The sequence below is a fragment of the Physella acuta genome, unplaced genomic scaffold (genome assembly GCF_028476545.2).
Source record: "Physella acuta isolate Inbredline_101_S28 unplaced genomic scaffold, ASM2847654v3 ptg000210l, whole genome shotgun sequence".
NCBI classification, from domain to species: domain Eukaryota; kingdom Metazoa; phylum Mollusca; class Gastropoda; family Physidae; genus Physella; species Physella acuta.
In genome coordinates, this window is record NW_026731729.1 from 343,901 (window position 1) to 467,829 (window position 123,929).

General features: G+C 36.4%; 2 protein-coding genes across 2 annotated transcripts; both read right to left on the reverse strand.

Annotated features, from left to right (window-relative positions):
• Positions 1-4,860: 4,860 nt before the first annotated feature.
• On the reverse strand, positions 4,861-28,974 carry LOC131937462 (uncharacterized). Its single transcript, XM_059294918.1, has 4 exons — positions 28,610-28,974; positions 9,273-9,378; positions 6,293-6,402; positions 4,861-5,119 (listed from the first exon to the last, which is right to left on the reverse strand). Exons 1-4 carry the CDS (start codon positions 28,650-28,652, stop codon positions 4,998-5,000), a joined length of 381 nt encoding a protein of 126 aa, XP_059150901.1. The 5' UTR covers positions 28,653-28,974; the 3' UTR covers positions 4,861-4,997.
• Positions 28,975-38,076: 9,102 nt separating this feature from the next.
• Positions 38,077-117,834, reverse strand: LOC131937437 (MAM and LDL-receptor class A domain-containing protein 2). The gene is made up of 179 exons (XM_059294868.1): positions 117,688-117,834; positions 116,535-116,681; positions 116,250-116,403; positions 115,673-115,775; positions 114,076-114,169; positions 113,432-113,572; positions 112,867-113,120; positions 112,482-112,572; positions 111,425-111,565; positions 110,888-111,150; positions 110,639-110,723; positions 110,217-110,309; positions 109,820-109,954; positions 108,923-109,017; positions 108,485-108,655; positions 107,960-108,044; positions 107,651-107,857; positions 107,376-107,533; positions 107,115-107,231; positions 106,087-106,177; positions 105,818-105,949; positions 105,514-105,681; positions 105,208-105,405; positions 104,880-105,092; positions 104,685-104,784; positions 104,366-104,522; positions 104,171-104,252; positions 103,818-103,988; positions 103,208-103,412; positions 102,861-103,018; positions 102,326-102,466; positions 101,798-102,060; positions 101,430-101,517; positions 101,108-101,206; positions 100,888-101,025; positions 100,427-100,686; positions 100,171-100,255; positions 99,799-99,954; positions 99,274-99,533; positions 98,976-99,066; positions 98,585-98,728; positions 98,241-98,346; positions 97,985-98,144; positions 97,623-97,794; positions 96,935-97,090; positions 96,549-96,657; positions 96,259-96,412; positions 96,063-96,150; positions 95,739-95,921; positions 95,188-95,348; positions 94,763-94,888; positions 94,564-94,654; positions 94,252-94,338; positions 93,759-93,879; positions 93,293-93,488; positions 92,969-93,053; positions 92,642-92,707; positions 92,375-92,512; positions 91,850-92,097; positions 91,624-91,711; positions 91,240-91,398; positions 90,842-91,033; positions 90,562-90,720; positions 90,327-90,464; positions 89,812-90,095; positions 89,356-89,518; positions 89,002-89,136; positions 88,779-88,884; positions 88,481-88,640; positions 88,205-88,295; positions 87,898-88,056; positions 87,325-87,599; positions 86,915-87,002; positions 86,639-86,797; positions 86,239-86,405; positions 85,815-85,989; positions 85,232-85,303; positions 84,938-85,090; positions 84,740-84,824; positions 84,459-84,612; positions 84,202-84,301; positions 83,608-83,751; positions 83,125-83,381; positions 82,549-82,774; positions 82,297-82,425; positions 81,988-82,118; positions 81,736-81,826; positions 81,560-81,634; positions 81,184-81,333; positions 80,801-80,973; positions 80,451-80,643; positions 80,174-80,317; positions 79,608-79,876; positions 79,333-79,423; positions 79,065-79,211; positions 78,591-78,847; positions 78,244-78,328; positions 77,795-77,869; positions 77,476-77,625; positions 77,055-77,323; positions 76,850-76,943; positions 76,572-76,721; positions 75,990-76,340; positions 75,642-75,785; positions 75,472-75,557; positions 75,081-75,257; positions 74,795-74,879; positions 74,567-74,650; positions 74,140-74,283; positions 73,690-73,946; positions 73,434-73,533; positions 72,928-73,153; positions 72,516-72,723; positions 72,303-72,393; positions 71,865-72,073; positions 71,557-71,775; positions 71,273-71,390; positions 70,834-70,977; positions 70,506-70,614; positions 70,128-70,275; positions 69,796-69,886; positions 69,213-69,350; positions 68,633-68,892; positions 68,218-68,449; positions 67,835-67,960; positions 67,308-67,568; positions 66,917-67,099; positions 66,451-66,707; positions 66,035-66,125; positions 65,728-65,868; positions 65,218-65,474; positions 65,048-65,110; positions 64,777-64,942; positions 64,187-64,350; positions 63,900-64,007; positions 63,636-63,723; positions 63,256-63,378; positions 62,832-62,966; positions 62,575-62,703; positions 62,360-62,490; positions 62,130-62,214; positions 61,744-61,863; positions 61,401-61,550; positions 61,129-61,244; positions 60,872-61,036; positions 60,496-60,589; positions 60,106-60,255; positions 59,571-59,708; positions 59,363-59,494; positions 59,075-59,214; positions 58,771-58,879; positions 58,065-58,286; positions 57,658-57,833; positions 57,474-57,564; positions 57,085-57,225; positions 56,403-56,665; positions 56,087-56,318; positions 55,866-55,988; positions 55,634-55,764; positions 55,196-55,334; positions 54,942-55,088; positions 54,238-54,399; positions 54,050-54,150; positions 53,873-53,966; positions 53,300-53,443; positions 52,932-53,188; positions 52,564-52,765; positions 52,055-52,290; positions 51,690-51,857; positions 50,437-50,775; positions 40,938-50,255; positions 40,562-40,803; positions 40,255-40,412; positions 40,013-40,079; positions 39,725-39,927; positions 39,441-39,537; positions 39,201-39,297; positions 38,642-38,710; positions 38,077-38,451 (listed from the first exon to the last, which is right to left on the reverse strand). The coding sequence occupies exons 1-179, from the start codon at positions 117,734-117,736 to the stop codon at positions 38,383-38,385; spliced, it is 36,123 nt and encodes a 12,040-aa protein (XP_059150851.1). The 5' UTR covers positions 117,737-117,834; the 3' UTR covers positions 38,077-38,382.
• Positions 117,835-123,929: the final 6,095 nt, after the last annotated feature.

A 123,929-nucleotide genomic window follows, 5' to 3' on the forward strand; every position in this document is an offset into this window, starting at 1 on the left:
ACCCATCTTTTTCAGCCATATAACGAACCGGATTATACACAAATGATGTAGATCATAAGGTTTGTTATTTTTTTTACCATGTAGTAGAGTTCAACACTGGTTTGATAAAATTGCCAATCCGAGTTTGATTTCAGGAGATAGGGAGATAACCTAAGTAAATTTAAAAGTAAGAAAGTTTAAATAATTGTCTTCCCTGAACTCGAAGTGTTAATAACGGGTGCCCTTGTCCGGTGAAGCATTCGCATTTTAAATTTTTACATTTATCATGTCACTTATGTTATTAAAATGAGAAAAAAAAATAGCGACTTTGCAGAAATCTTTAAAAATATTGTTAGATATTTTAACCCAGGCTAATACCAGCCGTGAGTATGCTGTGAGCTCAGTACACATTTAGAACTAGGTTAAGGTAAACAAAAGGCTTCTGCACACTGAGAAAGGTAAGTGGTCACACAGGTTAAATAGGCATAATGTCTTAAGGTTTGCATAAAATACACTAGTAAGATGCTCAAGTCCGTGATTAGATAAAAGATTTAACTCAGGTCAACATATTTGAAGTTTAACTTTGTCTTTATTATTTCCATGTAGGCTGTTTAAGTATGTATAGAAGGGGATAAATCACAACTTTTTAATGGTTAGCTTAGCTTAGCCATAGATGTTCCCCGGTATTTAAACACCTACTTCATTATTATGTACTGGTGTCTTGTGTTTTGTAAGAGCAGTTTGCTTTTTTTACCTTGCAAATTATTTTATCTCTTAATTATAACTACAAGTCATATAAAGAATTGTGAACTTAGGTTCTTCCAGGCATCTCTTCGAAATTTTTTTACCGCCCCCCCCCCCCGAATGAAATTTATATAATTTATATAGAAAATATATACTTTTAACAGTGTCCGCCCCCCCCCCGAAGAAAGTTTACCGCCCCCCCCCCCCCCCGAAAATTTCAAGTCCCCCCCCCCCCCCGGAGAAAAAAGTCTTGAAGAAACACTGAACTTAGGGTTGTCCAGATTTTCTTTCAGGCATCCTTTCATCCCATCTGAACCTTCCTCCCGATTCATCCACTCGATTCATCCTATTAGCCAATCAGATTCACACCGTTCATACCACCCATCCCCTGCCAGATCCTACTATCCCATCCATACACACGTACACTCATCTATCCATTATAACAGACTTGGAGAGGGATAAAGTTTTAAAAAGCTGACACAATATAATATACAAAAGGTTTTATTCGTGAAACTCAAACAATAGATCAAATGATGTCTTAGTATGTTGTGTTTTGGCACCCAAGAATGTAATAATTTGGCAACATGGTGTACAATTAATGTGACACTCTGATTTTAAGGAGACTGTACATGAATACATTGCTAAATAACATTATCTAATTAACCAAAGTTCCAATTTAACTGTACATGATGATTGCATCAGGGTAGCTATGATAGATTATGTACGTGAAACAAGTGGTATCTAGTTGGCATCGAGTTTGCAAAAAAACAGTTATTTAGCTTAACCATAACATGTCTGTACGGGAGCATATTTCGTCCAGTCTGAGAGAGCCCACTTCCCCCTCTGTGACTGACGGTATACATAGGAAAACATTTTTAAAACGTGCACACTCGTATAAAATAAAACATAACAAAACACATTTTAATTTTCTTAGCAAGTATGTAGCATCAGTATCAGAAGTTTCTTTTAACAATTAACAACACTGAAACATATGTGCGGAAGGGATGCGCGGATCTTTGACCACAGGTGCTTTGGCCACAGAGGGTTTGACCATAGGTGGTTTGACCACAGAGGGGCTTTGACCACAATGGTCAAAACCCCTATGGTCAAAGCCCTTCTGTGGTCAAAGTCCCTATGATCAAACCCCCTATGGTCGAACCTCCGCTGTGGTCAAACCCCCTATGGTCAAAGCACCTAGGACCGTGCGGAAGTGGACTATATTATTGTTTCGTGATTTACACAATCGAAATTTAAGGTTGAGTAAATTTTTAAATGATCCCATTTACGCGCAGTGTTAATAAACAAAATCTAGCAACTGCCTCTCGTAGAAAAGCTTCTGATATTGTGCATGGGAATCGTGTACTTTTATCGGGCGATGTGGAAATCTGTCTATCTATCTATCTGTCTGTCTGTATGTCTGTCTCTCCGCCCGCCCGCCTGTCTGTCTGTCTGTCTATATAACTATATATATAACTATATATATATATATATATATATATATATATATATATATATATATATATATATATATATATATATATATATATATATATATATTGGAGGAGATGTTGAATAATTTAAAAAAAAATAGGGTTGGTGTTGTAAGAAAGTGTTCTTAGACGTAACAGAAATAGATTAAATGTCCCATTAAAAAATATTATGTACACGATCTTGAAATGCGTTCAGTTTTAACCACTAATTTGAAGGAAAAGAAACCAAATGCACTGACAACTAGAACAGTTGAATAGTTCTATTGAGGCACACCGGTAGAACTTTCACGGCACAAACAAAAGTGTAGGCTCACTGCACATATTTCTAACGTGTAGGCTCACTGCACATATTTCTAACGTGTAGGCTCACTGCACATATTTCTAACGTGTAGGCTCACTGCACATATTTCTAACGTGTAGGCTCACTGCACATATTTCTAACGTGTAGGCTCACTGCACATATTTCTAACGTGTAGGCTCACTGCACATATTTCTAACGTGTAGGCTCACTGCACATATTTCTAACGTGTAGACTCACTGCACATATTTCTAACGTGTAGGCTCACTGCACATATTTCTAACGTGTAGGCTCACTGCACATATTTCTAACGTGTAGGCTCACTGCACATATTTCTAACGTGTAGGCTCACTGCACATATTTCTAACGTGTAGGCTCACTGCACATATTTCTAACGTGTAGACTCACTGCACATATTTCTAACGTGTAGGCTCACTGCACATATTTCTAACGTGTAGGCTCACTGCACATATTTCTAACGTGTAGGCTCACTGCACATATTTCTAACGTGTAGGCTCACTGCACATATTTCTAACGTGTAGGCTCACTGCACATATTTCTAACGTGTAGGCTCACTGCACATATTTCTAAAGTGTAGGCTCACTGCACATATTTCTAACGTGTAGACTCACTGCACATATTTCTAACGTGTAGGCTCACTGCACATATTTCTAACGTGTAGGCTCACTGCACATATTTCTAACGTGTAGGCTCACTGCACATATTTCTAACGTGTAGACTCACTGCACATATTTCTAACGTGTAGGCTCACTGCACATATTTCTAACGTGTAGGCTCACTGCACATATTTCTAAAGTGTAGGCTCACTGCACATATTTCTAACGTGTAGGCTCACTGCACATATTTCTAACGTGTAGGCTCACTGCACATATTTCTAACGTGTAGGCTCACTGCACATATTTCTAACGTGTAGGCTCACTGCACATATTTCTAACGTGTAGGCTCACTGCACATATTTCTAAAGCAATGCCTCAAGCTACACATCAATAAGCCTTTTAGCTATTCATTACATGTAAATGGTTTCTATCTAAAGAAATTCAAAATACAAACTTATATCAGCAATATTTGCAAGATTTCGTCCTAACTAAAACAATCATATGAACGATATAATAATAAGCTTTTAAATGCATTAAAAATAAGAAAATAAACATAAATTATATCTAATGTAATAGTAAAAAAGCGTTCATTGCCCCAGAAATACTTTTGATACATTTTGCGAACAATTTATGTGCTACTGTTATTATAGCTAAAGACAATTTAGGTTTATTTGTTTGCTTTTAGTCCATTGACAAGCCTAAAAGTTTTTTAAAGAAATGTCTCGTTTTCTAATTTTTAGTATCTAGTAGAAGAATGAAGTCGACACCTGACCTTCAAACTGTTAAAATAGTTTTAACTTAAAACCCGATCATAATTCTAAACAACAGGTATCTGCCCTTTATTAGACTTCGTGGTCGGCTCTAATAAAACATCCGTTAACCAAGTTCACCTTTCTGATCGATATCGTTAACATCTCAGTCTCTACATCTTATCTTTTAATTGCTCATTTAATATCTTTAACATCTAATTACATTGTAAATTGATTACTCTTGAGTACACTGGAAAATTATCTGGAAATCGCTGCATGGGTAAAAAATTAGAATATTTGTACCAATCACGTTTGTGGCCTAAGCAAAAGCTTTAAAAATATGGATAAAGCGCATCTATATCTTCATATGCCTAGGTCACAGAAACAAGTGAACTCTACTTCACTTGCCCCATAGACCGTTAGGTTTGAAAGGGAAACTTTACTTTTATATCATAATGGTTAGCCTTGGTTAAATCGTGTAAGTGAAACTGGTGTTTAAAGGGACTGAATACGCTTTGATGGACGTACATTGTAACTAATCTCATCAAACATTAACCTCAAATGTATAACTTAGGAGCAGAGAATAGCGGTGTGTTGAAGATGGGGAAGTAATTTCTTTTTGGCACGTTCAGAAGAAAGAAAGAAATATGATGAGCACAAGTTTAGTTACTAGATGGCTGAATAATACCAGTGGGTACTTTGTTGCATCTTTTATAGGTACTTTACTACACTTTACTACATCTATCATAAGAACTATATATATATATATATATATATATATATATATATATATATATATATATATATATATATATATATATATATATATATATATATATATATGCATGTATATTTACTAGTACATCAAAATAGTCTTTTTTCTGATCTAGTTACCTTTATGAAAATCTACATCTTCTCAAAAATGGTCAAAGTAATGAAATTGACCCTCTAGTGACATTGAAATATGTTTTCATATTTCCACATGTCATGAAAAAACAAGTTTGAAGTATAATGTTAAATATGCATTCGTTGTTTTTTCTGACTATGCGCTGGCAACAGTTTTGTGTGTGTATAAACTTCTCTTGAATAGATTGAGCCAAGTAGTTGAGTAGTTTACTTGCTAGAGCAAGCAGTAAAAAACCGTAGATATCGTCAGTACAACAAGAGAGTCATGTATTAATGTGTGAGGCACTACAGCAGTGTTGTGAAGCTCAGATCCTTGCCTGTTGTCAACTTCACCACCTGTAAAAGGAATATTTATTGTCTGAATAAAGTATAGCAACAGTTCTCAATTACTGTAAACATCAGTAGGCTAAATGAATCTACTAAATACATTTTTCATTCACACACCTCTGTGTTGGAGCTGCATGCACGACACGTACTACACACACCTTTGTGTGCGAGCTACATGCACGACACGTACTACACACACCTTTGTGTGCGAGCTGCATGCACGACACGTACTACACACACCTTTGTGTTGGAGCTGCATGCACGACACGTACTACACACCTTTGTGTTGGAGCTGCATGCACGTACTACACACACCTTTGTGTTGGAGCTGCATGCACGACACGTACTACACACCTTTGTGTGCGAGCTGCATGCTCGACACGTACTACACACCTGTGTTTGAGCTGCATGCACGACACGTACTACACACACCTCTGTGTTGGATCTGCATGCACGACACGTACTACACACCTTTGTGTGCGAGCTGCATGCTCGACACGTACTACACACCTGTGTTTGAGCTGCATGCACGACACGTACTACACACACCTCTGTGTTGGAGCTGCATGCACGACACGTACTACACACCTTTGTGTGCGAGCTGCATGCACGACACGTACCACACACACCTTTGTGTGCGAGCTACATGCACGTACTACACACCTATGTTTTGGAGCTGCATGCACGACACGTACTAAACACACACACGATTAATTATCATGACTATGCATTTTTTAAAATGGCATTTAAAAAGATAATTGGCATACTTAAATTTCGTCTGTTTTCATTTTAAACCCAAACCTGTTTGACTTTTACAAACATTTCTTCTTTGAATCTGATTTTAAAACAAAAAAACTTTAATTTACACCCAGAGAAATGTTACATCGTCTGATGAGCGACGTCCAGACCTCACGCGGTGAGACACGGTGATGGCCTGTACTTGTACTGTTTGAGCGACGGTACGAGAAGAAACAAACACGCGCAGTGTTGGCGGCTTAATGTCTAGCTGTAATATCGGGGCGTTCTTTTAAATCTAGCCATCATTTTATATATCTCAATACCTTCACATATGCATGTAAAACGATGTTCTAACGGTTCGATATAATTACAGATCTGGATTTAGTGAAAGTACTAAGGTCTCTATTGTGTGATAAAACAAAAGAGGAATAAAGTGTTAATTACAGAAGTTGTTTAATTTTTGAATGTACTCCTCCATGCTGGTCTCTGGAGACATAAGTTCCCAGCAATTGCCCGACATTCTCCCGATGCACTTCAGTTGTTTTGGCAACAATCTGTTGTGAAAAAAAAATTGCTATACATATCACTTATACAGTGGGGTATAAATACTTAACTGACTTCAAACGGTAAATATGGGTTATATTTTACCGTTTCTAAAAATGCTGTACGTGATTGTGTCTTTGCAATTATAACACATTGCTTTCCCGACCATCAGTTGTTTTTGTTTGGTGTAAAACAAAAGGTAAAAAAAAATGTGGGTACGACTGCGATGTTCAATATAGCATGCAAACGTACACCATGTTATTGAAAAAAACCCACTAGGGGCCTATATTAAATTATTTTAGTTTTCATTGATCTTTGCTGCTTTTGGTTTAAGTCAGTAGTGTTGAGGCAATTTAAACCAATACCTTTCTTTTAGCTGCCAAAGTGGTTGTCTACTCGTTGGTTGTTAACTGGGCAAAAGTATTTGTTTCCCCTGGCCCGTGGTGGTATTTTATTTCTTTTACGTTAACTTCACGGCGGCCCAAAGATTAGCAGACATAGAAACACTAACGGCATTCCTGTGACAAAACAGCTCGGTCAAAATAGTAGGGCATAATTTCCCTTCCCCCGACAATAAGCGTCCGTTCCCATCCCCTACGGAATGACCTTGACTTTGGTAGTCCTAAGCAAAGGATCACTGATCTAATCACCATAGCATGCGGCTAGGCCGACAAACCGAAAACACATCGCCTGAAACAATCTGGCTGTACACCTGTTGTATTGTGCACACTAAAAAGTACCCAAGTATTACTATACAACCCCCTTTCCATCTGCACTAAGCCACCTAAACACCCCTAACAGCAACCTATTTCCTTTCAATCTTAATATAAACACTATAACCATAACGCTCCTTAACAAGTTTTTCACATGCAAATTTCACGCTTCTCCACTGCATGTCTCTACTCTGACAATATTCCTTTGACATTAAAATAATTAACTATTAAGTTTTGAACAAGTTTTCCGATTTATGTAAAACGCATTTATTGTTAGCATTGATGAGCTAAAATGTCTCGAGGTCGTTGGTTGGACTTGTCTTGTAAGGTCATACAAAGCTGACCACCAAGTCACTAGTTAAGGAAAATAAAGGGAGTCTAGGGAAAATAAAGGAAATAAAGGGCCTAGAACTATTAGAACTGACGTCAGTTTATTCACATGTTTAACTGTCGGTTAAGTATCATAACAACTCCTTACTACTATTACAAGTCATCGCAAACAGGTTTAGTTGGAATGTGCCGTTAGGTGTGAAACCGCTGAAGATACTTGTGAACTTTAATGTGGCCGTATATTGATCAATGGAGATGCTGTCGTGTTTATGGTCTCGAATAGAAAGAAACCCGAATAGTTAGTATGGTTAAATCTATGGGGGTCTAGTTGCTTGAGAACTTTTAGCTGGTAGCTTTAAGGATGATGTACACCGTTAGCTTAAATCCCTTTACTGGAGCCCTAATTAAATGGGGCTCACTAGTTATGGGGGAGGGTGACATCAGGATCTTTTGTGTGTATATGCGTTTGGGGCCGTACTGTCACTGGCAGTTTTTATGCAATCTGTGATTTTGGAATTTCTAGCACAATTCCTTAAAGCAGAAATAAAACATAGCGAAAAGCTGATAGGCTATTTTTAGAAAATTTAAGCAAAAAATAAATTTAATTCATCATGGTTTTTTTTTACGCTGTATGTTTTAATTTAATTTTTTGTATGTCGATCTCATTCTGAAACTAATTAATTCTGTCTTCTGTATTGTCTTCTTTTTTAAGCTGTTAATACATGAAACATTTTTTTTTAAACTGAGACTGTCAAGGTTTTTTTATTGGTATAATTGAGCTTGGATAGTAAAGCAGTGCGTCTGTTTGTAATCTTTCGCTTACACATGTTCGAAAAAAAAAAACAGTCAGTTATAGGCTTCTGTCGCAGGGGAGACAAAACGTTTTAATATAACAATACTGTAAATACACATTTAAATAGTCGTAATTTGATTTCTACCTTGATACTAACAGAGGCGTACGCAGGTTTCCCGGTTCGAGGGAGCGGCGTTTGAAAAAAAAGGCATTATATATATATATATATATATATATATATATATATATATATATATATATATATATATATATATATATATATATATATATATATATATATATATATATATATATATATATATCCCCTTCCTGCTATTCTTGAAATATTAGAGATAAGTAAAATGATCGCCTACAGTGCACTTCACGTAAACAATTACCCTGTGCATCTAGACTGATGTTATAACTTAAATAGACCTCCCGTATAAAAGATTGATAGGTGAATTGAGTTGCGAATTGATATGTGAATGGTTGACGGTCCATGTCAAGCATGCATGAAGATAACAGCAGATGCACAGATGTTAAAGTGACTTTGTGACAGTAAGCTCCTCGCTCATGCCTCGCGCTCAGCAAGGCGCCAAGATGTAGGCCAAGTTGCATCCTCGCAACGAGTCATATACAAGATATTTAGGCTTCATAACATGACAGTTTTAAATAAATAGTTTCAGTCTGTTTGCTGTTGTTGTTTTGTTTAAAATTGGTATTGTAACGTGTTTTAAATGTTATTCAATTAATATCCTAAAAAGGTGCCACCATCATTAAAATGTCCGTAGGGGGAGAAACTGCTCGCCTGCTCCTACCCCACCCCCTACCTTCGCACGTTACTGCTAAGTAATATGAATACTGGTGTAGCTGTACGTATATTTTGCTTATGATTTTTTTTTCTCCGTAACATATTTTTACACCTTCGAGTAGAGACCCATTAAGCTTTTCATTAAAGCATTTTTAAGTCCTGCATTGGTTGCCGAAAACAGTTTTAAAGTAATATTTAAACATGTACTATGTGTCACTGATTGATTTCACTCACCTGCAGACTTTCATTTTATCTTTTTGTTGGTCAGTTATAATCTTTTGTTGGAGTATCCTATCACAGCCTTTTGGCACTTTGCAGCACAAAATCATTTGTTGAATACCTGATAAAACAATATAGTATTGTAATGACCGGTTCAGATGTAAAGAATAAATATATATGTAATGACCGGTTCACAAGTAAAGAATAAATATATATGCCGTCACGGCATAGTTGTCTCACTTTGTTGATTGCCGCGAACCTCCAAAGTTGTTTTTAAAAGTTTGAAATTTTCCCAAATAACGTTGTTGTTTTTTTAAATCTTTTCATATAAGACTTTTTATATTTTGTTAACTAGAATTTATACTCAATGACTGCTCAATAGCTAGTCGAACCTATAACCACTTGGCTTCAAGTGTTTGGCTAATTATTGGTCAAATACCAATATCCTTTTGTTCGAGGCCTATATATCGTTATAGTTATGTCAAGACGTTTTGTAAGAAATGTGAGCACACAAACCTAAGATCTCTCACCAAAGACAAGCCGCTAACGAAATGCGTAGAAATAGATTAAAACAAACGACAAGGTTAGCTAAAGATGATAGATCTAGCTAAAAATGGCAAGTAGATAAGAGCGTGTGTCAGAAGATGGAAACCCAGATAACTGAAAGCTTGTGGCAAGTGGGCTTTGTATTTGTGTGAAGTGTCGAGTTCTGGCAGTGAAGATAATTAACACATAGAGTTGGGGAAAATGTATAGGAGGGTGAGACTTAACACACACACAGACACACACACACACACGCACGCACATAAGTCGAGATTTGTGAACACCTCGATTTCGATTTTTGCACAAACTTTTATGTAATAATGCACTAAAAGGAGAAAATAAATGCTTTTCTTTATAATAGTACACCACTATTTAAAATAACTATTAAAAAGCGTTGGGGCTCTTTATTATCTATTGGATAACCTTTACTAATGTTTAGGAAGAGACCCACGCTTTTCTTTATAGTTTTTTAAAATGTTGTGTATTATTACACAACGAGGAAGACAGACACCATACTACTAATAATTTCAGAAAATCGTAATTAATTCATAAAAAATTAATTAGTCATCCAATTAAGCCAAATTTGATGTCAGATTGCATCTTCATGCTGACATTGGTCTGTTAAAAGTGCCCGAAATTTCGCTCGCCCGTTTCGATCTACGACGACAGACATGACGAGGAAGCAAGCTAAAGCTTGTAACAATGGAAGAGCTATTATTGTAAAACTAATAATTTTAAAAGGGATTTTTAAATGCACATTTTACGTCATTATTTTTATAACCTATTGTTATGTTATTATTATTATTTTGCAAGAATATTAAAAGCAATGTTTTTAATAACCTTCCCTTTCTAAACTTAAAAATATATTTTACAACCTGTCATCAATACATTTTTATATGTATTTATTTAACTAGTGCGTCACTATGATCCTATTTCGATACACCTCTACTCTCATTACAGGTATGATTCATTAAAATTTGAGAATATGTTTCATGTTTGCGTCGTATTACCACCTGCGCATGCATGTTAAATGAAAACAAAAACATTATTATTTAAATTAGATTATTGTTTTTGACTATCCAATCGTTACATTCTAATATTGCTTGCAAATAGCGTATTTACCTTCCCTGGATTTTTGTTATTCAATGTAAATGTTTGCAGAAAACTACATTTGATCACAAGAAACCATTTTATTTTGAGAAAGGTATATCATTCAATAAACTATAAAATTTGTTAATATTCAGATATATTTATCCTTTATAAACATATTTATATCTTTTCTCATTGAACTATCTGTTTTCTGAAAATTGTGTACTAGGTGTTCCTAAAATAAAGTCGTTTTCTAGATTTTATCTCCACTGCTTGTAAGAACGTTATTGCCTCGTTAATATTATGATACGAGCTGACCCGCGGCGTATCATACGCCACTATTTGTTTTATTTTCTACTGTTCAGTACTTCATAGTTAGTGAATTCGACACTACCCTCCTTTCCACCCCCCAACTCGCCACCGTGAGAGCAGCAGTCCGTGGCGACAATTTACGGACGACAATCAAAAGATCAAGCAGAACTGCTTACCTTTCATTAGTTTCAAATCGTTTAAAAGCTAAATTATCTGCCCCTAATAACCGTTACTAATCCGACCCGGCTCCACGATTGTAAACATTCGGGGTGAACCTTAGATCACCAGAATTATGGGGGGGGGGGGGGGGTGTTAGCTATATGGTAAAAGAGCGGAGGAGTAATGGTGTGCGTTTACTTGGTGGTGTCTCGCATGGTCCCCATGAAGAGAATTATATTTATAGATACTGAATAGAGGACTTTGTTCCCATTTCAGCAAGTACTGTTATGTTTCATTTTTATATTTATTTTTATGGGCTTCCTTACTTGATTTACAAGGGTGGTGTTTTTAGACTTGAATTAAACAAATTGTTACACTAAAATAATAAATGCGACAAGAATTCGTAACTAGTTAAGACAAAACCGTATTAAATGCGTTATCTGGCTATACGTTTTTTTTAAGACAGTTATCAAGGCAACATTTTTAACGCAAACATCCTCAACGAAATGTTTCATTGTTCATAAAATGATTGTCAACAACCGCCAATGACAGTTAACAATACCGTTGAACTTTTAAAAAAAAGTAGAGGCCAGATTAATAAGATGTACAGGTTAGTTTAATGATTTAATCTTTCCTTTATTCACATCTTTTGGTAAACGTTCACTAGATACATACGTGTGTCTGCCAAGAACTCCCCATCACCTTGGACGCTGTAAACATTTGCCCCGTCAAGAAATGTGGTACTTAATCCGAAAGTTGTGTTCCTAAGCAGAAAAACTACCGAGATGTTTGACATCTCTAAACACATTGTGGTCTTCCTGTGTCTCTAAGCAGCTGAAGTTCCAATCGATACGCTCAATTTTTTTTTCCGATTTCCTGGTTAGTTTTTATTTACTAGGAAGGGCACCCTGCGTTGCTTAGGATTTGCAATGGTATCAACTAAAGCTGGTCTTTATATTAACTTTAAATTTCTGTCTGTATGGCGAAATATCAATTTTGAATATTGTGTAATACATGGGGTACCAGCTAGGGGAGATGATTTATGCTTTATTTGGTTGCGGCCCCTGTGGGACCGCAACTGTTGAAGTTATTTTTTATGGTCCACGGTGAGCAATGTTTCCCCGTATTTCTCATGTCATGTGACCTCTGGGTAGTTGTGACTGTGTCGATGGCATTCATACCCCAGGCTGCGGGTGACCAGGACAGTTGCTGACATGGGCGTAGATTAACTTAGTTGTATATAGACCTAACGAAGGTATTACATTTTACATTACTTGTTTTTTATTATCCTACTGGTGCCGCAAGATGCGGACTAGATAGGAGAAGTAAATTATATTTATAATTCTTGTTAGCAGTATTGTTATACTGGCCTTTACCTTCTACTGCATTATTTTATGACGAGGCTGCTAGTTTGGTGCGACTCGGCACCCGTGTATTTATCTTATAGGCTACACGTGGTTGTGTATTAAAATATGTAATCTATTGTTTGTTCACATTTGTTTTAGGGCTATATGAACTTGTCATTGGATTTGTCATAGGACTTGTTTTAGTACTTGTACTTATACTTGCACTTGCAATTATACTATTCTGTGCAATGCGGTGTGTGAAATAAATAAGGATCCGTAAGCAAGAAGCGTCGTTGATTGTGTTATCTCCAGTAGCGTACGCAGGGGGGGAGCAGGGGGAGCGGCCGCTCCCCCTTTGGCAATTTTTAGCAAAGTGGCGCCTTTTTGGAAGCTTTTTAAACTCAAAGTTTTAAACATTGATATTTGTTAAAAAATTATCTTTGGTCGGCACATTTGAAAGGTAAATCTCTGTGATTATTGCTTTTTTTTTTCAATTACCAGTAAAAGGTATGTGAGCAATACAGTGATCTTGCCCATACCTTCTCATTATGTTGAAAAATTCTTTAAAGAACACATAAAGTCAGTAGCTAATTAAAAAGTGCATAATCTGATATGTAAGACCGATATATTAGTTATATGTAGGATATAATTCCGAACGTTTTATTTCTCTATTGAAAAGCTAGCTTTTATACCTTCTCTGATTTAAAAAACTTTCATTATACTGTAATACTTTAGCATTTATAATGACAATATATTTAATTCTGATTGTAGACAAAATATTTTTGTAAAAACGAATAGTGTTAAGCTACTTTATTAGATTCTAAAGTAATTATTGATTTGTTTTGATATTTATAATAACATGTGTAGATATATACATATTTATATTAAGATATTGATTATTTCCCATTTTCGCTAGTCTTAATAGATGTCCCAAGAATTATGTAATTTTTTTACAAGAATTACGAAACAGATTATGCCGCGTTCATTGTTTTTGGTTGTAGTGTGTTTATATATATATATATATATATATATATATATATATATATATATATATATATATATATATATATTAGAGTGATACCGTATTTTTTGTTTTATCGGCCTACATTTTGTTAATTTTTTTTTTATTTCTCAGAGTGCTAATTTAAATTTATTTTACATCACATCGAAGCAATAACATACAGCTTATATATATATATATATATATATATATATATATATATATATATATATATATATATATATATATATATATATAAAGAAAATATTACAAATTCGGCGCCTTTTTTGCTATTTCCGCTCCCCTTACAACGAAAACCTGGATACGCCTCTGGTTATCTCTTAGGGCCAGCCCTTAAAAAAACTACACCTCAGTGGGTGATCATTACACCACATCCGCACTGATGCAGTGTTACAATTGCTTGTGTTTTTAAAATCCAAATTAGCATGGTTTACTTTCTTAAATAAAAGCATTGGTCGTTAAAATATGTAATCAGTGACAATTGCTTTTATTAAAGAAAGAAAGATTCTTTTATTTTCTTATTTTCGGTGCATTTTAAAGCTTGTTATTATAAAGGTTTTTTTTACTTATTTTATTTTCTATTTTTTATTCATTCATTCGAAACGAAGTTGACATTACAGCTAAGACTAAATATATTTGCGGTAAAACCCGATCAGTAGCTTGTGATCTCTAAACGATAGTTAACTGCCCCTACTTCGTTCAAACCCAACAATGAATTGACGACGGCCCTCCGATAAAGCGACCGCTAGTTAGTATTTTCAAAATTTTATATTGTTATCTCCCCTTTTAAATTTGAATATGGTAATTTTTAAATTTAATTGTCTCTCTAACTAAATAAAAAAAACTGATATTCATGCAATGTCATCGAAAAAGAAAATATCTGGAAAGGTGAAACAGATTCACTGCAGTAGAAGTGGGTCAAAATTAAGTGACACTATTTGCCACAAATCCACAAACAAATGGACGTTGTGAACTAAGTAAAAGCTTGAAATAGTATGCTTTCCTATGCCGAGGTCACAGAAACAAGTGAACTCTACTTCACTTGCCATATAGACCGTCAGGCTTGAAATGGAACTTTACTACTTACTAAGTTACTTTCCTACTTGTGGAATTTATTGGGCGCCGAGTTTCTTTCAGGCATCTTATTTTTTTAAAGTAGATTCAGCTACACTGTAGATAAATCATTGAATGAAAATAAAAGAAAGCGACTGCTATCAACCACCATAATAACATAATTATTGAAACAGTCTTTAACCTCCATTTTCATCTAGTTCAGGCCTCTATTTATCAAAATAAAAATAGCGCTAAAAATGTGTTACATAGAATTCCTACATGTCTGAGCACATTGAAACGTATTTTAACTTAATTGGGTCTTACATTGGCATTGAAAACACCATTGAAGCCGTACCACGGGATTGCTTTTTTCTTCTTTAACAAGGATGTTTTTCTTGTGTTGAGTAAAAAAGTTTTCGGAACAGAAAAAAACTATGCTACTTTACAAGGAAGATCATTGTTAAGATGTTTATAATGATCAAAATCTTTTACAAGCTACAAACATTGTTGTATGAGAAAGAAGCAGATTTTTAATAACATTCTAAGGAAAGTAAGATTAAGCATGCACGCTGGAATCCGTGAAATCAAGTATAAGTTCGGATAACTATTTATACAAGATGAAAACAAACACTTGACTCTGTTCTGAGTCCTTACATGTTCCCCAGGCGAATGGTAAGCGACACGTACCCGGTGGGCTTCTTGTTGAAACAAGCAATAAATCAGCCACTAGAGTACGTCATTCCGCAACTTTGGTCTATTTAATTATCGGTTTAAGTTTTACAAGTACAAAACTATAAACGCCAGAAATAGAAGCTTCATAGGATTTCAAACAACCAAACAGGAACATACCTTAAATGATGGGATATTGGAATCTTTCAAACACTGTCTGCTTCCACTTTTAACTTCGCTCCATTAAAAAAAAATGTGTCTAGAGTTTGCAGCAGCTTTCCTCATCCACACGTTCTCATTAAAAAGTTATCCAAGATTATATAATATTTGAACCAGGTTATGTACAGTGCCGCTCAAGTCGACCAGAGTTTGTTTAAGGCATTTCTTAGGGGGGGGGAGCATTGATTGAAACTTGTGCATAATATCTAACACTACTACTTTTTTTAAAATAAAAAAAACATCTTTTCTCTTTAAACTTTAAAAAAAAATCGACTTTACAGTGCACGGTTACAAATAAGTCACGCAAACTTTGATAAAAAACTCGAATGATAAATAAATTGAATGAAAACAAAATGTCGCGTGAGGAATTTGATACATGGTCCTCCCACTGCTCCTACTTCTGTCACACTAGACAATTACGTATTGGTACAGTATCTAACTAGAGTCGACATAAGTCTCCCTCACATACCTAGCAGAACTCAGTAAGTAAGTCGACCTTGTTTGTTCTTCTACTCTAGACGTAGCCCGTTGGTGGGAGCAGCTCTTGTCTTTGGTCAATTAAATCCTTTAAAAATGTAGTTCTAATGACGTATTAAAACAAAATATAAGACCACATGAGACAACCTTTCGGGTCTTACCCTTGATTAAAATGAAGGTAATAATGTACCATAGTTTCGCCTAAATAAAAAAAACCATTTAAAAACGTGTGTAAATAATTCGTGACTGACATGTTTTTTCTAATAATACAACAATAAAGCTGTGTGTTGTATTAGTGGTTGATTTATTGTGTCAAGATACTTTTTAAAATCTAATTTAATAACTCAGTGGACACCACCAAATTTGATGAAAGGACTGGTCATTGTTTTTGACACGGATTAAAAAAACAACTTGTTTTGTCAATGTTGCCTTCATACCGACCGTAAAAATTTTCTTTAAAAAAGAAAGCCTAAAAAATTAGCAATTTAATATCTTAATAATTTCAATGTTTGAAAAAATTCCGAAGCAGTAAAACTGGACATTTTTATTTTATTTTATTTTTTTTTATTTTTTATTTTTTTATTTTTTTTTTTTGCGTTCAATGTTTATTTACATTTTTAATTTTAAAAAAAATGGGATTTTAAAAAAGAAATTGTTTAATTACCGAAAATACTAAAAGCATCAAATTGGTCCAATCTTGAGTAAACTCCTACAACAAACACATCTTTATAACCTCACTTATTTCAATAACACCGCACGCAATTTTAATAATAATTGAACCTTACTGATCTTCCTACAACGTGTATAATATTAATATTTTGTTCTACTTCCAGTGTTTATATATCTTCCATACGTTGGCCTAAGTACCTCACTTTTTTTTTAATCTCAGGATTAAATGCTGTTTAAAATTGATTACGAAACTGCAACCTAATCTGATGTTTTGCAATATTAATTAACTATAAATAAACCAGATTGTAACAAACGTTATGTAAAAAGATAAAAATAGGTCGATGTTGCAACAAGTTTATAGACTGCTGCTCGCCTTACCTCAAGGACGACTCACCAAGCAATCGATGTTATTTGATCCAATACACCCCCTCAACCCCCTCCCCACTCATGCACACACAATAAGAATTCTATTCACAACCAGCATCGATTGGAAAAATAATTCACCACGTTAACTTACTAGACGGACAGGAAAATTGTTTTTTTTTATACCAGAAATGAAGATCAAATGATTTTTCCCCCCTCAAGTCAACGTGATAAACTCATTTTTAAACTTGACTGTAAACAAAAGTAACATAGAGCTAAAGCAAATCATTTATCCAGTCATCATCTATGAAGTGTGCTTACAGTTTACAGTATTATCTACTTAAATTATCATACATTAATCATATATAAACTGCGGTTCCATTATGGTCAAGTCATCATTTACAAACTTTGTTCACATCGCCATGAAGTCATTGTTTATTAATTTTGTTTACATCACCCAGTCATCATTTACAAACTATGTTTACATCGTCATCTATTTGTCATTTTGAAACTTTTTATAGCTCCTTAATCTAACTGTCGTACATGAATCCCTAAAAGTAGACTATTGTAGTCTAAATAGAATGTAATGACGATGTCACGAGGTGAGTTAATGGGTTCAGCGCGAGCCAATTAGCGTGATTAGACCCCGCTAGTAGGCCCAGCAGCGCTACATCTGTTGTTGGGTGTATGTTGATTAGCTAACAATTACGTCAACAAAATTTGTCTGTTGTGTAATAAAGTATAAATACTGAACTTTCGACCGTTATATACAATCATATTAGCTGAAGATAATCTCCCAGCTTGTCTTGTCTTGGGCTGGATGGGGAACAGAAGCTAAAAATAGCCGAGCAGACATTTTGCAAACACAATTTAGTATGTGGCAGTGGACTGAACGTAAATGTTACCTCCCTTTTCACTGGCTGTATTTAATGGAAGAGTTTTCCCTGGAGTAGCGAATCTTCTAACACTACACTGTAAGCCTAGCCTGTAATATCATGTTCACGTTAGCCTTAGATTACCAGTTAATTAATCTTCGAATCATCTTATAACACGATATTTTATTATTGGTGTAATCCTAGTACACCGATTAAATTCGCCCCTCTATTTATTATTAAAAGAGAATTTGACGACACTGTGTATTAATAATTAGTGGATCTTTTTTAAAGGCTTTAATTAAATAATTATTTTCGTCTCCGCCAACCTGTCAGCAACATTGAATCGAACTTGTTAGTTTTCATTTTTTTTACACTTTTCCGTTTACCCTCTAGGCAAACCCGTTTTAAAGGAAATAATTCAAGTGGAATAGCATGTTGTATGTCATTAGCTCCCAATCTCGCCGTCTATTTCTGTAGCTTGTTAATGATAAAACGTCGGGCGTGAGATCACAACAGCCAAAGAAACTAATACGTCTATATGCACGTGTGGAATAACGTTCATTTACATCAATGTAAAGTTGGTGGCTGCAAAAAGATATGCTTGTATAATAAATAAAATACGTAAAATCTTTTAATTTTTTTGGTCCTTAATGAACTTGTTCTCAATACTTGTGAGGGTAGCATTCAATGTCTATTCGCTATTTTGTGTTTGGTGAAAAGTAAACGAAACAATTTAAAAACCAAAAGTTAAAGTGTAGTAGATTTGTTACAGCGTAAAAGACTAAATAATTTCCCATTTGTCAAGAATCAAAAACACCACGCTAAATTCGTATGCTGTGCAGGGACGAATTATCAGTCTACCTATATGTAGAATTAAATTAAAAATTGATGCAAGTCTTTTATTTCAACATAACACTGTCTAAAATTCAAACGGAAATGCACTCTTATGTTATTTTAAAAAATGTTTTGTTTGAGATTTTAAAATTACCCCCCCCCCCCCACCTCCAGTTTCTGCCTGATCTATTATTTTCCATTTCTAATTCAATTATCCTGGTTTCATTCAAATGACATGCCTGTAACTTTGCTCTAATGGTGGCAGCGTGGACATGTCTCCCCTTACTGCTCTTCTGTGTGGTGTTGTATCCCCGCCAGTGCTGAATTTAAAGATATCTAATAGAAGCTAGAACTTTTTTTGTTTTTAAATTAAACTCACATGTCTATCCCATCCTTTACTTTTGAGCGCTTGTGTGTCAAGGGCGATGACTAAAGTAAATGATTGTAAATACCATATCTAAAAAGTGTGGCCTACCTGTTTTAGACTAGCTGTCGGCAAGCTGCGCGCCGTTGTTGAAGGCTCCCTTTGATAAAATAGTTTTGGTTACATTCACCAGGTACAAACATGTTACCGGGAAACACTGGGAGATGGAGGGGCTCAGACTCGGTGCTACAGTTCTTTTGATACATTATTTTGATGTTAAAAAGTTTTAGAAATATAATTTCCTTGCAACTCACTTAAGTATTTGAAAAAGGCTCATAACGTTTATATCTGTAGGCTATAGGTACTTCGGCTACTATCATTTTTATTTTAGTGTTATTATTATTAGAGATAGCAATAAACGACTGTTACAAATTTATCCTCTAATCAGCCTAATCAATACGATGAATAAATAAGTGGACCTTGGGATTTTCAAGATTCATATCTTAATTAAATGCCCTTATACTTAAAGAAAGAAATGTATAGCCTTAAATAGGAAATGAAATATTGTTTACTCAGAATCTACATTAGTGTAAACAATATATACTCACGCCGATTACCACTCTATCACACCTTGCGTAAATCAACTAGCAACATTACCAGACATACACTAGATGGGAATCTCCAAGAAAATAGGAAAGTTAGCAGGTCAAAACAAACTTGAAAAAGGTCAGTTGTTATTGAAGCGGAAGCAGCCGGAATGTCGTGGATCCAACTTGGTGGAGAAATAGCCCAAAACTGAGTACGATGGAGAGGTGTCATTGCTTCTCTATGAACCACGGGGGGGGGGGGGGGGCACAAAAATGATGATGATTAAAACAGGGTTAAAATAACAAATAGTGACAAAAATCTATATATATAATTCTCTTCTGGGAGACGCTAGAAAACAAGCTGTAAACGCGCTCCCTACCACCCCCACCCTTACATGGTCTGGTGAGCTGTGGTTCACTCTAAATGTTTACAAACAGAGCCGGGTTTAGTGACGACTATTAGGGGCAGATAATTTACTTTGAAACTAATTTAAACGTAGGGGGGGGGGGGTAACTAAGTGGAGTTTACTTTAACGGAGGTGGGGGGAAGGGGGGGGGGGGCTTATCGTCCTTAACGAGCTACTTATAGTGTTTTAAAGAAATATTTTCAGTGGCAGCGTTGGTAGTGTCGAATTCACAAATTAGAAAAATAGAAAAAACAACTAAATAGCGGCGTATGATCGGCTCGTACTGTATATTTGTATTGGCACCGCCCCCCTCCCCCCACCCCCCACCCCCAAGTTTTAAATATTTGTTTTTTCTTCATTATCATCGACATCAATATTGTAGGCCTACAGAGCTTCACAAATAACGCAGAATAGGATTTTTGTTTTCGTACGACTTCTACAACCCCACAAACATAACCTTAAAATATTCAGAAGAGCGCCTTTTTAAAAGCAGAAAACTTTTTTCTATGTTTCGGCTTTCAATCGGCACAAACAGACCTTTTTAAATTGATACTGGTGCAGGAAAGGATCTGGTCAAGGTAATGTATAAAGGTCGGGGTAGGCAGGTCAGCGAATCAAAAGTAAAAACCTGAGAAGACGTCGAAAGACTTCGCTTAGATGGCCTTTGGCTTAATGCTTAGGTGCGAGATGGATAGTTCACTGTGGGCGCCAGAGAGGCTCGCTATTTGATAAATTGCCACAACTTGGATGGGGTTTCAAGCTTTGTTTACAATCCGTTCATATTTGGTATACCGTTAGAGTCATTAGCTTCTAGTTACTGGAGGACGAAGACAATGCAGACTGCAAATAGCCAATCGTATTGTGATAAGAACATCCTGATGTTGACAAAAATATAACAGAATTATTTTTAGATGACAGCATCATACCAGGATAATCCTTTTTTACTGAAATGTTTCCAATGTCTTAACTTCATTCTACAGTGTTCGTTAATTTAGTTACTTTGTTTTATGCAAAGGGGACGGTACAATGAAAAACGTTTCTAGTCTCTGGTCTAAATAGAGGGGTCTTTGTTTGAAGAAAGAGCACTAACGAACAGCGCATATTAGCAGCTGTTGCTGAATAAAAGCCACGGATGTCTAATTGTTGTTGTAGCGGTTAACCTGAGTGTTGTGCTTTTAATTGCTTTGTTCCGTGGAGTGTAGGGGAAAACTAATTACGTTGTTGCCACGACCGACTCAACTGCGCTAGATTTTATTGTGGTTGCAAGAATTTATATAGGCATATATACAATATAGACTTTTAGAACAATTCTCTTGAAGATACATTTCGGGTAATGGGAAGCCTGTTGTAGCTACAAGTGTGTACTCTTAACAGTTTTCTTAATGGAGACGGTTTTAATTAAAAATAGAAATAAAACTGCTACTAAATTGGTGCCTGGGGGGGGGGGGTGTTCTCTAGTTTGTGAAAATAGGGTGGTTATTCATAATCAACAAAACAGTAGTCACTGTATAAGAGATTGTAAACAGTGTGGTGATGTTTTATTTACCTCATCTAGCAGTATACAAACAGTTGATACGCTGTCTAAATGTATAACTTAGAGGACTATCTGCTCAACAAGATCCTTGTACACTCAGAATACTAAATTTATAACATTTTAAAACTGAGTTTTCAGAATGACTCTAAGACTAAGGCGTACTTATTTTATGAACCCGTCGTCAAAATACAAAAAGGTCACTTATTTACAACAATCCGTTTTTAGAGTTCTATTTCGACACACCGTTTAGTTCAACTGAGCCTGTATTTCATATTAGTGACCTTGACAAGCTATTAGACGTGATACTAACCTCTTAGAAAACCAATACTAGCCAGAGAAAAAACTCAGCAAAGATCTTTGAGATTGTGTAGGTAAACCAAACACAACGCGGTGTTAAAGAAGAAATGGCATCATTTACTAGGAACATATCCGGGCACAATGTGAAGTAACCGATTGTCTCTTCGGCACCCGGACTTAAATATTCCCCTCCTGGACTAAACAGTTAGGAACGTTTCTATCTAAAAAAAAATGTTTGTGCTAAATATTGCTTTATGGAGGGTAATGCAATGTAATTTGTTTCTTGATTTCTGTTGTATACTTCAAGCCTAGAAGCATGTATCAATAATAATCTACTTTAAAATGTTATCTTTTTGTATTCATGTTGTTAGTTTCATATACGAGTTCTCAAGTATTACATAAATGCACATTATTCGAATGACCCGACATTTAACAGAATTTTTTTTTTAAATAAAAAAAAAAAGATTAGTTAAAAATATTTTCTTTAAATCAGATGTAATAAAAAAAAATTATTGAAAATCTTGCGGCAAAGACAAAAAAAAGATTAGGCCAGTCAGGTCTTTTTCTAATTTTTATTTCCAAAATATCCGAGCGACAAAAAGACAACAAAAATATAAGACAGAATATGCTCGTGCCCTTTACTAACCACAGACCTGACCAGACCGTATAACAAATGCTCTTTCTGCCCTATGACTATGACGTCTGAAAATGTGACTTTAATAAATTGTTGATCAATCTATACTTTGCCAGACAAAAATACTCAACGGAAAACAAATTACAGAACATTGCATACACAAGGGGGAAAATGCTTTTCGTTTTATAATGTTCTGTTTGCGCATATACCAAACCCAGATGACAGACAAATAACTGGTAAAATTGATGAACATTTGGTTACAAAAGACTGTTGGGTTTTTTTTCTCATAACTCTGGAGCCGCACCTTTTATGAGAGACATTTCATATATTTTCTCTAAAAATAAAATTTGTGGAACTGACTTTACATATAAACTGTAGTGACACAGTTGTTTTTCATTCTTCTTTTAATGAAAACTGCTGCAGATATTCATTAAAAAAATGCATGTGGCTCACGAGCCACGGGTTTGTCGACCCGTCGTAAACAACTAAAGTGCTAAGTAATACTAATATATACTATCATTACATCAGACATGCTCTGTCCATTTAGGGAACTCGGGGCATAATCTGTCTAGGACAATCGTGTAGGGAAGTTAGGGACAATATCTGTCTAGGACAATCGGTGTAGGGAAGTTAGGGACAATATCTGTCTAGGACAATCGGTGTAGGGAAGTTAGGGACAATATCTGTCTAGGACAATCGGTGTAGGGAAGTTAGGGACAATATCTGTCTAGGACAATCGGTGTAGGCACGTTAGGGACAATATCTGTCTAGGACAATCGGTGAAGGGAAGTTAGGGACAATATCTGTCTAGGACAATCGGTGTAGGGAAGTTAGGGACAATATCTGTCTAGGACAATCGGTGTAGGCACGTTAGGGACAATATCTGTCTAGGACAATCGGTGAAGGGAAGTTAGGGACAATATCTGTCTAGAACAATCGGTGTAGGGAAGTTAGGGACAATATCTGTCTAGGACAATCGGTGTAGGGAAGATAGGGAAAAAATTAGTCGAGGACAATCGGTGTAGGGAAAATAGGGACAAAAACTGTCTCTATCCAGAACAACTTTACCTTGGCAAAGGATTGTATGGATAAATATATATATATATATATATATATATATATATATATATATATATATATATATATATATATATATATATATATATATATATACATATAGGGTGTAAAATATGTTATATTCAATTATTTCGAGTTATGGTAAGCCCCTTTATACTTTATATTTATTATAACTCGTTATATGTGTGTGATCATGATGCCAAAATTCAGATATATTCTATTGTCTCACTAGAGTAATGTGATATAGTTATAAAATTTGGTCAAAGGTTATGTTATTGTTTTTAACACTCCTCGGACGACTAAAGCATTGGTCGAATTGAGTCAACAGCTCGTACTAAAGATGTTAGGCAGACCTAAAAATAAAGTATTTTGCCATAAAGAAAAGAAAAATATGACGAGCGTGGGCGTTATGTTACAAGATGTAATTCTGTGGGGACACCCAAGTAGATAAGCTAGTTACTGAAATGCTTCCTACGCAAGGTCAACAAATAATAAGATACAAGATTTTAAGAGATCTTTAACTACTTTAAGGAAAACGACAGTTATTTAGATAAACCAAGAACTGTTTTTTTTTTTTCAAATCTCTACTTTTGTTGATCTCGCTAAATGTCAGCAAATAAATAAAAATCTGCAAACTCTTGGGTAACAAAGAGAAACTGAGGAGACGGTTACTATATTAAATTGGCAACTAGACCCTGTCTTGTTAGCTGAAGTTGTTGCAGTAGTTTGAATGTTATTTAATAGACAAGACAACTGTTTCCCAGTCAACAAGCATTCACCTTAGCAACATACAGGTAAACTTGACCGTGGTTGTATGTACAGGTAGAACAAGCAACAAGTAAAAACAAGCGTTGTTATCTGTACAGGTAGAATTAGCAATGTACTGGGTACCTTTTTTCATAACACAGTTTGTCTCGTGTAAATAAATATCCTTACCTAATAGCTTTATAGGGACAAAAATTTTTATCTGAACGTTCTATTGAAACTCCTAGGGTGGTTAACAGTGCCAAGAAAGGAAATCAGATAAACTGTTCATCTCTCATAGACCAGAAACGTGTGTCTGCTTTTCTGAGATCAAACAAGATATGCAGCAGAAATAAAGAGGAATTAATAAAGCTCTACCCTAATCAAACTTTATGAAGCTCTACAAACTCATCTCACATGTTATTACTTGTAAGCCAGTGACGCCCCTTGCATCAGCCAATAATTCCATCAGTGTCTTTGACATGCAATATTTTTATGCAGCTGCCAATCTTCGGTTGTTCTTTGATTTTTATTTAGATAATTTACACGATCTTAAGCCGAATATACAGAAATAACCCCAAAATTTATATTTGAAATTTTGACTGTAATACAGGCGCTTAACAGCCGGGTTCATTAGAGTCAAATTTACGTTTGGTGCAGTTGAAAAATTCGGTCATTAAAAGATCAGAATATAAATTGTTCCTCGTCTGTAACCTCATTCTGTTGCTTCCATTTAAGTGTTGTTAACAATCTTCTCCAGATCTCTGCGTCCCTGTCCGTTTCACCACAAGTCACATTTTAGCTACCAAAGCAGGGCCTACTCTTTATACGGTACCAGTGTTATACACTGTAAAATATTTAAGAGTTTTGTATGCTGTCCTTTAAATTAGAGATAAAGCTAAAAATATAACTTATCCCAAACTCGTAAACATCAGTACATTTTGTACATGGAGCTTGTCAAGACTTTTTAGTTAGACCGTAGTATTTTTTGTTTTATTTATTTCCCTGAATCTTGAGGTGAAATGAAACATAATTGCTCTATTCGACACAGGTTGCGTGCCAGTGAATTTTTCCCCCGTGACTAGCACTGATGGCTGCTATTTTTGGTCCTAATGCTCCAGTAACAACAGCTCAAGTTATAGGAGATGTTTTTTAAACTTCTACCATACTGGCAGTGAAAACCTGACCTTCATCACGTGATATTAGTGTCACGTGCACTAACACTAGCAGGCTATGGCGTCTGTATGTATTTTATTTCCATAGCTTTTTTTGTCTGTCTAGTCGTGGTCGTTAGACTTTATTTAGATACCAAGATGTCATTAAAAATAGGCGGCACATAATTATGATTAATTATTGTCTTAGTTTAGACCTAGGTTAAGCTTGCTTTTAATTATTTTAGACAGTTGTTCTCTATACGAGTCTACACCACCATTTACAGACAGCACGGGGGTGTTACCGTTTTGTGAGGTGACACAAAGTCTAAACGCAAAATATCATCCAGCTAAATCAGTTACTGGTTAGAGCTGAGTTCATCACCATGAAGAGTGGCACCAAGTCGAAAAGTCAAATTTAACCGATGACAACTTTAAACAGGTAGGCTAGACACCGGCAGAAATAGGGGTGCTTGGGATGACAGCTTTGTGTAGTTGGTTTAACATCCGAGTGAAATTGATTACTAAGTTGCTAAGTGGAGCCCCTGCGATACATCTGATGCATTGGGTTTATCGGCTGTATGGGGAGAGGGGACCTAATACATGGGCAACATCTTCTTCTTCTCATTTTGTTGTCCAGGCTTTGTGTTTGGATTTCCTATAGTCTGTTAGCCTATGGAGCCATGTTCATGGCTACAGATGCTACAAAGTCAATATTCATAAATATCGGTGAAAGAGGGTTTAAATTGGACTGTATTCTCGGGGAGGTTCTGTACCGTGCCACCTATTCGTTTGTTTTCAATGAGACGGTTTTTTAAGTGAGAAGTTATGTCTGTCTCTGATCTTTATGTGTTGTTGTTTGAAGGTGCCGCCTTTTGTTACGTCACCAGGTGACACCAGACCTACTGTGTTCTTTTTGTTTGTTTGTTTCTTTGTTTCTTTGTTTGTTTGTTTGTTTGTTTGTTTGTACTGTCATGTCTAATCCACCCCGTAGCCCCCAGCTCTCCGACCCTACAGTAAGTGTATGCTGCAGACCCGGTGCTATACTTATATTGTAACCTCAAATCTTCTGTTCATACTAATATGTTCCGGTCTATATGGGAATACTGACATTTTTGCTTTACAATTAATGACGGTCTTATTTGTAAATTGAATTGTAATTACCATTAAATAAAAATCAGAGTTCAGTATTGCGCCAGAATATGGTTAAAAATAAAACGATTCGACGCAGCTTACAAACGTGGGGACGAGGCTGAACATCTTAGGCTGTAATTTAAATGTGTGGCAAGGGTATCTAGTTACTCTGTTCATTTAAGTGGCCGGATATCATTTCGTGCTAAAGACGAACGTGACATTTAAATGTGAATATTGTAAATGTTTTCCTCTGTAGAATAATTTAAAGTTATCGATAAATTATTTTATGTTGGCTATAATTTTCTTTACGCAAATAAGCAACCAGCACAGATGTGAAATGTGTGAATCTATGTTATCTTCACTATGCATGCGACAGTCATGACATTTTAAACTTTACGTGAAGGATTAGCGTATAGGTCAGCTCCTGACCAGATAAATACAGCGAATTCTGACAACTTACATACGGAAAAAATTACATTTTGTGAAATGTGCCAGAAATGTGTGATTTAATACCTACATGGTCCATGAAGTACATAGTTTTCAACAAGTGTAATCAACCCAGTGCATATCAACTTAGATCAAGCGGATGTACCGAGAATATAAGATAAAGTTATCTTGTTGCGTTTTTAGAAAATCAGTAAAAGTACAATACAGCTTTGTAACCGTTAATGATGCAGATGAAGTAAAATTCATGTTTGTATACTTATTATTCATGGTTCTGAACTTTACCTTAACGTTTATGCTAGTTATAAAGCCTTACATTCTGAAGCCAAGAATGGCTTGATCACCAGTGCTACTGAACTTACTGATCATTTAGTTATGTCAATCAAAAGAAACTCTCTCGGAACCATCCGGTGTGATTTTTGTTATAATTAATCCTTGCCTGGTAACGTTGCTTTACTTTCTTGTATACGCAGTATAGATGAAGTATTCGAATTCGAATGACGAAAGTCAACATTTAACAACTTCCTGAGTCTGAAAAACTTAGTTTTGCAATCTTATGTGTGTGTCGGTCTGTGTGTAAAATACCAATTACTTGCGTACCTTTTCAGTTAGGTGAACGAAAGTATTTGTTCCCGTACATAGATTTCTACCAACTTTTGAGCGATGTGTGATGAAAGGAGGGGGGGGGGGGGGGGGGGGTTATTTTACTCTTTTTTTAAAATTGTCTCAAAAGCCTCCATAATTTGATAAATGTTATATTATGTTCTCATAAAGCATATAAGAACTTTTCTCCTGCATGTGTTTTCTCGAAAAACGAGCGGTTTTGTCACAAACTTCTATACGTGTATAGCCCGATTAGAATATACAAGAAAGTTTAGGGGAGCTCACTCCCGCTGTATTTATACAAGTAAATAAGTAAATCGCACATAAAAACCAGCATTAGACCAGTCTCCCTCATAGTTTCTTCCAGGCATCTCTTCATGAGGCTCAGCCCCCCCCCCTCCCCGAAAAATGTCTACCTCCCCCCGAACGAAATAAACTTCATATAGAAAATACGCACATTTACACTCACTATGTGATCACAAAAAGTCAGACGTAAAACATAATTTTCGTGGTTTTGTACCGATCAAAGCGCTCAGTAAACGTAGCACGTTTAAAAAAAAACAAGAGACGACGTGAAAGTGGGGCTGCTGGCGTTATTTAAAACAAGAAGTAGCAAATTTACAAATATTTTTTTTAAATGTTGTGTTTTAAAGAAATTATCGATGAAATACGTTAACTAACTCATAGCATTAAGTTTTTAACTTGAATATGCTGTTATCATTGTAATTACATATGAAATAGACTTACCTATTATTACAACGAACATAATCTGTACAACAGATTTGTCCATTTTAGCCAGACTGGCGTCAAGACCATCCAGTCAGTCTTCAATAGGTTCAGGTTTAGAAAACGCAATCAGTTGAATAATGACGCATGTTGTATGCCACTCGTTGTCATTAAATCTAATCACAGTCATCAATCAATAGGTTAAAATCGTTTTCTTCAAACACAATATGATTGGAATTAATTAAATTAATGTTAAATCCCAACTGTTGAGTTCATCAGATGTTTTAGCCAGTTTTATACTGTGTTATAAAAACACATGCAGTTTGCTTGTTCTTTTTGTCAGCCGACTCACGTGCAATGAAAAACTTAGAAACACGTCATTGACAGAGCAGCACCGAATGTACGCTGACATTGGCTCACGCCGCCGTCCACTTTTATAGCAGGTCAGCCCGCCAACGCTGCTTCCGTCAAGAATCGAGACGGCACGCGGGGGTCGTTCACCGAGTGATTAACAGCATACGGGCACATACATCTTAGCATCAGTGGCGGAACACCACGGTGTGGGGATGGAGTGGGCTTTCACGGGAAACAATCCAACCACAAATAAAATATGGAGTTTTATTTTATTTGTACTTAGTCGTATACAAAGTATATAGGAAGCAGGGGCGTAGCGAGGGGGGGTGCGGACCGCACCGGGTGACACCATTTAGGGGGGTGACACCAAGGCAAAAAATAGCAAAATATATAGAGAAAAACTTGAGGGGGGGGTGCAAATCGAAAGTTGAGGGGGGGGGTGCAAATCGAAAGTTTGAGGGGGAGGTGCAATCGAAAATTTGTCCCCGGGAAGGGTCGCTACGCCTCTGGGGGTGACACCATTAAGTGCCGCACCGGGTGACACCCGACCTCGCTACGCCACTGATAGGAAGTACTGTAATCGTGCAAAAATATCGAAATCGAGAGTTTCACATATCTCGACGTTTTTCACTTCACTGAGTCGAAAAAACTTATGTTTGCAATTTTTTCTGTTTGTGTATGTGTTTGTCTATGAACACGATAATTTAAGTACTGTTTCAGTTATGTTGAGGAAATTTCATGTATATGTGTGAGGGTACGGGTGTTTTGCGATGAATGGATGATGAAGCGAATCCACCCAGTTGTGAGGGTGGATGAATTGAGATGACAGAAATATCCAACACTCGTTCAAGTTCAAAATACAATGTTCTTAATTAAAATTTATACAATCAATTTCCTACTTAACTAATCTACACTGTACTACTATCACTTCTATCTAACTGTTCATACTATAAGCTGTCTACTACTTCTACTAACTACGCACCCCCATGACCTATCCTAACACTAACTAACTGTTCCCTAGCTCTACATAATTACGTCCGCTCCCTAATACGACCTAACACCTTCTGCTCTCCTCGCTAGCTACCTATCAACTGCCGCTAATCTTACTACTGGCCCACGCCTCAGTGGTCAGCTGACCGTCCCACATGACCGGTCAGCTCCAGTACGTCCATTGGTCTCCACCCAACTATCTATAGTCTGTTTCTCTATATACTTGACCTAAACTAGCGTCATCACAATATGTATTATATGTGTAGTTTTGTTTCAACCTATGAACAATTTCCGGTAACCAGAAGTAGTACTTTACTCTTTCCGTATGAAGACTATAACTTGAGCACTGTTCCCGGTAGTTTAACGAAATTTCGTGTATAGTATAAGATCTTATACTTGGATTATTTACATTTTTTACTGACCTTTGATAACCGGAAGTGGTCGTTTACTCTACTTCTGGATTCTATAATACTAACAGATTGAGTACCGTTTCAGTTAGGTAGACGAAGTTTTCAATATATGTATAAGATTTTCCTCTCTTTATTCAATCGAACTTTGAGTGACTTTCGATGAACGCAAGTAAAACTTTACGCTATTTCATATTTCTGGGGAAAAAATATGACTCCTACTTCTACCAGACCGATTTCTTCAAAACTTTTCACGTAGATTTAGACTCGATGACAATGCAATGTGACATTGAATTTGGCTGAATTAAATGCGCAGTTTACTTTTTAATAATTAATCAATGTTTCTTTTAAAAAACGCACATTTTCCGCTCTATTATACTCACTTTGTTTAGGCTTATTAGGTGCGTACGTTTTTATGTACGCGATCCTATTCTATTTTATTTACCACGTTTTCTTTAACTTGCTTTCTCTGTGTGTTTATTTATTTATTTGTTTGTCTTTCCAATCCAATCTTGCGATCGAAATTTCTGGCACTTCCCAGTTAGCTAGCGCGCTGAAATTTTCAGGGAAGCTTTCTTTTGGATGACCATTGAATATTCAATTGTTATTATTACTAAATTGATCAATGGAAACATTTTATTGAGCATTTTAGACCGCTATATAATCTATATATATAATTCTCCTCTGCTAGCCATTACAAAAAAAAACCAGCGACGCGTACCTCGCGCGCAGTGAAGCGAACGATCACATGTCGCCACAGGCTTAGGGGCAGAGAATTTAGCTTGAACCGAGTTTAAACTTACAGGAGGTAGGCCAGTTTGGGGAGACGATATGGTCGAGTGGTTGGGCACACGATTGCTATCCCACTCGACACGGGTTCAAATCTATGTGTTCTAGTCAGTAACGTATTCAAACAACGTGTTTTTTACGAGTTGTCTTTTTACGAGTTGTCTTTTTACGAGTTGTCTTTTTACGAGTTGTCTTCGTTTACCCAAAAAAAGTGAAAAGATAAAATCGATAGCAAGATTTTAATGCAAACAAACAGACAAAGACTAAAAAGTAGAAAATAATAATCATTAACAAAGTTTTTAAAAACCCACGTTTTCTGATTGAACTAAAAAGTAGAAAATAAATGCTATAGGCCCTACATCACAATAATGCAAGCGATCACTCTACTATAAGCGAGCAAAAACGTGGGGCGCCGTGATTTTCTTACAGTTTCTAATACTGTTGACTCTCTACAAGCTCCCTAATAAAAGTCAATAGTATTATCTAATCAATAGTAATATAACTTTTACTTCGGCGCCCCACGTTTTTGATCGCTTATAGTAGAGTGATCGCTTGCATTATTGTGATGTAGGGCCTATAGCATTTATTTTCTACTTTTTAGTTCAATCAGAAAACGTGGGTTTTTAAAAACTTTTTTAATGATTATTATTGAAAATTTGTAGTCAACGAGAAAGTTTAGGGATTTCACTACCACATTATTTAAAGTGCATCTTATTCTGATTTAAATAAAGCAATGTGTTATTTTTATTTTGCATGGGACGGCGTGGTCTAATGGTAGAGCGTTTGGCTGCTATCCTGGAGGTCTGAGTTCGGGTCTGCAGGACGTCTGTAAGTCCACTCAGCTCTGACGGGCTCCTGATTTACATTGAGGAAAGTAAAGGCAGCCGTGCATCGTGCTGACCACACCACCCCTTCTTAAAACGAGATCAAGAAACATATGAACTCTACTTTATCTGCCCTACGAATCTTTAGGTCTGAAATGGGAGTTTTACTTTTTATATTTATTTTGTAGAAAACTGAGCCAACGCTGTTGAGCACATAGATTAAATAAACAAAAACGCTAGTGTGAAAGATAGGCAACCATTTAAACAATTACCATGACTTATTGCGCCCTAAAACACTTCGTATACTGGCGTTCGGACCGCGAAAGTGGAGGTTAAGAGGGTACCTAACCAATTAGGAAACCCAAAGTTCTCTCATAAGTTTAGTTAATAACCTAAAAACTTACATTTTTACTTTCTCGTATACAGAGTACATGATAAGTATTGTAATCGTGCAAAATATCGAAACCGAGATTTCAACGAATCTCGTTTTTCCCACGTTTTCTTTAACTTGCTTTCTCTGTTTGTCTTTCCAATCAAATCTTGCGATCGAAATTTCTGGCACTTCCCAGTTAGCTAGCGCGCTGAAATTTTCAGGGAAGCTTTCTTTTGGATGACCATAGAATATTCAATTGTTATTATTACTAAATTGATCAATGGAAACATTTTATTGAGCATTTTAGACCGCTATATAATCTATATATATAATTCTCCTCTGCGAGCCATTAGAAAAAAAACGAGCGACGCGTAGCTCGCCTCTCTCTTGCCGCGCGCAGTGAAGCGAACGATCCCACGTCGCGACAGGCTTAGGGGCAGATAATTTAGTTTGAACCGACTTTAAACTTACAGGAGGTAACTATTACCACTGGTGGCCAGTTTGGGGGAGACGATATGGTCGAGTGGTTGGGCACACGATTGCTGTCCCACTCGACACGGGTTCAAATCTATGTGTTCTAGTCAGTAACAGCCCTCGTCCTAACCGCTATCAACTAACCTCTGACAATCATTCACTTGCGATTGAGACCGAAGAAGAAAGGGTCTCTCGTTTTTTACGAGTTGTCTTTTTACGAGTTGTCTTCTTTTACCCAAAAAAAAGTGAAAAGATAAAATCGATAGCAAGATTTCAATGCAAACAAACAGACAAAGACTAAAAAGTAGAAAATAATAATCATTAAAAAAGTTAAAAAAAACACACGTTTTCTGATTGAACTAAAAAGTAGAAAATAAATGCTATACATCACAATAATGCAAGCGATCACTCTACTATAAGCGATCAAAAACGTGGGGCGCCGTGATTTTCTTACAGTTTCTAATATTGTTGACTCTCTACAAGCTCCCTAATAAAAGTCAATAGTATTATCTAATCAATAGTAATATAACTTTTACTTTTTACTTGTTTTAAATAATTTAACAGTACGCCGTGGCTTCTTGATTCTTGCATAGCGTGCATTTACTAGTGATATGACACCTATTGACTCCCTAGTCAAATATTTTGTCACTGTAGGCTAACAGCTTCCCCTACACATCATGTTAGTGAATTAATTGATGGATGATTCATTTGAAATTATTTTGTTCTGCTCAGTGGCGTAGGCAGGGGGGGGGGGTTAGGGGTGGGTCATAACCCCCCATAGACCCTTCGGTATATATATAAAGTATGAGGGGGGTGCAAATCGAAAGTTTGGGGGGTGCAAATCAAAAGTCTGAGGGGGGTGCAAATCGTAAGTTTGAGGGTGGGGTGCAAATCAAAAGTCTGAGGGGGGTGCAAATCGAAAGTTTGTCCCCGGGTAAAAATTGGAACCCCCCCCCCCCCCCCTAGAGACGATCCTGGCTACGCCACTGGTTCTGTTTGTTTTTTAATGACAAATTTAATGGGGCGAAAGGTATTTAGCTTTTAGCCGCTGGCATTTTTGAAACTTAATAAGTCGCTTGACATTTGAACACTTTACGTGGGTTTCATAGCTGAGACGTACTTTTCTTGAAGAAGGGACGGGAAGTGGTGTAAGCTTGCGTGCTGGGAGGATTGAACATCTGGCGTAAATTGGTTCGAAATATGAGATCTAACGCTTGATTCGAAAGGTGAGCATTCGAATGGTCGAATTGTTTTAAAGATGAAAGGCTCTCGTTGAAGAAAAAGGACTTTATCATAAGGGAATGGTAGACGCTCAGTGAGCCAACCCATGATCACTTCTATGTAAACAAAATAAATACATATTAAAACTATTAGATTAGATACCAGTATAGGCCTAATCCTAAATTTTAAAATATCTAAATAAATCTCCTTACAAAGCATTGCTTAATATCCGCTCCCATAAAGCTTTAATTAAATGTAGCTTAAATAGGGACGGGTGTCTCCAAAATATTGTAGGCTTATAGATTTGTTGAAGAAATGGCAGTATTTGTTGTCTGTTTTTTGTTTCAGACTTCAAAGACGAATGTTTATTTATTAAATACGTACGTAAAGGAAAATGCTATATGTAGGCAACTTCAGCTAACTGTGTTTGGGATGTGTTTGGGTGGAAAGCTTGAATTGAAAGTTTGTATTTGGAATTATTATAATGGAAACTATAATGGAAATTATAATGGAAACTAATAACTAATAATTCTAATAGTAAAATAGTCTTTAGTTTTAAATATTGTATATAACGTTTAAAGAAGAAGAAAGAAACTGTATTCTTTTGAAAAAAAATCTTAGCAAAATATGAAAAGATCTAACTTTGTAAACTGAGCTCAGCAGTATAGCATTAGAAGAAAAATAATGCACACTACACCCGACAGTCAGATAAAGAAGATAAATACAGTAAGGTCGTCGCTTTGTAGTAAAAATGTCTATAAAGCAGTACTAATCTTTTAAATCAGGGGTCTCCAAACTACGGCCCGCGGGCCGGTTGCGGCCCTCGAAGTCCTCTCGAGATCTTTTTGTCCAAGGAAAAATCGTTTGTTGGTGATGGCTGAGGAACTTTGCCCAGAAAAATCAAAGACGTGCCTGGAAGAAACTGGCCCCCGAACTGAAATTTGATAGTTAATGCGGCCCTCGGACTGAAAAGTTTGGAGACCCCTGTTTTAAATAGGATCAAAAGTGGTCTTTATGGCCGCACATTTGAAGACAGGATCACATGTGTATGTGTGTGGCTCCTCGAATCATGAAATATTAATTTAACCCACTTCCAATTGTCTTATTCAGCTGAAATTTGACACACTGGTAGATCTTAAATGACAATGCAAGAATATCGTAATTTTAATTTAATTAGTTAGACCATTAGTCTTTAAAATTTAATTTAAAAATGTAAATAAAATACTATATTTTAAATAGTATATTCCACAAATTATATTGGAATCTTATTTTAACCTACTTCTCACTGTCCTATTGAGCTGAAATCAGGCACAGATCTAGATGTTAGATGGCAATGCATGAATTTCGAATTTTTATTCTAATTAGATAGACTTATGGAAAATATATCCGCTTTCATAGGGAGTTCATTGATAGGTGTAGGTACTATAACATAAGTTATGTTAAATAACATAAGTTATGTTAAATGTTCATCATTGGGCGCCCTGGATTTTATTTTTAGTCATAACAGCATAAATCTTTAATAAGGTTGCACCAAATAAATATATTTTTTACTTTTTAGTGCATTTTTCCTTACGATTCTTTTGTGATTTGTGAATATAATAAAAGCCTTTAATGAGGAATATATTTTAATGCATTCGTTTTGTTGTAGATAGGCCAGATTTTTTTGGGTTTTTTAAAACGAGCAAGAAGACATATTGTAATGGGAACATATTGAATCGGGGCGTTTTATATGCAACAGTAAAGGAAAGTATTGTATCTGAGCAATTTATAACAACGGTAATGGCAACTATTTGAAACGGATGTGGTTATAAAGTAGAAGGGGTTTTAATGCGGTTGCTGTAAAAAAAATTTAAAAAGCCGCTTTTCAGAAATGTTAATTCTATGGTGGTTTGAATCTGTCGTAATCTTTATATAAAAAAAGGAAAAGGCCCATGTCACTGACGTGCTCACTTAAGTGCCCAGAGGCAGGCTTCAAGATTGCATTTTTACACTAATTACCACAAAAATAGCCAGGTTAATTTTATCTAATTATCACAGGACACGTGTAATCTTTTTTTAAAGTAAAAACTAACCACGTTTACTTGTATTATAATTCTCACTAATTCGTCTAATTAATTTCTCTTTATTAGTGTAATTTTTTTAAAGACAATTAATTATTTTAATTTGGAAAGCAATCATTTTAGAAGCGGAATATTTAAAATAATTTGATTCAAAAATATTTTGAAGCTACACTGTTAGAAAAAAGTATGAAAAGAAAAATGCCTACTGAAAAGAGACTGATTGTGTGATGACTATTATTTTACACAACTATACCAAAAGTAACAAAAATAAATATAAAAGAATAAAATCGGAGGGGGGGGGGGAACAAATTGAACGAATTAGCAATACAACAAAGGGGATATAAAAAATGACTCGGCAAACGAGCCATTGGGCCTAATGTTGGCTAATATGCAAATACTCTCAGCAATGAGGGAAAATGGCAAGATAATTCGTTACAACTCATAATGACGACTCCCTTTCCAATTTCCGAACACAATTTTAATCATGCCCTGTTCCCTTGACATTAGAAAAATAAATGCAAGAACGAAACAAAAATCTCATTCAAGTTGTACAGATAACAAAGCTGCATGGCTTGTTGGAATGCTTTCAATAACTAATCTCACAAAAAGTTGCAACAATTTGAAATAATATAGGCGGATCCATTGAGACCTGATCTTATGTTCAAAATATTACCCTCAATGACATTAAACATAGCCTAAACACAAAACTCTTGTCTCCTATGAAGCTTCTTAAAAAGATGGTAACAGTGCTATCACTGTTACTAAGCTTGAATTACTTTTGTAAATGTTGTTACAACACTTGAAATGTAGGCTCTTACATACACGTGTTTCTAGTGAATGCCTGACAATCGCCCCAAGATAAGTTTTTCAAGAAAATAGCGCACTTTGAAAATTTACTAAAAAATACTCATACCAGCTAAGACGGTCAGTCCTGTTTAAATGAAGGCACCAATTTTTGTACCTCCCCAGCTGGTTAATGAAGGCATCTAGCACAGCGTCGCCCTTTATTAACGTCTGTGGTCGGGGAAGGAGAGAAATTCGAATTTTCCTTGGCAAGGGGGGGGGGATGAGTCAATTAGGCAATAAATATAACTAAAGTATATTTTATATTTATTTATATATATATTTATATTTGAATTGTTCTTCTGTTTTTTTCAGGGGGGGGGGGGGGAAGAAACACTCCCCACTCCAATGCCCTAAGAAATACCTGAAAGAAATTGTATACGTACTTGCAAGTCCATCGATTATTAAAGACGCCATATCTGGCCTAAAACACAGGGGTTCAGAGGCGTAGCTAGGGGAGGGCGGTTGGGGCGACCGACCCTAAGGGGGCACTAAACGTTGTAAAGAATTATTAAAAAGTTCATTCTAATCAGCATTTATGAATGATGCACAGTCGAAATTTTAAAAAAATAGACTACTGCTTTGTTTTCCTGTTTTCAATTTTGTGACATCATAATAACAACTGTCAAGGAAAGTGACTACTAAAATTGGGGGGGGGGGGGGGCTTTTTCACCCATGTAGCGCAAATTTGATATCTCGCTAGGCCTCTGAGTGGGTTAAGCTATTTTATTTTTATATGAACTAGACTATATGGCAATAGAGTTCATTCTTTAGAAGATAGAAACTATTGCGTGTTCTGGAAAACAAGGAAATTAATGATTTAATGCTACGTGTCTAGTGAGAATAATTTTTAAACCCATGAAACTGAAGTTTTTAAAAAAAATTGTAAATTATACCACTAATAAAGATATCTTGAATGGAGAAATAATTAAAGGTAAAAATTTAATCTGGCAATGCTTAGCTGACATTAAAAAATCAATATTACGACGAGACGATTTCTTTTACTGCCTGCTAAGCTATAGGCAAGAATTAATCCCTATAGGCCCATATCACCAGAAGGGAAGTCACTTGCGTAGTTTAGCCTACCATGTACTTTTTATTTTAATTGAACTCTTCTTTTTTAAATCTTTTTTATTTTTAATTTAAAGTCTTAACTCATAATTTATTGAAAAAACTTTTTAAAAATATTTTTTTTAATAGGAAACAGCAATAACAATTTTTTAAACAAATTTCAAGTAAAACAAGAATTTAAAAATTTAAATTCAATATACAAATAAATATTTTACATACACAATTATTATCACAAAATAGGGTATTAATATGTTGGGCGTTGTCTTAACATTTACAGAAGTTTTCATAACATATGGTAGGCCTATCAACATACAGAGTCTAATAAATATCTATTTTCTGCTACCATGTTTTTTTTAAAAATAAAGAGTATTGTAAAGGGTTTGAGTATTTAGGCATCAGTAACATCCTGGTAAAGTGGATTATCTAAAGACAAGGCAGCATCTTGAAGTTTCATGGCCTGCACAGGGAGAAAACAAAAAGATATTGTAGGCTAAATTATATGATAATGTTATTGCTAAGGACAAATCAACACATTAGAAGACTCAATACTGAAACTTCCTTAATTATATATTGGCCCTATATTGATTTCTCAATGTTTATCTTTGGTAGAACTTTCTAAAATAGGTTCTTTCAATAAATTAACTTACATGGCCACTATATCTTTTTGGTTCATGCTTCTCAAAGGATGGTGGTTCTATTTCTTGTAATGCAGTAAACTGGTAACATTAAAAAAAAATGAAACATAAGTAAACATAATAAAATGTAGATGAAGATCATAATTTAAATCCTTAGAACAAAATATTGCTTCCCACACTTCCCCCCCCCCCCCCCCCCCCCCCCCAAAAGGTATCATGTTGAAATAATTAGAAATAGCTTATATCATCATCATTTTTAATAATATACTACAATAATAAAAATTGTTAAAATGTCTTTATTTTTAAAGCCTTAGGTACATAGGCTTTTTTTTTTTCACATAGTTCAATGAATGCATTAGTAGACCTCTACATACATTTTGTTTGAACTTTAAACTACAGTCATCAAATGAGTTTTAAAATTACAGAACTGAAAAACACATAATCTGGATGTAAAATCACCTATTAAAATAAATTACTAAGTAAACCTAACTAATGCTTGGTTTAGTTTCAGGTCAGTAGCCTGATGTTACTGAAACTAGAATAAGATGATGTGAAAATCAAAGCTACTTACTCCTCCACCTGTTCCATAGTCGTAGACTGGATTACTTAGACCCCCATCTTCAAATGTTTCTGTCGACCTACCAAACCTCTGGAACCTGATATTCCCACTGTGGAGGAAAAGTCTTAGGGTGAATTTATTGGCTTCTGATTTGATCCTTACTTTTAACTACACAAGCTCCTATAATAATATGTTTGTTCATTTAAAAAAAAAACTTTTTCAGTTACCAAGAGTACTAAAAAGTTAACTTACAGCCTGTTTGTTCTCTTCAAGTAGACCAAGACCACTGTCACAATTACAACTAGAGCAAGCAGACCTAGAACAATTCCAACTGGCAGTTTCCAAGAATCTGAAAGGTTTTAAAATTTTAATTTTCTTTAGGATGGAACTATTTTGTATGAAAAGCCACATTTTTTACTATAGACCTACAAAAGAATTTAATTTGTAAGTAAAATTATAAATGCACCACAACATTAAATGTTCCTTTAAAAAATTCAAATGTACAAAAACTGGCTTTTAAAAGTTATTCAACAAACCATCACTATCACTTCCAGTTCCTGCAGACTTCTGTGGTGTGACACTGGCAACAGCAGCTGTAGAACTTGACGTAACTCCACCCTGGCTAGTTGGTCCAGTCACCACTGTAGGTCTTGTAGAAGCACGAGTGGTTGATTTGGTTGTTGGTTCTGTCACATCTGGAGCATAGCTACACCGAGTTCCATGGTAGTTATTCACACACCTAGAAGGAAAAAAATCAGGTATTGCCAATTAAAATAAGTTGTTTTGCTACAACATGCTTGTTGAGGAATGAATTGTATACGTACTTGCAAGTTCTAAACCCAGAAGTGTCAATAGAGCAAACTCCTTGGTTCAGGCAGTACAAGTTACAGCCTGGGGGAGATTTAAAAAAATGACCATGTCAAGTGGACAACATAAAGAAAACTCAGTGGGGCATTTAAATTGTCTGTCAACATGCTCAGTTGCAACATTTTGCTTACAACCATTTTTAAGTGGTGACAATGGTGTAAAGGAAATAAAACTAAAATGACAGCATTAGAACACCTACTGCATTGTTTTTCATCTGAGGAGTCAGCACAGTCCATCACACCATCACACTGTCGAGACCTATCAATGCATTTCTTGTCAGATAAACATTGGTACTGCAGAGAGGCATTACAAGCTGGTGGTGGCTGGGGCCAGTTGGGCAAAGTTATATCAGTAAACCTGAAGAAACATTCAACATCTAGCATTAGGGTGGCACATTTCATTTACTTATTTGGTTACAAGCTTTGATATGGTTGATCACACAGTAAAATTTAATTTCTATGTTTAATTTCTACTGCTTTCAATGTTTTGCAGATATCTGTACTTACACACATCCTTTGTCAAAGACAACATCATCAATAGCAACAGCGCCAGTGGAAGATCCTGGCATGGCTTGGAACATGAGTGTGAATGGTTTATCTGAGCTGATGCTTGCTACTTTGTGTTGCCAGTAGGTGCCAGGATAGTTGTCAGGAATGTCAAGGCTACCATCAGGTAAGCCATCAGCATGTGTTTTATAACTTATCTTGATAGACTGTAAGCTGGTTGGTAGAACAGTATAAAAGCGTATCTGTAAAGAAAGATAAAACAATGTCACCCTACTGCCAGAGAAATCAACCACAGATCATAAACCAGTACAGTAATTGAATTACTTTACTAATGTCAGGGTTCAATTAATCCTTTATCTAGTAAGGTACAACTAACCTGACAGAAGCTGTTGTTGGTTGGTGCTAAAACTTTAGAGAGAAGAACCCCAGCATCTGTTCCTTTGGAGTTAGAGCTTCCAGTTACATACAAGTAGTGACCACTGGATAAGCCAGTACTGTGGTCAATTCCAGGTAGTGTGTCTGGTGGCAAGACAGAACTGTCCCATCTCTGCCAGTCAAGCTGATCTTCTTCCATTTGATAAAAGTCTCCAAAAGTGTTTTCAAAATCAAATGATAAAAATGTACTACAGGAAGGATCTTTTTCATCAGAGCCATCACCACAATCATCTTCTTTGTCACAAACAAATGAATAGTCAATACAGGCTTGATTGGCACATCTAAACTGGTCTTTTGTACAGCTGGCCTGTGGAAATGGCTCAGCACAGTGGATCAATTGTATGTTGTCCAGAGCCATTTGCCCTGAGAAGAGGTGATCAGGGGAAGTAATGAATCTGAGGTTGAATGGTGAAGTACGTCGACCTATTCCCACAACAATTTTCCTCCATTCTCCTGGACTCTCACTAGTTTGCCATAACACAACAGGGGCACTTTCAGTCATGTTTATCATTAGCATCAGAGGGCCCTGTGCAATGTTGGCCATGTAATAGCTGAACTGTACGGTGCAGCCTGCACCAGAGGAGCTGAATGTCTGTGATAACAACACACCTGAAGCTCCTGTTTTATCTACTGTGTTTTTCTCATTAAGGTAAGCATAGCCACCAGAGTTCAAAGTTCCATCAAACGAAGGTCCTTGGTTAGGTGAAACAGTGGTGGACAAAACTTGCTGCCAGTCCAAGCCATCTTGTGTCATCTCAGACCAGGTGCACAGGTTGTTGTCAAATGTACACATACTTAGAGAATTACATTGGGTCTCATCACTGAGATCCTTACAGTCTGCATTGAAGTCACACACTTGCGACTGAGCAATACAAGCCCCGTCACTCAGGCATTGGAACTGATTAGCAGCACAAGGTTTGAATGTACTGTGTGAGGGTGGTGTTGCTGTGGTCATTGTTGTTACCGCTGGTGCAGGTGTGGCTGGGATAGGGGCTTTACAGCCAGGCCCAAAGACAACATCATCCAGAGCAAAGTACCCTCCATAGCTAACACCATGCAGTGCTCGTATGATGAACTGGAATGGTTCTGACACCTTCACCTGGTAAGTTGCCTTCTGCCATGAATCAGTTTCCAAGGGAGCTATGGTACCCAGTAAAGCTCTTCCACTGGAAGCTGTACTGCTGGAGACCTCCAGATTTCCTGCATCAGGATCAGATATGTAGTACCAGAATGTCACGTCACATTCTCCATTGGGAGCAGGAAGGGAGTAGGACATTCCTGCAGATGTGTTCTGGGATGAGTAAGTAAAGGTTGCATAAAGGTAGTGTCCATACTGAGACTGAGTTGTGTGGTCAAACATTGGGCGAGTATTTGATAAATAATAACTGGAAGTTCCATAGCCTTGTTGGATATCCCAGTTCTGGCTGTCTGAAGTTAATCGTTTCCAGTCACTTAAGCCATTTTCAAAAGTATTCTTGCTATAGAAATAACACTGTTGAGGGTCTTCATCAGAGCCATCACAGCAATTTAATTCTAAGTCACAGATCTGATCTTGGCTGACACATTGTCCATTGGAACATTTAAACTGACCAGGGTTACACATACTTGGTGTTGGTGTCCCACATCCAGTAAAGACAAAATTATCTAGGAACAGCTGGGCAGCAGAGTAATAGCTGGGTGTGCCAGTAACGACCATCTGGAAATCTGAACTGCACTTTGGAAGTTGCACAGTGACATTTTGCCAGCTGTTTAGGTTGTAGTTGGAGAAAGTGCTTCCATAAGTAGAGTAGCCCCAGAGCTGGTTGTCAAAACCATTGGATCTTATACTTAGTTTCAGACTTTGTGGGTAGTAGTTGGATCTAAAAGAAAATGAGAAGGAACACTCTTGAGCTGCTGAAGAATAAAATGGTGAGATGAGGCCGCTTGAAGTAGAACCTGATGTGGCCAGGATATGACCTTGGTTTGTGCCAGGAGCAACATCCACTAGCGAGTACGTGGAAGCTGGTTGGATGCTCCAGGTCTGGAAGGTGCTTAGTACATTCCAGCCACACATATTCTTCTCAAAGTCACATACAGCAGGACAGTTCACCTCGTCAGTACCGTCAGCACAGTCTTGATTGAAGTCACACAGCAGGTTGATAGGTTTACACTTGCCATCACATTGAAATTCTGATCCAGCTTTGCAGCTGCCTGGGTTAACTGTGGGTCTGATTGGTGGCAGCGTGACTTGGTCCAGTTTGTGGCAGTCTGGAGTAAAGGTAATGTCGTCTATGGCTATATCTCCATTGAAGCCGATTCCTCTGACCCCTTCAATAAGAACTCTGAATAATTTAGTGTCATCCAGTTTTATTGAAGCTTTATTCCACTGGTTGCCTTGTGCGTTGTGCATGCTCCACTTGAGAGTTCGAGTTCCCTCCTCTTGGATTTCTGTGTAGACATTGAGGGCATTAATGTGTTCTCCTCGCATGTGATAGAACATGCGCATGTAGCAGTTGCCTGATGGGTTGGGCAGGAAAACTGGGCTCTTGAGTCGAGCTGTATCATTGGCTACTTGTGGTGATGAAGTTTCAATGTACATGTAATGGCCTAGTGCATTTCCTAAGGTGTGGTCAAAGTCTGGACCTGTCTCTAATGTGGATGTTCTGCCCTGGTTCATGGTCCAGTCAAACTTGTCAGAATAGTCTTGGACAAAGCCACAGGTGCCACTTTCAAAATTACAGAGATAATAGTTTTTACACAGAGTTGTGTCCTCATCGTCTCCATTCAAACAGTCATGGGCCAGATCACATACTGCAGTGCTGGGTTTACACTCTGGGCTAGATGGACACTTGAATTCTCCAGCTGAACAATTATTGCTAGCAGCAGCTCGCTGGCACCCAGCGGTGAATGTAATGTCATCTATCGCCATACCATTTGTTTGGAGTGGCATGGAGTAATCATAACGGAATATGAGCCTAAATCCTGGAGCCCTAGAGCCAATGCCAACAGAAACTTTCTGCCATGAATATGAGAGGTAGCCATTCCAGACTCGTATGCCTAAATCTGATGAATCATATTTTGTCACCCCATCAGGGTATAAGTAGAGGGCGATGCGACCTGTACCATCACTCATGTAATAAAACTCTACAGAACACCCCTCCTCCGTGGCTCCATACACAGGGGACTCAAGAATTGAAGCTCTAGCATAGCCTGTATCTGTTGGACGAATGACCATGTACCAACCGATGCCTTGGGTGCCCAGGGTATGATCATTAGCTGGCTTAGCTATTGCAATTTTAGATGTAGTGTTGACACGGTCCCAGATGTAGCTACTTTGACTCAGGTCATTCCAGCCACAGGATGAGCGCTCAAAGTCACAAACTCCACAGTCCTGCTCATCTGAGTGGTCATTGCACTGATAAGAAAAGTCACACAGTTCTGTCTTGTATATGCATTGTTTCATGTCTTTACACTGCCACTTGGAAGGATCTCCGCAAGGATTTGGAGTGGTTGTTGTTGAGACTGAGGTGGCAGCTGGTAAAACATCTGTTGTCGCCACACAGCCAGGGGAGAGCACCAAGTCATCAATGGCTATGTCTCCTAGGTTACCGTAGCCTCTGACACCTTCAATGACTATTTGGAAATTTGTACTGCTAGATAGAGCTAGGTTGATTTGTTGCCAGAAAGAACCTGATTCTCCTTTCATGCTCTTGATACTAGTAAGAGTTCCACCCAGAGCTGTTCTAGTGTAAACAGTTAGTGTGTCAATGTCTGGACCAAACATGAAAACAAAGAGGGTAAGTTGGCATGAAGTTGTGGGTTTTAACACAGGACTCAGTAGCCATGCTCTGTCACCAGGTAGCCTTGGGGTGGAGGACTCGATGTACAGGAAATGGCCTGTGTTCACTGCAGTTGTGTGGTCTTTTCTTGGGCCTGACAGGGTGGAGAGGGTACCCATATTTTTTCTGATCCAGTTGAATTCATCTTCAAGCGGTTCTTGTGTCCAGTCACAGAAATCTGTTTCAAAATTACAACGATCATAGGATGCACAAGTTGCTTGACTTTCATCAGAGTTGTCTCCACAGTCATCATCGTAGTTACACTTAAGGACTGGGTCTATACACGCTGTGTTGTTGCATTTAAATGTGTTTAGCCCATTACAGCTGGTGCTAGGTGAAGGGAAGTCACAGTTCCTGAAAGAAATGTCATCTATAGCTATGTCCCCATTTGTAAGGTAGCTGCGCTGGGCTCTTATAGCTATTGAAAACGGTGACTCAGATTTACCAAGGGGTACAACAGCCTGCTGCCAGCCGTTTCCATAATCTTTGGCTGCAGTGAATAGAGTTGCCATCTGTAACCCTTCTACTCTTGTGACAGATAAAGACCCAATGTTGTTGCCCGTCATGTGGAAGTAGAATACAAGCTCACATTTAGGAGAGGATCTTTGCAGGATGGGGCTATCAAAACTAGCAGCATAATAGGAGTAGCCAGTGCTGGAATCAACACTCATGTAATGGCCAGTGGCATTGCCCAGGGTATGATCCACAGCTGGACCTATGTTGGCCCCTGGAGTTGTACCTTGATTTATTGTCCATTTGTATGTGGTGTCTGCTGTGTTTCTCCATTTGCATGTGTTATTACTTTCAAAATCACATTCATAACCGCAAGACTTTTCTTCCTCTCCATCACTGCAATCAAATTTGAAATCACACACCTGATTTAGAGTTAGCCATTTGTTGTCTGCAGTGCAGTGGAAAGCATTGGCTGTTTGGGGTGGTTTAGGTAAAGATTCACAGGAGCCAAGCTGAAGAGCAATGTCATCTATAGCTATGTCACTAACAGTTGCTTGACCAATTATACCTTCAATTACAATCACAAAGTTGGTTGTTGAGTTAGCTACAGTTACTCTAATGGATTTCCATTCAGTGCCTTGGTTTCCTTCTATGTGATTGATGTTCCTCGTTAAGCCTTGAGGGTAGGGGCGAACATTTACATTGAGCGTTCCCATTCCATATCCATTCATCAAGTACCATAGATTCAGGCAATAAGCTGTTCCACTATCAAGAATTGGTGAGACATATTTAGCTGTGTCACCTGCCTTTCTAGGTGAACTACTGTCCATCACCAAGTACCCACCATATTCTGTTTTCAGGGTATGATCAACGCTGGGTCCAGCAGTGCTGTAGTACCTGGCTCCTCTAGCTCTCATCCAGTCAAAGACATCTCCACTTTGTGTGTTGCCCCAGCTGCAGATATCCCCTTCAAAATCACAGCTGCCAAGACCTGGACAGATTCCTGGTGGGATGCTGATGTCATCTATAGCTAGATCTCCATACATGCCATTGCCAACAATACCTTCAAAGATGATAGTAAAACGTCTGTTGTTGGATACTGTGACCTGACCTATCTGCCAGTCTGGGCCTTGAGATCCTGTTCTACCCCAAACTAAATTAGCTGAACTGTCGGGTGCGCCTTCATCTAGGGTGTACACATTCAGGGAGCCAATGGTCTGTCCATTCATGGAGTACCAGAATGTTAAACAAGAGCTATCAGTGGGGTCAAAGACCGGAGTTTGTAGCCTGGCTACATCTCCAAGTTTTCTGGGTGCTGATGTCTCAATGTAAGCGTAGTGTCCTTCAGGGGTGGTCAGTGTGTGGTCAGCTGATGGTCCAGTGAAACTTGTATTTGTTGTTGCTTTGTTCAAAGTCCAATCAAAATCATCATTTTTGAGTTGTTGATAAGAGCATATTCCATCCTCAAAGTCACATTCAGGGTGGGGTGGACAGTCTCCTAGATTCATCATGACGTCATCCACAGCTATCTCTCCAGTGTAGCCAGATCCAGTGAGACCCTCTACTGTAATAAATGCTGGCCCACTGATGTCCTGGATGTGAATCTGGACCCACTTCCATTCTGGTCCTTGTGTGCCAATTCTTGTCCACATCAGTTCCTGTTTGCTGGGACTTAGAGAGGATGCATAAATATTTAGGCGGTTGATAGATGCCCCATACATGTAGTAGACCATCTTGAAGCAGATGCCATTGGCAGGTACATCAATAACCGGACTGATGAGTCTTGCTGTAGCGTTCAAAGAAGTGAAGCCAGAGACTTTAGTGTAAATGTAATGTCCATCCTTTGTTCCCAGTGTGTGGTCAGAAGGCGGCCCAGTGGCTCTGGATGTTGTTGGCCCTGCCATTATGGTCCAGTCAATGTCATCTGTTGTATCCTGTGTCCACATGCACAGCTGTGTCTCAAAATCACAGTCCAGTTCACTCTTAGGGTAAGTAACAAAAGAAGGTCCTGTGGGTGTTACCGTGGTTACCACAGCTGCTGAGCAAGCGTAAAAGCTATAGCTGATGTCATCAATAGCTATATCACCTGTGAAATTACCACCATATGTTCCTTCAAAGATGATTTCAAACATGTATGGGTAAACAAGAGGAATCTGTGCCTGTTGCCACATATTGCCTTGGTTATTGCTTAGAGCCCAAATCTTCCTCCTAGACTGAGCTGATGATGGCTTAGTGTAGACATTGAGCTGTCCAATGCCAGCACCATACATGTGGTACCAGAATGTGAGACAACTTCCGTTAGTTGCTGGGATGGGCTCACTCTGGAGTAAGGCATTATCACCCAGATTATGATAACCTGATGTCTCTATGTACAGGTATTGCCCTTGCTTGGTACCTGTGGTGTGGTCTACTTGTGGGCCTGTGTTATCTGTATCTGTGCCTGCACTGTCCTGAACCCAGTCAAAGTTGTCTCCGTTTTGTAGGTTCATAAACCCACACAAGTCTGTTTCAAAAGTACAAGAGGCTAAAGCAGGGCATGCTCCGGTAGATACCAAGACATCATCAATTGCAATGTCACCTTGTGCTGATCCTACAGTGGCTTCAAACTGAATCTGGTAGGCTTTACCTTGAGCGTTGATTGAGGCTGTGGCCTTCTTCCATGTACTTTCTTGTGGACCAGTTAAAGTCCAGATAATGACAGATGTATTTGATCCTTGGTCCTTTCTGTAAACATTGAGAGTACCAATGCCTGTACCATACATGTGATACCAGAAAGTTAGACAGCCCTGTCTAATGAACTGGAAATCAGTGTAAGTGTTACTGGAGATGATAGCATTGTCACCAGGGGAGTGTGCTGATGAGTCGATGTAGGCGTACTTGCCCAGAGATGAGCCGAGGGTATGGTCTTTACTGGGTCCTGTTCCTGGTGTAGCTGTGGCACTACTTCCCAGTGACCAGTCAAACTTGTCACTGGTGTCTTGTGTGTAGTCACAGAAGTCAGAGTCAAAAGTGCACTGCTCTAGAGCTGGACACCTGCCTCTGATCGTGTTGATGTCATCAAGAGCTATATCACTCTCAAAGCCATTGCCAATAGTGGCATTAAAGTAGAGTGTGTATTGCCTGGTCATGTTAATAAAAACTCTTTGCTGAATCCAGTCATCCCTCTGAGTTCCCCTAATAGACCACAGTGTATCAAAGCCAGAGAAAGGATGTTTAGCCAAGAGTGAGAGTGTGCCCATATCTGATCCATGCATGTGGTACCAGAAGGACAGACAGTAGCCTGTTTGGTCTGTAGGTGACAGGGTAGGACTCACTAAAACTGCTGTATCATTTGGTTTCTGGGGAGCTGAAGCTTCAGCATAGATGTAGTAGCTGCCTCCATGCGCAGCGCTAGGGCCTGTTCCGTAGGATAAAGTAGATCCATTATGGAGCGTCCAGTCAAATTGATCATCGTTGGTTTGTAGCCAGATACAAGTGCTCTTCCCTTCAAAGTTACAAGCTAGAGAAGGAGGTGTCTCCCTGGGGCTGCACCTTGTAAACACAATGTCATCAATAGAGGCCAGGTCCGTGGAGCTTGTTGTTCCAGTTGATTCATAGGAAATTTCAACCTGAGATCCTCTAGTCAACTGACCAATGCGACCTAGATAAACAAAAGCTTTTCTCCATGTACCTGACATGGCTGTGGATGTCCAGACTGTAGTTTTGACGCCACCAATCTGGGCCTGCATTGAAAGTTTGCCAGCTGTGCTAGTGTAATGGTAGAAGAAAGTGATCATACATTCACTGGATGTAGCACCCAGTGGTGGGGACCTCAGGACAGCAGGTGCGGGAGTCACTCCATAGTCTGGTTGTACATACATGTAGTGGCCAGTGGCTTGGCCCTTAGTGTTATCTATGGTTGGTCCCACCTTGCCCATCACGTCTGGGGTACTGAGAGACCATTTGAAATGTCCAGTGCTTGCATAAAACCAGCCACACAGGCCAGATTCAAAGTCACATCCTCCACATGTGGCTTCATCAGATCCATCTTTACAGTCAGCGATGAAGTCACAAATTCTGAACCTTGGCACCAAGTCACCATTATTACAGCGGAAGTTTCCAGTGCCGTTTATGCTGGGTGTTGTGGATCCAGTTGTTACTATGTAGTTAGGTGTGGGCAAGACAGAGAAAGCTGGGGCTAGCTTACAGCCAGATGAGATGGTTACATCATCAAGTGCCATGTTACTTAAGAATCCACTTCCTGCAACACCTTCTATCATGACCTGGAAATTTTTGCTGCTGTTGAGTGCCAGAATTTCTCTCGCCCAATAGCTCTGCTGGAAATTTTGTCTAGAAAACAGCAAAGTTGGGTATCCTCCTTTCTCTGTTATTATGTAAATATTGAAGAATCCCATTTGAGAACCAAACATGTAATAAAAGAATGAGATATGGCAGCCATCAGTGACTTGAGCAGGGCTTAAGACAGGGCTCAGTAGCCTAGCTTTTTGACCTCGTCTTCCAGGGGTGGATGTGTCTAGAAACATAAAGTGTCCAGTATTCAAGCCTGTGGTGTGGTCCACTTTTGGTCCGGTGTACCTAGTTGTGGTTGGCCCTTGTTGAAGTGTCCAGTCAAAGTTGTCCGTGGTATCCTGTGTCCAAGAGCATAAACCACCCTCAAAATTGCATTGATTAGCACCTTGGCAGCCAGACTCATCTGATCCATCTCCGCAGTCATCTGTTAGATCACACTGAAAGATGGGGTCAATACATACTCCATTAGAACATCGGAACTGACCAGTCTGGCAGCTGGGTGAGGAGGCTGGACGCTGACAATTAACAAACTTTGTGTCATCTATAACAACAGTCCTTGTGCTGGTGTAGCTGCGTGTTCCCTTGATGATGACGTGGATGGGGCTATTATAGTGGCCTATGTTGACAATAGCCTGGGCCCAGTCAGCTCCTGTTGGTGCAAACGTGGCTTCCCATACCAGATTTTCTCTTGACCCAACCTGCAGAAACATGGTACATTTAAACATTGGTAGACTGCAACCAGATGGAAAATGTCTTTGAACATAATAAAAATGGTCAACAAGAGTACTGTTATAATATTAATTGACTGATTTTCTATGGCACTATTTACTTTTTAAATATATCTAACTTTTAACAAAACAACATCTTCAGCTTGATTACCTGGACAAAAACTTGCAAGCTTCCAACAAGTCTCTTGTAGTAGAACAAGAACTGGCAAGTCTCAAATGTGGGCTGCAGCTCTGGGGTTGCCAGTGTAGCATCACCATTGGATGACCCTCTTTGCCCAGTGACATACAAAAAGTGACCATTTGTTGTTTTGGTTGTGTGGTCAGGTCCAATCCTATCAACTAGATCATCAGTATCTGCATCTGTGGCTTGTTTCCACATGAACGAGCCCTTGCTCAAATCAACAAAGCCACAGAGATCAGTCTCAAAGGTGCATGTCCCACAGTGGGATTCATCAGCGTTGTTAGAGCAGTCTTTGTGGTAATCACACACCTGCAGAGAGGGGTATAACATGAGCAACCTACACACAAATCTTAGTCCTAATGGATTCAAATAGAACATGAGCAACCTACACATAAATCTTGGTCCTAATGGATTCAAATAGAACATGAGCAACCTACACATAAATCTTGGTCCTAATGGATTCAAATAGAACATGAGCAACCTACACATAAATCTTGGTCCTAATGGATTCAAATAGAACATGAGCAACCTACACATAAATCTTGGTCCTAATGGATTCAAATAGAACATGAGCAACCTACACATAAATCTTAGTCCTAATGGATTCAAATAGAACATGAGCAACCTACACATAAATCTTGGTCCTAATGGATTCAAATAGAACATGAGCAACCTACACATAAATCTTAGTCCTAATGGATTCAAATAGAACATGAGCAACCTACACATAAATCTTGGTCCTAATGGATTCAAATAGAACATGAGCAACCTACACATAAATCTTGGTCCTAATGGATTCAAATAGAACATGAGCAACCTACACATAAATCTTAGTCCTAATGGATTCAAATAGAACATGAGCAACCTACACATAAATCTTGGTCCTAATGGATTCAAATAGAACATGAGCAACCTACACATAAATCTTGGTCCTAATGGATTCAAATAGAACATGAGCAACCTACACATAAATCTTGGTCCTAATGGATTCAAATAGAACATGAGCAACCTACACACAAATCTTGGTCCTAATGGATTCAAATAGAACATGAGCAACCTACACAAAAATCTTAGTCCAAATGGATTCAAATAGAATATAAGTAAGCCTGATGAAGCACAAATAACAGAACACTTGTTTAAATATTTAGACCTATTGATTTTGATTGCTGTTAGTTTATTGTTTGCATTTAAAAGATAAGTCAGCAAGATTGATTAAAATCTACCTGGGCAGGAGTTATTGTGGTTCCATCTCCACATGGGAAATTGTCAGGTGGCTTGACACATTTTCCAGGTGTCAGTGATGTGTCATCAATGGTAATGGTACTTAGCATAGGATCTGAGACACTTCCTTTAAACATCAGCATATAGGGGCTAGTCGACATCACATCAGCCTGCAATAGTTAGGCCAATTTACATTTTAGCCATTCCAAATAATCATACAAATAATAACAAAGACTCTGTATGGAAATGTACAAGCACATTTTAATTTTTTTTTATTTTATCAATAAGGAATCAATAAATAAAAGAGGAAAGAAAGAAGTTAATAAAAATGACAGCTAGAATATACAAGATATTTGAGAGCTCTTACTTGGGCAAACACCCAGTCAGGAGAGGATGGATTGTTCAGGGACAACAGGTTCTGATAGCTGCTGCCTCCAGAGAGGTCAGTGTCCATGTTAAGTACCAGTGTACCTCCACCTAGTCCTTGGCTTAGGTGTGCATAAAAGCTAAAGCAGGAGGCAGGTGTTGGGGGTAGAACCTCACTAAACAGTATAGCACTTTGTCCTTGAGTTTTGTGGCTAGCATCCATCATCATGTAATGACCTAAATATACATCAACACTATTGAAGTTGTCTATTAATAAAAATTTCTGAAGTATTACAAATGGTGTTGGTATTAAGAACAGAGTTTTTTCTTTTTCAAGATGTATAGTCACTTTAACTTAAAAACTATGTAAAAAGAATAGGAAAAGTGTAATTAATATCAAATTTTAAATGCTTAATCCTGACTGCAAATTATTTAACATTTAAAAAAATAATTGTTTATTACTTAAAATGCACCCTCAGAGTAAGATGTTCAAAAACCAAAGTAACATACCAACAGGTGTCCTTAGAGTGTGATCTGTTCCTGTAAACACTTCCCAGTCAAAGTTGTCTCCTGTTGGCGTGTTGAAGAAGAGACAAGGGCCGTATTCAAAGTCACACGTGGCCGCAGGTTGACAAGCTCCTGCCCTGAATGTGATGTCATCAATGGCTATGTCACTGGAGGAGACACCTCCAATTATACCCTCAAACACAACCTGGAAAATGTGGACATTTTTTGTAGGCTTATAAGTAAATATTGTGGCAGGATCTGTATTTATTTTTTCTAAATGGCTAACTAGTATGTTTAGTGAAAAGGGCATATAATACATAATTTAACAAGTATATTGATAAAAAGTAAAAGTGAATTGTAGATAATCTAACCTGGAAATCTGAAGCACTGTTGAGTGAAACCTGAGCAGGCAGCCAAGTTCTTTTCTGTGAGCCAGTAGTGCTCCATATTGGGAAAGACAAGCGGCCAAAAGTTTTCTGATAAACATTCAAGGTTCCCATGGTTGACCCAAACATGTGGTAGTAAAAGGTCATACATTTGCCAGTTGTGGCTTTTATGGTGGGGCTAACTAATCTGGCCTTGTCACCTTGTCTGCGGGGAAGGGCTGAACTGGTGTACATGTAGTAGCCTGGGGTCAAAGTTAAAAGGTCAATTAGTATAATAACTAACATCTTCATTTTGCATGGAAAAGCCCATCAAAAAATAACTAGCCAGCATGGACTAAGCATGCCATGTGTACCTGTAGCTGTTCCATAAGTGTGATCTACACTAGGTCCTGTGGTGGCATTGGGAGTTGTTGTTCCTTGGTTCCTCACCCAGTCAAAGTCATCCAATGTGTCTTCAGTAAATTCACAAAGGTCACTTGACTCAAAGTCACAAGATCCTATCGCCAAAAAAATATTTTTAGTTAATGAATAAATAAGTTCAATCACTGATTTTTTTCCACCATAAATTATAGTTTTAATTAACAAATTTTATTTAATGTAAAGAAAAAAACAACCCACACTGTATAGTCCATAAGGAAATGTCTAGAAATAATTTTTATGTGCAGCTTACATTTTATGAGTAAGTTAGTACTGGTGCTCTTAGAGAAATATTTTGAATCATCCGCTTTATTTTCACAGAGTAAAAGAAACCAATTTTTATCAATTGTTCTAGATCTAAGTTTATCCCCATGGTCATATTTTAAAATTAATAATTTTAAAGCAACACCTCCAAAAAAAGCTTTAGGCCTATATTTTATTAAATAAATAAAAAAAATTTTTAAAAGGCAATTTTGTTTCATTAAAGAAAATAGAACAAACAATGTTACCTCCATATTCTAAACATGATCCAGTGTTAACTTTAATGTCATCCAAAGCTGTATCACCCATAAAGCCAGATGTTAAAACAACCTCAAACGCAATCTGATAGTAAATGAAACATGTTTATCAGGACTATAGTAAAAAATAAAGTTATAACTTTAAGAAACAAATAAACAGACACTAACCTGAACAGGGTTAGGGTTACTGGATGTGATATGGACATAACCAGCTTTCCAAAGTTGTCCTTGTTCACCTATCCTTCTCCATAAAACTGGCCCAAGTGCACCTGAAGTACAGAAGTAACATTAGTAGAATATTGGAGATTTTTCATTGGTTTATAATGTAGACATTAAAGAATTGAACTGTCAGGTACCTCCTTGTTTGGCGTAAACATTGAGTGTCCCAGTGTCACTGCCATACATGTTGTACCAGAACCTGAGACAGATGCCTTCTGCTGTTAGAGGAATGTTATCACTGATCACTCTGGCTGTGTCGTTGGTTCTCCTACTTGAGCTCTCAGTGTAGATGTAATAACCTGAATATGTATAAACAATATGAAGATAGCAAGAACAGTACGAAAGAAACAATATAAAGTAGAACTTAAATATTAAGCTAATTTTTGTCTATGTGAAAAATGTTTTTTATGCACTAACTTTACATTTGAACTACTTGTGTCTACTAATTTAACAACATGGAAGATCCTAGGTTTTTTTGTATTAGAGGTTAGGCTAGAATAGTCTAGAACACATGGGATAGTGCATTTGAGAGTTGAGTTAACCCTGGGGTGTTTATGTATTTTTATCCCAAGGTCAAATTGGGGGCATAAAAGCAGAGTGAACAATTGTTATGGGGGATTTTTGGTAGCAGCTAGCGAATAGGGAATTGCTGTGTAATTGGTCAAAATGGGAAGAAATAAAGTACTTAAAAGTGTGTGGTATTGTGTTTTGAATTCAATGAAAGCAAGTCTCATGTGAAAATGTTATATTAAATTGTATGTCAAGATGTAATCTTTTCTTACTGCCATCTTTACTTCCATGAACTTATGAACTTGAGTTTGTAAAGTAAACAGGTACATACCATGTCCTGTAGTATGATCTGAGTTGGGACCAGTGTTGTAGGAGTCTGTCATCCCACTTTTTATTGTCCAGTCAAAGTTCTCTGATGGATCCTGCTGCCATGTACACAGTGTATTGGCATCAAAGTTACAGTCCCACTGAGTTGGGGCTGTGAAAATCAAACATTCTCAATCAACATTCTCAAATACATTTTGCTATGGTAAAACTGATAAAAAAACAATGAACTCTAAAACAAGTTGCTAGCAAACATCTTACGGTATGTGGCAGCTGTTGTGAGTGTGATGCCAGTTGGGGGTAGAGCTGTTGTATTCGTACACACACCATCAGCAACCACCAGGTCATCAATAGCAATATCACCCATAAAACCAGAGCCTTGCACCCCATCAAACACAATCTTTAAGGGTAGAATTCAAATTTTAAAGAATTTCAACTTAATCATTAATGTGGGGAAAAATAATTTACCTAAAGTAGAAAAGACTGTGAACAGAAGTAGCTACAATTTAATAAATCTAAAATGAGTAAAAAAAACTACAAGAAAATGATCTTTATAACTTTACTTGTAGCAAAATGAAATTTGTCTGTTTATACATTGTTAATTAAAAATAACATTGATTTCTTCTAGGGCTAATATGGCTGTTATAAATGGCTTATAACAGTATGAATAAAGCTGGTGTTTAGGTATGGCTTAAGCACCTGGTATTCAACCGGGCTAGACAGAGGTAGTGAGACAGACTTCCATTGCTGTCCTTGGTTCCCAGACAGCTGCCATAGGACATGGGAAATATTATTGGACTGGGTTAGGTAGACTCTCAGTGTGCCAACATCTGTAATAAGATTACATTTATTACTCTAACTGCTCAATCAAAACTTTCACCCATTCAATTATTATACTGCAAAATTCTGATTTTAAAAATATTGACTGTACCTGATCCATACATGTAGTACCAGAAAGTGAGGCACGAAGCAGTAGTAGCTGGTATATAGTCTGTGTACAGCCATGCTCTGTCACCACTCATTTGGTTAGATGACTCAGTGTACATGTAAAAACCTGCATTCATCAACAGAAAAATATAGAAACTTCAACCTTATTTTTTTAAACCTGAGTACACAATCTGCCACTATTATAGAATTGAGGCAAGACTTTACCATGATCTGTATTGGTGGTGTGGTCTACTGGAGGTCCAGTAAATGATGAAGCTGTTTCACCAGAGTTACGGAGCCAGTCAAACTTGTCATTGCCGAAGGAGTTGAAGAGGCCACACATGTCATATTCAAAGTCACAGCTACCAATGTGTGGGCACACACCCTCAGTTACTCGAATGTCATCCAGGCCAATGTCACCTCTGAAACCTTTGCCAACCACACCTTCAAACACGAGCTGTATAAACAACATTCATACATTTTGTTAGATATTGGATACATTGAAAAAATGTTGCATGGAAGTAAGGGTACGCTAGCTTACATTAAAGTTGCCTAAAGTTCCATCAATTGTGGCCCGTCCTTGTGACCAGTAGTCCCCGAGCTCTCCACTCCTGGTCCAGATTGGTGAAGATGGACGGTTGTCATGGACAGCGTAAACATTGAGTGTACCTATGTCAGCACCCAGCATGTGGAACCAGAAGTAAACACAGTGGGACTGGGGGCTGGTCAATATAAATTGCTCACTCATCAGTTTGGCATTATCACCTGGGCGTCTGCCGGAGGCATCAATGTGCATGTAGTAGCCTGGTCAAGGGGAACAATGAGCACATTGTTAGTCAAGTATCTTACACAGCAGTTAAATACTATACAGTAGTCAGTTGAGTAGGGTACACAATAGTTAAATACTGTACACAGTAGTTAGACAAGTTAGTACCGTACACAGCTGCTATTTTAGTACAGTGCACAGTATTTAGGTAAGTATTGTCCAAACTAGTAAAGCACTGTACACATGTACACAGTTTTAGACTTGGAATTCACCATAATTAGCCCTTGACATGAAGTGTCAACTGAATACATGCAAAAGAGTTTCTATGCTTAAAATAGTAAATATTCCCTCTACAGTGCAGAGAACACTTAACAGCATGCTAGATCTTTATTTTGTTGGATATAGATAAAGAAAAACCTAGACAAAGTTTACAATATGAGCTAAACTAAATGGTTACCATATCCATTGCTTGTCGTGTGGTCAGTTGATGGTCCAGTGCCCAAGGACTGAGTTTGGTTGGCCCACCTTGTCCAGTCAAATATATCAGTGTCTTTCACTTGTATGTAGTCACAGAGATCAATTTCAAAATCACATGTTACTGTGGAACATAAGTCAGTGTCACTTGGTGCTTATCAATCCTATCTCATTTGGCTTGGCCGATATTTTGAATTCTTAATAACATCACATCACAATGTTGAAACTTCCAGGTGGAAGTAAAAGCTGGATTGCTGATTTTCTAAAATGTTATTGCAGTACAAGCTTTGTTTTCACATTTATTTAAGCAATAATTTTTATATGTTTTGTAGAAAGGTTATTTAAAACATGATTTTTTAATAAGTAATTTACCTTGGACTGGGCATTTCCCTACAGTCATTGAAATATCATCCAAAGCAATATCTCCACCATAGCCGCGGCCTACAGTACCCTCAAAGGCAATCTTTAATACCAGAAACCAACATGCATTAATTCACTGACACTATATAACACACATATTTGACAAGCTTGTATTTCAGTGGTGTAAAAGACCAACCTGATAGTTTAGAGTTGATGCAACATGGGCTTCAGCCATCCTCCACTCATTAGCCTGGGAGTCAGAGCGAGTCCAGATACGTGTGTAGTTGTTGTTTCCAGTGATTACGTACACATTCAGCGTGTCAATATCAGCACCAAACATGTGGTACCAGAATTTGAGACACATGTCATTGCCTGGTGAGATGGATTAGAAAATAAATACAATCTCTGCAATATCAAAGCTTGTTTAGGAATACTTGTGTCCACTGTTTAAATTTATTAATACAAAATTTATAATTGACAGTATTTTTCAACAAGGAAGTTAGTATCTAAAATTGTTTAAACACACCAAAAAATACAAAATCCTGAGAGTTATTTAGTTAAGACCTATGTTGGCAACCATTGCAAACTGTGCTAAAAACTTACTTGTAGGTGGCATGAGAGCAGATATGAGCACAGCCTTGTCTCCTTGTTTCTGTGGTAGTGATGACTCGATGTAAACATAGTAGTCTTTACCAGTGGTGTGGTCACCAGCTGGACCAGTATTGGACGATGATGTTGGTTGGTTGGTCAGTGTCCAGTCAAAGTTATCAGTTCGGGACTGGAAGAACCCACAGAAGTCTCCACCAGTAAAAGTACAATCTAGAGCTGGATGAAAAAAAAAACATCCAATTTAAAATAGTTTTTCATACAAACATATTTGTTCTGTGGAGTGTGTGAAGTAATAAATAAATGGGTCCATGGTGTTATTTTTTTGACTCCAGAGTCTGATAGACGGTTGGATGATTGCAGTTGATGGACCCTAAGGAGAGGAGTGTGTAAAGTATTACAGCTTGACATTGCACAAAAACAGGATTGATAAGCAACAGGATGCTCAGTAAGTGGTTATGATTAGGTGTCATCCATTTATGACAGCTATTAAAATACTGGGATTTTAGACATATCCCCTTCCCTTGTCCTCGCACATCCCTGAAGCATTCCACCCCCCCCCCCCAAAAATATGTAGATTCACAAAAATCTCCTTATTTAACGTGAGCACTGCTATTTACTTTTATACACTTTGAATTCAAGTTAATCGTTTAGTGCTCTTTGCAGCATATAAATATTCTGATGTAAAATTCAGAGAACATACCTGAGGGCGTCATATTGAATGTTGTGTTAGGCTGACAACCAATGAAATCTAAATCATCTAGAGCAACTGCATAAGTGAATCCATTCAGTGGGGTACTTTTGATTACAATCTGTAGTATAAAGTTATTTTTGCTTGTCAGAAAAATGAGAAAACATGAAAAACATGAGATGACCAAAAAAAGGTGCACTAGTGAGTATCTATGGTATCAACAACCTAATTAATTGAAGTAAATATGTTCGTGATGCTCTAAGGCTTTAACAATTAATTATCTATACTTTAGGCACCAACTGAAGGTAAAACTGACCTGATATCCAGCTGGGACCTGCCCAATGTCAACAGAATACTGCTGCCAGGTAGTAGAAGTGGCTGATGTCACTGACCAAAGGCTAGTGCCCTGGGTGGTGCCAGTGTAGATAGAGTTTTGCAGGAAGATTGCAAGATTGCCTTTAGGAGGACAAGTATAAAGTTTGCATAGTTTTTTTTTAATCATCTAAACACTAATGTCATATAAATAAGTACCATAATAACTTGGACTGAAACATTCTTGTATAAAATAGTTTTAAAAAGTGAGTGTAGATGTGATGAGACTCACCAACGCCTATTCCATTCATGTAGTAAGAGAAAGACATCCTACAGCTTGGACCAGACACCTGCAGGGGTGGGGAGACAAACACTGCAGGAGATACTGTCAAGCCAGGCCCTGAGCTGACTGATATGTAGTGACCTGGTAAGACAACACTGTCTGTTAGATAAATGTATTCAACCAACAGCCAGGTAATTAAATTAAAAGGGTTACCTACCACTGCCATGAGCATAACCAGTAGTGTCTGTTCTAGGTAGAAGGCCATAAGCTGATGGGGCTGAGATGTTGGACCACTTGAAGATGCCCACACTGATGTCTCGCCAGCCACACAGGTTGGCTTCAAAGTCACAGGTGCCTGATGAGGTCATTGTTACATTAGTTACACTAGTACATCTACCTACAACTTAACTGTCACAGGTGCCTGATGAGGTCATTGTTACATTAGTCACTCTAGTACATCTACCTACAACTTGACTGTCACAGGTACCTGATGATGTCATTGTTACATTAGTCACTCTAGTACATCTACCTACAACTTGACTGTCACAGGTGCCTGATGAGGTCATTGTTACATTAGTCACTCTAGTACATCTACCTACAACTTAACTGTTACAGGTGCCTGATGAGGTCATTGTTACATTAGTCACTCTAGTACATCTACTTACAACTTGACTGTCACAGGTGCCTGATGAGGTCATTGTTACATTAGTCACACTTATAAAAACATATTACAGTAATATACAATCTCTCACCACAATTAGCCTCATCCCCACCATCATTACAGTCTAGTACAAAGTTGCAGACAGATGAGGGACTGATGCAAGTTCCATTGCTGCATTGATAATTGGTTCCACATTTGTTAGGTGTTGTTGGTAGGGTAGGAAGGCCAGTTGGTAAAATTGCTGAAAATTTTTTTAATGTAAATCCAACACTTAAACAGTTTTTTAAATAATGTTATTATTTTAAATCTTTGCATAATAGTTACACCCAAATTAGTTATTATATAAAAAAATATTCTAACTATTAAAATTTAATTAATTTCAAAAACCTTTTTACAGCATATCTATTTTTAACAAGATATTAGACTGGAAATGTTGCTAAATGTAACTTTTGAACTGAAGAGAGCCAGCAAATGATCTTACTGTTAGTGCTGAGTTTACAGCCATCTGTCAGGGAAATGTCATCTACTGCTATGTCTCCTAGGTAACTGTTGCCTACAGTTCCTTCAATTATTACCTGATAATTAGTAAATAAAATTTCATTAATCAGATTACCTGCCATAGCTATACACAAAATGGGCTAGGAAAATGTGTGACATTATTAGAACTGTTTTAAATGTGTAGTTATATGGACTGGTATGTGCTGTGACAAGAGTATAATTAGAGTAGTGGACAGAAAAATTATTTTAATATAAAGCAATTAATTTTTTAATTTGTAGGAAGATATACTTTGGTTATCTGATAAACATTTACCAGCAAAAAAATTAGTTTCCTGTTTAAAAACTGAGGTTTATTTTACCTGGAAGTCTGAAAATTCAGACAAAGGCAAATCTTGTCGAATCCACCTGTCCCCTTCATTCACACCACGGGTGAAAATTGTTTTCAATGGTCCATTCAAGCTTGTACGTGTGTAAATATTAAGCTGGCCTATGGAACTTCCATACATGTGGTAGAAGAAACGGATCTAAGAGAAGGAAAATGTTGATGGGATATCCACAGATCATCAATTTAACATTTATACAGAGCGATTTTAAAAAAAATTGTTTATGAACTCACTTGACAAGAGGTGGCAGCTCTCTTTTTACTACTGGTCACTGAGATGAGTGGACTGATCAACCTGGCTTTTTGACCTTGAACTCTGGGAGATGATGTCTCGATGTACACATAGTGACCTAAATAATACAAGTGACAGAAATGCTTTTAAAAAATATCCATATTTAGAGCACAATACTTGTATACTAATAGCCAGAGAAAATTAAAGATGAATGTTTTAAATATCTAAAACAGAATGTTAAAAAGATTAACAACCAGCACAGGTGAGTGGTTACCTCTGACTGTTCCTCTAGTGTGGTCTCTGGTTGGACCAGTGTCTGTTGACCCAGTGGCTCCCTGCTGCCTTGTCCAATCAAAATCATCGGTGTTGTCTTGAGACCACGCACCAAAACTGTACTCAAAGTCAGAGCGCAGGGGGTATGCATCTACACAAAGATTTATTTTGGTGTAGCTGCTTACTCATTCAAATTTTCAACACCAAATTCAATATTATTGTTAATCAATTTGCCCTAATAATGTAAAGGTAGAGAAGTAATAACAGTTATCAAGCGAGTTCTTGTTATAACTGGCTTGATAGCAGAATTGCAAAATTAGCCTAATTCTATGTTAAAATCTTACCACAATTAGTTTCATCACTGCCATCCCCACAGTCATCTGAGAAGTCACAAACATGACTGAAGTCCAGACAGGCCTTCCTCTGACAGGTAAACTGTCCTTGTGGACAGCTTGTTTGAGGGGCTGCATACAAAGTTGAGAAATAGTTGTAGAACTTTGGTCAAGTAAAATTCATAATGCAAATTATTATTGACAAATTATTCATTTTAAATATAAATGTTGCCAGTTACAAATGAGAAATGGGTGCCAAATGTATTTAGGTGTAAAAAGTTTAACTGCATTATAATTAAATAATGCTTTTATTTCTCTTGTGATTTTTTACTTAACATATTTTTAACTGCTGTAAAAGTTATATAAAAGCCTAGGATATAACAATAGAAGTCACTGACCAGGGTATTCACAGTTAACAAAAGTGATGTCATCAATAGCAACGTCCCCAGTGATTCCGTAGCTTCTGGTAGCTCTAAACAAAACCTTTCATACAAGAAAATAAAATGTCACAGAAAGCTGCTAACACTGCCTTATTATAGTAACTTAATACTGTAACCCTATAGAACTCCTAAACAATAAAATGCAACTAGTGTGATGTTAGGTCTAGCTTCCATAAGTCCAGTCTTACCTTGAATGGGACAGCTATCCTGCCAATATCCACAACTGCCTGAACCCACCTATTGCCTGAGTCACCAGACTTATCAAACACAACAGTATCTTCTTGGGACTCTCTCAGGACCACCATCAAGCGGCCTATGCCTGGAGTTTACATTGAACATTGGTTTGATGTACTGGATAATCAGTTTAGTGACTAAAGCTAATTATAGAATAAAGGAAACTTACCATAGCCATACATATGGTAATAGAATTTGATTTGACAAGATGCAGATGAAGGTCCATAGTTAAAGTTGGTTATAATCTCTGCCATGTCTGAGTAGGATCCCCGTGAAGCGTCAACATACAAGTAGTAGCCTGGTGGGAATGATTGGCCAAAGTTTTGTTACTGGGCACAAGAGTTATCAATTCTTGGGATTGTATTAGAATAGTTATATACTCTAGGCAGGTGGTAAGATGCTACAGGTAACTTAAAATATGTGTACCTGTGCGGTCATTGTTGTGGTCGTATGCTGGCCCAGTGTTTGATGTGACGGACCCATTAAAACCTCTGTTCCACTGGAAATCTCCAATGCTGGTGTCAATGTACCTACACCAGTCATACTGGAATGTGCAGTCACCTAAGAGAACACAACTCATCATTAAAGGGTAGTTGTTTTTTCATATTATAAATTCTAGTAACGTTTTATGTAGAGTCTCTAATAACAAATTAATTAATGTTTGTTTTAAAATCAAACTGTGATGATGTAAAACACACTTTTGATAAAACTCGTGCTCAAGATTTTTATTAAGCTAGAGCTAACATTTTAGGTCTTCAAAGATTAAAATTATATTACTCTGGTTCAGCATTTAAACTTTGAGTCAGAAAAAAGTAAGATAGTGAAACATGCGTGTGGTAAGTGAACTCACCACAGCTGCTCTCATCAGCAGCAGTGTCAGTACAATCCCTGATGAAATCACAGACTTTGGTGGCTGGGATGGTCTGGTTTCTGGCTCCACCACAGCTGAAGTTGCCAAGTATTGTGGCTGCATCTTGTGGAATAAGTCAGATGGAAATTTTACTTTCTGATTCTTCTACAGCACAATATTCCAAAATAAATCAAAGGGAAATAATTCTGCAAGTATGAGCTTGAATTTTAAAATTCTAGAAGGGTTAACTGGACTATTTAGATAATGTGTAAACAGTAGGACTATTTGGCTATATGTATTTGCTGTTAAATAAGTACAGACAACAAGGAAAAAGTTCTACAACTCCTGATCTAAACAGATGAAATGATCAATAGACTTACTGTCTCCACATGAACCAGGCTTTATAATGAAGTCATCAAGTGCAATATCACTATGGAAGCCAGTAGCTATAGATCCAATAACTGAGATCTAAACAAAATTGTGTAACATTTATTGTTTCATGTCACCCACATCAACTACACTATATTGTACATGTTTTAATTGTTCAGTCAACTACACTATATTGTACTATATGTTTTAATTGTTCAGTCAGTTACACTATATTGTACTACATGTTATAATTATTAAATTAATGATTGCTATACCTGGAAGGTGTTGGATGGTTTAGGTATGTCAATTGTAGCTTGTTTCCATACTGCCCCTTGGTTACCAAACAGTGAAAATACTGTATTTGGTGTTGAATCATCTATATTCTGTTAGAAAAATACTTCATTGGTTTTGTTTTTTAAAAAAACATACATCAAAAAACATTAATTCAATTAAATAATTTATGCTTAAAGAATTATTGTTCACTCAACACTGGAACTTGCAATAAATTAACTCTCAGTCTGAAGATTTTTTTCTTCATGTTTTAACATCTAAAAAAACTTACTTTGACAGTGACATTCAGGAAACCAATATCATTGCCATACATGAAGTACCACAAACTGAAGCAGAACATGTCATTGTCTGCTATGACTGGGATCATCTGAGAATCCAATATGGCGACATCACCAGGCTTGCTGGGGTAGCTGGACTCTAGGTAGATGTACTGACCTGAAAATATGCCCCTTGTATTGTTAGTCTCTCTCTACCAGAGTATACCCAGTTAATTGTGTTGTTAGTCTCTCTCTACCAGAGTATACCCAGTTAAATGTATTATTAGTATCTCTCTACCAGAGTATACCCAGTTAAATGTATTATTAGTATCTCTCTACCAGAGTATACCCAGTCAATTGTGTTGTTAGTCTCTCTCTACCAGAGTATACCCAGTTAAATGTATTATTAGTATCTCTCTACCAGAGTATACCCAGTTAATTGTGTTGTTAGTCTCTCTCTACCAGAGTATACCCAGTTAATTGTGTTGTTAGTCTCTCTCTACCAGAGTTATACCCAGTTAATTGTGTTGTTAGTCTCTCTCTACCCAGTCAGTGTGATATCTTGGTTAATTTTACCAAAAAGCTTTTATTGATGTATATTTACCAGCAGAAGAGGCGATGGTGTGGTCTTGAGATGGACCAGTGTCTAGTGATGAAGTTGGGCCATGGTTCAACTGCCAGTCTAAGTTGTCTGACTTATTCTGAGTCCAGGAACAAAATCCTCTTTCAAAGTCACAGCCATACATTTGTATACAAGCATCATTTGTCAGCTGGAGGTAAATGTAAACATACACGTGTAGGAATGTAGAGACAAGTGAATAAAAAGACTTATGTACTCAGGACAATTAAAACTTAAATTTAAAAATAAATGTTACCTCAACATCATCAATGGCTATATCTCCTAGGTAGCTACTGCCGACAGTTCCTTCAAACACAATCTGGAATTATTAGTGTTTATTATTATTAAAGTATTTAAAAACTAAGCTGAGATATTTGTACGAAACAATGAATGTTTGCTCTATGAAGTACTGAAAATGCAGCCAACCTGGAAGGGTGTGATGGAGGCTACATCCAGCTGCTCTATAAGCCACTGGTCTCCAAAGTTTCCAACTTTGTTGTCCAGGAGAATGTCAGTTCCATGGACATCGCGAAGGTAAATGGCCAGTGAGCCAATGGTGGTTCCATACATGTGGTACCAGAACTTCAAGCAGCGTCCATCTGTAGGGGGGTAGACAGGGCTGAGCATGCGGGCCACATCCCCGGCCACTCTTGGGGCGGAAGATTCGATGTACATGTAATGACCTGATAGAAGAATGACCAACATGTGAATGAAGTTACCTTGCATGGCTCACATTTTCATAATGACCTACAATATTTAACATAGAATATTCTTTGAGATAGAAACATTTCAATTATTTGGAGCTATTTGCATAAATTACAAAAGAATTTAGATTTTTAAACTCTACTTGATAGCACAAAGTCTTAAATTAACTCAACAATGTTCAAGCAACAAGAGAGTGAAATTATTAGATAACATGTAATGTAATGAACAAACCAGCAGTAGTGTGGTAGGTGTGGTCAATGCTTGGACCAGTGGAAGTGGAAGTTGTGCTTCCTGCATGTCTTGTCCAGTCAAAGTTGTCATAGAGATCCTGGTTGAACCCACATACACCATCATCTTCAAAGTCACAGATATCTGTGAAGGTACATGTAATGATAAGTACATCCACATACCAGTGTCTCAAAGTACAAAAACTATACACCTTATTTTGGATTTTGGTGTCATGAAGCTACTTGGTGAGAAATAAAATGCAAGGTTAGTTTAAATAAAAAGGCTACCACTAATGCTTGATTATAGTCACCTAAAGCTGGACAAGGTCCATCATATACTGCTATATCATCTATGGCAATGTCCCCTCTGTACCCAGGTCCAGCTAAAGCTTCAAACACAATCTGGGGAATAAAGGACATTGAATGTGACAATTTACAGCATAGAGGACATAGAATGTGATAATTTACAGCATAGAAGACATAGAATATGACAATCTGAGCATTAGAGGAAATAGAATGTAATAAATTCTACAGAATACATTAAGCACAATATGACACATTCTACAAATTGGTGAAATTAAATTGATGAAACATTCATGCAAATGTAATACACAAGCATTCAATTAATTACAACACTAATGTACACATACACCAACATATCTGACAGCACCAATGTACACATACATTCAGTAACAGCACCAACTAACATCTGCTCTAGCCTGTTTACCTTGTGGTAGCCATCATCTCCACCAATCTCTACTGCTGCATTCAGCCACAACAATCCCTGTTCTCCAGCCTTTGTCCACAGTGGCGCCCCTAGTCCACTGGAGTTTGAAGAGTACACATTGAGTCTGTTGATGTCAGCCCCATGCATGTGGTACCAGAAACTTAGACACCTGGACAGTGTGTTCCTGAACTGGGGACTTGTCACTCTGGCGGAGGCGTTTATATTTTTATTTGATGCATCTATATGTAAGTAGTGTCCTAGAGAAAAATACAATACAATTGATTAGTAATAGGTATTTAACAACTCAGGATATTTAAGTTGTGTGGTGATTGTTCAAAAATTGAATTCTAATATACCACAATTGTCTTTTTTTAAGTTATTGAAAATTTTTTTATTTACTTTCAAGTAAAAAATCTTACAACCTAAAGAATTTTTATCCTATTTGATAAGCTTAGTGTTTTCTCACCATTTATGTTAGATAATGTGTGGTCAGCATCTGGTCCAGTGGAAAATGAAACTGTCTGGCCTTTCTGCAAGATCCAATCAAAATTGTCATCTGTGTTTTGTGTGTAGTAGCACAATGATCCTGGATTTGTGCCATTGGGACTTGTTGCCCCTTCAAAGTCACAGGACAGGACGGGGATAATAGCTGTAAACAAACATGTAATAGCTTATTACTAGAGTTTTATACCAAATCTTTGGTTGTAAAACTGCAGTGGTCCTCGTCAGCATCACAGTAAACAAATCAAGATCATCTCAAATGTTAAAAGATATTACAAGTATGTTTGATACCTCTTTATTTTATCTATTGAATATCAAACTATAAAGTAAAGAAGAAAGGTGAAATGATGACTTGCCAGGTAAAGATGGTGTAGTATGTGGTGGTGCTGTTGTTTGTAAGGAGCACAGACCATCAACAAGCGTGACATCATCAATGACAATTGTGGTTCCACCAATTAAATTTCTCTGAGCTTCAAAAACTATGTAAAAGGAAGAGTTAGACTGAATGTCCAATGAAGTATGCTTCCATCGTAAGGACTTGTCTTGTCCATCTGGGTTGGTCAGCTGCAGTAAACTTCTGTTCACACTGGGTGTATCCAAGAAAATATTGATGGCACCTACATAGATGTAATATAGAATTATGCTTTGTATGAATGGACTAATGGACTAAAATAATATAAAATATAATGTATGATTACTAAGTAAAAAATATTTTAAATTGGATAACACTTTTATGAAAAGGCAATGTGTAGAAATAATGTTCCTTTGTATTCTTTTATATACTTGAACCTAAAAGAATGATTAAATTATAAATAACAGAAACTGTTATGCAATAGTCAGTGTACTGAAGTACGTGGCAGCATAAAAAGAAAAAAGCCCTTACCATCTCTATTGATGGAGTAGTAGAGACTCAGACACTGGCCCATGGTTGGGGGCTGCTGACTGCTGGCCAGTGAGGCAGTTACTGAGCCTGACGCGGTGGCCGGGATATCAGCCACAGCAAAGTAACCTGAGAATAAAATCACATATTAACACTCCCAGAGGATGCTTTAAGGACATTTTATCTGCTACCTACCCTAAATGCCATTTGATTATTTACCAAAACTAACTGTATTACTAAATTTGTTACAATAAATCCTGAAGAGATTTCATTAAAATTTACAGTATTAACAAGCAAGTTTAAAACCAGTTATGATAAATTTAGTTCAATAAATAACTTTTCAAATGTGACACAGTATGTATAGGTGTGTAGAAAAACAAACAAACCATTGGCAGAGCTGGTTGTGTGATCTACAGCTGGGGCTGTTGTCTTGTATCTGTTGGCCTGAGGTGAGGCCAGAACCCAGTCATAATTATCATTGATTCTATTAGTGAATGAACAGAAGCCATTTTCAAAGTCACATGACACAGGGTTGGGACAAGGAGTTGGCAAGATCTGGATGTCGTCAAGGGCAATGTCACTTGTGTAGTTGGCACCAATTATACCTTCAAACACAATCTGAAAACAAAGTTAACAAATACTTTATGCAGGATATCCAATGATTTTTAATGATTTAGTTAAGCATAAAATATTGAATATTGCCTATGATCAATATAAATTAATATGCTACTTGTACAGTAATACTGCTTATTTAACAACTATTTGTTTGAAATTCTTATGTAAGTCTCCAGTAATACAGACCTGGAAAGGACTAGAAGACGCTATGCTAGTTTGACCTAGCAGCCAGCTATCTCCTTTGTTGCCATTTGAAGTCCAGACAATACTTCCTGGGTCCATCTGGCCAGCGTTGCGGAGATAGACAAACAGAGATCCCATGCCAGCACCGTACATGTGGTAGAAGAACTGAAGACATTGTGTGCCACCAGCAGGGTAGAGAGGGGAGACAATTCTTGCTTTATCGCCAGGATTTCTTGAAGATGACTCAGTGTACACATAGAAACCTAGAATAATAATCACACAGTTATTTGGCTGGGAAACTTTTGTTCCAATTCTTTTTTTTTTTTTACTGTTCATTAGCGAATTGTTAAGAGACAGGTTTTTATTACATTTACATCTCTGATCTACACATTTAGTCAATGCTGGAGTTCTGGGTGGTTAAGACAATTAGACCACACCATGATCATTTAAACAAAAGACTATGTACCCTAAGGTAAAAAGAACTCAAGAAGATATTTTAACTAGTCAACTACTTTATAAAAAACAATGACACCATCTTATTGACCAGGCATAAAATATTTTGTGTAAACTGTTCAAAAGTCACCTCTTGTGCTACTCATTGTATGATCAGTTGATGGGCCAGTTCCGGCTGATGATGTGGCAGTTTGGATTCTTGTCCAGTCAAAGTTATCATTACTCTCTTGTGTGTAGCTACACCAGTCTTGCTCAAAGTCACATACAGCTTTAAAAAGAACAGCAAACACTACATTAAAGGGATTGCAATTAATTATGATATACAAATACTCATATTTATTAAGGTGATATTTTCAACACAAAATTGTATTTTAGAGTTAAAGCAGACAACAGGGATGTCTTGAGAGACAGCAAAATCAACAGTGTGGATCAGACAAAATGGAAGGTTATGGTTGGGGCACTATGCTCCACATGGAGTAAAGAGGATTATCCCTTTATATCTTTATATGCCATGGTCCTGAAAAAGGCCAACTCTGCTTCACCTGCCCCCATGGACTGTAAGGTTTAAAAGGATACTTTACTTTTTTTTTAATTTTGTGTGTACTTGTCCATATTCAAAAGTTCAAGAAGCCAGTTCCCTCCCCAATGATGAATGCTGTCTAAAAAGTTTCATCACATACAGGGAAAATTGCCAAAATTTAAGTACACCTCACCTTTACGGGGGCAAGCATTATGGGACAACAGCAAATCATCAATAGCTATATCTCCATACAAGCCATTGCCTCTAATTGCTTTCATAAACAGCTGGAAAAATGTATAAAATATTTGAATAAACATCAAACAAAAAAAATGTATTTACAGACTTGTACACAGTATTTTGAAAAAGTAACAAGAATATTGAACAAAAAACAAAGGAAAAAGTCTAATCTAAAAAAATTAAAATATCAATATCCCCTACATATAATAATATATAATATATATTAATTTAATTTCTGAGCCAATCCTAATTAATAAAATACTGATGAAAGAGAAAGCTCTCCCCCACCTGATAGTTAGTGTTACTCTGTAATGTGATGGCCACTTGTATCCAATTGCTGCCATGTGTGCCTTGTGTTTGCCACTGGACTGAGCTCACACCATTTATGTTAGTCACAAGCTGAAGAGTTCCCTCATTTGATCCATACATGTAATACCTACAGTTTTATTGAACTTAGGGGTCACTTTTTGCTATATATAAGTCACAATAGAAATTTCTTAAAGGGAAAAAATAGACTACTTGGTAATTTTAACTGTATTTATGGACATGTATTTTACTGAAGAAAAACAATTTAAATGTTTGCACAGTCTAAATATGTAGAGTTTGGAAACTACTGTCATGAAATGATTAAAAAAAAACTAATGGCAATGAGTCTATAAAACTGACCAGAACGAGAAACAAGCTAATCCAGCTGTAGGTGGCAGTATGGGAGAAGCCAGGACAGCTGCGTCACCTTGTGCACCACTAGATGCCCTCATGTACAGGTAGTAGCCATCTGTAGCATAGAGCAAAGGGGGGTATTGCAGGGTTTCTATAGATCACTAGCTAGGCTTCATGTAGCCAAATGTAGCATAAAACAAATGGGGGGGTCTGCCGTGTGTCTGTACACTACTGACTAGGTTATGGTTATTTGTTATCATAATTTTTTAATACAGATTTTTATAAACTTAAATTAAAATCATTTAAATGTCATAATAGTTATAAAGCTGCTTACAACCACTAGTGTGATCTGACCGAGGTCCAGTTCCTATCTGGGGGGTTGATCCTCTGTTGACGTACCAGTCAAGTTTACTTTGTGGGTATTTGGTCCAGCTGCAGGTGTTGTTCTGGTCAAAGTCACAGTCGGCTGCCTCAAGCACTGAGGGCAGAGCACCAAGACATTACAACTTACACCAATGATTCAACATTTGAATCATTTTGGAAGTGGTACTCTTGTTTTTAAAGATAACTTTTTTAATGAATGAATGTAATTTTAATAAAGTTAATAAGCAAAAATCTAGCATTATTATAAAACCTAAACTAAATCAGTTCTGTGGTAAGTATTAATTTTAAGAAATAAAAATAATATCTTGATTTGTAGCATTTGTTTCCCTGGGTGTAATGGAAGATGTTAGCTTTGTTTCTACAGGTACAACTGTGCAATGTGTACTAACCATCTGTAGTTGGCAGGGCATAGTCTGGGACAGTCTTACAGCTGTATGGGTCAATGCTGGTATCATCTATGGCTATATCTCCACCATAGCTTTTGCCTATGACACCTTCAAATATCAGCTGCAGAAATAAAATATTTATTCTTTGGGTTTTAAAATTAATCTTCCTTGATGAATTTCCTTAACTGCAATTTTAAAACCTATTTTTTAAAAGAAAATATAATACTTTTTAGTATATAAATAAGATGAAGGTACATTATTTTTTGTTTATTTTTTAATGCACTGACCATAAATGGTTTCTTGGTGTAAATGTTGCTAATGTTAACTTGAGCATTCATCCACATGTCACCAGTTTGACCGTCAAGTTCCCAGAGAGTCGCCTCTGATGATATGGCATCATAACTTGCATTGTTCATAACCAAGACTTTGAGTGCACCAATGTCAGCACCATACATGTGGTACCAGAAACTAAGACAGTAATCTTGTCCAACTTGAGGGGGGAGCATCTAACAAAACAATAAAAAAATTAGTAAGTCTCTTAGATAAGTCATAGCAAAATTTTTAATGCAAGAAAGACAAAGCACAAAATTTGTACCTGGCTGGCCAATCTGGCACGTTCACCAAGTTTTCTGTTGCTACTTTCTATGTACATGTAGTAGCCAGTGGCTGTTCCAGATGTGTGGTCAGCACTTGGACCAGTTTGGAATGAGTCGGTAGCTCCTTTATTGCGCAGCCAGTCAAAGTTGTCAGTGCCATCTTGCAGGTTACGCCACAGGCAGGTGTCAGATGTGAAACTACAAGCTCCTGTCGCAGAGAGATAGTCAGTCAGTAGCTTATTCAATGTGGACTCAATAAAACTGGTTTTATTATTAGTTAGTACTAACATAGGCTTATATGTTACACGATTATAAGAAAAGCATTATATTGATTATAGATAACTTTATAATGATTATTAGTCTTTTATTATATTTTGATCAAAATAAGGTGCCAAATTTAATCAAAGTGAAAAACATATTTAAAACAACATCATTACTTGGATTAGGACATGAGCCATTCTTAACAGCAATGTCATCAACTGCTATATCACTCCTGTATCCATTGCCAATTATGCCTTCAAAAACCAACTGAAATTTTTAAAAATAAAAAACATCTATAATAACCAATAACTAAATAAGAAAAAAATACAAAGTTTTACTCATTTCTAAATGTAAAACAAATAAAGCTTTAAAACGTTTGGTTAATTTACCTGATAGTTTCCTAGCAAGTCCAATGTCACCTGGGCCTTTCTCCAGCCAGGTCCCATGTCATAAGACCGTGACCATTTAGGGGAGTATGTTTTGGTGGACTGGCCAGGGTTCACTTGATACACATTCAGAGTGCCTATGTCAGCTCCGTACATCTGGTAATAAAAGGTCAGACAGTGTTGCTGCTCCATGCCTGATGAATAGGTGGGACTGAAAGAAATAAAATTGCAGGTTTAATTAAAACTGTACGAATATTAAAAAAAATTTCCTACAAAAGAATAATATAATGTAGGGTTAGAGGGTTAGGGTTATGTTGAATATTGAGTTACAAACATTCATTACAAACAGAGCATTGAAAGTTACCATCAAAACATATTATTTTGATATCATATGAAACTAAAGTGTTAATCTCACCTCCTGATCCTAGCTGTGTCATTTGGTTTCTGTGGGTTGGATCCTTCAGTATAAATGTAATGTCCATTAAAGGAGCCATAGGTGTGATCTGTAAATGGTCCTGTGTTCTGGGTCTGTGTGTCTCTGGAGTTGACTGACCAGTTGAAGTTATCATCAGTGTCCTGGGTGAAGCCACAGATTGGGCTGTTGGCTGGTTGGTTTTCAAATGTGCAGGACACTGTGGTGGCTACATCAAACAGTACATCAATGATGTTACTTTAACATGAATAAACATGGAATAATTTGGCAAAGTTTAGCCATAATAATCTCATACAGAAACATTATGAAACTCAATGGGTTTTTTTTTAAATAGACACTGTTAATTTTTTAAAGTATCATGTATAATATATCATTAGTCTTATAATTTTCAATATTTTTTAATGACATTTTTCTAGAGCTTTATTGTTCCAATGAAATGGGTTAACTTATTATCAACAAATTATTCAAAGTTTAAAAATACTGAATACCTGATGGTGATAGTTCTGGACATGGTCCAGTAGGTACTGTGATGTCATCCACAGCAATATCTCCTGTCCAGGTTTGACCACGAACACCTTCCAAAACCAGCTACAAAAATACAGATTGAAATCCAGATTAAACATCATTTTCAGAATAATATGCCATCAAAGAGAGTAACAGACGTGGATAAGATTACTTATTAGCTAAGGTACTAGTGTAAACACCTGGCAGATATCTCCTTAGCCTCAGTACTAGCATACATACCTGGTAGGTGCTAGTGGGGTTGATGGGTATACTAGCACTCAGCCATAGCTGTCCCTTCTCCCCCTGCATGCTGAAGATTCTGTTCATCTGACCATTCTGTTTAATGTAGGCATTCAGCTGGTAGATACTTGTTCCATACATGAAGTAATAAAACCTGAAGCATCGCTGGCCAGGGCTGATGGACTGACTGATTATTCTAGCTGTGTCATTCATTACTTGGGGACTGGAGGCCTCAATGTAAACATACCAGCCTTGGCCTGGGTAATATACAAAATTTACTTTCATCTTTGATCGCATAATATAATTTAAACTTTTGATATTAAAGTTTTGACGCATGATAATGCTGATCTTCAATACATTATCATACATCAGGATTAAACAATAGGCTATAATACTGATCTTTAGATATGTAGTAATACTGATTTTTAGCTGTGATAAATAATTGCTTACTGTTGCCGAGTGTGTGGTCAACCACTGGTCCAGTTTGGTAAGAGCCAGTGGGTCCCTGGGAACGTGTCCAGTCAAATTTGTCTGTAGTGTCTTGTGACCAAGTGCACAAGTTGTTCTCAAAGTTACAATCATAAGGTGTTGGGGCTGTATAATTTAATAACCACATCATCATATATACAACATATTTGTTAAATGTTAAAATATTTTTTTTAAATTCTAGTAAAACTAAATTGATAATCTCATTAGCCCTTGGTTGTTGTTTTTTAACAAAAAATTCACCAAAATAACAAAATTACACTTCAAATACACAAAAAATTTTTTTCAAAATAACTTAAAATATAAAAAATTATTTACAAAAATAAAAGTAACACATATTAAAACTAAGTAAAAGCTACTATTTTAAAGTGAGTAAATCAGCGCCATAGACCTGATGTAGGGAGTGTTGGACCACTGGGTGTTGTGGACAGTGTAGAAACTTGGCTAGGAAACTGTGAAGCCAATGGGGGATCCACTGAAAACAAATGTTTGTCAGCTACAAATGTGTAGAAACTTGTTGGCATTTCACATAAAACAAATCTGAACTATAACTTTTGTAGTCTTAGTGTCCTTTTCTAACATAGATTTAATTGTTTAATCTTCAACTTTTAAATATTACCTGAGCAAGCATCATTAGTGAAAGTAATATCATCAATAGCAATGTCACCATCATAACTTGAGCCTACTGTACCCTCAATAACAATCTGAAATTTTGGTGAGAAAATAAAAAATAAAAAAAACTCAGCAGCAACTAAAATAAAGCTGTTAAAGTTGTTTATTTTAATGGACTATGAACAGAGACTCAATAAGATACTGAACTTCTATGGCTTTATAATATTTCCTGACCTACAAGTGACAATCTTATTTTTTAAAATTAATTTTAAAACTAGTGAGAGTTGTCTTACTTGGTAAGGAGTAGAACTATTGAATGAGACTGCAGCTGGTAACCATTGAGTGCCTTGTTGACCAGACAGTGACCACTGTTTCTGAAGTGTTGTAGTCCCACTGGTTGGTTGCAGGTAAACATTTAATGTACCAATTGTAAGACCATTCATACTGTAGAAGAAGTGTAAGCATCGTACCTGAAAGGAAAGCAGCAAATTAAATTTATTAACATTTTTAACACACACACACACAAACATATATATATATATATATATATATATATATATATATATATATATATATATATATATATATATATATATATATATATATATATATATATATATATATATATATATATATATTACAATATATTTCAAACAAGTTGGAGACTATAAAATAAAGTCGTACTTGATAAGCTTCAAAAATCGGTGACACTAAGTATGCTTTATCACCCTGCCTCTGAGGTGCACTGGTTTCAATAAAGGCATAATGACCTAGAAAACATCAAAATTAGTTAGCAAAAGCTAATTATCTTTAAAGATTACTTATTCAACATATTCATCACTAAGGATATTTACCAGTCAAATCTCCCTTTGTGTGGTCTGTCTGAGGACCTGTTGCAAATGAAGGTGTTGACCCATAGCCAAGGATCCAGTCAAAGTTATCACCAACACGAGTGTTAGTCCAGGTACAGAACCCACCAGACTCAAAATCACAACCAGCTACAAATAGAAAGTTGACACCACTCACAAGTTTATCGCACTGGACATTTATGGAATGTATTAATAGTACTTTTTTAAATAGCATATTAAAATTCAATTAAACCCATATTAACAGGAACATTTAGAAAAATCTATAAAAAAATCTAAAAACAAGAATCAGCTCTCAGTTTAAAACCAATTCAAGTAAAGTTTAAAAAGTTGTACCTGTAGAATCACAATGTCCAGCCCTGAGACTCAGGTCATCAATGCCAATATCACTCAAGTAAGAGGAGCCCACAACACCTTCAAACTCCAAACTTATTGATGAGGTGCTGTCTCCAGGTATGCTGACCTCTCCCATCAGCCACTGCTGACCCTGGTTTCCAGACTTCCTCCAGAGCTGTTGTCTTGTCCCTCTGTTCAGACGGTAAATGTGTAGCTCTCCCATAGTGCTGCCATACATGCTGTACCAAAACTTGAGGCAATAGTTGGGGGAGGGCAGGGATAGGGCAGGGGAGATAATATTTGTTCTCTGGTTGGGACTTTTGTTGGAAGCCTCAACATAGATGTAATGTCCTGAAACAAAAAAAATCAAATCTGTATGTTGTTTTCATTATTTTGTTTTAAATATAAATTTATTATCAGATGATGGCTATAATGAAAAGTTTTAAATCACCACCATTCAAGATTTCAATAGTTTAAGATAGTTATTTAAAACTGGTGGAAAAATTTTAAAATGATAGGCATTTATTGTTGTTGGTCTGGAAAAAGTAAGCTGATATTAAACTGCAGCAAAAGTAGCTATACCTTGTGATGTGCCATACGTGTGGTCATTGGATGGACCAGTGCCTGTACTGCTTGTAGAGGATGTTGTTAGTGTCCAGTCAAAGTTGTCTGTTGTGCTTTGGTTGAAGCCACAGAGACCATTCTCAAAGTCACAGTCTTCATTCACAGAAACTGTCACAAAAATAAATTAAGAATTTTCATGCAATAACAAATGTTTCATAAGTTTTTCAGCTTAGTTAAATTTTTTTTTTTAAACGGAATACCCAATTGTAAAAAAGAAGGTGAAATCTAAAACTTACAGCCAGAATAACTGCAAGGTGAACTTGACCAGCGCACATCATCAACATCAGTGGATCCTAAATAATTGATGCCTCTAATGCCAGCAATTTCCAGCTTTAAAAATATAAATGATAAGATTTAGAAAAATGTCAAAAACTGACAAATTGAACATCAAGGTTTGAATCATCAATTATTTGGTTAGTGCATGACTTCAGTGATTCTCACCTTGTATGGCTGGGAACCAGATATCTGAACTTGTGCGAATCTCCAATCTTGACCCTGGGTGCCATTACGCTGCCACAGTAAAGTTTTTGTACTTCCAATAATTCTATTCACAAAAATGCCATCAACAGAAGGTCCATACAAACGATACCAGAAAGTTAGACAGTCACCATAAAGAGCTCCTGCAGCAGGCAATATTGGGGACAGAATGGAAGCATGGTCGTTGGCATGACGCACCAAACTTGTTGGCAGATGTAGCATGTAGCCTTGATCTAAATAAAAACATTTCATTCAATTAGTAGAAGGATTTTGTTGTTAGATGTAGCATTGATCTAAACTAAAACATTTCATTCAATTAAAAGAATACATTTGGCATAATCTCTTTTCCATAAATTTATAAATATGAAGTACTAGCACAACATACTTGTGCCCTTAGTATGATCCTGAGCAGCGCTGTACATGATATTGCCTAGTGAAAATGGGGTGGACACACTCCAGTCAAACTGGTCATCAGTTGCCTGGGTCCAGAGACAGGTTGTGGCAGCTTCAAAGGAACAATCGTTAGGTGTGGGAACTGAAAGGAGAAAATAACAGTCAGATTGTGAGTACAAAATTAAATGCCCACTACTCAGATGCAAAAAAAAATTATAATAATAATGTAATTAATTAAACATTTTAACTTTAAAACTTTGTAAGCTTGAATAAATTACTTTACAATAGGTACAATATTTTCAAAAACATACTTTGTGTAACTGTAGCAACAGTTGGTAGAGTGCCTCCAGTGACAAGATCACCTCTTCTTGCTGAGCTAGGGTATGCTACAAGTAAAGGAAAATTTGGTATATCTACTGTTTCACAAAGTTATCTTTTAAGTAAAATTCTTTACATTTAATTTCTTAGCTTAATATTGAATTTTTAAAATTTAGGGTAAACTCATGAAGTAACACTTTTAAAAATGTTTATTTTTACTAAAAAACTTAAAACTCCACCAGATAATGGAAAGAATGAATATTAGGAAAAAATTTTAGGCTGTTAATTTTATTAATATTAGGAAGTAGACTTTATAGAAAATTCTAATAAATAGTGTTTAATAATTAAAGTTCCAAAAATGTATTGCCCTGTTAAATACCTATTTTCCCTAAATTAATTACGTTATTTTCATTTTATTTGATTCATAAAAATGCTGACATACTTGTGCATACAGAGTCTTGAGAAACAATATCATCAATGGCAATCATTCCATCTGTTCTGCTTCCTACTACAGCTTCAAACACAATCTGAGACAATACATGCATTACATTAAATATAAATTTTCAATTAAAAAGTTGTTGTTATACGCCGTTAAATTTACTTGATGTTTGTATGGGGTAAGCACTATTCATAGTAGCCTTTCCTTTCTCTAACCTGAGTTAGGTACTAATCAGAGCTGGGTGGACTCACAGACATTTGACTGACTTGAACCCAGATATGAACCATTATAAAAACTTGATTAAAATTACTATTAATAGATATTTGTATGCTATAAATAGATGAGAGTACCTGGTATTTGTATGATGGAGAGCTCACAGCTATACGGGCAAAGTTCCAGTTGTCTTTCTGGTCATTGAGTGTCCAAACTAGGGTCTTTGTGTTCCGGTCAGGTGTGTACACATAGGCATTTAAGGTACCTGGGTCCTGGCCAGTCATGTAGTAATAGAAGGTGAAGCACCAGGAATCATCTGGACTGTGGATTGGTGTCTTCAGGTATGCATTGCTTCCTTGAGCCTGTTGGCTGTACAGAGCTATGGCAAAATGTCCTGTAAGACAGAATAAACAGGTATTTGAATATTTATATTTTTTTACATAATTTTTCTAAAGTAATGTTCAATTTAAAACTAATTATAGTGATCTTTCTTCATTGTGATAACAAGATTACAGAGGTCAGTTTAGCAAGTCACTCATACGCCCTTATGATTAGATCCATGGCAACAATTTTCATGTAGAAAAAGCAACAGCCACAACATGCTAACTTACCATTGGGTGTTCTCAGTGTGTGATCATTGAAAGTAAGACTTATCCCCATAACAGGATTGACACTTGATGCAACAAGCCAATCAAATCTATCAGTACCATCAACAACATTGGTATACAAGTCTAGGCCATTTTCAAAGTCATTGTTTCCTGGTGAAAGACAGAAACAAGTACTGTTACCATTGAAAAATTCAATTTTTTAATCAGGTTTCTATTATTGTAACTAGATAAATTTTGTAATGTGGGTTATTTCAAATATATAAGGGCTTACCTCTAAAGGGACATTCATTAGAACTCAGAGATATATCATCTATTGCTATATCTCCTAGACTGCCATTACCCACAATTGCCTTAAAAACAATCTGTAAAGAAAAATGAAGAATATTTATCTATTTTTTTAAGCTGAAAGGATTTTGTACGAATTAAAGGCAAGAATGTATGTCAGTTTGGGAATTATTCAAAATGTAATAAAGTATGTTAAATTGTTGATGTAAATTATTAAAATATTCAAGTCAATATTACACTACTTCATTGATGGATACCTACATGATACATTTGACCAGGGTAAGTGACAGTGGCTTCCCCTTGTAACCAGTTGACAGACTGATGGCCTGTCTTAGACCACAGAGAACGGAATAGTCCAAGAGTTGTGTTCCCTGTCATGATACCAAACTCCAGAGTTCCAACATTGATGCCATTCATGCTGTACCAGAACCTGACACACTGGGTGTTTGAACCCTGAATGACTGGGCTAAGGAAGTAAGCAACGTCTCCCTGCACTCTTGGGGGACTTGCGTCAATATAATAGTAGTAGCCTACAGATGCAGAAATAGTTATAGCCTTTAAATCAACATTTTATAAAATCTAGTAAATTATATAAAAATAATTATTTAAACTAGTTATGGTTTAGTGTTTATTTTATGTACAATTTATCACAATTTAATTATTTTCTTTTAGAGTGATCTACAATTTAATAAACTTAGTGTTTATTTCTTTTTATACTAAATTCCAATTATATTTTGTTTTGAATGTTAAAAGTGGTCAGTTATCTGTAATTCTAAACAGTATTTAATCTGACCATAAAATGACACAACAAAATGTATGAATCCTACCAAAACGTGTTCCAAGGGTATGATCAGAGCTTGGTCCTGTGCCAGCTGTAGCTGTAGCACTCTGGTACTTCTGCCAGTTGAATTTGTCATTGGTACTTTGAGTCCAGCCACAGTCACCAGAGTCAAATGAACAGGCAGGACCCACTTAAAGTTTAAAACAAATATGCAATCCTTTATATTTGTACATGAATTTGAGGTAATAACAAACTATTTAACATTAAGTTAATACAAAAATATAACCAAACAAAACTTTATTGAAAAATGCAGCCAAATTTACCTTGAGCAGGACAGTTCTGGCCAGCCAAGACCATAATATCGTCAATGGCTATGTCTCCTAGGGAATTAGAGCCTCGTATACCTTCAATGATTATCTTGTCATTGCCACTGCCAGTAAACTTAATTTGCATAGGTTGCCAAAGGTTACCATGGTTTCCACTTTTGGTTACATAATTTACTTTGCTTGATGATCCCTTTTAGATAAAAAAATATAAATATTGAAATAGTGTGTAAATAAATGTGCACTAAACTGTTTAAAATATTCACTTAATTATATATATATATCATAATTAATTGTCCAGAAATGTGATAAAGCCAGTGTTTCAAACCACAATAATAGCAAACACTTACTGCCATGCGATAGATATTGAGAGTTCCAACATGGGGCCCATACATGTGGTAAAACAGAGTCAAACAGTAAACAGTGTTGGGTATAACAGGAGAGACTAGCCAAGCTGTCTGGTTTTGGGATTGGCCAGGATTTGAAACATACACTGATGATATATAGACATACCATCCCATATCTGAAAATAATCGTAACAACACATTTTTTAAAAAAATTCATTTTTATATGTCTACAGATTGAATGTATAAAACCTCAGTAATTACGTTGCTTCTAAATGCTTTTATTAGCTGTTGTTTTTTAAATTGTAACTTTCTAATATATTTCATTTAATCAAACTCATGAATAAAATGTTAAGTTAAATCTCATTAATAAAGGTTAGATATCAGACCTGTTCCAATGCTGTGGTCAGTTATTGGACCTGTGGCTGATGATCCTTTAGGACCCTGAGCTCTAATCCAATCAAAGTTGTCAAGAGTGGCCTCCTGGGTCCAGTTGCAAAAGTCAGTCTCAAAACTGCAGTCATATTTTGAACGAGCAACTGTCCAAAACATAAACTTATGTTACTTTTACTGAGAATTTTTTCTTATTTTTGCAAGGAAGATAATGACCTAATGGTATAGTGAACACATTTATCACTCATAATTTTTTTTAAACATGGTAGCCTACTTAATGAAAGCTGATTTGGGTTTTTTTTTCTTATTTAGAACGAGAGTTTGAGAAATAGAACAGAAAAAGTAACAAAATAAAATATCAAGCCCACTTACTAAAAGGTGCTAATGTTGTTGTTGGTGTAGGTGAAGTCAGGGGTTGGCTTTTTGGTACAGCTGTTGGTGGACTGACTAAAATTATCAAAATAAATATCATTTACATTATTTGGATTACATAAGAAGGTAGAATAAACAATCTTCGAGTGAGCATTGTTCCACTATTTAAAACTTACAAGGACAATCAGCTGATGTAGACAGTTTCCCAACAAAGTCATCTAGTGCTATATAAGAGTATGTTGAGTTGACAGCCCCATCTATTTCAATCTGAGAATAAATATTTTTTTAAATGAGTTTTATTTTGGGCATTTATAGTCTCAAAATCTGGAAAGGTTATATTTTGAAATTTATTTTTTCATCATGTTTAAAAATAAAATTCTGTAATTTTAATAAAGCTGCTTGTATTGAAATATAAATTTTGTACTGACCAAGTAAGTGGAAGATTGTGAAGAGATGGGAACACTGGCATAGGACCAGTCATAAGTAAAGTCAGTTGGTAAACTCCATATGGGGTACAGGTTTTGGTTGTTTATATCAGTCAAGTAAACTGTAAGGAATACTGTACAAAAAAATGAAATTAAGAATACTCTTCAATTTTCAATAGGGCAGATTTCAAAATTTAAATAAATACATACATTATTCTAAAAAAACAATCTGTGGCATAATCTTATAAATAAAAATGGGTTTAAGACACCAACAAAATAACAGAATCAGTTAAATATGTAAACAAGAGTTACCTCCTGGTCCAGACTTTTTGTACCAAAAAGAAAAGCACTTGGTTCCATTGAAAGGTTGCATTGGTTGACTCACAAGGGATGCATCATTAGATACCAGCCCAGACTTGTAGCTCAATAGCATGAAGGTTCCTGTGAGTCAGGAGTTTCAAATAGACTGTTAGAGAAATCTGGATCCCTCATTTTAAGTATTTTAAATTAATATTCAATAAAAACTGGTGTGAAATTAATATTACTTTATTTAAATGAGTTTACCATTAGCTAAATTTAGAGTGTGGTCAGCTGCAGGCTTGTAAGTATACACTGTAATAGATGAACTCAATAGCCAGGATGATCCCCTGTTTAGAAGGGTCCATGTGCACATGCCATCCTCAAAGTTGCAGGAGCCATCACTGGCACCACAGCTGCCATCAGTAATAGAGATGTCATCCACAGCAATATCACTGGCTGCTCCATTGCCAATAGTTGACTCAAACACAAGCTGGGAATAAAACAATCAATTCATTTGTAGAACACTCAATTCATTCAAACTTTGTTCTTGTATAAATGTGAATTTTCTTTCATGTTGATCTTGCTCTAATGGATTTTCCAAAGATAGTATCACACAACTGGAGGGGGAAGGGGAATGATTTTTGTGAAAATCTGTTACTTTAGCATGTAGAGTGAAACTATATGATATTTTTTTTTATGATGATTGGGTCAGAGGGCATTTATAAATTTTTTTTATAAAAGTGAGTGATGTCATGTATGGACAATCCCTAACAGGTGAACACATACAATTTACAAGCACTGTTGAGGAGAAGTGACCACCACTTCTGTTATGTAAATTACCTGCCATGATGTTGTTGCTCTAACTGTAACTTCATTCTTGTACCACTTGTTACCCAAGTTTCCTCTGTGTAAATACAAAGGTGACTCAGCATATGGGCCAGTCCTTGAGCGCACTTCTAGAGTTCCCATGTTAGCTCCATTCATGTAATAGTAATAGGTGACGCACTGGGAAGTGGTGGCTGGGCGTGGTGGACCAACTAGACGTTGCTTGTAACCTGGCACCCATGGTCTTGGGGTGGCCGCAAATGCATAGTGTCCTATGACAAATAAATCGCATGTAAGAATAAACTCTATAACTGCTCAAGATTTTACTGTGCAAACAAATTCTACGTAAAAATCACAACTTTAACCAAATACAGATACAAGAGTTTAAAATTCTGTATAAATAAATTCTATGAATAATTCATAGCTTTAAGCATGTTAAGAAAGATAACTCTGCAGTACAACAAGCAATAGGAAACCTATATAAAAAAATATTTCTACCTCTAACAGTTCCATATGTGTGATCACTAAGTAAGCCTGTAGTGGTGGTAACTTGAGTAGATCTCTGCCACTTCAGGGTTGGCTCTGATGTGTAACCACACATGTCTGTTTCAAAGTCACATCTGTTGACAGTTGTGTCTGAGTCTGGTGGGAAAATAGGCAACAAGCTTGTATTACCTCATGCATAGATCTCACAGGTAAATATATATTTTGTACATGTAAGTAAAATGGGAGAAAACACATTGTAAAAAAACTTATTAATGACGATAATCTTTTGAACAGTGAATACTACCAAACAAATTGTGTCATGTGATTATTCTAGGCAAGTGTCTACTGTCTCTCCTGCAAGCACCATGGTTACAGGTATGTTTTAATCCTAAAACTCTGTTATTGTATTATTCCAGTTGTAATAAAAATAAAATTTAAAATGACATTGTACATTTAGTTTGATTGATTTTATTCGATAACTTAAAAGTTTGAAAAACTACTTTATCCTCCTGCAAAGTAAACAATGATATCATTACACAAAATAAACAGTAAAATTTAAAATGGCAAAAAACATGACTGGATTAAAATACATGAAACATGACTCACTGCAGTTGCCAGGTAAAAATCTAATATCATCAATGCCAATGTCACCAGCATAATCTGTCCCTCTTACACCTTCAAACTGTATGGTGTAAGTTCCGCTCACCTTTTGAATAAAAGGAACAGAATTTAAACATTCTGTACATTAAATATTTGATATTTCATTAAAGACATGTATTATTAAATAGATGAAGTTAAATTAAATAGACAAAAGTTAAAATGTACAGAGTATCTTGAGAGTTATGCTATCTGTTGAAACTTACCTGTAAATCTACAGATGCGTCTAGCCAGTCATTAGCTTGTGACCCATGTCTTGTCCACAACAGTACCCTAGACTGACCAACCGACTGGGTGTACAAGTTGAGAGTGTTGATGTGTGCGCCAAACATGTGGTACCAGAAGATCAAGCAGCCAGTTCTAAAATATAACAGTTAAATAATTAAATAATGTATGATAATACATATAAAATTAATTAACACCATTTAAATTATGAAACATTTAATTTTACAAAGTATAGCTAACTAGATAGATAAGCATGGCACACCTTGATAACTGGGTACTCTCAATGACAGCTGTATCATTAGGGCGCCTAGGGCTTGAGGCTTCTATATAAAGGTAAAATCCTGCATCTGAAAGAAGTAAACAAATACAGCATTATTTTCTTCGACATCTTTTAAACTAACATAATTTAAAATGTAATAAAACTTTGATAAAAACTCAAATTTTTTTGTGTGTTTGTTACCTGTCTTTTTGGTATGGTCTACAGTAGGGCCAGTGCTACTGCTGCTTGATCGCCCAGACTTTCTTGTCCAGTCAAACTGGTCATTTGTAAGCTGATGGTATAAGCAAATATCTGTTTCAAAATCACAATCCAGCTCTGATTTTGAGGTAGAGCCTGTAAAGAAATAATATATGAATTTATAACAGAACACTTTTACAATTTAGTCTTTACATTTCAACATAATAGAACTGATTTTTAAAATACAATTCTGGAATAATAGCAGAAAAAAAATGTACTAAAATGTCAGAGTTTTACCTCCTGGAGGAGTTGTTTGTAGTGAAGCAGGGGGAGTTAACCCACTTGGTGTAGCAGCTGTAGCTGGTTTGGCTAATTAAAAAAAAAAGAACAGCTATGAACACTTTACAAGAGAGAAAATCTCACATTTCATACAAGTAAACAGCTAATGGCATAATTTATTTTTTAAAAGCCATGAAACTTTTGAAAATGTCATTTGTCATTAAAAATATTATATACGAGCCGACCCGCGGCGTATCATACGCCGCTATTTAGTTGTTTTATTTTCTACTTTTCAGTAATTCCTAATTTGTGAATTTGACAGTACCAATGCTGCCACTGAAAATATTTTGTTTTAAAACACTACCCCCTCCCCTTTTCCCCTAACCCCGACGGTTTCGTTTCTTTGTCAGACTACACATTTATAACAGAATCTCTGTGTATATAGCCTTATTTAATAATGATTAAAATTTAGTTAGTAAAAGCGTTATCAAGCAAAATATATATTCTATCATTCTATTCTCAGATATAGTTATTAGAGATGTACAGTTATTACCACCAGATGAAAACTATTCATCTGATCTATGCTTTGTGCAAGACTTACCTGTACAGTATCCATCAGTGAAAGAAAAGTCATCAAGAGCAACGTAACCACTGCCACCATTGAGTTGAACACCAAAGACTATCTTATAAGCTGTACTGCTGTACAGGAAGACCTGACCCTCAATAAAGTTCTGGGACTGGGTGTCACTACTTAATCTCCACAGGGCAGGGCCATGCTGTTTAAATTTTTAAAGGTAAAATACCAGGTGAATGTTAGTGTGATACTTATAAGAAAACTGGGTTACCAAACACAAATGTTTATCCTAACTCTGAACCTTGTCGTAATTGTGAAAATGGCAGGAAAAAAATTGCCACAAAATTGCTTTGCCTTGCCAGCAATCAAGTAGAAATGCTAACTATATTTAAAGAAATGTTTGTAACATCTAGTTAATAGAGTGAAAAATGTCCTCTGAATACTGCCCTACCTCAGTGGATATAGAGAGCACAGAGAAAGTAGCTCCATAGTTGCTGAACCAGAAGTGGAAACATGCACCATTGGCTCCTGTGGCTTGAACGACCTCTGAGACCAGGTTTACCCTTTGACCTTGTTGTCTGCCATTGTTGACATCAGAGTACAGGATCATGTAGGAGCCTACAAGAAATGTCATCAAAATATTTTTTTATTAAGCTCATTAGTGAAAATTATTTGATACTCTTTAATCGATTAAAATTATTCTATGAAGGCTATGATAACAATGAAAAACCTGAATAAAATAAGTATACATCTTGAAATTTATCACTTAAATTTGAATAAATGAGACCAGAACTATTCAATCAAAGATGATTTATCTGTTACAAAAAGACTTAAGTTATTTGATGACTAACCAGTGTTTCTTCCCAGAGTATGGTCAACAGCAGGATGGGGTATGGTGGTACCAAATATCCTGGAATTTGCTGTTGCTTGCACAAACTGTGCATTAATGCCATTGAAGTATGATTGTGTAGCCACCCATCCACAAAGTCCAGATTCAAATGTACATTCCCCTGGTGGTTGTATCATATTATTAGCTACATTTATAACTTGTTAATTAAAATTTAAAAAAAGCAAAATGCTTAACAACTAGGGTCTTGTATTATTATAGTAAACATTGAAGACTGTACCTGCATTTGGACAAAAGTTTTGCAACTTGATGTCATCAATTGCAATATCACTTAAGTAGCCACTGCCCACTTCACCTTGGAATACCAACTGTTAAAAATATAAAGTTTCTAAAAATACATTCATTTAAACTTTCTTGTAGAGCTATTTAATCCAAATGGTTTTAACCATAAACACTTCAATTGAATGGGATAATCTACACCAAACAGCAAAAGGTTCTATACAATATAAAGATAAGTAACTAAAAATGTATACATTACTATAAATTGACCTTTGTAAATAAGCTTATGTTTTTTTATTTCAGTTTGTATTCCTGCTTATAAAACTTCTGTTTACAAGTAGAACATATGACTTATATTAACTGAACTGACTGGAAAAGAGGGTGGGCTGACCACAAGAACATGTGACTTACATTAACTGGATTGACTGGAGGGGTGGGCAGGCTGACCAGCTGTTGCACCCAGTTGTTTGGCTGTGGACCTTTCAGACTCCAGATGGGAGTTAAGACAGTGAATGGTCCATTGGGGATCAACTGGCCATATGCGATGCTCAGTGTGCCCATATCTTGACCATACATATAGTAGAAAAAGCTTAGACACTGTCCAGCACTAGCTGTGAAAGCCTTGGACCACAAGCGAGAAATATCTCCAGGTCGTCTGTTTGAGGCCTCAATGTACATATAATGTCCTGGGAAATGTAGTTTATTGTCAATACCAAACTCAACTCTAAGCAACTTTATCATACACTTAAATGGGCCTTCAGAGAAAAATTGTAAGGTATTTTTTTTCATTAAATCCAGGAATGTAGGTTCTTTTTTTCTTTTTATAACAACAACCAGGTTGGTTTATATTATTAAAAATTTTTTTTAATTAGATGAATGTATGCCTGTATTATCTGACAATAAATATAGCCTCAACTGGGACATAGTCTGACACACATGAAATATCTAGCTATATGGATCACACAAACATGGTAAATGACCTACCTGCAGCAGTCTGAAGGGTGTGGTCACTTGTGGGTCCTGTTCCATAAGTGGATGTAGGACCTGTTGAGACTGTCCAGTCAAATAAATCTGTTGTTTCCTGCACGTAGCCACAGAGGTCCTGGCTTTCAAAATTACAATCTATAGGGGATGATCCTCCACCTTATAGATATAATAAGGCAATTAATTCCTACTGTTCACATATGAATTTTTTCATAATACATATAAAGTTATTGCATTTCAGATTTTATTTTTAACATTTTTTCATTGCATTTAAAGTAAACCTTTTTGATGAGCCATCAAGACTTACCATTGCAGCCTCCAGGCACCAGGTTGACATCATCTATAGCTATGTCTCCAGTGAAAGAACTGCCACGACGAGCCTCCATAACAATCATAGCCTTAAATTACAAGTAAGTTCACATTTTTAATTGAACACCTTATTCAAATATTTTTCTTGATTTATTTATCAAAGAAAAATTGTCTTTAAAATTATATGAACATAGCAATCCTCAAAGCTAAAGGTCAACAGTTAAATTAGAATCTGATTATCTTAAAGCCATATTCATGTATGTTGTGCACTCACAGTTTTGGATATACTTGTCATTCCATCACCAATCTGTATGCTGGCCTGCTGCCATGAGTCACCTTGTGAGCCATTCTTCTGCCAGGCTATTTCAAATCTATTGTCTGGTGCCCATAGCTGGACATCCAATGTGTTCACTGACTGTCCGTACATGTGATACCTGCATTGGTGATACATTTCACACTTTTAAGCAGTTTCTTTATTACATCTTGGTACTGTATGTATTTTTATAATTGTTTAATTGCAAAAGAAAATAACTGAAATAGAAACGCTATTCATTGTATTTATGTGAACATACCAAAACGTGAAACACTGAATGGAATTATCTGTAATAGGAGGACTTATAAGTCTTGCTGTATCATTAAACTGGCCACTTGATGTTTCCAAGTACATATAAAAGCCATCTGTAAAGTTGTGAAAAGAAAAGTTACTTTAAATACATCTCACAGAATTTCATTCTATATTTGTCTTTTCTATTATAAATAATTTTGTAGTGAAATGAGGGTAATCTATGAACTGACGTCCTGAAGTGTGATCACTGGAGGGGCCAGTTCCTGAAGATGTTGTGCTGCCAGAGTTCCTAATCCAGTCTCTCTTGTCCGTCTGATCCTGTACCCAGCCACAGACGTCAGTGTCAAAGTTGCATACAAAGCCAGCTGAAAGATTATTGGATAATTCATTCATTTTTAGGCTTGTTTAATCTAAAACTTAAAATATAATGACTGTGTTCCTTGTTTACACACTATTCTTGTTTGTCTTTAGAATTGGTTATTATTACAAAAATTTCTCATCCTATGCCACAAGCATAAAGCTGTGTGTAGTCTGTTTCTTCCATAACAACAATAATCAACATTTGAAATTAGAAAAAATCTCACAAGGGACTGTAGCGGGTAATGAAGTTACAGGTGCTGCAGAAGTCTGACTGTTAGGTGTGGCCTTAGCGGGAGTTAAAGTACAGCTAGATCCAGTGACAAAGGACAGGTCATCAATACCAATATCTCCAGTGTAAGATGCACCTTCAACACCATCTATGAAAATCTGGGGACAAAAGTAAGTTCTGTACAGTGTTAACCAGATCAAAATAAATTTCATTCAACTTTGCTAACCAGACTTTTTAAAATGGGCTTCATTTAAACACATACAATTAATCCTAGATTATTTTATAACTGTTTGTGTATTTGTTATGATTATTATGTTATGTATTGATCTAATTGTGGAAAACTTGTTCTGTTCAGCGTATGTCAATAAAAAAGTCATAATGCAACAATATTTGTTTTTTGTATTGTAACTTAATGCTGGCATGAAATTAAACTTGTTGTGTTGAAACATACCTTGTAGCTATTAGTTTGCTGTGGTATAGGCACGATGCCTTCAAACCATCCCTGGCCTTGATTACCATTCAGCTCCCACAGAGTTTGACGATTTATTTCAGGCAATGCATTAGAGCTTGCGTTGTATATTACTATTCGCACACGTAATGTGCCAATTGTAGCCCCATACATATTGTAGAAGAAGTGGAAACAAACAGCATCTCTAGGAGCAAAGAGCTCACTAGCCAGATAAGCCACATAACCAGCCACACTAGGACTGGATGTCTCAATGTACAGGTATTTGCCTGAAAGATATATATATATATATTTTAATAGTGTTTTCAACTATTAGATTTTAATCAGAACTTTCATATTTACTTTTATTTTTACTGCATTACTTATAGATTTTCATCTTTTAAAAATGTGTACCAAAATGGTTTTTAGAGTGGTTATTTGTAATAGCTTATGACTACTTTAGTTTTAGTTTGTATAACTTAAATGCCTATATAATTATTGTCAAACTTGTTTTTTTTTACCTGTGCTGTTGCGATAGGTGTGGTCATTGCTAGGTCCAGTATCAGAAGACTGAGTATTGCCTCGACCTTCTATCCAGTCTATGTCATCATTTAATGTATTTGACCATGAACATAAATCAATTTCAAAGTCACAATTTCCTAAAATAGAACAGGAAAAAAATTAATAATTCTTTGTAAGGCTTACAAATAACTATACATGTAATAAAGACTTTGTAAATACGGGAAGAAAACCAACCATTTGATTGAGAACATTTTCCTGTTCTAAGTAAGATGTCATCAATAGCAGTATCACTGGTGAAATCACTTCCTCTTGCTGCTTCAAATGTTATAGCAGTGGACCCAAGGTTTGCAGGAATGTCAAAAGTTGCTCTATTCCAAGTTGAGCCTTGGTTGCCTGTAATAAAAACAATCAAGAAATGTAATATAACCTCTCTTGATATGTGAATTAATGTTGAAATATGATTGTCAAACATTGTGAATGATCTCTTAGATACTAAATATAAATGTCAACAAACCTGATTTAGTCCAACTTGTTTCTGGCCAATTGTTAGATTTATATGTTACTGTCAACCTTCCCTGGCCAACGCCAGCCATGTGGTACCAAAACTCCAAGCACATGTCAGATGGGCCAATGTTCACAGAAGGGACTGTAAGTCTAGCTTTAGCTCCAGCTACTGCATTGGATGCTTCTATGTACATATAATGTCCTGTAAAGTGATATGTTGTTAATATGCCAGCTTTGAAGGTCTATTAATACCTTAAATATAAGTTATTTTAGATTAAGCAAAATACACATATTTTTATTTTTAAAGATTCCAATGTTAAAACCAACAGTTACCAACGGTAGCAGGTTAAACATAAAGCAATTTTTAACTAATTGAATGTTTTAATAAATGTTTAACTGTCTAGCTACCATATCTAGTTCCATATGAGTGGTCATTCATTGGACCAGTATTGGAAGATGAGGTTGACCCAACCTGTCTAGTCCAGTCAAAGTTGTCAGTAGTGTCCTGAGTGTACTGACACAGGCCTTGTTCAAAGTCACAGCTTGGTCCACTTATTCCAAGAGTGGCTGAAATTTTTACCATTACACATTTTGTTATTTATGTTAAATTATTTTCCTTTTTTATAATAAAAACATGAACACAGCTGGCTTATTTAGCACTTAAATGTGCTCACTGACTTTTTTCTAGTCTAAATCGCAGCACAACATGTTCACATATAAATGTTTGTCTCTGATCAAAGTTTTACAATAAACTAATAGTTTGCATCTTTTTAATAAGTATTTTTTGCTTACATTGTGAACATGATCCATTGGTGACTGTGATATCATCAATAGCAATATCACCTTTCGGTCCTGTTCCAACTATTCCCTCTATGTAGATCTGAAAACATTCATTTATCTATTTTGTTGACTTTTATTTCACAACATATCTTACAAGCCAGGCAAACAATGTAGGCCTACAATAACTTATGTCACAATAAGCAATGAGTCAAACTACTCTAGGTCTGTAGTTACTAACCTGATACGAGGAATAAATGTTGATCTGTATATTAGCCTGGTTCCAAGCTTTGCCTTGTGTTCCCTGTCTCAACCAAAACAGGGTGTTCATGTTGATGCCAGCATACACATTCAGTTTGTTCACATGGTCTCCCCACATGAAGTACCAGAAAGTCAAACACTTTGACCCACTCATTGCAGGGCTAATCAGTACTGCATTGTCATTTTCTTGTTGAGGGTAAGAAGAGTCCATAAATGCAAAGTATCCAGCTGAAATAATAATTGAGGACCTTTGTATACAAAAGAAATATAAAAAAGTAAAGAACTGTGATAATTCATACTCATACTATAGGCACTTTGCTAAAAGAATTGTTTTATTCCCAGTATTTCATGCCACAACCTAACTGAAGTATGGATGACCAACTAATCTCCATTATTTGCTGTCATGTGTTATTCTCTCCATTTGGTTTCCTAATTATGTAACCCAACTTTTTAAACAAATAACCACACTAAATGCAGAATTTAATTTTAACAACATAAAACTTACATCCAGAGTGATCCTTTGTGGGACCAGAGGCTGTGGTGGCAGCACGAGTCTCCTGTCTCTGCCAATCAAATTTATCAGTTGTTGATTGCCTCCATGAACAGAAATCCACAAGGAAGTTACAGTCAGCTGGACCAGATGCTAGTGGACATATGAATGAGGTTACAAATCATTACCAGCACAAAATATTTGCTTTATAAGATAGTGGCATGATAGTGAAAAGATAGGTTTTCCTATTTATGTAGGCAGATAAAAAAAAGCAGCCAATACCTGGTGTTTGTGCAGTGGCTGGAACTAGGACTTGAACTGATGAAGGTTTAGCATTTTGGGGGATATCTACAGAGAAATAAAAAACAAAGATTAAGGAAGGAAACAAAAGTTTTTTAATTCTGTCCACAAAACCTTGGAATTAATTATGCAAAATAAGTTTTAGGTGCACTTTGGAGTTTTGAATCCATTTTTAAGATTTGTTAATTATTAATAGTAGGCTATGAGTGTACATTTTTTAATTAAGCTATTTTGAATGGATATTATAATTTTTATGTTGATTAAATAATATAAGCTATATTAAGGTAATAATTTTTTTAATGAACTTACATCCACAAGGTGTGGTTTGGTAAGTAAGATCATCAATAGCAATGTCTCCTGTGTAATCATTGCCTCGCACGCCTTCAACCAGAATCTATGGCAATAGTTGTATACATGTATATAGACTAAATATATTTATTAGACAATATACAGGCCTTCAGGCAATCTTAATCTATATTTATTATATTATATTATTAAGTAATTATATTTTAAGAGTTGTGATATGTGTGTGTAGCTGAAACAATTAGTGCAAATAAAATGTAACAGGTAAACAAGCTAGACAAAGATTACAGTCAAATAACAAAATCTAGAGAAACATCCAGTGGGACTTACAAAAAAGCTGCTGAGTGGGGAGTTAACTGGAGCTTGGCCATTGAGCCAAGCATTTTGTTGGTTGCCAGTCAGGCTCCAGATGGTTGTGTTTTGTGTTGGTGCTGCACTGATGTAAATGTTCAGGCTGCCAATACCAGTGCCATACATGTGATACCAGAATGAGAAACAGCCTCCGGTGCCTGTAGTTTGTGGTAACCTTAAAAAATGAACACATTTTAACATTTATTTTTGACATCAACTAAAAAACAAATTTAAATGACCAACCATTTTTAAACTTGGAAATTGGAGAAATAGTAGGTTAATCCATTTTTAAGATGAGGTGGTTCTTATTAATGTCTCATCCACTTTTAGGCAAAGAGCTAAGATGGCCAACTTATACATGAATCAGATTTAGAAAAAGTATATAGCCAACAATAGGCCTATTTCTAAAGATAGCTTGGCTGAACTTAAGTGTCTACGTAATTACCTTTCACTGCTAAGAACAGCATTATCTCCACTGACATGAGGGTAAGAGGCCTCCAGGTACATGTACCAGCCTTGTGGGTTCTGCAGAGTGTGATCACTAGTTGGGCCAGTGCCATATGTGCCTGTAATAAATAGCAATCTATATGTGCATGTAATATAAAACAATTAACATGTGCCAGTAATATAAAGCAATCTTTATGTGCCTGTAATATAAAGCAATCTATACGTGCCTGTAATATAAAACCATTAACAAGTGCCTGTAATATAAAGCAATCTATATGTGCATGTAATATAAAACAATTAACATGTGCCAGTAATATAAAACAATCTTTATGTGCCTGTAATATAAAGCAAGCAATATGTGCCTATGATATAAAGCAATCAATTTATGGCGAGAAAATTACATTTTACAGCTTATTAAAGATAACAATAAGTTTTTAAAATTATGTCACTGTTAATTGTCTATGCTAAACAAATCTATTAAACAAGCATACCTGTTGATCCCTGGTGTCTATCCCAGTCAAATTTATCAGTTTGAAGGTTTGTAAAAGAGCAGGATCCCAGTTCAAAATTGCAAGTGGCTAAAACATACAAATTGAACAGTAAATTAATACTTAATAAGTTTTAAATTAATATTTTTTCCTCTTTTTGCCATGTTCCAGTTTAGTAGCTACCATGTTCATTAAATGATATGTGTGTATTGCAAATATGCACTTCATTTAATTGGTTTTATATTACTGTTGTGCCGTTTAAATTTTTTTTTAAATTTAGAAATGTATAAATAATCTAAACATGCTGTCATTTACCTTGAGACTGACAAGGACCAGTTCTTAGAGATATATCATCAATAGCAATATCACTGAAGTAATTTGTTCCTCGTACAGCTTCAAAAACAACCTGAAATGTGTGCCGCATTTAAATTTATTTGTTATTTGATCAAATTCAACCAATAATTATAAACTTTAAAATACAATGTTTGGCTCATGTTCAGCTTGACGTATTCACCTGATAGTTTTCTCTGATCATTGCAGCGGGTAGAGTCAGCTTTCCAAAGTTCCACTGGTTGCCCAGGTTACCACTCATTGTCCACAAGGCTGGCCTTAAGACAGGGCTGCTGGAGCCTGTACGCAGCTGAAAAACAAACAAGGTCTGCTGCTTCAAGCATATGCTCAATACATACATGATTTATGGAACTTTGATAATACAGGAGGTCACCATTTTCAAGGTGTTATAGAGCACACTAATCACCATGATTATAGAAGCCATTGATATTTTTAGAGTAGATTTGGTCATGATCACAAAGTACTTTAGCTAATTAATTTTAAATTTTGTAACTAAGGTTATAGATTAGTCACCAGGAGAGATTAGAAGCCATACAGTGCACAAGTTAAATGAAGCATACTGTAGAGAACCAGTTCCAACTGACTTACCCTGATATTGAGACTTCCCATACTGGATCCATACATATGGTAATAGAAGTTGAGACAAGCATCTGTGTTGGCTGAATTAGCTGTGAATGTAGGGCTGTTGATTCTAGCTGTGTCTCCAGCAGCTCTGGTGGGCCCTGAGGCTTCAGCATACAAGTAATGACCTGCAACATTGTACAAGCTTTTAATAACTTTAATCATCGTTATCATATTTTCCTGCTTGTGCCCAAGACACATGGGGCAGATGAAGTAGAGTTCATCTGTTTCAATTACCTCTGCATACATGGAGATAGTGTGGTTGGCTCTATGTCCAGCCACCTTTGTTTCCCTAACATAAGTCAGGTACCCATTAGAGCTGGTTGGACTCTATTACTAATGGTGAAGTATATTTTGGGAAAAGATCAGGTATTTTTATAATGTCATCCCATTGCTAACTCATTCAATATTCAAAGCTAAAATCTTGTCATTTTCATTCTCGCAAAAAATATACTAAATATTTTATAATGTATTTAAGTTCCAACATCATCTCTTTAACAGTATTTTTAACTACATACCTGCAGATGTGCCATATGTATGGTCATTTGTAGGTCCAGTAGAAACTGAGTCAGTTGATCGCTGCTGGTATGTCCAGTCAAATACATCAGTGCTGTCCTGTGTGAAAGAGCACATGTCTGGCTGCTCCAGGTTACAGTTGAATGGTGAGGTTGAAGTCAAGGTCACAATGGTAGTTGCTTGGGCTGATATACAGGAGAACAAAATCTTTAAATTAACATACAAAAATTAGTAGACAGGTGTATATAATTTTAAGTATACGATTCCTCTCAAATTTAAACCTAATTGGTTATCAACCTGCTGACTAATTTAATTTCTGTAATTACCTTCACATGGGCCATCTTTCAGTTGAATGTCATCAAGGGCAATAACTCCAGAAATTCCAGTTACACCTTTTTTACCAACAAAAACTACCTGCAATTGAAGAGAAAAATGTGCTGTTTGTGTTCTTTTCACATTTTGTTTGGTTAATTTATTTGAGAAATTGTAACTTGCAATATTAAAACAAAACAAAAAGTTTACTTGATATTGTCCAATTGTGTTGATGTTCAAAGAGTTTTGTTTCCATACAGCTCCTTGGGTGCCAGTAAGTATTTGTTTAGGTGCATTTAAAGAACTTCCTTGTTTAATATACACATCTAGTTCTCTCACATTAACATACATGTGATACCAGTACCTGAAAGCATTTCAATAATTTACACCAGATCCAAAGTATCTCAAAGTGTTTCAATAAAACAAAATAGTTTTAAATAAGCAAGCTAGTAAAAAGTAAACTAAATAAAAAAGTAACATTTGTAATAATCCCCGCTTACCTCAAGCACTTGGGTCCAGTTGCAGTAACAACAGAGCTGACTAAGTTTGCTGTGCTCCCAGTATCACCCAATCTTCCTTGTGCCATATCATAGTAGATGTAATGTCCACCTAGCAACAGTTTAAACATAAGCAGTTAGTGGAAAATTGACTCACCACTTTCCTGTTATGTTACAACGTCTAAGGCAGTTTGTCAATTAAAAATAAAATCTTCAAAGATAAAGCAACTATACATGTAAAGAATCAATAGAACAAGAGAAAGCTTTAGTCAGATTAAAATTTCTTAGTAATGTATAATTATAATTTTTTTTTAAACATATTTAAACTCTACAGTCAATATAAGGTTAGGATAATAATATATGTAACTCATATATGTTGTCGAGTTTACCTCCAGTATTACTACTGTGATCTGTTTTTGGCATTGCATATGAGGTTCCAGCAACTACAGAGGCTGTCTTTCCCCAAGTCCAGTCATAATTATCATTGTTATCATTACTCCAGGAACACATGTTGGACTCAAAGTTACAATCAAAAGAGTTGGGTACTAGAGAATCAAAGATCAAATCAAAAGCTTAGCTAAGGATCTGCACAGTGTAAGGTTTTATCAAAACATTTTTATACATATAACTTCATTTTTTTAAAAAAATATCTCATTACCATTCTTGCATACTGTTTTATTGTTCTGAAACTTCCAAACACATTTTTATTGTCTGCCTTAATTCTTTTGAAATTAATAACACAGCTTGTATTTAAACCTAATTAATATGAAGTGAATGTGAACATGTCTGTTCATCTGGCTTATTAGCCTAAGCTTTGATCATTATAGGCCTACTATGTGCTCATAAGTTTTGTTAGGTATAAGTGGCTAAAATAACAGGGTTTAACCAACCCTATCACTATTATATGAATACAACTGTTCATCTGATTTATTGAATTATTTGATCCTTGTACTATATTCCTTTTTATTGCTCTTAAGATGTGTCAGATATAAGTGTCTCAAAGGACAAGGTGTGACCAATCATACTAGTTTAAACAACAAAAAAACAATACTTAGACAGTGATAACAAACAACTCACAAGAAGTAAGTGAGGCTGGGTTAACTGTAGATGTGGCAGTTCCAGGGGTGGTGGTCTGACCAGGTGGGGTGGCATCACTTGGGGTAAGTGGGCAGTCTTGGATTAAGTATGAGATATCATCTATAGCAATATCACCTAAGAAAGTTGAACCAACTGTGCCTATAAACAATAACTGGAAAATAAAAACGTCATTTTTATAAATTTGGCAAGATAGAAATACATAATAGAATTTGTTAAAAAGAACATTTTTAAAAAAAACTTGGTGACATTAATTGATATTATATTTAAGTCTAAAGCACTTAAATCTTGGATGCCATGAAATGTTCGCTGATATTTTAATATAATAAAAAAAGTGCACAAACCTTAAAATCTGTTGGTGAAGCAATAGGCAATGTTGCCAGATTCCAGTCTGTTTGAATGTTTTTCCCATACTGCCACAATGGAGTACCTGGCATGCTCCCATTGGTCACATAGTTCACAGCAAGTTGACCAATGCCTGTTCCCTTCATGCTATACCAGAATCTAAGAAAAAAAGAGGTGTGTATTGAAAATTAAGGTACAAAACTTTTCAGCAGTTAAAAATTCATGTTAAAGCTGGCAAGAAAAATTGAAACTAACCTGAAACAATATTTTATTCCACGAGTAGGTAGGAAGTCTGAACTTAGAAGGTATGCTTTATCCCCTAGTCTTCTTGGAGAACTGGACTCTATGTATATGTATTGACCTATAGATGATAACAATGTACACATTAGCTCAAATATGACATCAATTTGGAAGAATTCACTTATACATGACAACTATAATCCTCTAATTGATACAAAAATTAGAATTTTTAATTCAATAATTGTATACAATTCTAAATTAAATACACTTTCAGATAACTATTGTAACTGGGTGGACTCATGGACACCCTTTTAAGACCCATTGAGTTATCACTAAAGTTAAAATCATAAACTATCTACCTGTAGGTGAATTAGTTGTGTGGTCATTAGATGGTCCAGTAAGTGAAGAGGCAGTAGACCCATGTTGAAATGTCCAATCAAAGTCATCTCCAGTAATTACCTGAGTCCAACTGCAGAGGGTACCCCGATCAAAGGTGCAGGCAGCTGTGACAGTAAGAATAGTTAGACATAAAAGATTTACATTAGATGAAAAATAATATTAGTTTCTGAGTAAAGTTTATTTTGCTTAAAGATCTTTATTCCTTGATACTGGAAATCACAAAAAAGTTCAAAAAGATCAATAATTTTGAGTGAATAAAAAATGTAAATGTAATGTTTAAGATATTTTGACAAAGAATAGAAAGGCCTAAAAATGTTTAAAACAGAAATACATATTTTATATAGTACTTACGGGGTACAGAACAAGTAGAATTGTCTACATAGATGTCATCAATAGCTATATCACTTAGGAAGCCATTACCCACGACACCCTCAAAGATTATCTTACAAAAGAGAAATTAAATTGATCTGTTTATGTCAACAGAATTTAAAGATTGGTACAGCTGCAGAAGGCAGAATGTAATTCTCTTCTATGTGCTAATAACAATTTGATTGAAAAAATGTAAAAAAAAATAAAATAGGTTTTGTTATATAATACTTTCACAATTAAAACTATTCTACATATACAAATAAAGTGTATTAAAACACACCTGGTATTTGGATGAAATAACCCTCATTGGGATAGTAGCAAGATTCCATCTGTTTCCTTGATTGCTAGAGCGAGACCAGATTAGAAGGTCTGAAGTCCCATCTGAGAGATGGATATTCAATGTGCCCATCTGGGTGCCATACATGTGGTACCAGAAGGTCAAGCAGTGGTCACCGCTGCCAGATCCTATTGTAGGTGAGACGTACTTAGCCTTGTCTCCTGCCTTAACAGGAGCAGATGATTCAACATACAAGTAGTGGCCTGAAGAAGAGTTGTAATGGAGTTGTATTAAGATTAATTTCTTTAAATAAACATATTTAAACACATAAAATGCATATTTATGCATTAATATGAACTATTTTTTTAAACATTCTATAGAATTATTTAAAAATTCAATAAAAATTTAAATGTATGTTTAAAGAGAAAATAATGTCGGTTTTTTCACATATCGAATGAATAGAAAAATAAGAACTGATATTACACTTAATGTTGATTTAATATAAAAAAAAAGAGTAAAATATCTTACCAGATGATAATGATGTACTGTGGTCAGCACTTGGTCCAGTACCAAAACTGGATGTTGCACCCGTATGTACCTGCCAGTCTGTATTGTCATTCTGGCTGTTTTGATAAGCACAGGGATTCTCAAAATTACAGCTCAACAGACTTAAAGTTCCTTCACCTGCACACAAATAGAATATTTATAGATAAATTGTTTAACACAAGGAATTATTTTTTCAAGTTTTACTTTTTTTGTGTCCAAATGACAGTATATATTTGGTAAATAAAAACATTTAATAGAAAGATATTTAAACTAATTTTGTAAATCTTGTAATAACTTGTCGCTAAGAAAATGTAAAAAACAACAATTTCTGACATGACAAATCAGACAACATACCTGTACAAGGCCCATCAGTAATATTTATATCGTCAATAGCAATATCTCCATCAAAAAGTGTGCCTGTGGTTCCCCTGATCCAAATCTAGTAAGTAATAGAACAACTATCAAAATTACATCAAATGAATTTTTTGTTTTTAACTTTAAAATCAAATGATTTTAAAACTGTTAGTACATTATTTAGGTTTAAGTTTGTTTGAAAAGTCTTTCAAACTTTAACTTTTTTAAAAATTATGCGTAGACAGTTATCACCAACCTGGAACTGCGCAGGGCTGTATAAAGTGAGAGGAAGTCTGTTCCAGCGAGCTCCCTGCTGACCTTGCTTGCTCCATATGACATTAGTCTGGCCCCCAGCGTATGTTAAAACATCAAGGCTGCCTACATGACCACCCAGCATAAAGTACCACATAGAGAAACACTTGGACTGGTTGCTGGCAATTGTGACTACAGGGCTCATGAGAATAGCATTCTGTCCCACAGTGCTGTTACTGGTTTCTATATACATATAGTAGCCACCTGGTTCATACAAAACATGATTTTACATTATCAAATACCATAGGTATTTCTTCCAATAATATTGATTCATTTCTAAATGAAATAAAAACATTTGTAACGCGCTTATTCTGCTTCACATGAAATCTTCCTAATATACACACCATAACATGTAATTTAATTAAAGTACAGCATTTAAAATAGTTTGGCTTTGTTATTGATTACCTCCTGTAGTGTGATCACTTGAAGGACCTGTTCCAACAGAAGTTGTTGCCCCACGATTCCTCAGCCAGTCATAGTTGTCAGCACGAGACTGAGTCCAGCCACAGATACTCGAGGTGAAAGTACAGCTAAAGCTGGTTGCTGCAGAAGGAATTTACAAGTTCTTGACTCAACTACATTCTACATGACTGTAATAGTGTATAGTGATAAAAGTCAGCGTTACCTGTATCTAATGAGGAGGCTGGTCTGGTGGTAGAAGCTGTTGTTGTAACTGGTGGTACAGTCATTGGTGCTAATGTGGACCTGGCAGTTGAAGGAGATGCTGGAAAGATATAATATTTGGGTATAGTAATGGCTCGTTAGAGATTACATAATTGTGCCATATTTTCAGACATTATTTGGGTAAGTGTTAGAATTAAGGTTAATCTGTTGGAATTTTAATAGGTGTCTAAATTTTTTTATTGTGTCTATACAACCTGTGAATATGACTGTTTTATTTTTTTTTAATTTGGCATGGATCTTTCTGAAATAATAAAATTACATACTTGTACATGTAGCTGTGCTATCAAAAACTATGTCATCAATGGCAATGTCGCCATCCCAATTAGATCCTCTAACACCTTCAAATATCACCTAAATTGATGAAAAGAAAACAAAATTTTACTATGTTCAACATACTATGAATATCAGTGGTTTTAAAAATATGACACACTCGTTATTTAAAATGCATATAGATTGCATTTATAAAAAACATATAATTAGGAAAGAATCAAATCATTCTTAAAGCACATCTAAGCAAAATAAATAGAAGTAGAAAAGAATATGCCATTCAAAATTTTGATTTGTTTGTAATTTGTTCAGGTCACGTTATTTGATATTTATTCAGAATGTACTCATATTTTCTAAAGCTTACTTGGAAACCACCACTTTGTTTTGGAATAACTGCTTGACCAGCCAGCCAGTTTGATCCTTGTGATCCTGACAGCGACCATATAGACCGCATGCTGTTGTCACTGCTTTGTTTCACCCAAATATTTAACGTTCCCACAGTTGCACCATTCATGTTGTACCAAAAGTTCAGACAAGCTGGCATGTTGGGACTTAGATCTTGGCTGACAAACCAAGCTTTGTCACCAGGCATACGAGGATATGAAGCATCTATGAACACATACTTTCCTGAAAAGTAAGTTGTTTTAGATGCTTGAAATGTATACTAAGAAAGAAAAAGTTTTTATCTCATACCTCAGATAAATTAAAGTAACTACAAGCAGCCCTAATGCTGATGGAGATATATTTAGTTACAAGTTAAAACTAATTAAACTAATTCACCAGTTCAAATATTCGAAAAACATTATTTTAAATGATTATTTACTGAACCTTTTTAAAAAAAATTGAAGTTCATTAAATAAAAATTAAGAATGTTGTATTAATAATCAATCACCTGATGCATTATTCATAGTATGGTCATTGATTGGACCAGTAGATACTGATCCTGTAGTTTGACTAGTGACCAACCAATCAAATTTATCATGAGAATTATCATTAGTCCAGGTGCACAAACCAGTATCAAAGTTGCAGTTACCTAAATAGATTGTAAAATAATATTACAAATCTAATCCACAGGTAGGCCTAATGCTAATATTTTTATAGGTGCTGTAACATAAGCCAGGTTTGTGATTTGTTACACTAAATATTTCACTCTGGGTAAAAATGAAATGCTTAAACATTGTAACAGTGATTACCAGAAACAAGAAACTGAATAATTTAGTACATTAATTGCTCCATGTTAGTTTAAGGTTTGCACAATATTTCTGCATAGATTAATGTTAAAAGCTTTTACATCTTCAAAAGTTAGAGCACACTTACAGTTTTTTTTATCTTTTTCTCTCTTTTTGTTCATAAAATATATCAAATACATGTTCATATGGTCAGATATTGAAAAACTCAAGTTATTTTATTACAGTACATTTACTTACCAGGATGAGAGCAGTCAGCATTGGAGATCTCTATATCATCAAGAGCTATGTCACTGTATTCACCAATACCAATAACAGCTTCAAAAACAACTGAAAACAGTGTACTGTTGGCCAGAACACTTATACAGTGGCCTCCTTCCATCCTGCACCTTGATTGACTGTTGATTAGGATAAAATATGTTGCTTTTATCATCTTCACAAAACGATTAGTTTTTTATTCATTAATTTAGTTTACAAAGTGACAACAGACCAACTATTTTACTGGCTATTCTAGCTGTTAAGTCTAATTAAAAATCATTATTCTTCAGCCTTAAATACTATAGAGACATAGAGAATAACTGCTGTACTTACAGTGTCTTGTCCAAACTGCAGGTCCCATGACTCCATTCCTCTTAAGGTAAATGTTCAAAGTCCCCATGGTGTATCCGTACATGCTGTACCAGAAGTTGACACACATTGGCTTGCCAGGGACCTCTGTGATAGTGTTTGATTCAATCCTTGCCTTCTCTCCTAGCTTTCTTGGTGCAGAAGACTCCACATATATGTAGTAACCTTACATAAAAAAATTTAAAAGATATAGAGAACTGATGCAGGTGATTTCATATATATATATATATATATATATATATATATATATATATATATATATATATATATATATATATATATATATATATATATATATATATATATATATATATATATATATATATATATATATATATATATATATATATATATATATATATATAATATATATATATATATATATATATATATATATATATATATATATATATATATATATATATATATATATATATATATATATATATGTAGCACAGCCTTACATTAGGAATTATAGAGCACTGATGATACGAGTCCATATATAAATAGTTGCCTTACATAAAGAAATTATATTATAAAAATGTGTAGTGTAACAAGTACATAACCCACCTGCGGAGGTACCCAAGGAGTGATCAACTGTAGGTCCAGTGTTGGCTGTACTTGTCCCACCTTGTGCTCTGACCCAGTCAAAGTTATCTGATGTGTCTTGTGTGTACCCACAAGTGTCAAGCTCAAAGGTGCATTTATTTTTATAAGGACTGCCTGGGTTGGACAAGGCAGCTGAAATGTTTGTTTAAAATCTTAGATATTTAAAAACTAGCTGTTGTAGAATTTGAATCAGCCCTGATTCCAGCTAATAACATTCAAAAACTGATAAAACTTTACCATATCAAAAGTTGTTAAAAATACGGAATTAAGAAAATTTTGCAGATTGTTTGATAAAGTGAAAAAATAAAACATACCACAGGTTCCTGTGACTAAATTAATATCATCCAAAGCAATGTCACCATCAAAACTACTGCCAACAACTCCCTCAAACACAAGCTGAAATTATAAATATCAGCGTAAATCTTACTCAGTGGTAAGTGTATGTAGAATCTACAATTTTATAAACTTCATTTTGGGTTTTGATCATTCAAGTCTAATAAATGTCTTACGTTAAACTGCCTTGTTATAGGAACATTGATAGCTGCACTAATCCAATCCCGCCCCTGAGAGCCAGTTTTTGTCCATGTAGCAGTAGGAAGGGTCAGGCCAGCCATGACGTAAACATTTAGTGTTCCTACACTTGGACCAAACATGTTGTAGTAGAACCTGCCAAGTTGTAAAAAGTGTTGGTAAATGTCATAATTTTAATACCAATAAATTGAGTAAAATTACTTATTAAAATGGTCATTAAACAAATGATGTCTTGATTAGCAATTGTAACCTACAGTCTGGCATACAGAGCAGACTAAAACTTAGAAAGAAACTCACTGTAGACAATATGTTCCAGCAGGAATAACAGGGCTGATTATCCTAGCTTTGTCTCCACTCCTACGTGGGAGGGAGGTCTCAATGAATATGTATTTTCCAGCTAAAAATGATTGAAAAAAAAAAACAGAATCATTGGGTTTGTTTGTTTTGATAATTTAGAAAAATGTTCTATAGCTAAATGTGAAGCCTACTTACAGCCATCAGCTTTGCTATGGTCACCAGTTGGACCTGTCCCAACAGTTGGTGTCTGACCAGCTTGTATGGTCCAGTCAAACTGATCGTCTGTAGCTTGCCTCCATGCACAGATCCCAGACTCAAAATCACAGTTGGCAGACCCTTGAACAGGCTGGACAGTTGTTGGTGGGGCGGTAGGGAGACTAACAAGGGCTATAGCATTTTGTGGGTACACTGAAATACATGTGTGTTCTAAACTGTAACACATTCAAACAAATTAACATCCATTTAATAAACATAAGCATTTTTAATAAAGTAAAGTATGAAACAAAAAAAGAAAAATTCTTACAGGCACAGTTCGACTCTGTGAATGTGATATCATCAATGCCAATCCCACCAACTGGAACTGATACATTTGAGGTGTAAACCCCCTGAATTGTTATGAAGTAATCTTTTAGATTTACAGGAATTGGAACCCGACCCTGCATCCATATTGCAGATGGACTGGTATTCTTTCTCTGCCAAACGATTCTAACTACAGAAGTGTCTGAAATGTACAAACATGATAAACTGTTTATTGGTTGATACCGTATTAGAAACACTGATTCATGAAAACTGTTAAAATATTTTAAAAGACATGGAATAAATTTCTTACCAGGGGTTGTTACAATGATGTTTAGTATAGACTGAGCTGTGCCACTCAAGAAGTACCAAAATGACATACAACGGCCTAAATTTGATGTAGGTGGGAAAGTTTCACTCACAAGACCTGATGTGTCACCAGCATTATGAGGCTCTTGGTTTGAAAAAAACATGAAGGTTCCTAAAAAAATATGTGTATTTGTTCAATACTGTTACTGTTTTTGAAAACATTAAAGACAGCATACTAATTTATAACTCTAGTTTATGCATTGAAAGTAACTCGTGGGAAAAAATAATTGAAGATTGATGGAAGTCACCTGTAGGACTCCAAGTAGAGTGATCCGCTGGTGGTGTCCCTTTACTGATATCTGGATGGTATGAGGTCCAATCAACTTTGTTGTCTCTTGCTTCAGTCCATGTACATGGACCTTTCTCAAAATCACATGCACCTACACATTGGAAACATTGCAAGAAGTAGAAAACAAATTGTAATATATATTTACTACAATGACAGCCAAGTAAGGAAAGCATGCTTTATAATTAAAAACTTGATTTAAAGAGACAAAGTTGAAATTTCATGGCATACCTGGATTGCTACAAGGCCCTACAGTGATGGAAACATCATCAATAGCAATATCAGCACGGTTATTGCTTCCTCTAACACCTTCAAAAAGCACCTATTAAAAAAAGATGCAATAAACAATTATCCTTTGGGGTCATCCATTTATGACATCCACAAAAATTTGGAATTTTAGACCCCCCTCCCCCCATCCTCACTATTCCACTTTTGAAGACACCTCCCTCCCTCAATGTGCATATCCATAAAAATTTAGTAAACCTCTCATAACTTACTGCCAAGTTACTAATTTAATTACATGTTACGTGTATCTTGCAATCCTATTAGTAGGCCTATATATTAAATAGCTAAGTATAAATTAGACCTTGTAGATTAGCGCTGGATTTATTTTAAAAGTTTTTGCCATACCAAACAAAAACTGCAAAGTATAAACATTTTTTTTGTATGGAAAGAACCGAGTTTATACCATATCTTCTGCTTGTAAATACCTTATGTAATAACAATCATAACATTTATGAGTCATAGCCTCCTTGGGTTCATGACATCCAATTCTGTTGGCTTTATTTCTGACTTAATAAATAGTTACTTATTCCATAAGGAATGGTCAGATTTAGTGCATTGTCTAGAAAAATCTCTAGAGAAGTAAATTTTAGACTTTTAAAAGTCTGGAAAATCACTTTTTTTTTAATTGGTTAAAAAAAAGTCTGAATAAAGTGTGTCTGTTAGTCTACAGGGGGTAAACATGCTGTTACCGTGTGAATGTGCTAAGACTATTTAAAATCATTCTTTATTCAAAGAGTGATCACACATGGACCTGAACCCCACCCACCCCCACCCCCCCCCCCCCCCCACCCTCAGTCCACATGTACATGTGGACGTCATAAATGGATGACACCTTTACCTTTCCTGAATTTTAAAACCAGTCTATAAAACAATTAGGCTAATTTTTTTTAATTTTGTAAACTCATCAATGCATCACATATTAAATTTAAAAACGAATTTTGGTTATATATTTATGTAACAATAGAGGTATGTACCTGATATCCAGTGGCCAATGTACCAACACGGAGGGTCACACTGCCAACAATCCAGCGCTGACCTTGATTTCCAGACATCCTCCATAACGGGACTCCAGGTGTATTTTGACTTGTAGGCTTTCATTACAGAAACAATAATTAAAATTTAGCATTTCAAAGTATATTGTGGTCCAAGAACAAATTTATTTTTAGAATATAAATTCCTCTTAACACATTTTGGTTAAAAATAAAAGAATACTTAAGATTTAATTGTCTTCATACCTGGACATATACATTCAAAGTTCCAACCCCATCTCCATACATATAATAATAAAATTTCATGCACAGGTCCCCTTTCCCAAAATCATTGTATTGCGGAGAAACTAGTTTAGCTTTTGCTCCAATTTGTTGATTTGAGGCATCAATAAACACGTAATGACCTGCAAGATTTTTGTTTAAGTAATTTATAGGGATAAAATGCATGACTCTTTTCTGAATGATAAGACACTCTTCAACAATAATAAAGTTTTATGATTATTTATGTAAAGAGAACTGACCTTGGGGTGTTTGCAAAGTATGATCATTTGCTGGTCCTGTCTGCAATGTTCCTGTGCCCTGACTAGTTAATGTCCAGTCAAAATTATCCCTAATGTCTTGTGTGAAGCCACACATAGTGGAACCATCTTCAAAGTCACAAAAACGTAGAACTGCTCCATTGGACGGGGGACCAGCGGTGACACCAGGTGGCAGTGTAGTCAACACATCTAGATAAAATTATTTAATGGCTCAAAATGTTGAAAATGTCTCAACTAAAATCTCACAACACAGTAACATGTAAACAAAAGCAAATGTTTACAGCTTTATACCTGCACAAGCTCCATCAGTTAAATTAACATCATCAACGGCTAAGTCTCCAGAATTAGAGTTTCCTCTTATAGCCTCAAGTACAATCTGTCCATAGAAAACATAATATATAACTGTTCCTGAAGGTCATTCAACTATTTATTACACCACTTATGTCATTAAACAAATTATTTAAATAAGGTGCTCAGTGTACAACACTATTAACTGATCCAGTTTCACAATCTGATTTTAGAGAGAGAGGGAGGGCCATTTATAACCCACTAAAAACTGAGACAACAACTAAAAGCTAGTCAGTTTGCATTCAAGTTTGCATTTAACATAAAAATTCTGTATTTCAGACCAAATTTCAAAGTGCTGCACCATTAAGCTTGCCTAATATTCTAAGGCACTATGACCTATGTCGCAAGAACCAAAGGCCTATCCAAAAACAATAATGCCCCAATGAATTATGGGTTAAGAAAATATTGACTGATTGATGACCTAAATGTAAAAGTAAATAATAATAAATGAAACATAAATGTATTTACAGAGTATGGGCTGGTGTTGACAAGTGTCACAGATCCAAGAATCCATCTGTCTCCTTGGGCTCCATACCTGCTCCACCTAGCAGCACCCATTGCAGTTTGATAACGGGGAAGAACATAGACATGGAGGCTACCAACTGAACTACCTTTCATGTGGTACCAGAAGCTAAAGCACTGGAAAAAAAATTTCAACAGTTAGTAACACTGCAAATATAAATTTTCATAATTCATTGCTGAAAAGCAAAATTATATATCAAATGCTTTTTTTTTATTATCAAGCAAAATGTAAATGTTGTATGTTTAACATAACAGCATTTTATTTAAAGTGTAAGCATTTTTTTAACGCATGATTTAAAAAATTATGTACATTTCCTCAAACAACACAATGGAAATAATTAGATTAATGTAATAAGTGATAGGGTATTTATAAACACAACTAACTTGTTTATTGATGTGTGGGGTAAATAAGGGGCTTTGTAGTCTAGCCTTATCACCATTTGTACCCTTTGATGTATCCAAATACATGTAATAGCCATCTGAAAGTAAAGTGAGTAGCACATTTAATGTAATAAAACAGCACAAGTTTCCATTTCAAACCTAACAATCCATAGGACAAAAAAGCAGAGTTCATTTGTTTCTTGACCTTGGCATATGAAGGGATGGCATGGTCAGCACTATACCAAGCCACCTTTACTTTCCTTAATGTGAGTCTGACACCCAGAGCTGGATGGACTCAGGGGAAAACTTGCAGTCTGAATTTGAAACTTTCAGGATATAAGTCAAGCACTCTACCAGGTGATCTTGCCATTCCAAAACACTACTATAGCCTAATATATATAACGAGCCGACCCGCAGCGTATCATACGCTGCTATTTAGTTTTTTTATTTTCTACTTTTCAGTAATTCATAATTTGTGAATTCGACCGTACCAATGCTGCCACTGAAAATATTTGCTTTAAAACACTAACCCCCCCCTTTCCCCTAACCACGACCCTACACACCCCCCCCCCCCCCCCGTGAAAGCAGCCTCCTCTTAGTTATTTCTTAGTTACCTCCTGTAAGTTTAAAATCGAACTAAATTATCTGCCCCTAATAGAAACCCGGCTCTACGATTTGTAAACATTTAGAGTGAACACAGCTCACCAGACAACGTGGGGGTGGGGTGGGGGTGGTAGTGATAGTGATAGAAAGAAAGAGAGGGGACTGCAAGGAGGCGCTTGCAGCTTGTTTTCTAACGGCTCCCAGAAGAGAATTATATATATAGATGCAGCATATCAAACTATAGTAAAATAATAATAAGCAAATGAAGAATAATTTTTCTTCAAATATTTTACATACTTCCTGTAGTATGGTCACCACTAGGCCCAGTATTGGAATTGGCCGTGTTCCCTCTAGACCTTGTCCAGTCTAAATTATCATCACTCTTTTGAGCCCAGCCACAAACACCACCATCAAAATTGCAAGCTAAAGTATCTGTAAGAATTTCCAATGATCACAGCAATATAAACAAACAATTAAGATGCAGCTTCCAATGTTCATAATTAAATTTAAACTATTAAATGATAACCTGGTCAAACTTATGTGTTTTTTTTTTAGAATTTTAAACTAAATTAACTGCTAATATAGTAAATAATAGAGTTTATCAAAGACTTTCTCATAATTTCTTTACATGCATATTTTGTAATATTTCAAGCAATAAGATCAAGTGTTAAATCAGTTTGAGTAAAAAACCTACTTGGATTAGGAACAGTTGTAGGTGGTCCAGTATACCTTGTTGTGTGAGTTGTTGATGGTGTAGTAAAAGTAGGTGAAGCATTGGCAGGATAGACTAATCAGTGAAAAAAAGAGATGCATTATTTCAACACAATAGTAAATGTAACTGGACATTTATAAGTATAATACTGTGCTTAGCAATGCTACTTTCTATCTCAAGACCCCAAAGTACAACAGGCCTACATTTTTTACCTTCATACATATTTATCTACTATTGTTTAGTTTTAAAACTAAGCACGAAACAACATACTGATCCACAGAATATGTAATCTTCTAGCATCAATAATCTTGAAAAAATTAGAGAAGAACACTCTACATAGCAATTATTTTTTAAATGTATTTCAAAACCAACATTTTAAAAAACCTGAAACAGAGGATACTCACCCTGACATGTGGTTGTAGTGTAACTTAAATCATCAAGTGCTATGTCCCCTGCTTGACCTACTGTTGTTATGCCTTCAATTAAAATCTTTAGGAAAAAAGTGATTTTAGTGAATTAATTTTTTCAAAGAATTTTAAAAAAACAAAATATAATTATATTCAGCATCAAAAATAAATCTTGACGTCTTATTATTTAAAAATTGTTTATATGGAAATAAAATATTTCTATAAAATGCATTATTTAGTTGTTACCTGTGATGTAAGTGTTCTTGACCCAAGAGGCAGACCGAAGCTACCTGGCAACCATTTATCTCCTTGTTGACCAGATAAAGACCATATCTTAACAGTAGTCGCACCATTCCTGACATACATATTGAGGGTACCAATATTGGCACCTTTCATGTGATACTGGAAGTTAAAGCAGGTGGGTGCATGAGCTGGTGGGATGACAGCACTAATAAGCCTTGACACATCCCCTTGGTGTCTGCCTGTCGCCTCAATATAGATGTAGTTTCCTAGGAATATAGAGAAGTTATTTATTTTTGGCAAAGATTCACATTTTCAGATTATTGTTCACAGAAATTAACTAAAATTAAAACTGAAACAGGCAAAAATTAACAGTAGTTACCTCCTAAATTCTATTTACTATTTAATATTTGAATCATAATTATATTTTTTTGAAAGTATTAGATCTAATTATTACAATAACTAATATAGTGACAATAAGTGGTGAAATGGCTTTGTAAATCATTTGTTTTTAAATATAAATGTTAATATTATTGGGCCTACCTGTGGAATTCCCGTAAGTGGAATCAGCAATTGGTCCAGTATTAGCTGTGGATGTTCCTCCTCGATGAATGATCCATTCAAACTGATCATTTTTATCATTTGACCATGTACACAAGTCTTTTTGTTCAAAGTTGCAGGTTGCTAAATAAGTAAGATTAATTTTTAGTAAATCATCTTTTAATATTTTTCTTTGTTTTTAGTTTTTTAATAAATTTCTAGTTTGATAACAAAAATGTTAATTAGATCTATATATTTAAATATATAATATATTTATATAGGCCTATATAATAATGATAATATATATTAATAATAATAATATTATTATTATATATATAATATATATATTTAGATCTCTAGATATCTCTAATAATTTATTTTCACTAAATGTTATTTAGCATAGAAATATAAATTAATAGGTCCATATTATGATAATAATATTATTATCAATTATTATTCGATTTAATATTAGTAATTAATGATCATTAGGCCCTAATGATTAGGGTCATAATTAGTTGTCCAAAAATGATGTCATGATTTCTTAAATGTTGTTTACCTACCTCTCCCTCCCCCCCCCCCCCTCCGCTCATTACGAAAGGTCCCCTAAGTCAGATTACCCCCCCCCCCCCCAAATGACAGCATACTAGTATTACTACCAGTCCCCTTCAAAATTACTAAATTACCACCCCTGAGCCCTGATTATTAAAATGAAAAATGGCAGTTTTGTTAACGTTAACTGAGCCCACCCCGTTTTGAGCCTATAGATCTAGATCTAGATATATTTCTAGATCTAGTTTAGATATATCAAGAATCTAGATCTAGATCTAGATTAGATAATAAAAAATTTAGATCTAGAGTCTAGATCTAAGTAAAAATATTTTTGTTTGGCTTTCACAAGCAGCAGACGACAGTAGTCTATTTTAATATTAGAATAGCTTCCCCTGTTCAGGGAAGAAGAAAAAAAGATGAAAGAAAGAAAGAAAGAAAAGGGAAAAAAAAAGACATGCTAAAAAAAGACGAAATAAAATTATAATTTCAACCAATAACATCCATTTTCTACCTGGACTCCTGCAAGCCTCGTCAACAATACTAACATCGTCTATGGAAAGAGCCCCGTCGTGCTGGCTGAATGGGTAGAGTTCGAACACAACCTAGTCATAGAAAAATAATGTCACACTAAAAGTAAGTAGAGCGCAAACAACATAATAGGTCTATAGAAATCAGTGTCACAATAATAAATTTTGAATTAAAATCAATAAACTTTCATAATATTGTTACAATGTTGACCAACACCCTTTCTTCAATGCGGTGGCTCCGTGGTGGGGTTTAGTTTTAATTCCTGCCTTATTAATGTTTAAGTGTTAATGTTGTTTTTTCTTACAACGCTGACTGTGAGTAGTATGTTTATATTGCTTCGATTAAAATTAAAAGGCCGTTGTTTTTACCTGAAAGTTTGTTGGACGCGCTGGTAGTTTCACCTCAGCAACCATCCAGGTCAATCCGGTAAAATCTGTTAAAGACCATAGTGGCAAGCCAAGCGAAACATTTTTGGCATAAATGTTGAACTGGCCAGGATGATTCCCGCCCATGCTGTAGTAAAACCGCAGACATCTTTCCTTGTCGCCAGGGACGCTGGTCGTTATTAAGCGCGCAGGTTTCCCATGTGCAGCAGATGAGGAGTCCACGTAGACATAATGACCTAGAATTTACGAACATCTTGTTGCCAAATCACGATTTTGTTGGGTGTTTTACACGGTATATTCTTAAGCAATTCAACAAAAGGTAGTCAATGATGTAAAACAGTCGGATTTAGAGATGAAGGAACACTTGCAATAAATTTAGAATCTACGGAGTTAATCAAATCATCTTACGTCTTACACTTACGTAATCATAAAATGTGATAACACTGTCGTATTATTTTTTAAGAAATCTATACATCGATTGTAAAAAAAAACAACAACAACAAAAACCTATTTTTTGTTCAATACTGCGTGGTTGGGGAGTTCTTACCACTAACGGTTCCTGTGGTGTAGTCTCTGTCTGGTCTTGTGGAGGTTGACGTGCTGCCCGCGGTCCAGCTCCACTGGGTGCTGGTTGTGTTGTCGTTAATGTACCCACACAAATCGCTGGTTTCAAAGTCGCAGAACATACCTAAAGGCCGAGAGAAAACGGCGATCAAATAAATTCAGGTAAGGAGGTCAACGTGCGGTAAATAAAACTCAGACTTGGTGATCATCGTACGGCAAAGCAAACTCAGACACGGTGGTCAACGTAGGGTCAAGAGGGGAGCTGAAAAATAATTTCTACCGCATATTATGTTTCTCTTAACCAATAAAACTTATTGATTAATAATTTAATTAGATTTTAATAAATATTATACTAATTAGATTAAAAATTATATAGGCCTATTCTTGCATTGCCATCAACCCACTACCCACAAACAATCAAACAAACAACCTGAAAGTGAAAACAGCTAATAACAAATAAAAGTGTATGTGGGGATAGAATTTAACCTGCGTCGTCATTTTATTTGTAGAGATGATATAGCGTTTTTAAAAAAGACAATACATTTTCTATCCCTGTGAATTTTCGTTTTCAACTTAGAAATTAAGTCAGGTAGAGGGGATGGCGGTAGAACAATAGAAATGACCAACCTCCGTAACGACAAACGCCACCATTTGTAAACGTGATGTCATCTATAGCAATGTCACCTTGACCTCCATTTCCTCTGGTGGCTTCAATGACTATCTGTAAAATAAAAGTCGTTGAATTTGTTACGTCTTGGTTCATTCCAGTGGCGTAGCGAGGTCGGGTGTCAATCTTTGCGGCACTTAATGGTGTCACCCCCCAGAGGCGAAGCGACCCTTCCCGGGGACAAACTTTCAAATTTTCGATTTGAACCCCCCCCCCCCCCCCCTCAAACTTTCGATTTGCACCCCCCCCCCCCCCCACTCAAGTTTTTTCTCTATATATTTTTCTCTTTTTTTGCCTTGGTGTCAGCCCCTAAATGGTGCCACCCGGCACCTCCCCCCCCCCCCCCCCGCTACGCCTCTGGTTCATTCAATAATTTTAACTTTGAAAACAGTGTTGTTGTTAATCTCGATTGACAAATCTAATTGTCTTTGGGGTATATTTCCTCGTCACAATAGAACTATCATTCAAATAATCATTCAACAATAAACATGCATTTAAAGAACTTTTTTAACAATATGCTTTTAAATGAACTGCTTTTCTTTCATTATAATAGTAAAATCGTTGCTTACTAAACTGTTTTGAATAATGTTTTTGAATGACCAACAGAAAAGTTTGAATGAAATCGCTGGATTCCGAAGTGGGTTTGCGCAAACCCACCGACAGACAGACAAAGTGACCCAGGTAAATGCTTATCGTCTATTTCAGGGGTCTCTCATCCGGCCTGCGGAGATGTTTTTGTTCACGGAAAAAAAAATGTTCGTTAGAGTTGGGTGAGGAACTTTGCCCAGAAAATTCAAAACAATTTGAAAATGTAGCTTTGGGTGCACATACCGTTGCCCGCCGTGTTGCAGACATTGATGAAAACAATGTGACTAAAATAGTGAAAACTGCTAACAAGTTTCGCAATTTTTCAATTGCAATGGAAGAGTCGCTGGACAGCTGTTCCATGTTTTTGGAACAAGTACAGTGCAACAACTTGACGCACTTTCAGCTGTGCAAGGTCTTTATGGCTGAAGCAATAGCTGAGTTCCCCACATCATTTGCATACGAGATCATCAAAGACCTCCAGCTGCAGTTTCAGTAGCGGTTTTCTGACTAGGATTCAAAGGCAGAAGAAATGAGACTGTTTCAAAACCCATTTGAAGCTAAAGTAACCAGTTGCCCAGATAAACTGCAGACAGAGGTCATTGAATTGCAAGGAAATGACTTCCTCCTTAGGGACAAGTTCAAAAATGGCGGGTGGGTTTTTGTGTTTGCCCAAAGAGAACAAACTTGGACCTCGAGTGTGTTGTCGGTCCCGACAGTGTTTCAGACTTTTTTTATATATACATTATATTTCGTTGGGTGGGGGGGGGGGGGGGGGGCACTGGGACACCACCACCCCAAAGAGATGCATGTAAGAAACTCTGGCCCCCAAACTGATGATAGTTAATGCGGCGATCGGGCTGAAAAGTTTGGAGACCCCTGATCTAATTTTAAAAAATCAACCCATGTATTTCCGGCTGGCTGAAAAAAAAGGCCCTACTACTGACAAACGTTCCCACATCCGCTGCTTACCTGCATGTTGGTTCCTGCGGGCAGATCAATACTGGCAAGTCTCCACTGTTGGCCCATGTTGCCATGCCGGGTCCACAGCTTGAGACTGCTGGTGCCAATCACTCTGGGGGTAACAAAACATAATTCTTAGTTCAGTGAAAGATGTCCTGTACACAATTATCATTAGTCTTGCCTTTTGTGGGACAATCGTCATTGTGGTTGAAGCATTTGCATGAATAAAACCACTAATATAGTATCAAAATTTACCCGTCTTATTTTCTTCTACCATCAACTTAAAGTTAAAACATTACATTACACACTAATATAAAGTTACTGTGAGATTTCTAGTGGAAATAACAGAATTGAACCTGAATTTTCCTTAATAAAAGTACTTTTAGCAATCGTCTTTTATTAAAAATTTAAAAAAAAAAGTCCCCTAAGTGCATAATATTTTTTATAAAGCTCATGAGGACCATCAACATATTAATAAAAACCAGTTTTATACTTTAAAAAAAATACTGCGTCACTTTTAAGTTTTGTATTTCATATCCCTTGTCTGCATGTTTTTGTTTTTAATGCTACAATTTTAACATTGTACCTGTAAACATTTAGATCCGCCACGTGAGCGCCATACATGTAGTACCAGAACTGCAGACATGCACTACTGGCAGTAACTGTCAGTGTAGGACTCATAAGATCCGCTTTGTTCCCGACCGCCCCGTTTGAAGTTTCCAGAAAGGCATAGGATCCACCTGCAGAGAAGAATTATCAGTAGCAGTTTTGACTATTGTCGTCTTTCTGATAGCAGTGTCGGACCCGATCGATGAAAGTAATTCAAATTATAAAATGAAAAAGCCTTTAGCATGCCAATGCCTGTACTCACTAGTGGAGGTATGATCACTGGGGGGCCCCGTATTGGCCGTGGGGGTGGCCCCACTCCGTCTTGACCAGTTTTTTTGGTCTTGTGTGCCTTGGGTCCATGAGCAGAAATTCGTGTCAAAGTTACAGTCTAAGATCTGTGCTGTGGTCGCTGCAGGGTGGGATGGCAATTCATCAGATGAGCAAATATAACATAATTTATTAATTATGTAGATGGGGCTTTGGGGAGCAAATATAACATAATTATGTAGATGGGGCTTTGGGGAGCAAATATAACATAATTATGTAGATGGGGCTTTGGGGAGCAAATATAACATAATTATGTAGATGGGGCTTTGGGGAGCAAAAAAACATAATTATGTAGATGGGGCTTTGTAAAGCAAATATAACATAATTATGTAGATGGGGCTTTGGGGAGCAAATATAACATAATTATGTAGATGGGGCTTTGGGGAGCAAATATAACATAATTATGTAGATGGGGCTTTGGGGAGCAAAAAAACATAATTATGTAGATGGGGCTTTGTAAAGCAAATATAACATAATTATGTAGATGGGGCTTTGGGGAGCAAATATAACATAATTATGTAGATGGGGCTTTGGGGAGCAAATATAACATAATTATGTAGATTGGGCTTTGGGGAGCAAATATCAGATTTGTAGATGAGACTTTGGGGAACTAATTAATATAAAGTTTGTAGATGAAGCTTTAAGGGACGGTGTGGTCCCTTAGATATCTGATTTGTAGATGGGGCTTTGTTTGAACAAATATTTGAATATCAGATTGCGTTTTCGCGAGCAAATACAACTCTACATGCATATGCCTTAATGATTTCGTCATTTCAGCATATGCTTTAATGATCTCCTATCATCCCAGCATATGCCTTGAACATAACTGGACGCACATTTTATTGCATAATTGGTTTTAAATCTTAGAACACTTTGTTGAGAAGTTGACTTGGCTACGCATTAACCATTAAAAAAACAAAATGGTCAAGACAGATGGAAAATAAATTTGGATTGGTTTTGTTGTGACGCTTTAGTATGACAATTTAGTATGACGTCTAACTGTGACTCCTTACTGTGACGCCTTCCTATGACACCCTAAAACATTATAATCACTTGTCAATGTCACTTTTTTTAAATTTCAGACTTACATGCGGTTAGCACGACCACAAAAAGCAATAAGAATCCTATTCCTCCCATCGGAGGCGAATGAAATGTGTGTATCTTCACTTCCTTATGAATGTCACCACGCAGTTGGACACAACTAAACAAAAAGGTCACTCTAGCTGAGAAGACCAGCTTGTGAAGCCGTACCTGGCGTGTCTCTACTCTTATATCAAGTGGTTATCGCACGGGATCTTCGCCGCTCCGTTTTCTCTATTCGATCGGTCCGTGCATGGCCCTTGATAACAAACATATCGGTGGTGATAGTGTGATGAAGTCATCTGTTGGAAGGTGTGATGGGGATGCTGAGGTTTGAGAACCGCTGTAAACGGTTTGTAAAATAAACGGCTTATAAACAATGTTGTGGAAAGATTTTTTGTTAAAATTTTATATCTGTGACGAAACAAACCTTTCCGTGGCTCAATCAAACCTGTCCGTGCCACGATCGAACCTTGCCGTGCCACGATCGAATCTTATCGGGTCACGATCGAACCTCACCGTGCCACGATCAAACCTTTCCGTGGCTCAATCAAACCTTGCCGTGTCACGATCAAACTTTACCGTGTCACGATCAAACTTTACCGTGTCACGATCGAACTTTACCGTGTCACGATCGAACTTTACCGTGTCACGATCGAGCTTTACCGTGCCATTATCAAACCTTGCCGTGTCATGATCAAACTTTACCGTGTCATGATCGAACCTTGCCGTGTCACGATCAAACCTTGCCGTACCACGATCGAATCTTATCGGGTCACGATCAAACTTTACCGTGTCACGATCAAACTTTACCGTGTCACGATCAAACTTTACCGTGTCACGATCAAACTTTACCGTGTCACGATCAAACTTTACCGTGTCACGATCAAACTTTACCGTGTCACGATCAAACTTTACCGTGTCACGATCAAACATTGCCGTGTCACGATCGAACCTTGCCGTGTCACGATCGAACCTTACCGTGCCACGATCGAACCTTGCCGTGCCACGATCGAATCTTATCGGGTCACGATCGAACCTCACCGTGCCATGATCGAACCTTGCCGTGCCACGATCGAACCTTGCCGTGCCACGATCGAATCTTATCGGGTCACGATCGAACCTCACCGTGCCACGATAGAATCTTATGGGGTCACGATGTACTGATATTGCACCCAGGTGTCTGAACAATTCTGTTGGCTCAGTTCTTTACTTCTTAACTGCACTATTGAGGAAGATTTCCTCCATCATAATTAAGTATTACGTGTCAACATGTTGTGAGGCATATGGCCCGTTGACGCCTATTTCATGCTGCTTTTCTTTCTTGACTTGCTTCCATGGCATTAGCATCTGTCCGCCCAAGAATAATCTGCAGGCAGCAATTGTTTGACTTTGGAGTTTTCTGTTGTCCCCAGCGAGCGAGTCCCATATTACCGTAGGTCGGGTTCCTGGAATTAACAAACATATTAATACGCACACCATCCCGGCCAAACCCATCCCACCTCACCTTTTTTCCTAACGTTTTTATGTTACATTATTACTACTACTACCCAATCTTGTATTTTGTTCAATTAGGGTGAAGACAAAAGAACAAACAACTCGACTCATAGTTATTGTCTCTTGCTTATTTAAATATGTATGTTATTTTTCTACAGACTATACTTAGAATTGTGTTGCCTTATACATAAAATTGACCATACTTTGCCCAAAAGAATCGCAATTAACGCTAATCAAAACACGCCCACCCTACATCTAACCTACTTTCGCCTACAACCAACAGTGGATTGTAAGAGATAATGTTTTGAGACAGATAAATTAAGCGACTTGAAAAAAAAACAATCTTTATCACCTCCGATATCTCCAGATTGTGCTAGTGATATCCTAACGTCTGTTAACAAAACTGATAACACTCACGTAGTAGAGTGTTTCCTTTTACGCTTTCAGCGAGTTGGAAAAATGAAGTAGAGTTCATCTGTTTCAGTAACATCGGTATATAAAGGGATAGTTTGGTTAGCTTTATGCCCAGTTGCCATTATTTCAACTTGAGCCAGGTACCCATCAGAGCAGGGTTGCCATCTTACGGCCTCGTGTCCAGTAACATAGTTCTACCGTATATATCAATTTTCATTTACTTGCCTTTTGTCAGTAGTAATATTATTATTGCTTTGATTTGACTTTATCAGACATCCCGTCATTTAACCGATGGTGTCAAACTTGTCTCAGTTACTTCAGGCGACCCATTCCGGCGCCCGCGGCAAACTATCAACTTTGCGCCCCCCCCCCCCCCATTTGTATAATTATTCCCATGGCATTGCAACAAAGAAAAAAAGCGCCCCGCCCCCCCCCCCCCCCAGTTAGGAAAGGTCGGGGGACACATTTTACCAGTCACTATCAGTTAATGGTTTTTATGTTGGTGTCAAACAAATGATGTAGAAAACAGTTAACTAAGCTCGTAAAACCGAGTAATGGTCTAGTTCCTAAACTTCAACTGTGCTTAATTTAGTAATTTAGCTCAAACTGAACTTTTTACATTTATTTCTACCCCCCCCCACCCTCCTAAGGCCGACGCCCGGGATGGGAGCCCCACACGCCTCCCCTAGCTACGCCACTGCATATAATCATAGGCGTGTCTGAGTTATTTTGTATGATCATAGGCTAGTCTGATTTACCTATATGCAGCGGCGAACGATCATTGCCAAATATCTAGAAAAAAAAAAGATCGTGTACATGCAGGAACGGGGTGTCCTTGGCAAAGTATCTGGTTATAATATAACTGCATGCCATGGTAGGTTAAGAAAAGCCATAAGAGGTATCTCTTGTTGGCACCCTTTAAAAAGAGAAAAACTATTTTTGAAAGTAAAGCTAATTGGAGGAACATTGGCTGCTTCGTTAGAGCACCAAGTTGTTGTTGGTCGCACACCACCAGAGTTTCTTTTCGCCCCCCGAAAAAAGTCTACCTCCACTCCCCCCCCCCCCCCCCCCGAATGAGACGGAGTTTATTTAGAAAACATAAGACCGCCCGCCCTCCCCTGAAAATATCAAAGCCCCCCCCCCCCCCACCGGAAAAAAAGTCTGGAAGAAACACTTCTCACCACCCACTTCTTAAAACATTTCTGACGGAAACTTTGAATGTCAATGTGACAAAACGGAATAGAAAACGAAAACACGGAGTTTGCCGGAAACAACTCCCTAGGACTGCTATCAGCCACATTGCACCACACATCTGGGTATCAAACTGTGCTAGGTTTTGAATGGTACAGTGGATATCTCGCTGATAAAGGTTGAGCAATCAGTGCGTCGATCATTTATCTAGCGACATACTAAACAATTAAAACTTGAATCTTTGATACAGCTGCCATGATTTTCTATCGTGATCTTGTAGCTAGACTAGTCTTACATAACCAATGTAATATATAGACCTATAGCCTAATTATAATTGGCATTTAGCCTAATTATAATTTGTCTTTTTCAAACATGTTTGGTTTATATTTTGACCGAACGAGTAGATACTAAGAGTACCCATTCAAATAGACACAGGTGCATCGTGCACACCTAATATTACGGTAATGGGGTGGTGGATGATTATATTATTTAATGTGAAAGAACTGGTTCAATTGAGCATACGTATACTGTCTTTGATAATTTTAAAAATTGATTTACAAGTTGTTTTTTTTTAATGTAGCAGTTTTCGTAATAGCAGATCTCTTAACTATACTGCAGTGGATCCCGGGCCACTGCCAGATCCAGGTTAACGAGATCGCAGACCAGCTGGCAAAAATTGGGGGAAAGAAACCACAACCGGAAATTTCGCTACACCCAAAAGAAATAAAAAGAATAATTAAAAACAAACAAACGCAAATGTGGTCTGTCACACACCCTCACTACATTAAAGACGACGGCTATTACAATTTAACACGAAAACAACAATACATAATCTTTCGACTTAGAACAGGCCACAACAGACTAAATCAACACATGCACAAAAAACTGAAGGTTGGGTGTAGCGAAATGTGCCCTTGTGGCAAGGCCCCGGAAAACACGGAGCACGTACTCCAGGATTGTACTCTATATAGCCAGGCAAGAGGCAGAACCTGGCCCCAGCCCACCCCACTCAGGGAAAAATTATATGGGACACCTGACAAACTGGAAACCACAGTCCGGTTTGTCCACGAAGTTGGACTTGTTGTCTGAATCCTCCACCATATTCAAAAATTAAGAACGAAGAAGAAGAAGGTTGAGCAATCAGTGCGTCGATCATTTATCTAGCGACATACTAAACAATTAAAACTTGAATCTTTGATACAGCTGCCATGATTTTCTATCGTGATCTTGTAGCTAGACTAGTCTTACATAACCAATGTAATATATAGACCTATAACCTAATTATAATTGGCATTTAGCCTAATTATAATTTGTCTTTTTCAAACATGTTTGGTTTATATTTTGACCGAACGAGTAGATACTAAGAGTACCCATTCAAATAGACACAGGTGCATCGTGCACACCTAATATTACGGTAATGGGGTGGTGGATGATTATATTATTTAATGTGAAAGAACTGGTTCAATTGAGCATACGTATACTCAGAGGCGTAGCGACCCTTCCCGGCGCCCGGGGACATACTTTAAATTTGGCGTCCCCTTGGGAGCAAATTTTCGATTTGCACCCCTCCCCCTCGAACTTTTTATTTGCACCCCCCCCCCCTCAAACTTTCAATTTGGCACCCCCCTAAGGTCGGCGCCCGGGGACATATGTCCCCCCCCCCCCGCCCCCCCCCCCCCTCGCTACGCTACTGCGTATACTGTCTTTGATAATTTTAAAAATTGATTTACAAGTTGTTTTTAACACGTTTTTCTTAACTCAGCTTCGCGTTTGTGGATTTGTGGATTTGTTTGTTTGTTGTTAAAATTGACATCGAAAATTAGCCCACTTCTGATTGCTCAATAGATCTGAAATTTGGCATGTAGGCTACTTTCGCCTAACAATTTCAGATGCAATCATAAAAACTAGCAATTAGAGACCGTAATTAGCTTAATTTAATTACGCCCCAAGGACCATAAAATTGAGGACATGATTTCTAAAGATACCGACAAGACTGGAGGCCTATTGGCACAGTTACTTCGGCCCCAATCGATGTGAGCGCGCTGGCCGTGATCGTATAGTGGTTAGTACTTCGCGTTGTGGCCGCGACAACCCAGGCTCGAATCCTGGTCGCTCAAGATTTTTAGTCTGTGTATTTATAAACACTTAGTCAAGTCATACTTAATCAAGTCATTAGATATAGTAGCAAATAAACTATATAAAAAACTTTTTTAAAAACAACGTTTTTCATGTGTAGCAACGGACTAAAAAGGAGAAAATAAAATACTTAAAAAAAACTTTTTAAAAAACCACGTTTTTCTTGTGGACTAAAAAGTAGAAAATAACTATTTACATACATTTGATGACAAAAAACGTGGGTCGGGCAGATGGGTCGGGAAATTTGATGGTGAACGTACCCACGTTTTTTGTCATCAAATGTATCAAAATTTATTTTCTACTTTTTAGTCCACAAGAAAAACGTGGTTTTTAAAAAAGTTTTTTTTTAAGTATTTTATTTTTTAATGTAGCAGTTTTCGTAATAGCAGATCTCTTAACTATACGATACTATACGCCGGGTTAAGCCAGTCAAGCGGCGAACGCATATGTTTATATATATATATATATTTAAACAGTTATAATATATTTTGACAACACCACATTGAGCATGTAAAAATTGTATGATTGCGATTTACAATAATTTGCAACAGTAATCGTAAAGAGGCACGAGCGCAACGTCGCCAACAGCTTTCATTTAACGTGAGACTTTTCTCAGTTTTGGGATCCATGGGGGGGGGGGGGGGGGGGAGAGAGAGAGAGTTGTAATACCCATGACACAATATGCCTACGCCACTGAGTTTGACGGGAGGGGCAACAATAGATTTTCCGGTTCTCAAGAGCGAGTTCTGTCGCTATATTTAAGTGTAAAAAAATTATTAATATTTCCTTTAGATATATAAACGTAAAAGAAAACTTTTTAAAACTTATAGAAATTTTTAAAAAATATTTGGGCAATAAAGAAGGCTGTTGGAAAAAGTATGATGTCTGAACCCATGCCGGTAATGGTTTTATAATGAGATTACCGGATTTTGTGCAAATATAGGCCAAAACCAGAAAGGTATTTATTTACCCGAGTTTCTTCAACATAAAGATGATAACCGAATGAATGTAA

Bases quoted from the DNA above. Each gene is read 5' to 3' on its own strand.
- LOC131937462 (XM_059294918.1), bottom strand. From the start codon at position 28,652: ATGGACAAATCTGTTGTACAGATTATGTTCGTTGTAATAATAG. The intron at 9,379-28,609 runs GTAAGTCTATTT...TTGTTTTATCAG, and splicing joins TATGTTCGTTGTAATAATAG to GTATTCAACAAATGATTTTG. The intron at 5,120-6,292 runs GTAATTAACACT...TTCCTTTTACAG, and splicing joins TCAAAAATTAAACAACTTCT to GTGGTGAAGTTGACAACAGG.
- LOC131937437 (XM_059294868.1), bottom strand. From the start codon at position 117,736: ATGGGAGGAATAGGATTCTTATTGCTTTTTGTGGTCGTGCTAACCGCA. The intron at 58,880-59,074 runs GTCAGTTTTACC...TTTATACTACAG, and splicing joins AGGTCCCAGCTGGATATCAG to ATTGTAATCAAAAGTACCCC. The intron at 40,413-40,561 runs GTAAGTACAGAT...ATGTTTCTTCAG, and splicing joins GTCTTTGACAAAGGATGTGT to GTTTACTGATATAACTTTGC.